Source organism: Bacillus rossius, chromosome 16, assembly GCF_032445375.1.
Source record: "Bacillus rossius redtenbacheri isolate Brsri chromosome 16, Brsri_v3, whole genome shotgun sequence".
Classification (NCBI taxonomy): Eukaryota; Metazoa; Arthropoda; class Insecta; order Phasmatodea; family Bacillidae; genus Bacillus; species Bacillus rossius.
In genome coordinates this window covers 29,308,449-29,452,627 of record NC_086343.1, presented here as the reverse complement: position 1 = coordinate 29,452,627, position 144,179 = coordinate 29,308,449, and the positions used below count along the sequence as shown (strand labels likewise).

Sequence of the window (144,179 nt, the reverse complement as noted above, 5' to 3'; positions counted from 1 at the left end):
AACTGTAGCATGTCCTACAACATTATATATATTTTGTTCTAATTTTAACCTTTAAGTAGAGTTTTTAAAATAATACTTGTTAGATAAAATTTATGCACACAAATTATAAAACACCGCCGAATGAACTCCAAGTAATAAAACTAAACATAATAGTTAAGTATAATACATGGTTTAATTAATTCAATTAGCAAATACTGTATTTAATATATCTGGTAAAAAAATTGCAAAGAAATAACAAAAATAATAATAATTCGCAATGCTTGAATAGTAAAACGATTGAATAAATTGCTTTAAAAATTACAATGCCAAGACATTTCAACAAGCCAATATTAGAAGAGTCATTACCCTAATCAATTGTGTTGTTTTTATTAATTATTTTACAAAAAATGCTTTTGTTTTGTTAGAAAAATATTTATTTCATCGAGATTTGCTTAACGGAGAATTAAGCTAGTAAAAGGTAGGAGTTCTAAAAATTAATTCACTCAAATAATAACGAAAAATTTTTTAAGATAATTTTGTAAGCACGATATTAAGTAAGTAATTATTCAATATTAATTAATGTTAATGATAGACAACCTTCACTTCTGTGAATTTAATGTCATCATTTATGACACAATGTGGTATACAGTTAAATAATTTCCATAATTATTAGTGATGTTTCCTGATGTGTGAATGAATATAATATTTGCGACATGTAGTTTCCCGCCTGAGGCAGGGTCGGCATGGATGGACACTCCCAGCAGCCGGCTGCCCTACCCGAGGGACAGACCTGTCGTTCCGGCCAGCCTGGAGAATGTGTGAGGTCAGTTTAGGTAGTGTGTGGAGCAGTGACGGAATGAATTGGTGAGGGAAACGGGAGCACTCCATGAAAACCCACAGACCACTGCAATGTCCGCCATGTTTACCACTTGTGAGACAATTGGGTTCAACTGTATGTCGCCTTGGTGGGAGGCGAGTGATCTGACCTCCACCAAGCGTGATGCGTCACAGTCCTCAGCGTAACGAATTTTTGGATACTTTAGAGATTCAGTGGTGTATTTACATGTTGGATGGTGATTCTAGATATGTAGCTTCAACGCCAAACTCTATCTCTCCATATCTTGTTATCGTTCGTTTATTGAATTGCCTCCCACTAAGGAAGCTATTTTAAAGGCGTATTCAGGTCCAAGGCCTTAGTGTCATTAACTGCAACTGCGGCCTTTCCTCGCACGACAAATCTTCCCCCATGCACATGTGAGCTGTTGTTGGAGTCGTCCTTGTGACGAATCACGGTGCGAGCTACCTCGGCTCCGCCTCTCCGGGACTGGAGACTCCAGCTCAGCAGAGCGCGGCCCACGCAGTACAGCGGAGTCGCCAGAGACCAAGTGAATGTGGTCCGCGGTAGAGGTTGGTCGAAAAGTATCAACCTGATACTTTGGCACTGATACGCGCCTGTATCAGGAACGGCAAACGAGTACACTTGAAAAGTATCAGGTACTTTAGTATTAGTTCAGAATTCGCCTGAAACAACACCACGGCCAATGTGCGCAGAACCCGATCGCAGATGACGGTCACTTGGGCGGAGCTTGTGAAAGGGGAGGGAGCAGGAACGACGAATAAGGGATAAAGAAGGGAAATAATGTAGGGGAGGAAGCGCAGGGGAAGGCGTTGAAGGAGAGGCGCAACGCATGGCCTCGTGGCTGAGCGGTCAGGGGTGCTATTTTCTGATCGTAAGGCTGTCGGTTCGAAAACGAGAGGCGCAGTGCGTGCACAGACTCGTTCAATAATAAAACTAATGAAATTTTAATATTAAAAAGTACATTAATACAAGATATAATATTTATATTTGTGCACCTAACAGCTATGAAAATGCAAATAAATTCTCAGTTGACACTAATAACAGATGTAATCAACATTAGGACTTTTTTTCCAAAAACAATTAGTAACTAGTGTTTTCATACATTAAAAGATTACGATTTTATAAAAAAAATAAAAATTAAAAAAAAAAACAGATACGTAGGCCTACATTAGTGAGCATACTATATCAATGTATACGTTTCAAATGTTTCTTCAGATTAGTCGATGATGATTTAAAACTCAGTTTTTGTTTACACAAATTACAATTAGCAAACTCATTATTTTCCGTAAAAAAATTCCACACAAATGAAGTCTTTTTCGTGCACTTATCCATTCCTTATTTCACTATAAAGATACTAACTACAAAGCATGACAGCCCGCAACAATGTACATGGTGATACACGGCCAGGACGAACTGCAGTGAATGTTGAACTGATTGATACTGGCTGTATCAGGCGGGCGTGGGAGTAACAGAGGTAGAGAATTACCGGGCGTGATAAATAATGTATCAGATTCTCCTTCCGGTCGCACGGTCTGCGTACGCGGAGCTTTGTTTCTTCCTGGGACCGTCTGATACAGAAGTATCAGAGACTTGTATCTAGGTACATTACTGTATCAGTATCAGGTTGGAACAGATACCGAAAATTGCTGTAACAACCCACCTCTAGTCCGCGACAACCTCGAATAAGGAAAATTCCGATAACTCGGATATGATAAGAAAATAATATAATTTCGGCTTTCAGTCGGCCCGGCGTGCCATTTCTTCCGGGTGGAGTTTTACCAGCTTTTCTACATTGTAGGTTATTTCACGTCGCTCCATTACTTACGCAACAGATAAATGAAGTATTTGAAGTTATCTAACTGTTAGATATTTTCCTAGGTCCTCAAAAAAGTACAGGTTGTCCATAAAATAATGTTCTAGTTTCAATGTTACATTATAACATTTTAATTTCGACTATTTAAAACAAATCGCAAATCAATTTGAAGGTAAACTATCCTCGTGTTTCCATACAACATGTTCAATATATGCAGATTTAGTTATACGGCACACATCCAACCTAAAGTCCAATTCTTCCCACACTTTGGTTATCACATCCGGAGTAACGGAAGAAAAAGTGTCTTTAATTCGATGCCTCAACTCTGGCAAATCATTAGGTAGCCCCAAAGGACACATTTGCATGGCGTTATATCAGGTGAACGTGGAGGCCAGCGAAAAAGAGCTCTGTCTACTCGAATTGCGTATACCAAATGGCAGATGTTTTTTTGGCCAACATGGCTGTATCACAATTGAACGTTAAACGAAACGCACTTTGGACTAAAATAACAGATTCCCTCTTAGCGAATTGCATGACAGAAAACCCTTTGATCTCAAAGTTAGCACCATTTAGCGTAGGTGGCGCTGCAAGCGAGAAAACAACAGAAGAAGTACTCGCGCATGCGCTTGTCTGAAACTGTTTTGAGTTACTCTTCAATTGTGACCTTGAACCAAAACACTATAACGCATACAGTTGATATTGTTAGAATGAATATTGGGACAGTCTCATATGGACACGGAGTGTTTGAAAAGTGTCTGCCGGTGACTTTTTTTATTATTTTTGCAAAAAAAATGATAATCATTTATACGAATAGCTCTTCGTGGTTAGAGACCCGGTATTTCGAGGTATTTAGTTTTGGTCGCAAGGGTAAACTGCAAACGTTGCATTCCTTTAACGACTGGATCACTATGCTATCGACACTCCTCTTTACAATGGTGAACCAGTTAACTACTCCATGTGCAGAGTGAGTGTCTGAATCAGAATGACTCATTTAAAAGAAGAGAAAAATAGAGTTACGCAGTTATAAAATAGTTAGTGAGCAAGCGGGTAGTGAATTTAAGAACTGACACCAAATTGAATTTTCGAAGATTTCGGGTCTTTATGCATGGTTCTGGATGACTGCAAATTCATAGAAGCTACGCCGTCTTTCGAATCCCGAGTAACCACGGACGTGTGATTGTTGTGGGTTTGACAAGATTTCCAACGTTCGTTAAATATTCCAGTTGAATTTGGTTGGTCAATTCTGACTCGCACATTTACAAACGTACGAACATACGTGGATAATTCGTGACCAGGGTGTGGAAAAGACACCTACATAGAATTTGTGATATGGACTTCAGATCTTATAAACACTCGTATAGCTTGGAAAGCATGACTTAATAATTTACGACACGTGATTTTTTTTTACCAAATGGGTTTGGAATCCTATTGCCGATAGCTAGGGGCATCCATATTACACGAAAATATTCCGAGACTAGGTAAACATTGAAACACTGTAGAATTGTCGGTGTTTCATTATTGGGTGAGTTTCTTTCAAGTTGCAGCACCAAACACAGTCATCCAGTGCAGAGGTGCAAAAGCATCCTGAGTGGCTCGGTAAACAAGGAAACAACTTCTCTCGCAGACGACCGCCAATCACAAGGGAGAAACTGCAGGTGCGGGTATACCTTGTGGCAGTCTAACGGGCGTTAGCAACTGTTTTAGCTTTCCTGTGGATTGCTTGTGGTGGTTGTCTCGTGTGACAGGCCTTCTGCACTCACCCCTGGGAACTCTTCGCTACACGGGGCCGCTTCCTGGGCAGCAACGGGACGTCGGACTTCCTGTTACAATCCCGTTTCCGCTTCCGGGAAGCGGCAGCGACTGGCTGGTGACCCCTGCAAGCAGCAGTGTCATGGCTGCACTCGGCGCCTCAGCTCCAAGCCTAAACCCAAGAGTCACACATCTCCGGTCCGTCCATGACTCTCCTACACTTTTTGAGTTCTATGATTTTTTTTTTGCTCATGATTGTAAAAAAAATCCATAAAATAACCATACTAATAGTTTGTAAAACTTTTTTTTAGTAATTGCTTTGCTGTTTTCAGGAACTTAAAGGCAAATTTTAATGACACACCGGCGTGTATTAATGTAACCGTTGGTTCAGAGCATTTGTCTTAAATCTCTTAGTTTTTAGTATATCATTCTTAAATCATTGAAAACTTTGGTTTAACACAAAACCCTGCAAAACTCTGGTATTATATTTGAAAAACCAATTTTTTATTTATTTACGAAGGAAACAATAACAAATGAAGAGTTTAAAGGCAAAGCCTTTATAACAACGATTAATTTGAAACTGTATACCACACGATTTCCTTCTTACAGGATTTACATAAATATTAGCTACAAGTTTCTAAAAGGATTTGTTTAGTTTATAAACCCTTTTATAAGCAATTATATATTTTGTATTAAGAATTAATTTAAAATCAATACCAAAAACCAGAAATCGTAGGAGAAAAATTATTAAGGATACTTCCACCCAATAACCACACAATTAAATTATTATGAATACTGCCCGAATTACGGCTCTTATTAAGAAAACTTCCGACCTCGTGGACTACCGGTGCTAGAGGTTCTGGGTTCTGGTCCCGGGTAAGACATGGCTGTGGAGTTGGATCATCTGAGTGGGTCACTGTGAAACTGCCAAAACAATGGACTGAATGAAAATTGATGGTGTGATCATTAAAACAAGGAATGTTGGCTTAGGGGTGCAGATTCTGGCAGCGACGTAAGGGGTTTTAAAAAGAATGTTGGGTTGGGGGGTGGGGGTGAGGGTTTGCAACGGGCTCCGGGTCAGAGGTTGAGCCGAGAGATTTATAGTAGTCTTCTGAAAGAGTTAATTATAAGGCCAATAGAAAAAAAAACAATTGTTCTTTATCTACTAGGTGAATAAAAAGGTTTCGGTATATATGTTCCATCTGCCTTTTATTATAAGTGTATATTCTGATCATAACTCATTTATTGGGTCTTGAAAATGTATTGAATTTTGGTAATGCAACAGTAAAAGTAAGTTTAGTTTCTGTACTTTGTTAAACAATTTTTTTATCTTTCGTGTATTTTAAAAATTAATTTATATTTCAACTGTGTTTTCTTTATATTTTGTTTGGACATTCAACATTGAACAGTGTTTTTTTCTCTCTCGATGTACAGTACGTGAAATAAAACTAGCCTTTAAATACCGATAAGTATAAGGGTATACACATTTATTAATATAATGTTTTATATAATGCCTGTTACGTTTATTACTGGTGTAAAAATGAGGTGTAGGGGTGGTTCAATTCTCGACGGGTATTTATATTTGGGAAAGTTTTCCTTCCTGTGTTCGGAACTAAGTGTTTTGTTTGTCCCTTCGCTCAATAGTGCGGAAGGCAATGTTGAGCCATCACAGTATCATGATTTAAAACAATTTCATGGACATAAGCCATTACTGTTTTTTTAACTGAAATTCAAGGATATACCTCAAGAATAGACAAGAAAGATGAATACACAAAGAAACAGAAAAACAACCAAGTCTCCAATTAGCCGATGTCAAATGTGTAAATGCATAGACACACTATGTGCCTGAAGACGGGAACAGATGTCACTTCCTGAAACGTCGCAACTGTCTTGTCTTAGGCAGCCTTCTGTGTTCTTCTGTGCCATCGTGGTCTAGTTTCATAGTTTTCCGCCTCTGTATAGTTTTAGGTTGATATTAGTCCATATTGAAGCTTTGTGTTATCTGTACATGTCTCAAAGTATTTAAAACGCAAGACATTATTTGTGCAGTCTATGAAAGCACACATTTTACATCGTGTGATTATTACCTTGTTTTCTGTTTTTATTATCTTTATTTTGGTTTCTTTATGACATACTGGGAAAACTAGCAACGGTGAATATGAATAATAATGTTTAAAGTCAATGTTTCCCGCTGCAAGAATCATTCAAAGAACACCGCAGTGTCACGTGTCTAGACCGCCCCAGACTCACTGTAGCCATCTTCCCGTGACAATGGCCGGGGCTCACCCCAATCCCCGTGCTGACACCACATTGTTATTATTATTAAAAAAAAATTGCATAGTCATATTTTAAGGTAATGTAATAATAACAGATGCGTACTATAAAACTATCATACCCACCAAAATCTGGAAATAATTTGAAAGCAAACGGCGCGGGCAAATAAAGTGATTCCCCCCCCCCCCCCCACCCCCATTCCCAACTGAATAAAGCGACACACTTTGCATATTCTATTCTTGAATGAAAATACAGATTAATTAACACCATAAAAAATATTATGATAATACTTACATAATCGCACTAGCAAAATACTTCAGTTGTGATTAAGTGTGCCCGATGAATAGATTTTTTTTTAGCCACGACAAATATGAAATATTTTAATATTCTAACTCAATTTCATTATATTTTTTAATTTTAAAGAAACAGCATATAGATACTGTCATCAGGAAGGTGTCAGGTAGTTATTGCAAGTCAAGATATTTTTTTTCTTCAATTTTTAAATCGTATATTAAAATATGGGAGCACTAAAACAGGGTTTTTAAAAGAAACACAGTGAATTGCAACGTTAATTCATTCCCTATAAAAAATTAAAATTATGTATACTTGTTTCACGATGAAATGCGTGAAAGGAAATATGTATCTAAAATAACAAGATTGTAAACCTATGTCTGATGCATGCTAACGAGACTACTGATGGCGTCTAAGGGGCGGTTAACTCACACGGTGCGGCGGCCGCCATCTTGGGATGGTTCCTCGCTCGAACCAGGCTGTGGCTCGCTCATGTTATTGCAAACGAACTCCCACAAACACCACTTGAACACAAAATCGCAATACTATCTTCTGAAAACTCTAATCGCTCATGCACATCAGAAAACTTTTTCACTCACGTTAGAAGTAGGTATCCTTAGAAACCAATAAACATTCTTGAAACGGCATTTATGCTTTTGTAAACATTGTTTTGAAAATAAACCAACTCCATTATTAAAGACGAATACAGCATTTATTCCTGCATTGATTATAATAATTATTAAAACTTTTATTGTAATTTGGTCGGTGGCAGATAAAAGTGGAAGGGTTCATAGTCCAAACACCTCGCCTATTTTTCTCCTCTACAGATCACTACTTTCACTGTTTGGAATAAAACACCAATTTCACAAGAAAAATAACGTCTCTCCCCCCTCTACACATCTACAGGACACACACCTGAATACAACATGTGCTTCGAATGAAACTCTCGCATAGTTGTCATGTGTTTTTTATTAGTCAAACAATTTGACTTTCTCTGAAAACTGATGACAGTAAAAATCAGTGACCACACTTCCACAACACCACCAGGAAACTAAATTTTAAGTTATTAAATGAAAAGTGACAAAGAGTTCAGTTCTGTTTTTAATTGTTTTATGTAAAAAAAAATTTTTAACTCTATCATACGAGTGCTGATTGTTAAATTTTTTAATGAATTAAGTATAAGAAAATTTGTTTTGTAATTTTTTAATAACTTAGTTAAACATGTTTCTGTATAATTCTTAGATAGTTATGTAAATAGTAATGATGTAGACATAATTAAATAATTACAATAATGATAAAAAGGTAAATTAATTTTTGCAATATCTTAAACTCTCGATTCCAAAACATTGAGCCATCGACTGTAAAGTGTGAGTAAATATTATATTTGCATTTAGTAGGTATTAGTTTAATTTATTTGAATTGTGTAGTCCCACCAACAAATGGAAAGAATTTTAAAGCATGCCGAGGAAAAGTCCGCCAACCCTGAAATTAAATGTTGCTTTCGCTTCTGCCCAGGACTTTAGGATATGAAGTTTCCCATTTGGAAGAAATTAATCATTCAGTTCCTTCTAGTTTGCCATGCACTTAATGGTTGTTAATGGTTAACACAGTGACAATGAAATTTCCACGTTGGCTCGTTTGGTTCTGACTTATGAGGTACAGATATACCTAACCCCGGCTTCTGTAAATAAGGGGGAGGATAGTTCGTTCATACTCAAAAATCTTTTTTTTACTTAAATTTGAATGGTATATTTAGGTTAACCTTACTACTTTAAATAACGTGTTAAACTTTTCTTTGACGAGAAGTTTGTTTGAAACTATTGACTAACAGTTTTTGAGACTACACATCTGTAAAAATCACAAGCCTATCCGTGGCTTATCTCGACACCCGCCGAACTGCGGGTGGGAGGCGATGCAGGGAAACAAGCAAGAATTGTCTCGAGCCACTCCACCTCATCCGCAATCACTGGTGTAGTAATGGATTTGTAGGAAGGTAAGAGAGTTGTTTGTGTTGATGATAAAGCGAACAAAATACCGTTAAATATTATTGGCAACTGGTTATTTGTTGGGCAATAACATAATCGAATACCAAACAAATTAATTATTTTTTTTTAACTTGATATCCTGGGTCCTGTATCACAGGCAATTAGAACAAAAATATTGCCAAAGTCTCGAACCGCACGGAGATACATTCCCTTCCGCCAGATTATCCTTTTACTGCCTCTTTTCCGTAAATCACACACGAAATATTTTCAGTGCCGGACCTCTAAGAGGTCTCGATCGCCGAAAGATTACACTTTGTCTCGGACTAGACACTGGGGACTCGCAGACTAAAATTATTCAAAAATTGCTAGAACCTCCGTGCGATGCCAGATTCACCGATGGTTGCCTATCTGACTTACACTCCACACGAAAATTATCTGAATCCCAGACACCTAAGAGTGGCCTCGATCGCCGGGATACTACCTTGTCCCGGGTTTGAAGACCTTGCAGGCATGTTCCATTTTTCAGTTTCCTCCCGCACTCCATAAGTTTGCCAGCAGCAGTCCAGAGTTTCTTACCCAATTGCCACCATCTCAACTACAACAACCTGTTGCTCATTTGTTCGATACTGAAGGGCATTCAAGTCTGAAGGTACTTGTTCTTCAATGGAATACAAGGTTAAACACTTTTTCTTACCATGTACACTCCATGAGTAGCAGCTGCACTAAGAGGGGCATTCTATCTGATGTGCCAAGAATATTTGATCTACTTGGATGGCCGTCGCCTCTGTTGTTACTGTAAATATCAATGATGCAAGAGTTGTAGCTAGAAGGTGTTGACTGGTATGGCAAAGTGAAAACCAAATTACAGGTGAGATGGACTCGTTTTAAGGAGGAATTGTCTTCAGTGTAGGAAGTTACTATATCCAGGGGACCTCTTGTAGGTGCGTGAGACTCATTACTCTTACTTCATGGCCTCTCTGGCAGTTCAGAGTTAGGATATGCTGCTGTAGTATATCTTCGTGAGGCCTACATCAAGTACATCTGCTGATGGGTCGGTCCAATGTAGCACCAACCAAAAGGGTTACCTTACCTCTTCTTAAACTTTGTCACCGTGTTGAGTTGGGCCTATTGCTTTTAATACTGACCATGTTGAAGTTTTGGCAAATAAAATTAGGGGGAAGAATGAATTTATTTACATACTGAGGCTTCCTGGTTTAGAAACGTAGAGAGAGGATATGCCTATAAAGATTTCCAGCAATTTTTATTCTGGGTCTCAGGTAATTTATACAAGAAAAATCTTAAACCAAAAATATTGAACAATACTTTGTATGATAAATATAAGTGTGGTTCATGAAAACATGTAGGCCACGTTTCAGTACTGCTATCGACTAAAGAGGTCGACGGCATATGATACATATGTTCTCATCACTTCTTGATTTCGAGTTCTTTCTCATCAGGTGAAAAAATAGGCATTGTTAATGTAAATTCTTTAGAATCTCTGAATTAACTATAGTTTTAGTAGTGTATTTCAATACTTTCTACTATACTAGTAGATTGAAATTAATGAGATATTTTGTAGTATTTTTTATTTCCACTCCTAAAATGTTAGAAATTATTTAAGTTACTGCTAACAAAGCCTACCCAAAAGTTGTTCTGATTTTTTTAATCTTTCAGTTGAATTTTATTTTAATTCTATTTTTTATTTTTATTTTCAATTAAAAGTTGGATCTTTTAGAGGAGAATAAGGAGAAATTAGATATACATATATATATGGACCCACCTAAGCTGGATACATTAGAAGTTGTTATATACCATCAAAAATGACAAAAAATAAAGTTAAATTTGTAAATTTGACCTCAACATGAGCAAATAAGTATAATTGATTACACACACAAAAAAACTAAATACTTGACAAATGAGCGTAACTTTTAGAGAAAACATAAAATTTACAACGAAATTAAATTGTTCAATTTTTGTTTATAAAGTTCCAACACTATAGAATTGAACAGGAACTATTTTTTTTTTAAATAATTTATAAGCTTACTTCAAATTTTTATTCAAAGTTTAAAAGGAAGTGGACAATCGCAATGTTACTATTCAAATATTATTTTGGATGATTTGCTACGTAAATACACTCTAAATGTTTGGAAAGAAAACAACATTTGTTCGATGATGCATTGATTTTAATGCATTTATCACAGATGTACTAAAGGCAGCACTGTGTGCGCCCTTCAGTTGCTGAGTACTCTTGGCGAGAAATTAACTCGAATCTTCAAACCAGATGTTGCGGCAGGCCAGATGTACCGGCAGGGCCAGATGAAGCGGCAGGGCCAGATGTAGCGGCAGGGCCAGATGTACCGGCAGGGCCAGATGTAGCGGCAGGGCCAGATGTAGCGGCAGGGCCAGATGTACCGGCAGGGCCAGATGTACCGGTAGGTCCAGATGTACCGGCAGGGCCAGATGTAGCGGCAGGGCCAGATGTACCGGCAGGGCCAGATGTACCAACAGGGCCAGATGTACCGGCAAGGCCAGATGTACCGGCAGGGCCAGATGTACCGGCAGGGCCAGATGTACCAACAGGGCCAGATGTACCGGCAGGGCCAGATGTACCGGCAGGTCCAGATGTACCGGTAGGTCCAGATGTACCGGCAGGGCCAGATGTACCGGCAGGGCCAGATGTACCGGCAGGGCCAGATGTACCAACAGGGCCAGATGTACCGGCAGGGCTAGATGTAGCGGCAGGGCCAGATGTACCGGCAGGGCCAGATGTAGCGGCAGGGCCAGATGTACTGGCAGGGCCAGATGTACCCGCAGGGCCAGATGTACCGGCAGGGCCAAATGTACCGGCAGGGCCAGATGTACCGGCAGGGCCAGATGTACCGGCAGGGCCAGATGTACCGGCAGGGCCAGATGTAGCGGCAGGGCCAGATGTACCAACAGGGCCAGATGTACCGGCAGGGCTAGATGTAGCGGCAGGGCCAGATGTACCGGCAGGGCCAGATGTACCGGCAGGGCCAGATGTAGCGGCAGGGCCAGATGTACTGGCAGGGCCAGATGTACCGGTAGGTCCAGATGTACCGGCAGGGCCAGATGTAGCGGCAGGGCCAGATGTACCGGCAGGGCCAGATGTACCAACAGGGCCAGATGTACCTGCAGGGCCAGATGTACCGGCAGGGCCAGATGTACCGGCAGGGCCAGATGTACCGGCAGGGCCAGATGTACCAACAGGGCCAGATGTACCGGCAGGGCCAGATGTACCGGCAGGTTCAGATGTACCAGCAAGGCCAGATGTACCGGCAGGGCCAGATGTACCAGCAGGGCTGGTGTAGCGGGTGCGAACTTGCTGGTCAAACCTGCATTGTCGTCGAGTCGTCGTCGTTGTCGTTTTACGTCAGGTTTTGAGAAGTCGGAGAAGTCCAGTTGGCAGTAAGTATAGTCCATTCGGTAGTCACCAAAGTTTAGTTTTCTGTCAGTCATTTTCATCAATTTGTAAGAATTCGTCGTGAATAGTGAATTTTCAAGTGGTGTCCATGTCGCAGTCAGTATCGTCATTTAGTGTGTCAGATGTATCCATCATAGAGTCAGATTGGTCTTGTTGGCTGTCAGAGTAGTCCATCTGTATGATAGTCGATTCCGGTCGGTAGTTAAGTGATTCTGGTCTGTCTTGTGGTATTCGTAGAGGTGCAGTTGTACTGTTGTAAGTCATGTCTTGTTGTACAAGTCCTTGGCTGGTCGGTCTTGGTCGGTCTGTCCCGGTTGCTCCAGCCTCTGATCCTGCGGAAAGTAATTAGTCAATTTTATTAGATACGCTAAATATTTAATTTCATTTTAATATTTTCTAGTTACGATGGATTGATTTTTAAAATCACAATAAAAGTGTTACTAACTGAAATAAAAAAATTAAACCTAAAATGGGCGTTAAATATCCTGATTAAAATTAAGTATGAAATTAAATTTTTATCAAATTTAAGCCCTAAAAGTATTCTTTCCTGCAAAATTATATATATATTTTTTTTTTTTCTAATTTTAACCTTGAAGTAGTATATCTAAATAATACTTGTTAGATATAATTTATGCACACAAATTATAGAACACCGCAGAATGAACTCCAATTAATAATACTAAAGGTATTAGTTATGTATAATACATGCCTTAGTTTTGTTCAATTAGTAGATATTGTATTTCATATGTCTGGCAAAAAAAATTGTAAAATAAATAACAATAATAATAATAATTCCCAAAGCTTGAATAGTGAAACGATAGAATGATGTGCTCTAAAAATTACAATGACAAGAATTTGCAATAAGCCAATATTAGGAGTTTCATGACCCTTATCAATGGTGTTGTATTTTCTTTTAAAAAAAATTTTTTTGTATTGCTAGGAAAAAAATTTTCATCGAGATGTGCTTATCGGAGAAATAAGCTTGTATGAAAATGTATAAGTGCTACAAAGTTATTCACTCAAATAATACCGAATAAGTTTTTAATATAATTTTGTGGGGCACGATATAAAGTAAGGAATTATTCAATATTGTAAAAACAAATGTTAATGATAAACCTTTACTTCTGTGAATTTAGTGTCTGCATTAGTCATTTTCAACCACAATGCGGAATACACTACAATAATTGCCATAATTATCAGTTTTGTTTCCTGTTGTGTGAATGAATATAATATTTGCCACATGTAGTTTCCCGCCTGAGGCAGGGTCTGCATGGATGGACTCTCACAGCAGCCGGCTGCCCTACACGAGGGACAGACCTGTCGTTCCGGCCAGCCTGGAGAATGTGTGAGGTGAGTTTAGGTGGAGTGTGGAGCAACAAAGAAATGAATTGGTGGAGGAAACGGGAGCACTCCGAAAAATCTCAAAAGGCCTCGTCAACGTCCGCCATGTTTCCCACTTGTGAAACATCCGGGCTCTGCTGTAGGTCGCCTTGGTGGGAGGCGAATGATCTGACCAGCTTTTTATCATAATGATTAAGTTTTTAAATGAATGGCACGCTGGCAAGTGGTTATAACTAACGAGGAAAGTACCCTCTAGGCCCTTTGTAATGACTAATTTCCGACTTTGTTAATATGTAGGCCTATTTGGACAATTTCTTTGAAGATCCAAACGCGGCTCCATAAAAGGGATCACGTGTATTCTTCAATTTTTTAGGGTTTATTTGTGTTTACTTATATACTTAAATCACGTGCTCTTTGAATGAAAAAAAGTTCAAATTTATACCAAACGTGTGTAAATATTCCAAACCTAGCCTAGTGTCTGACTTATTTAAGGGGAATAAGAACTTGCCATCCTGTGATTTGATGTATTTTGATAATGTTTTTGGATTGTCTCGGCATGGGACTTAGCCTTAGCTACTTGTTGAATTCAACACTTGTGAACAGGTGTGTTTATCATGATAGTTGTAGTCTCACACGTGAATTTATCAGTGACTCTTTTCAAAGTGCTTGCAAACTAGAACCTGCTAATAAATACGTGGTCGCACCAAGGTGTAGAACGTCTCTGAAAATGATTTATGCCTCGAAATGCCAGAAGTTGGGATAAATAGCTCGAAATCATAATTACAGCAAAAAAAAATGCGGAAATAATGGTGTGTGTCTGTAAAATGGATACGGCCGTGTGTTGTACATGAATACATGTAAGTAACAGGTAACATTTTTTATACAAAATATAATATACATTATTTAATGTTTCTTATAATCATGTTTGATCACTAAGAAGTTCGTGTATGCCGACATTATATATTTTTGATAATTTTTTTTTTTTTAATTTTAACACCATATATATACACTGTAACTATTTTACACTTAAGTTTTATATATGCAATCGATAGATTTTGACGAGAGCTGATGACTGAAACTGAACGAACGTCTTAGCTTCACCGAGTCAAAAGTTATACTAAATGGAAATTTTGAATCTCAGCAGAACGACCTCAAATTGGCAATGCTTCACCCTCCACCACGCGCGATGCGTCTAAGTCCTCACAGAGTGTAACGAAATCTTTGATCCTTGAGCTATCCAGTGGTGTAATTAAATTTTGGATGCAGATGATAGATATGTAGCCTGCAACACCAAAATGTATTCCCTGATATTGATAGCATTCGTTTGTTGAATTGCTTCCCATTGTGGAAGCAATTTTAAATACGTATTCAGGTCCAAGGCCTTAGTGTCATTAACTGCAACTGCGGCCTTTCCTCGCACGACAAATCTTCCCCCATGCACATGTGAGCTGTTGTTGGAGTCGTCCTTGTGACGAATCACGGTGCGAGCTACCTCGGCTCCGCCTCTCCGGGACTGGAGACTCCAGCTCAGCAGAGCGCGGCCCACGCAGTACAGCGGAGTCGCCAGAGACCAAGTGAATGTGGTCCGCGGCGACCCCGGATAAGGAATATCTCCGATAACTCGGATAGGATAAGAAAACAATATCATCTCAGCTTTCAGTCGGCCCAGCGTGCTATTTTTTCCGAGTGACATTTTACCAGCTTTTCTACAGAAATAGGTTATTTCACGTCGCTCCATGATTTGCTCAACTGATAAATGAAGTTTTTGAAGTTATCTAACTGTTAGATCGTTTCCTATGTCCTCAATGAAGTTCGGGTTGTCCATAAAAGAATGTTATAGTTTCAATTTTACATTATAACAGTTTCGTTTCGACTATTTACAACAAATCGCAAAACAAATTAAAGGTAAACTAACCTAGTTTTTCATACAAGATGTTCAATATGTGCACCCTTAGAAATACAGCACACATCCAACCTAAATTACAATTCTTACCACACTTTGGTTGTCTTATTTCGAATAATGGAAGAAATATCTTTTTCAATTCGATATCTCAATTCTGGCAAATCATTAGGTAGCCGTAAGGATAATTTGTCTGACTTTATGTCAGGTGAACGTGGATGCAAGCGAAAAATAGCTCTGTCTACTCGATTGTGTATACCAAATGGCGGATGATTTTTTGGCCAACATGGGTGTATCACAACTGAACTTTAACCGAAACAGACTTTGGACTAAAATTACAGATTTACTCTTAGCGAATTGCATGATAGAAAACCATTTACGCTCAGGGATCGTGCCATTTAGTGCAGGTGGCGCTGCAAGCAGTGGCGGATCCAGGATTTTGGTTTGGGAGGGGCTTGACCCAGCTGAGGCTAGGCTTTATCAAGGCAAACACTAAAACAATAGTGGACCCAGATGCTTTTGGAGGGGGCTTCAGCCCCTTAGCCCCCCCCCCTCTGGATCCGCTACTGGCTGCAAGCGAGAAAACAACGAATCATTACTCGCGTATGCTTGTCTGAAACTGTTTTGAGTTACTCTTCAATTGTGACCTCGAACCAAACTTCTATAACACATACAGTTGGTACTGTTAGAATGAATATTTGGGACAGTCTCTTATGGACACGGAGTGTTTGAAGAGTGTTTGCCGGTGATGGCGCTGCGGGCGAGCTCGGGGCTCGGACTGACCTCTGCGCGGGTCCGACTTGAGGATGCGGCGAGCCACCAGCAGCCAATCAGGCAGCAGCCGCACCTGCCAGACCGGGTACAGCCGAGCGGTACCCGAGCTGCAAACACGACAACTCTCTATGCGCTCGACCGCACGGCACAGACCAACCACTGCATCCCGTGGCCGTCAGCGACCGAACAAGCTGTTCCAATTTCACACGTTTACGGACTTTTTTTTATTATTTTTGCAAAAAAAATGAGCTTCATTTACACGAATGGCTCTTCGTGGTTAGAGCCCCGGTATTTTGAGGTATTTCGTTTTGGTCGCAAGGGTAAACTGCAAATGTTTCATTCCTTGGTGACTGGATCACAATGATTTCGACACTCCTCTTTACAATGGTGAACCAGTTAACTACTCCATGTGCAGAGTGAGGGACTGAATCAGAATGACCCATTTAAAAGAAGAGAAAATATAGAGGTTTCGCAGTTATTAATTAGTTAGTGAGCAAGCGGGTAGCAAATTTAAGAACTGACACGAAATGAATTTTCGAAATTTCCGGGTCTTTATGATTGGTTCTGGATGACTCCCAATTCGTAGAAGCTACGCCGTCTTTCGAATCCCGAGTAACCACGGACGTGTGTTTGTTGTGGGTTTGACAAGATTTCCAACGTTCGTTAAATATTCCAGTTGAATTTGGTTAGTCAATTCTGAACTCGCACATTTACAAACGTACGAGCATCCGTGGATAATTCGTGGCCAGGGTGTGTAAAACACACCTTCATCGAATTTGTGATATGGACTCCTGATCTTATCAACACTCGTATAGCTTGGAAAGCGTGACTTAATAGTTTACGACACGTGATTTTTTTTTTTACCAAAGAGGTTTGGAATCCTATTGCCGATAGCTAGCATCATGCATATTACACGAAAATATTCCGAGACTAGCTAAACGTTAAATCACTGTAGCATCGTCGATGTTTCATTATTGGGTGAGTTTCTTTCAAGTTGCAGCACCAAACACAGTCATCCAGTGCGGAGGCAAACGCATCCTGAGTGGCTCGGTCAAACAAGGCAACGACTTCTCTCGCAGACGGCCGCCAATCACAAGGGAGAAACTGCTGGTGCGGGTATACCTTTTTGCAGTCTAACAGGAGTTAGGAATTGTTTCAGCTTTCCTGTGGATTGCTTGTGGTGGTTGTCTCGTGTGACAGGCCTTCTGCACTCACCCCTGGGACCTCTTCGCTACACGGGGCCGCTTCCTGGGCAGCAACGGGACGTCAGTCTTCCTGTCACTACCCAGTTTCCGCTTCCGGGCAGTGGCAGCGACTGGCTGGTGACCCCTGCAAGTAGCAGTGTCACGGCTGCACTCGGCGCCTCAGCTCCAAGCCTCAACCCGAGTCACCATCTACGGTCCGTCCATGACTCTCCTACACTTTCTGGATTCTATGTTTTCGTTTTTTGTTTTTTGCTCATGAATTAAAAAAAAATATTCCTTAGTATAACCATAGTAAATAGTTTGTAAAAGCATTTTTTTTTTAGTTCTTGCTTTGCTGTTTTTAGGAACTTAACGGCATATTTTTAGTGACACACCGGCGTGTATTTAAAGTAACCGTTGGTTCAGAGCATTTGTCTTAAAACTCTTAATTTTTAGTATATCATTCTTAAATCATTGAAAACTTTGGTTTATCACAAAACCCTGCAAAACTCTGGTATTATATTTGAAAACCCAATTTTTTATTTATTTACGAAGGAAACAATAACAAATGAAGAGTTTAAAGGCAAATCCTTTATAACAACGGTTAATTTGAAACTGTATACCACACGATTTCCTTCTTTCAGTACAAAACAGGACTTACTTAAATATTTGCTACAAGTTTCTAAAAGGACTTGTTTAGTTTATAATGTAGAGATTTAACCTTTGTTTGTGTAGTCAGCACTGGAAGTTGTTGGTTTTGTTGTGGCAACGAGTAAAGGAAATGGCGGATATAAATGTGGTTATATTGTGTTACTAGGATGTTTTATTTAACCATTAATAGTAAGTTTAACAGGTTATGGGCCCAGAAACTCAGTGAAACAGATAAACAGTCAGCCTGTTAATGTTGAAGTCGTGGCCGGTATTGTAAGCCGTAGTTTTGAAACAGTTTCGAGTGTGTACGAGCCTGAAAGCATGGCAACTAATATCAGTACAACTTCATATCCACAGTTAACAGACACAAATTTTGAAAACTGGAAATACCGTGTTCTGTGCCTATTGGACGAAAAGGGAATAAAGTGGATTGTGAATCAAGAAGGGGATAGATGTACGGCTGATTCGACCAAGAAAGAAGAGGCTGAAGCTGTAAACAGGCGAGCTAAGAATATCATTATAAACTGTGTGAGTGATGGTCATATTGATTATGTTCGGGACTGTGAAACTGCCCGGGGTATGTTGACCGCCCTCAGTAACGTCTTCGAAAGAAAAAGCACTATTTCAAAGTTGCTTGTGCGGAAAAAGTTGTTAAGCCTAAAATGTACGACTTCTCTTCAGGATCATTTTAATATGTTTGACAACTTAGTCAGGGACCTGGAAGGGATGGGCTCAAAGCTCGAGCAAGATGATATTGTGTGCCATTTGTTATTAACATTACCTGAGAAATATGAGAAAGTAATTACGGTTCTGGAAACGATAGACACAGATTTGACTTTGGATTTTGTGAAATCGAGGTTGTTGGATGCTGAATTGAAATTGAACCATATGCAGACAAGTGAGGTAGGTGAGAGCTCATTTATTACACGATTTAACAATAGGTCTAAACCTAAGAGGTGTTTTGAGTGTGGTGAAACAGGACACTTTATAGCAGATTGTCCAAGACGCTATAAGGTTAATTATAAATCATCTGGGGGAAATCTTAACATCTCGCGGGACCGAGGTTATGGAAGACACCCGAGTCGTGGGCATGAAAATAGAGATGGCTACGCAAGTAGAAGTAACTATCTATCCTACGATGATGGAGAAGGTCAAACCAAAGAAGTTTCGTTTGTGGCAACTAGTGAAGAGACTGTGTTGTGTAGTGAAGAAACGCATGAAATTCGGTTTGTTCTAGACTCGGGATGTACAGATCATCTAGTTGGTATGCACGTGAAAAATCATATGTCTAAGGTTAAGGAACTCAAGCAGCCGGTAAATATCAGAGTTGCAAATGGCGAAGAGTTGATGGCGACACAGGTAGGAACCCTTGGGCTTCACAAGAATGGGTTAGTCATAAAAATAGAAGCACTTATTGTCCCTAATCTGACAATGAATCTACTATCTGTTGTGAAGATTGTAAAGTCTGGAAAAAGGGTGATCTTTCATGAAAATGTGGCAGAAATAATAGATGATAGTGATCTGAAAATTCCTTGTGAGTTGGCTGGGAAACTGTATGTCATAAGTTTCTCACTTAGGGAAGCTGAAAAGTGTACCCTAGCAGAAGTAGAGGACCTGTGGCACCGGAGGCTCGGACATTTGAACCGCAAGAGCTTGACGTCAATGGGCCTGCCAACTTCAAACAAAGTGTGTGACTCATGTCGCCAAGGAAAAGCGGAGAGACAACCATTTCCTCACGTCAAGGTACCAAGGTCTCAGAGAATTGGAGAACTTCTGCATACTGATGTGGGGGGTCCAGTAAATCCTCCAACAAACGACGGCGAGAGGTACTATCAAACTATTATTGACGATTATTCACATTTTGTTGTTGTGTACTTGCTTGCAAACAAATCGGAGGCAGGAGAAAATTTGATAAAGTATATCAACCAGTTGAATTCTCAGCTTGGGAGAGGTTCTGTCAGTCGTGTGCGATGTGACAATGGGGGTGAGTTCACATCCAATGAACTAAAATCCTTTTGTTCAGACAAAGGTGTGAGATTAGAGTACACAGCCTCGTATAGTCCACAGAGCAATGGAGTAAGTGAGAGGATGAACAAGACTCTACTTAACAAAGTTAGAAGCATGTTCGTCGAGACTAACTTGCCAAAATTTATGTGGGGCGAAGCAATCAGAACAGCTGCATACCAGATTAATCGGTCACCTACAACAGTGCTGAGTGGGGGGATTCCAGCTGGTGTGTATTATGGAAGGATTGATCTGTCTAAGTTAAGAATTTTTGGTGCAAAGGCCTGGGCTGTCAAGTTGCCACAGACAGGAAAATTGGAATCAAGAGCAACACCTGTGAGGATGGTCGGATATAGTCCAAATGGATTCCGGCTGTGGGACCCAGTAACAAATTGTGTAGGAGTGTCACGAGATGTTACATTTGATGAGACAGATGTGGTTTTTCAGGAAGTAACTGTCGATCCTAACCTAATAGTTAGTATGGAAGAAACTGATGGATGTGAGGAAAATGTGGACCTGGATGGAAGTGAAGATTTTAGAGGATTTGACAACAATTCACAGAGAACGACTATGTGCAACCTACCAGAAAGACAAAGGAGGACCACATCACTACCAAGAAGACTGGGTGAATATGAATTGTATAGTGCGTATTGCTTGATGACTGGTGACCCAACTACATTCTCTGAAGCAGTTGAAACAGGAAATGGCTGGGAAAACGCAGTAGAAGTCGAGCTTGATGCTCACAATAAATTCCATACCTGGGAACCTGCCAAGTTACCAGAGGGAGTTAAACCTATTGACACAAAATGGATATTCCAGACAAAACAAAATGGACTCAAAAAGGCAAGATTGGTGGCACGTGGTTTTCAAGAAAATTGTGACTACGATGTGTATTCTCCAGTAGCAAAGATGACAACGATCAGGGCATTGTTATCATTTGCACTGCAAAAGAACTTTGAACTGAGGCAATTGGATATTCCCACTGCCTTCCTCAATGGAGAACTAAATCAAGACATTTACATTAAGAAACCAGAAGGGGTTGTATGTGATGCTGAAGTATTAAAACTGAAGAGAGCACTGTATGGCCTTAAAGGATCTCCAAGATGTTGGAATCAGAGGTTTCACATATTTGCGACTAAGTCAGGATTGGAACGTTCTGCTAGTGATGCCTGTTTTTATCTCAAGAAAGACTTGCATTTAATTGTGTTTGTAGATGATATTTTACTTGTTGGTACCATTGAAGAAATAGAGAAATCTGTATGTCACCTGAAAGATGAATTTAATGCCAAAGATTTGGGAAAATTACATTCATTTTTGGGCATGGAAATTGTAAATGATGGGACAAAAATCACGATATCTCAAAGACATCTGATTGCAAATATACTTCAGAAATTCAACATGGAAAAATGCAAGGGGATGCAAACACCAATGTCACATGATGCAATCCCACACCCAACGGGAGAGAATGTGAATGTACCCTACAGGCAGCTTATTGGATGTTTAATGTATTTGTGTATAGTGAGTAGGCCGGATATTATGTTTGCAGCATCATTTCTAAGCAGATTTCTTGACAGACCAACCAACTGTATATGGAACGCAGCGAAGCGAATACTACAGTACCTGAGTATCACCAAAGACTATGGTTTAGTGTTTAAGAGAAATCAGCACGAGAATCTCGTGGCATACACGGATGCTGATTGGGCAGGAGATAAGCAAGACCGAAAGAGTACCAGTGGATCAGCAGTGTTCTTCGCAGGAAACCTCGTGTCTTGGCAGTCTACAAAACAGCAGACTGTAGCACTGTCGACCGCAGAGGCAGAGTATGTTGCAGCAGCTCAGACAACATGTGAAATTCTTCATCTTGATGGTCTACTGAAAAACATCTCATCTAGTGACTCTGTGCCTGTGTTATATTGTGATAATCAAAGTGCTATACATATGATAAACAATCATGAAAACTCAAAAAGGTCGAAACTCATTGACATTAGAGTAAATTTTATTAAAGATGTTGTGTCAAAGAATCAACTTGTTGTGGAGTATGTGAGATCGGAGGATAATGTCGCAGATATGCTCACAAATGCATTGTCTGTTCAAAAATTCATAATGTTTAGAAATATGCTATCTGTTGTGCCCATTGATTGAAAGTTGTACTGTACTTCCTTCCTGTTTACTTAGGGGCAATTTAAAGTTATCTAAAATGTAAAAACAAAATAACTTAAAATTGAAGTGGGATGTAGAGATTTAACCTTTGTTTGTGTAGTCAGCACTGGAAGTTGTTGGTTTTGTTGTGGCAACGAGTAAAGGAAATGGCGGATATAAATGTGGTTATATTGTGTTACTAGGATGTTTTATTTAACCATTAATAGTAAGTTTAACATATAAACCCTTTTATAAGCAATTATATATTTTGTATTACGAATTTATTTGAAATCAATACCAAAAACCAGAAATCGTAAGAGAAAAATAATAAGGATACTTCCACCCCAATAACCACACTGTTAAATTATTATGAATACTGCGCGAATTACGGCTCTTATTAAGAAAACTTCCGACCTCGAGGACTACCGGTGCTAGAGGTTCTGGGTTCTGGTCCCGGGTAAGACATGGCTGTGGAGTTGGATCATCTGAGTGGGTCACTGTGAAACTGCGAAAACAATAGACTGAATAAAAATTGATATCTGGTCATTAAAACATGGAATGTTGGCTTAGGGGTGGAAATTCTGGCAGCGATCTAAGGGGTTTTAAAAATAATTGGGTGGGTGGGGGTGAGGGTTTGCAACGGGCTCCGGGTCAGAGGTCAAGCCGAGGGATTTCAGTAGTCTTCTGAAAGAGTGAAATATAAGGCCAATAGAAAAAAAAACAATTATGCTTTATCTACTGGGTGAATGAAAACGTTTCGGTATATATGTTCCAACTGCCTTTTATTATGAGTGTATATATACTCTGATCATAACTCTTTTATTGGACTACGAATATGTATAGAATTTTGGTAATGCAACAGTAAAAGTCAGTTTAGTTTCTGTACTTTGGTGAATAGTTTTTTTTCAATATTGTATTTTTAAAATTAACTCTATTTCAATTGTGTTTTCTTTATATTTTGTTTGGCCATTCAACATTGAACAGTGTTTTTTTCTCTCTCGCTGTACAGTACTGTGAAATAAAACTAGCCTTCAATCACTGGTAAGTATATGGGTATACCTACATATTTATTAATATAATTTTTTTATATAATGCCTGTTACGCTCATTACTGTTGTAAAAATGAGGTGTAGGGGTGGTTCACTTCCCGACGGGTATTTACATTTGGGAAAGTTTTTCTTCCTGTGTTCGGGACGGGATTTTTTGTTTGTCCCTTCGCTCAATGATGCGGAAGGCAATGTTGAGCCATCGCGGTATCATGATTTAAAACAATTTCATGGACATACGCCATTTCTGTTTTTTTTACTGTTATTCAAGGATAGCCCCAGAGAATAGACAAGAAGATGAATACACAAAGAAACAGAAAAACAAGCAAGCCTCCAATTAGCTGATGTATAATGTGTGAATGCATGGACATGCTCTGTGCCTGAAGACGGGAACAGATGTCACTTCCTGAAACGTCGCAACTGTCTTGTCTTAGGCAGCCTTCTGTGTTCGTCTGTGCCGTCGTTGTCTAGTTTCATAGTTTTCCGCAGCTGTATAGTTTTAGGTTGAAATTAGTCCATATTGAGCCTTTGTGGAGTCTGTACATGTCTCAAAGTATTTAAAACGCAAGACATTTTTTGCGCAGTCTATGAAATCACACATTTGACATCGGCTGATTCTACCTTGTTTTCTGTGTGTGTGTATTATCTTTATTTTGGTTTATCTATGACATACTGGGAAAACTAGCAACGGCGCCAGTTCATTAGGATGTTCAAAGCAATCTTTGCCGTTGCAAGAATCATTCAAAGAACACCGCAGTGTCACGTGTCTAGACCGCCCCAGACTCACTGTAGCCATCTTCCCGTGACAATGTCCGAGGCTAACACCAATCCCAGTGCTGACACCACATTGTTATTATTAAAAAATATATTGCATGACCATATTTTAAGATAATGTAATAATAACAGATGCATACAGGAGGGATGGTGATATATCTACCACCCCCCCCTTTTTTTTCTACAAAAAAAAAACACCTAAAAATCTATCATTCCTACCAACATCTGGAAAGAATTTGAAATCAAACGGCGCGGGCAAAGGAAACGATTCTCTCTCTTCCCCCCCCCCCCCCCCCTCAACCAACAACACTTCACTCCTGAATAAGACGACGCACTTTGCATATTCTATTCTTGAATCAAAATGCAACTTCATTAACACCATAAAAATTATTATGATGAGACTCTACATAATCGCACTAGCAAAATACTTAGGTTGTGATTAAGCGTGCCCGATGTATAAATGATTTTATAGTAAAGATAAAATTGATAATTTTAAATATTCCAACTCAGTTTTATTAAATTTTATAATGTTGAAGACACAGCATTAAAAAAACAACTGTCTTCAGGGAGATGTCAGGTAGTTATTGCAAGTAAATATATTTTTTTCAATTGACTTAATATTTTTAATACTAGGAGCACTACAACATGGTTTTAAGAAAACGCAGTTCATTATGCGTTATTTATTCTCCCCCCCCCCCCCCCCCACAAATTAAAAACGTGTATTATTGTTTGACGATGAAATGCATTAAAGGCCGGGGCGCAACAACAGGGGGGGCAAGGATATTTTGCCCCCCCCCCCCCCCCTCTGAAACCATAAAAGTGGGGGCAAACGGGGGCAAATAAAGTGCTGTGTAATCAATTTTTAGATAGTAAAACTGCTTAAATAGCATTATTTTCCACCTTTAAATATAAATTTTCCCGGGGGAGGACCCTGGACCCCCCACATCAATAGGGGGGATCGATGATTCTTTATAAAAAGGTATATTGCCCCCCCTCTGGAAATTTAGTTGTTGCGCCCCTGATTAAAGGATACATGTATCTAAAATAAAAGGATTGTAAACCTATGTCTGATCCAAGCTAAAGAGACTGCTGATGACGTCTGAGGGGCGGTTAACTCACATGGTGCGGCGGCCGCCATCTTGGGATGGTTCCCCGCTCGAGCCAGGCTGTGGTCCGCTCATGTTATGGACAACGAAGTTCCAGGAATACCGATGGAACACAAAATCGCCAAAATATCTTCGAATAACTAAAATCACACACGCACCTCTGAAAACTCTCACATTAAAAGTATCCCTAGAAACCAATAAACATTCTTGGAACGGCAATAAAACTTTTGTGAGCATTGTTTTGAATATAAACAAACGCCATTGTTTAAGACGAAGAAAAATGTAACCATGCATATTGATTATAATAATTATTCTTAAAATTTTTATTGAGGATAAGTCGGTGGCAGATAAAAGTGGAGGGTTGATGGTTCAAAGACGCCGCCTTATTTTTTTTTTTTTTTTTCCTCCTTTACAGATCACTACTTTCACTGTTTAGAATATAAAACCAATTTCTGAAAAAAGTCTCTCAGTAGTATGTTTTGGTATGTCCGGGCACAGGCTTCAGGTTGTGGTGCATGTGGTGCCAACCGCCATCTTGGATTGTGACGTCACGGCGGCCAATTGGATGGCCGTGACCTTGACCTTTGACCTTGACCTTTGACCTTCAAAATTAGCCAAAAAATCCACCAAAAAAATCTAAAAAAAATTACGCAATTCAAAAGTTAGGATTTCGAAAAACCTCAAAAGTCATTTTGCCTTAGAAAGAACATATTATCCATATAGAGGCTTAAGCATCTACGTCTACAGCCTCCGATAAGCCTCTGACATCATCATGGATTATGTAATCATGGAATATGACATCACCGTTGCAATTTCCGTTACGACCGCCATTTTGAAAATCTTTATTTATCAACCGATTTAAAAAAAATTTAAAAATTTTATAAAAAATCAATTAATAAAATTTTAATAAAAATATTTAATAAACATACTTTTACGACATGGAGCTCGGAGTCCTCGGTTCGAACCAGGTGAGGGCAAAATCTAAAAGTGGCGACCGAACATTCCTCCAAGGAAGCCGCTGACATACTGACTCCCCCCACCACTTATGTCAAAGTATATATATCGTCACCTAGTATGATGTCATGTCCGCCATCTTAAAAATCCGTAATATTAATGCTAGAAAATCGGGAATTTTTTAAAAATTATTAAAAAAATATTAATTAAAATTTAATAAAAAATCTTTAAAACCTTTGTTGCACCTTTCGTTACGTCTGTCATCTTGGAAAATCGTAATTATTTAGCCAGAAATTCGGGAAAAATTCTAAAATTCATCAAAAAATTCACTTATTAAAGTAATGATTCATTATATTGATTTATGTTCTTGGTTCGATCCCTGGACGAATCAAAAAAATATAGTTTTATGTAAAATATAATAATTTCAACTAACCATGATCCAAGTCCTAAAAGAGACTTAAAATTATCTACTACCATAGCCTCTTAGACTCGTAGCATTCTAGTCCAATATCATTGGAGCTGTTAAAGCAAAGGGCAGTTGGAGCCAATGACTGTTGGAGACAATGACTTTTGGAGCCAAAAGACTGTTGGTGTCAATGACTGTTGGAGCCAATGACTTTTGGAGACAAAAGACTGTTGGTGTCAATGACTGTTGGAGCCAATTATTATTGGAGCCAATGACTTTTGGAACTAAAAACTGTTGGATTCATAGACTGTTGGAGACATTATATCCTAACTTATCATTGATGATCGCATCCAACCGTGTGGAATGAACGAGAGAATGCACCTCCTTTTCATTAAATGAGCTTTCGTTTTATAGAATTTTCGTCCAAACGTGCTTCGTTTTCATTAAATGCTTGTCCTGCGCGAACGATGCGTAGTCGTTGCGTGTACATTGCGTATATTACGTACATTGCGTACATTGCGTGTACTTTGCGCGTATTGTGCGTTAATTGCGTGAACATTACGTGTTCGTTCCGTTTACTGTGTGTAATGTGTCTTCATTTAGTTTTCAGTGTGTACTGTGTGTTCATTACATGTATTGCGCGTAAATTGATTGTATTGCGCGTACATTGCGTACATTGCGTGTTGGAGCTTTGGAGCTTTGGAGCTGTTGGAGCACTTGAAGCTGATGGTCAATTGGAGCATTGGAGCCAAATGTATATGGATATGATGGCATGAATTGAAGCTCTTGGAGCCTAGCGTATATTGGTGAGATCGAATTCATGAGACGAGAACGTATCACACCTCATCGAATTTTTTCGATCATATGATCCTCTTTTTTAAATGTCGTTTTGACTCGTGCATTATAGTAAATGGCTTTTGATTTTACTAGCGTATTATCCATCGGGTGCATGTATATAAGCGTGTCCTATACAGCAGACCGTACAGTTTGTTACTGACGTCGACGGTGTAAGGATCACCTAGTTTACTTCATCTGGTGCAAAAGTCGCGTAATTACTTGTTCTTGCGAACCTGATGGTATCTTTACCATCTTTAACGGCGAACTCGATTAAGGTTGTACGAACGACTACAGGAACCCCGACGGCAGCGGCGACGATTATGGAGCAGATCCCGTTGGCAACGACGACGCCAACACTGGAGGAGACTTCAACAGTCGTGGTACCACCAGCAGAAGAGATCTTAATGACTACAGAGCTGGCTGCGCAGGAAACCACGATTAACGACGTTTCGACCTCGATGGAGACTTCAATGGCTGGTGATTCGACAACAACTAACAAACATCGGTGCTGTTACTGCGACAAGATTTTCTCAAACAACAGCAATGCTCGACGACACGAGAGGAGAGAATGTGCCAAGAACCTTTATAGAAAAATGTTTGGCTGTGAGAAATGTCTCAAGCAATTTACAAGAAATGCTAATTTGCAGCAACACTTGGAGACATGCAAAGGACCTGTTGCGCGGCAGAAAGTAAAGGTTTCTATACAACAGCGAATGATTGATGTGCATAAGAGTATGCCTGGAAATGGTACAATTGCAGTAACATCGACATTTTGATCAGGTCTGAAAGACTCGTTTTCATCAGCACTGTATCCTTGCAGCTACTGCGATATGACGTTTGCATTTGCTCATGATGTACGGAGACATGAGAGGAGTAAATGTACAAAGAATCCTTCTCGCATGAAGTTTCGCTGTGATGAGTGCCATGAATGGTTTACTCGAATTGATAATTTACGTCGACATACGAAAAACTGTAAAGGTGAAGTCCGTGCGCCTACTGCTGAACTACCTGTAGAAATTTTGACTCCTCACTTTATATTGGAGACTCGAAAGCGTACAAGCAAAAAGAACAGATGCGCAGCAACCGATTGCTATGGCAACTGGACATGGAACTAAACCTAAGACTGTGATAGGTGCTCTACGGGTGAATGATAATGGCTTCTACTTGGCGCAGTCTGCATTTCATGGAACATTGAAAGACTACTATTATCTAAATACGCTTAGTGAGTCGAAATACATTTGTATTTTTCTTGACGATATCAGACAGAACATAATCAATCAGCTTACTGATGACGTAGCAACAAACGGACCTCTGAAATATAACTTGTGGTTGGACTGTATATATGGAAAGCCATACTCGTTCGATGACAAAGTGAAGAAGTGTGCATTCAAGACATCAGCTGCAGTAATTTACAATTCTGACGATGCGAAGCAAACTGTTAAAAACGGTATCCAGAAACTCTGTCAAGAAGAGGAGGACTATGTCTGTAAATGTTTTGGCTGGACTCTTTCTAGTATAAACAGATTGGAGCTGAGAATTAGTCATTTCACGCCTATGCGGACCTAAATGATTATTATAATGTTAACTTTAGCAAGTGGTCCTGTAGTAGAATATATATTATGTAATAAATATTATGTGTGTAAAATAACTTGTGGTGTTTTATTTCTCAAACTTACACTTTTCTGGCATTTAATTATTTTTTTTTGCTTCGTCCATACATAGAACCAAATATCGATTCAATACGTAAAGTAATGTGTGATTTTTTTCGGTGGCTTTGGAATTTTTCCCGAATTTGTAAGTCAATAAATACAAATATCTAATATGGCGATCGTAATTGTTTATAGGATGATGGTAGTAGATGATTTTAAGTCTCTTTTAGGACTTGGATCATAATTAATTGAAATTATTATTTTTTAAATAAAATTATATTTTTTTTATTCGTCCAGGGATCGAACCACGAACAGGAATCAATATAATCAATCATCACTTTAATGAGTGAATTTTTTGATGAATTTTAGATTTTTTCCCGAATTTCTAGCTAGGCCTAAATAATTACGATTTTTCAAGATGGCAGACATAACGAAAGGTGCAACGAAGGTTTTAAAGATTTTTTATTAAATTTTAATTAAAATTTTTTAAAATTAATTTTTAAAAATTTTCGCGATTTTCTAGCTTTATGATATTACGGATTTGCAAGATGACGGACATGATGTCATACTAGGTGACGATATATATACTTTTACATAAGTGGTGGGGGAGTCAGTCTGCCAGCGGCTTCCTTGGAGGAAGGTTCGGTCGCCATTTTTATTTTTTGCCCTCACCTGATTCGAACCGAGGACTCCGAGCTACATTTCGTAAATGTATGTTTTTTTTAATATTTTTTATTGAAATTTTATTAATTTAATTTTTTTATAAATTTTAAAATTATATTAAAATTGGATAATAAATAAAGATTTTCAAGATGGCGGTCGTAACGGAAATTGCAACGGTGACATATGCTATGATGACATAATCCATGATGACGTCAGAGGCTTATCGGAGGCTGTGGATGATTAAGCCTCTATATTGATAATATGTTCTTTCTAAGGCAAAATTACTTTTGAATTTTTTCGAAATCCTTATTTTTGATTTATGGAATTTTTTTAGATGTTTTGGCGGATTTTTTTCTAAAAAAATGGAAATTTTGGTGATTTTTGGCTAATTTTAAAGGTCAAAGGTCAAGGTCAAGGCCATCCAAGATGTCTGCCGTGACGTCACAATCCAAGATGGCGGTCGGCACCACAGTCTGAAGCCTGTGCCCGGACATATCAAAACATACTACTTCTCTCCTCCCTCTTCACTTCTACAGGACACACCTCTGGATACAACATATGCTTCGAATTAAACTCTCAAATAGTTATCATTTGTTTTTTAATAAGTCAAACAATCAGCCTTTCTCTGAAATCTGATGACCGTAAAAAAACAGTGACCAGACTTTCACAACACAACCAGTAATCAAAATTTTAATTTTTAAATGTAAAGTGAGAAAGAGGTGAGATCTGTTTGTAAGTTGTTTTACGTAAAAACCTTTTTTTAAACTCTATCATACGAGTTCTGAATGTTAAATTGTTTAATGAATTAAATATTACAATTAAAAAAATATTTTTTGTTAGCTTTTGAATTACTCCGTTAAACATATTTCTGTACAATTCTGAAGTCAGTTATGTATTTAGTTATGATGTAGACGTAATTAAATAATTACAATAATGATAATATAGGAAAGTAATTTTTGCAATAACTTGAGCTCTCGAGTCCAAAATATTGAGCAATTGACTGTAAAGTGTAAGTCAATAAAGTTTATATTTGCATTTTGTATGTATTCGTTTGATTCCGATGAATTGTGTAGTCCCACCAACAAATGGAAAGAATTATAAAGCAAGCCGAGGAAGACGTCACCCCCCCCCCCCTTTTTTTTTCATCAATCCTGAAATTAAATGCTGCTTATGCTTCTGCCCGAAACTTAATGATATAAAGTTCCCCATTTGGAGGAAATTAATCATTAAGTTCCTTCTAGTTGGCTATGTTGACGGAAAACACAGTGACCTTGAAATTGTAACGTGGACTCGTTTGGATATGACTTCTGAGGTACAGATCTACCTAAAAATGGATCCTGTGCTCGTTCTGAGCCAAAATTTAAAAAAAAAATTAATTTGTAAGGTATATTTAGGATAACCTAACTACTTTAAATCACGTTTTAAACTTTTCTTGGACAAGATGTTTGTTTGAATATACTGACTAACAACAGTGTTTGAGACTAGGAATCTGTAAATATCACAAGCCTATCCGTGGCTTATCTCGACACCCGCCGAACTGCGGGTGTGAGGCGATGCAGGGAAACGAGCAAGAATTGTCTCGAGCCACTCCGCCTCATCCGCAATCACTGGTGTAGTAATGGATTTGTTGGAAGGCAAATGAGTTGTTTGTGTTGTTGATAGGTACAGCGAAAGAAATGCCGTTAAAAACTTATTGGATTTATCTAATTATTATTTGTTGGGAAATAACATCAACGACTTCCAACCAACTTTTTTTTTTTTTTTTTTTTTTTTTCATCTCTGTGAGTACTCCCTCGCAGGCATGTCCCACACTGCACTTCTCCGCGCGGGAACCTGCTCCAGGGAACAGCTGAGTGGCGGGAAGTGGCGCGAAGTGGCGCCAGTGAGTGGGAGCAGCTCTGTCTGGTTCCCTGTCGCCGCCGCGTGGCGCGCTCCTGTCGCAGTCGCCCGGTGCTCGTGCAAGTCTACCTGCTTCCTGGCAACTGCTATCCAAACGAACCTTTTGTGAAAGTTCAGAAACTTTTCTTTATTTCCACCCTCCACTCTCTCTCTACATAATTCAACCTGCTCTTACTAACATGACTAAGCTTATTACTACCTTCTATCATATATACCCATAGATAGCTCATTGGCTATAGCTGGCGTGTTGTTTATTGAACACATCTCAAACAGCTTTGGAAGGTTACTCGCTGAACTCCCATAAGAATCAATGTAGTGGCCGGCTATATGCGTGATAATTTGTTTGCTGCGTCCACGGAAGATTGTAGGCTTCTTTTACAACAATAAATGGGTTAAGTAACGAACGTAGATGTAAAATAACAATTAAATGTGTCTGAATTGACTGGAATTTCCGTTATCAATGTCCGCGAAGGTTTTTTTTATGTTGTGCAGCCGACCTTTAACCTATACGCTTATAATGCATTAGTTCATACGTTTTGATATTGTAAGTTTTCAGCCCGTAAATTATTACTTAATTTTTTCACTCTGCAGTGAAAATCGGACGATTATTTCGAGGGGAATTTTAATCTGATGAGTAGTATATGAATGGGGCTCCTGGCACAGGCTTCCAGGCTGTGGTGCCTGTGGTGACACCCGCCATCTTGGATTGTGACGTCACGGCGGCCATCTTGGATGACCTTGACCTTGACCTTTGACCTTGACCTTTAATTTGATCCTCAAAAATCGCCAAAATCCGCCAAAATTTGCCAAAATTTGCCCAAAATTCCTCAAAATTCGCCAAAATTTCCATTTCTGTGGAAAAGAATTCCGCCAAAAAATCTCAAAAAATTCCACAAATTAAAAATTTCTCTTTTCGAGGGAAAAATTTCCCGTTTCGAGGGAAAAATTCCCGTTTTTAGTCCTTAAAAATCCCAGCGGCTGAAAATTCCTAAAACTGGCTTAAGCATCCTTAACTCAAACCTCAGTTAAGCCATTTATAGGATTATGACGTCACCGTTGCATTTTCCGTTACGCCCGCCATCTTTAACTTTTTTATTTATTATTCGATTTTAATAAAAAATTTTTAAAAATTATAAAAAAATTAAATTAATAAAATTTTAATATATATTTTTTAAAAATTGTACTTTTTAGACACGGAGTTCGGAGTCCTCGGTTCGAACCCGACGAGGGCAAAAAAAAATTAAAAATGGCGACCGATCCTTCCTCACAGTGGCTGCAGGCAGACTGACTCCCAACACTTTTTTTTTTTCAAAGCATATATATAACGTCACCTAGTATGACGTCATGTCCGCCATCTTGTGTTCATTGCTGGAGACCACCATCTTGTTTTCATCGGCGAGAGTGCGCTGATGCCATGTTAGTTTAGTTCTTATCCGCCAGAGTGCAGTAATCATTTATTATTGCTGTGACACCCGCCATCTTGTCATTTGGCCGCCATCTTGTAAATCCGTAATTATTTAGCTATAAATTTGGGAAAAATTCCAAAATTCATTAAATAAATCACTCATCATTTTACAGATTGATTCGTTCAGTTTCAGTCCTTGGTTCGATACCCGATCGATACAATAATGTTTAATTTTATGTAAAAAAATAATAATTTCAATAAACCATGTTCATCATTCTTAAAGAGACTTTAAAACCTCTACTACCATCATCCTATAAGCCATCAACACCACCATCTTGGAAAATTCGTAATTATATTGCTAGAGATTCGGTAAAACGTTCAGAAATCATTAAATAAATTTCCAATCAATGTACCGATTAATTAGATCGACTTAGGTCCTTGGTACGATTCTGAACGATGAAAAAAATATTAAATATAATAGTGGCAGGTCCGAGAAATAAAGCAACACAAGTTCTTTTACAAACATAATATTTATTACATAATTTCTATTCTACTACAGGATCACTTACGAAAGCCAGCAACTTTATAATCAATCATTTAGTTCCGCATCGGTGTGAAATGACTAATTCTTAGCTCCAATCGGTTTATACTAGACAGAGTCCAACCAGAACCTTTACTGACATAGTTCTCCTCTTCTTGACAGAGTTTCTGGATACCGTTTTTAACAGTTTGCTTCACATCGTTAGGACTGTAAATTACTGCAGCCGATGTCTTGAATGCACACTTCTTCACTTTGTCATCTAACGGATATGGCTTTCCATATAAACAGTCCAACCACAAGTTATATTTTAATGGTCCGTTTGTTGCTACGTCATCAGTAAGCTGATTGATTATGTCCTGTCTGATATCATCAAGAAAATTACAAATGTCCTTCGGCTCACCGAACGTATTTAGATAATAATAGTCTTTCAACGTTCCACGAAATGCAGACTGCGCCAAGTAGAACCCATTATCGTTTACTTGTAATGCACCGAACACAGTCTTAGGTTTATTTTCATGTTCAGACGTCATAGCAATCGTTTTCTGCACATCTGTTGTTTTGGTTGTACGCTTTCGTGTCTCCAATCTAAAGCGAGGAGTCGAAATGTCGGCAGGTAGTTCAGCAGTAGGAGCACAGACTCCACCTTTACATTTCTTCGCATGATGTCGCAAACTGTCAATTCGTGTAAACCATTTAAGGCACTCATCACAGCGAAACTTCATGCGAGAAGGATTCTTCATGCATTTGCTCCGCTCATGTCTTCGTGCGCCATGGGAAAATGCGAACGACGTATCACAGTAGCTGCAAGGATACCGTGGAGATATAGACGAGCCTTTCAGACCTAATCCAGATACAGGCGTTGCAACAGTAGTACCATTTCCAGGCATACTCTTATGCACATCGATGCATCGTTGTTGCGCCGAAACCTTTACTTTCTGCCGCACGGCAGGACCTTTGCATGCCTTCATGTGCGTTTTCATATTATCTTTTCTAGCAAACTGCTTATGACATTTCTCACAAACAAACATTTTGCGATATAGGTTCTTGGCACATTCGCTCCTCTCGTGGCGTCGAGCATTGCTGTTGTTTGAGAAAATCTTGTCGCAGTAACAACACCGATGTTCGTTAGTTGTCAAATTAGCATCCATTGAAGTCTCCATCGAGTTCGAATCGTTGTTCGTCGTGGTTTCCTGCACAGCCAGCTCTGTAGTCACTAAGCTCTCTTCTGCTGGTGGTACCACGACTGATGAAGTCTCCTCCAATGTTGTCGTCCTCGTTGCCAACGGGATCTGCACCTTCTTAGTCGTCGCTGACGTCAAGGTTCCCGTAGACGATGGTACAACGTCCATCATATTCGTCGTTAAAGTCGGTAAAGATGCCATCGAGTTCGCAAGATCAAGTAATTACGCGACTTATGCACCAGATGAATCAAATTAGGTGATCCTTACAACGTCGTCAGTAACAAACTGAGCGACCCGATGTCTAGGACTCGCTTATATACATGCACCGGATGGAATAATACGCTAGTCAAATCAAGAACAATTTACTATAATACTAGAGTCAAATCAACATTAAAAATAGAAGCACCATCAAAAAGGCAGCACATTTTGGACGCGCCGTCAATAAAAAGGAAGCACATTCTACAAAACGAAAGCTCATGTAACGAAAAGGAGGTACATTCACACTTACATTAAACTCGATAGGATGCGATCGTCAGTGTTAAGCTAGGATATAATGTCTACATAAGTCTATGAATCCACCAGTTAGTAGTTCCATAAGTAATTGACTTCAACAGTCTTTTGGCTCTAATAATCGTTGGCTACAATTTTCGTAGGCTCCAATATTCGTTGACTCCAATATTCGTTGGCTACAATTTTCGTAGGCTCCAATATTCGTTGGCTCCAATAATCATTGGCTCCAATATTCATTGGCTCCAATATTCATGGGCTCCATTATCAATTGGCTCCAATTGCTCCAAATACTCCAACAGGCTCCAAAAGGCTCCATCTGTCTTTTGACTCCAACAGTCTTTTGGCTCCAATATTCGTTGGCACCAATATTCATTGGCTCCAATATTAATTGGCTCCAATATTCATTGGCTCCAATTTTCATTGGCTCCAATTTTCATTGGCTCCAATTTCCATTGGCTCCAATATTCATTGGCTTCAATATTTATTGGCTCCAATTTTCATTGGCTCCAATATTCATTGTCTCCAATATTCATTGACTCCAATAGACATTGGCTCCAATAGTCATTGGCTCCAATAGTCATTGACTCCAATAGTCATTGGCTCCAACAGTCTTTTGGCTCCAAAAGTCTTTTGGCTCCAATATTCGTTGTCACCAATATTCATTGGCTCCAATATTCATCGGCTCCAATAGACATTGTCTCCAATAGACATTGACGCGAATAGTCATTGGCTCCAATATTCATTGTCTCCAACAGTCTTTTGGCTCCAAAAGTCATTGACTCCAACAGTATTTTGGCTCCAAAAGTCATTAGCTTCTAAAGTCATAGGATCCAACTGCTTTTTGTCTCGTCAGCGTCAAATATATTTGACTAGAATGCTACGAGTCTAAGAGACTATGAGCCGCAAGACTACAAGTCTAAAAGGATCTAGCTGGTTAGGAGTTATTCATGCCTGCGAGGCTACAGAGCTACGAAGCTTCTAGAACTCAAGTTTAAGTGACTGCGAGGATACAGGACTACAAGTCTGCATGAGTACTTGACTACGAAGCTTCTCATCTACAAGGCTCCAATTGACGCATCTGTCTTTGTCGGTATTTTCTCTTTTGATCCATCTGCTCCAACAGCATTATGTTATAAGAATTACAAGGCTACTTGATTACGTAGCATCAAGTCTACGAGGCTCCATTGCATCATTACTACGAGAATACAAGTCATGAGGTTCCGAGACTATGCGATTGCAAGTCTTAAAGGTTACGTGATCGCGAGGCTATAGGACTACGAAGCTTCCAGAACGCATGGTCACGCGACTGCATGACTAATTGGCCGCGTGGCTACGAAACGTCATGTCTCTAACTGACTACAATAGCAATATTCAGTGGTGAGAGTTAATTTATCTCATGCAAAGGTACTTGGTGCAAGTAGTTCCGCTTTTCAACATCAGATGACGTCACGTGTTGCTTGCAGGTAAATAATATTTCCTTTATGCGGAATGCGGGATGCTCACTATCGATCGCATAAGAAGGATGGCTTCAAGGAAAAGGAAGTTCATCCTTCCTGCTAGTGCTTCTCAGATTTCTCACGGTCCGCCATCTTGGAATGCAACGTCACGGCGGACATCTTGGATAGGTGTGACCTTGACCTTTGACCGAAACCGCAGGATTGATCGCAAGCACACGGAGAAAACCACCAATATATTGACAAGAATAATCATAAGCACACGGAGAAAAACGACACTCGTTTTCTTTGAAATCATAAAATTACAGGGAAAAAAATTTATTAAATAACAAATAAATTAATAAAAAATTTAAAATGGCAAAAAAATACAAAAAAAATACATAAAATTCTGGCTTGTACTAGAACTATATCTTTGCTGAACAATGAGAAGTTCACAAGCTAGCAGAATCTGTTTATGTATTTTTTTTGTATTTTTTTGCCATTTTAAATTTTTTATTAATTTATTTGTTATTTAATAAATTTTTTTCCCTGTAATTTTATGATTTCAAAGAAAACGAGTGTCGTTTTTCTCCGTGTGCTTATGATTATTCTTGTCAATATATTGGTGGTTTTCTCCGTGTGCTTGCGATCAATCCTGCGGTTTCGGTCAAAGGTCAAGGTCACACCTATCCAAGATGTCCGCCGTGACGTTGCATTCCAAGATGGCGGACCGTGAGAAATCTGAGAAGCACTAGCAGGAAGGATGAACTTCCTTTTCCTTGAAGCCATCCTTCTTATGCGATCGATAGTGAGCATCCCGCATTCCGCATAAAGGAAATATTATTTACCTGCAAGCAACACGTGACGTCATCTGATGTTGAAAAGCGGAACTACTTGCACCAAGTACCTTTGCATGAGATAAATTAACTCTCACCACTGAATATTGCTATTGTAGTCAGTTAGAGACATGACGTTTCGTAGCCACGCGGCCAATTAGTCATGCAGTCGCGTGACCATGCGTTCTGGAAGCTTCGTAGTCCTATAGCCTCGCGATCACGTAACCTTTAAGACTTGCAATCGCATAGTCTCGGAACCTCATGACTTGTATTCTCGTAGTAATGATGCAATGGAGCCTCGTAGACTTGATGCTACGTAATCAAGTAGCCTTGTAATTCTTATAACATAATGCTGTTGGAGCAGATGGATCAAAAGAGAAAATTCCGACAAAGACAGATGCGTCAATTGGAGCCTTGTAGATGAGAAGCTTCGTAGTCAAGTACTCATGCAGACTTGTAGTCCTGTATCCTCGCAGTCACTTAAACTTGAGTTCTAGAAGCTTCGTAGCTCTGTAGCCTCGCAGGCATGAATAACTCCTAACCAGCTAGATCCTTTTAGACTTGTAGTCTTGCGGCTCATAGTCTCTTAGACTCGTAGCATTCTAGTCAAATATATTTGACGCTGACGAGACAAAAAGCAGTTGGATCCTATGACTTTAGAAGCTAATGACTTTTGGAGCCAAAATACTGTTGGAGTCAATGACTTTTGGAGCCAAAAGACTGTTGGAGACAATGAATATTGGAGCCAATGACTATTCGCGTCAATGTCTATTGGAGACAATGTCTATTGGAGCCGATGAATATTGGAGCCAATGAATATTGGTGACAACGAATATTGGAGCCAAAAGACTTTTGGAGCCAAAAGACTGTTGGAGCCAATGACTATTGGAGTCAATGACTATTGGAGCCAATGACTATTGGAGCCTATGTCTATTGGAGTCAATGAATATTGGAGACAATGAATATTGGAGCCAATGAAAATTGGAGCCAATAAATATTGAAGCCAATGAATATTGGAGCCAATGAAAATTGGAGCCAATGAAAATTGGAGCCAATGAAAATTGGAGCCAATGAAAATTGGAGCCAATGAATATTGGAGCCAATTAATATTGGAGCCAATGAATATTGGTGCCAACGAATATTGGAGCCAAAAGACTGTTGGAGTCAAAAGACAGATGGAGCCTTTTGGAGCCTGTTGGAGTATTTGGAGCAATTGGAGCCAATTGATAATGGAGCCCATGAATATTGGAGCCAATGAATATTGGAGCCAATGATTATTGGAGCCAACGAATATTGGAGCCTACGAAAATTGTAGCCAACGAATATTGGAGTCGACGAATATTGGAGCCTACGAAAATTGTAGCCAACGATTATTAGAGCCAAAAGACTGTTGAAGTCAATTACTTATGGAACTACTAACTGGTGGATTCATAGACTTATGTAGACATTATATCCTAGCTTAACACTGACGATCGCATCCTATCGAGTTTAATGTAAGTGTGAATGTACCTCCTTTTCGTTACATGAGCTTTCGTTTTGTAGAATGTGCTTCCTTTTTATTGACGGCGCGTCCAAAATGTGCTGCCTTTTTGATGGTGCTTCTATTTTTAATGTTGATTTGACTCTAGTATTATAGTAAATTGTTCTTGATTTGACTAGCGTATTATTCCATCCGGTGCATGTATATAAGCGAGTCCTAGACATCGGGTCGCTCAGTTTGTTACTGACGACGTTGTAAGGATCACCTAATTTGATTCATCTGGTGCATAAGTCGCGTAATTACTTGATCTTGCGAACTCGATGGCATCTTTACCGACTTTAACGACGAATATGATGGACGTTGTACCATCGTCTACGGGAACCTTGACGTCAGCGACGACTAAGAAGGTGCAGATCCCGTTGGCAACGAGGACGACAACATTGGAGGAGACTTCATCAGTCGTGGTACCACCAGCAGAAGAGAGCTTAATGACTACAGAGCTGGCTGTGCAGGAAACCACGACGAACAACGATTCGAACTCGATGGAGACTTCAATGGATGCTGATTTGACAACTAACGAACATCGGTGTTGTTACTGCGACAAGATTTTCTCAAACAACAGCAATGCTCGACGCCACGAGAGGAGCGAATGTGCCAAGAACCTATATCGCAAAATGTTTGTTTGTGAGAAATGTCATAAGCAGTTTGCTAGAAAAGATAATATGAAAACGCACATGAAGGCATGCAAAGGTCCTGCCGTGCGGCAGAAAGTAAAGGTTTCGGCGCAACAACGATGCATCGATGTGCATAAGAGTATGCCTGGAAATGGTACTACTGTTGCAACGCCTGTATCTGGATTAGGTCTGAAAGGCTCGTCTATATCTCCACGGTATCCTTGCAGCTACTGTGATACGTCGTTCGCATTTTCCCATGGCGCACGAAGACATGAGCGGAGCAAATGCATGAAGAATCCTTCTCGCATGAAGTTTCGCTGTGATGAGTGCCTTAAATGGTTTACACGAATTGACAGTTTGCGACATCATGCGAAGAAATGTAAAGGTGGAGTCTGTGCTCCTACTGCTGAACTACCTGCCGACATTTCGACTCCTCGCTTTAGATTGGAGACACGAAAGCGTACAACCAAAACAACAGATGTGCAGAAACCGATTGCTATGACGTCTGAACATGAAAATAAACCTAAGACTGTGTTCGGTGCATTACAAGTAAACGATAATGGGTTCTACTTGGCGCAGTCTGCATTTCGTGGAACGTTGAAAGACTATTATTATCTAAATACGTTCGGTGAGCCGAAGGACATTTGTAATTTTCTTGATGATATCAGACAGGACATAATCAATCAGCTTACTGATGACGTAGCAACAAACGGACCATTAAAATATAACTTGTGGTTGGACTGTTTATATGGAAAGCCATATCCGTTAGATGACAAAGTGAAGAAGTGTGCATTCAAGACATCGGCTGCAGTAATTTACAGTCCTAACGATGTGAAGCAAACTGTTAAAAACGGTATCCAGAAACTCTGTCAAGAAGAGGAGAACTATGTCAGTAAAGGTTCTGGTTGGACTCTGTCTAGTATAAACCGATTGGAGCTAAGAATTAGTCATTTCACACCGATGCGGAACTAAATGATTGATTATAAAGTTGCTGGCTTTCGTAAGTGATCCTGTAGTAGAATAGAAATTATGTAATAAATATTATGTTTGTAAAAGAACTTGTGTTGCTTTATTTCTCGGACCTGCCACTATTATATTTAATATTTTTTTCATCGTTCAGAATCGTACCAAGGACCTAAGTCGATCTAATTAATCGGTACATTGATTGGAAATTTATTTAATGATTTCTGAACGTTTTACCGAATCTCTAGCAATATAATTACGAATTTTCCAAGATGGTGGTGTTGATGGCTTATAGGATGATGGTAGTAGAGGTTTTAAAGTCTCTTTAAGAATGATGAACATGGTTTATTGAAATTATTATTTTTTTACATAAAATTAAACATTATTGTATCGATCGGGTATCGAACCAAGGACTGAAACTGAACGAATCAATCTGTAAAATGATGAGTGATTTATTTAATGAATTTTGGAATTTTTCCCAAATTTATAGCTAAATAATTACGGATTTACAAGATGGCGGCCAAATGACAAGATGGCGGGTGTCACAGCAATAATAAATGATTACTGCACTCTGGCGGATAAGAACTAAACTAACATGGCATCAGCGCACTCTCACCGATGAAAACAAGATGGTGGTCTCCAGCAATGAACACAAGATGGCGGACATGACGTCATACTAGGTGACGTTATATATATGCTTTGAAAAAAAAAAAAGTGTTGGGAGTCAGTCTGCCTGCAGCCACTGTGAGGAAGGATCGGTCGCCATTTTTAATTTTTTTTTGCCCTCGTCGGGTTCGAACCGAGGACTCCGAACTCCGTGTCTAAAAAGTACAATTTTTAAAAAATATATATTAAAATTTTATTAATTTAATTTTTTTATAATTTTTAAAAATTTTTTATTAAAATCGAATAATAAATAAAAAAGTTAAAGATGGCGGGCGTAACGGAAAATGCAACGGTGACGTCATAATCCTATAAATGGCTTAACTGAGGTTTGAGTTAAGGATGCTTAAGCCAGTTTTAGGAATTTTCAGCCGCTGGGATTTTTAAGGACTAAAAACGGGAATTTTTCCCTCGAAACGGGAAATTTTTCCCTCGAAAAGAGAAATTTTTAATTTGTGGAATTTTTTGAGATTTTTTGGCGGAATTTTTTTCCACAGAAATGGAAATTTTGGCGAATTTTGAGGAATTTTGGGCAAATTTTGGCCAATTTTGGCGGATTTTTGAGGATCAAATTAAAGGTCAAGGTCAAAGGTCAAGGTCATCCAAGATGGCCGCCGTGACGTCACAATCCAAGATGGCGGGTGTCACCACAGGCACCACAGCCTGGAAGCCTGTGCCAGGAGCCCCATTCATATACTACTCTGATGGCTAGAAAAAAAATAATTTATGTATTTTTTTTTTTTCAATAACCATGAAATTTAGATATATAATTTATTGAGAAAAACTTTTTAAATAATATATAACTGTTGAAAAGTTTTTTTTTTTTTTCTTCGTTGTCATCCGAGGAATTATATCGTACTGCAAATCTACTGATTCAGTTCGGTCGATATTAGGCCTAACTATGGTTTTCACGTCTGTATCAAGAAATCGTTATAACTCAACAATGTTTTATTTATTCCATGAAAAGCGTGTTATTAAAGTATTGAAAAGAAATATACCTAAATCAGAAGTATCTCCTAGAATAACTGGTTTTATGAGTTTATGACATCTTCATACGCTTCTGGTAGTTGATTACCATCGAAGCAGGTGCGACAAGTCAGAGACAGGGAAAAAGTGAAAGGAAGAGAGAGGTGTGGAATGGGGAATACATGCTTTACCCCAGCTGCATGCACTATATTTTTTTAAAATTTTTGTTACTTCGGCTTGTGGAAATCAGCAAATTTTTTTTTACGTTATTCTTGCATTATTTCCTTAAAAATAAAAAAAATTAACTGCGCTTGAGAATGTCAAGACGACTTTTTTTTTTTGCCAGTTTGTGACCCTCCCACTTCCTTACGTTAAGCTCAAATTGTCAGATTATTGAAATGCATACTTTTCAGCTCGTAATTAACACACCTTACCTTAATCCGACGTGATCGAGTATTTCAGACGATCAATTTTTTTACTATTCTGATGGGCTTCCCTGGATGCACGTTCCTATGTAAAGGGCTTATATATGGTGGAGGCACTCAGCAGGATGCAAGGTATCCTCCCTTACGTTCATCTGCCGCACTCGAGTAAATCCCAAAATCCTCTGTTGGGCTCCCCTACCACAAGGAGCTTCGTGTACCTGTAATCAGCAACTCTACACCATCATCGATCCACGTCCATCTGTCCACTTAATTCATATAAATATCTTTCTTTTAACTTCAGGGCTTATCTACCTCGGGCATTAGGCTGTTTCACTGGAGTTTTATTTAATTCGCTAGACGGATTCTGGTCTTGTGATACGAACTCCGACGCAGTTCAGTACACGTGTCTGAACCACCATTGTACCGATTCGTGCCACCAGCTCTTATTAAGAGTGATAAAGTGTCAAATGCACACGGGCTACGTCGCGGCCCTGAGGAGAGAGAAGCCGAGCCCACATGCCTATAATACGTGTGGTGGCGGCCTAGGCATAACACTAAGTCTCTACGAACATGTACCTAATCAACCCCCAGTGCGACAGAAACATATTGTAATTTTTACTACATTTTGACATATTGCATTAAATGTACAAAATCAAACAGATAGACAGTAAACTTATGAGTTTTTATTGTTCAATTTTTTAATTTTCTATGTGTTACTCCACCCAATGTATTATTTATTTGAATCATTTTTCTTGAATCACAAATTTTCCTAATAGTAAAGATTGAAAAGTTCTCAAGAGTGACAGGCCCAGTCCTAAAAAATAGTATTTACGTCAGATTACAAGCGATTAATAGGTAATAAGTTTAATGCACTTTTTGTAAGATATTAGTCTCAAAAGAGTATCATGAATACATACTTAGGTCAAGACACTGATAATGTGATAATAAACTAGGTAATACACGAGCTAAGGAAATTTGTTTTAAAGATATGTTCAACCAATTAAATTTATTTTTAAAATTAAAAAAAAGGCACATTTACAGGTTTAGGGTGAAAATACATACATGTTCTGGCCATCACAAACATACCATCCACCCAGTTTCACCTAGCGTTGTGGTACATGAAGTGCGACAGAAGCTGCCTATATCAAGGGGCGTACGATGAGCAAGGGCAAGGAAGGGTAAGTGAGAGATATAAATCCTTCCCCAAAATCCTCAAAAATCTATCATTGCCGCTAACAAAAGGAAAGAATTTGAAAGTAAATAGCAGGCAAAAAAGGTTCTGTCCCCCCCCCCCCCCTTCCCAAGAAATGAAATTCTGCGTACGCTCCTGCCTATATCGTATTCAAACACGCATGTCATTTAGCGGCAGCCTGCTAGATTTCAAGGAATTGTTTCACTAGGATACATGTCAGCCAGCTCTTCTGCTGTGTGTGTAGGTGGGGTCTCCATCATTCGTAATGGTCTTCGGGTAGAAAGGAGGAGGAAGTAGGGTTGGGAGGTGATCTGTTAATTTTACTGCACTTGACTGCAAAAACATGGTTTAACAACCTATTGACAATTTCCTCCATGTATTTCCCTCTACTTCCCACCCAATGAACATGGCAGTAGGTACTGATAAAATGAATGGAGAATGATGCACAAAAATCTTAATGCAATCCACTTAAGATCCCTATAAATAATTATGTACCTAATGGAAAGACCCTAATTTGAAAAACACTTTATTATCAAATTCACGCAACAAAATACACTTTTTGATACACTTTACATTAGAGTTACAGAATCTGTACAACAGCAATTGCCACAAGTAAAATTTGAAAAACACTTTTAATTAGTTAATTACAAATCATATAAACATTTCCTGGCCTTTCTCCTGACCTGACCATACAGCATCAGCATGCGCTTATTTACAACATTCACGGAAACATTACGGAACAAGCAGATTTACAGTAGGTTGGATGACATTTATTATGAAGTACACCAACATCTAGTGAGTGTGTGTATGTGTGTATTACTTAGCTATGTATGTCATTGCTGCAAGGCCCACTACATCAATATTACTGCAGTATCTAGTGGTAAAGTCTTTGAGCAGCTATAAACACACTTCACTGAATAATTTCTTGGCACATAGAGAGCCCTATTGCTTGTGCTAAAAAAAAACACTTATCACAAGGCTGACATAAGAGGGCTTACAGTTTGCTTTCAACACACCTATAGTCATAACTCTCAAATGTATACTTCAAATAATAAATTATTACCTACACAAACACACTTCTTTCTGAAAACAAAAATTTAAATAATAATAACAAAATCACAGTAAAAATTTGTCAAACAAACAAAACGGAAAGATGTTATAGAATAGGCTCTGGCACTGTTGAATAAAATAAAAGTACTGACCTTCACACTTTTTCCAGTAATAAAACACTCACTTTTGTTTTTACACTGAGCAAGAGGAAAAAGTCAAATTACTAGGTAGTACATATTATTTATTTTGCTTCTTTATGACTGTAGTAGCACCACAAATATCTTGCATCACTGCACATCTAAACTTCTGTCTATGATTAACCACGACAGTACCAGTTGCTCAACAAACTTTCTAACTCCTAACTACTATTAGCATCATACCAACATTTCAACAGCGGTCTTTCAAAAATATATAAAGCAAGTTTTTAAACTGTTCAAAAAATTTATCTCTTGCAAGAAAGGCATCTATGTATTAAAACATGGACCCTACACCTCTCATAAGTGATTTTGAAAGTACGTATGTATTCTGCAGCGGTAAAAAATTTAATGAGCTACAATTTTGGAGTAAGATGCAGTTCAGACGGGTGATGTCCACATCACTGAAAACAGCAAATCTTGCATGAGAAATGGAAATTTCAGCAGCTTTATTATGTTCTAAGAGCTGAGTGGAAGACAATTCTGAAGACATTCACAATTGGAGGTCACCGAGCATCAGATAATTGGAATGTGCTTTACTGAACATCCGATAGTGTAATGTTAGACGCAAACAATTCAGAAACAAAGAAAAATTAAAAATATGGAAAAATTAAAGTTTCATTGGAGTAAGCCACTTTTTCTAACACTACACAAATTCAATTCAGTTTAAGCCCCTGAAGTAAATTTGGGAGATAAAAACCGCACATGTGTTAAAATAAAATAATACCATTAAAGATGTGTCACCTTGATACAAATTTAACATAAATATTTAAACTGAATTAAATTTACACATGATCGAAAAACTCGTCCATATGGACGTGTGTTCTCTCGTATATGCAAAAACCTATTTTTGAATAGTCTAAATGATAAAATGCCATAAAAATGTTGGTTGAACACGAAGTGATCCCATCACACCTGAAGCCTCTGTGTCAGACAAAGAAATGAAAGAAACCCTACTTTATGATACAGCAAATCTGCAAGGTTACGGGTTAGTTCCTGCTTCTATTGTCTTGTAATTCTAAAAAACGAAAAGTACAAAATGTTTTAGTAAGCAGACTAGTTTTTGAGATGATGAAGCAATGTGCTTATGTCTGTGTTAACACTAGTGGGAGTATGAGTTACGCAGATAATGAACTGTAATTTATTTTCTCTGAGAACCCAAGAGAACGACAGGTATTACTTTGTGCTCCCCTGCATGTACACATTCACACACCTTTCCGCCAAACAGCATCTACACTATTCATTAGCATTTATTCACAGCGGTATGTACACAATTGCTTTCTTCTGATACACCATTACCCATTATAAGAGTGAGACGTTTAAGGAAACAGTTTTATTTTAAATTTGAACAGTTTATTATATGATTCATTATAAATTTTAACTAGAGCCATAGGCGCCGACTATGGGGGGGCAGGAGGGGCGGTTGCCCCCCCACTGAACAGATAAGAGGGGCGTCGCCCCTCCTCGTTGGTCACAAAAATTATTAGTTACATTCTTGAAGTGTAACATAACTAGAACTTTCAGAATAATTTTAAGGTAAGGTGATTGTCAATCAATGTTTACGTTTTACGACTCATGGTGGTCACGCTATAGACATGGTGCATATCACATGGGCTCCGATTACGACCACAGGATCACTGCGTTGGCAGGATGTGCTGCTATCGGGTGTCACTTATCGGCATAATTTGTGCTCGGACGTTTTACCGCCTTTCACATGCTATCAGGTGTCACTTTCGCTTTCGGTATCTTTTGCTTTCAAATGTTACAACCCTTTACGTTCACGACTGCTATCAGTTGGAACATCAATTTATTTTGTTTTTAAATGTTGCCTTCCCTGCGGTTTGTATTTACCGATGCCGAGTATTTCAATGTTTTTATTGTGAGTGAAAACATGCCAATGTGCACGTTAGAATTTATAAAGTTTTAAGGTGTGTAATATAATTGACTTATTCACTTTAACTGTGGTGCATTATGTGGAAGTACATAAAAAAACTGCCCAGTGATAAAACTGTACAACACACAGATCTGACTGTTACCGACAGCAATCAGCAGACAACTTCTGCCTCATCAACAAAGGAGAAGGAAGAAGCACAAGTTCCTGTTACTGGTGAAGGTGGTGAAGAACGAAAAAAGACTTTCGGAACAAAAAAAGAAGGTAATCGACATTTTATTAGAGACTGGGAAAATAAATTTGCTTGGCTTGAATATGACAATAATAAGGATAAGGTATTTTGTAAAATATGTAAAACTATTTACTCTCAGAATAAGTGTGTGAATAAAACTTTTAGTGCAGCTTTTGTGGAACTAGGATTCTGCAATTGGAAAAAAGCGATTGAGAAATTCAATGAACATGAGAAGTCTCGGTTTCACAGGGAATGCACGGAGGCAGATTTTCATTCTCAAGCTGGTACTAATGTGCTCAAACAATTGTCCACAAAAAAAGCTAAAGAAATGGATGAGGCCCGAATTGCTTTGGGTAAAATTATAGGCAGTGTGCGGTTTCTAGCAACTCAAGGATTGGCAATTCGGGGTCACAATGACGAGTCATCAAATATCCTGAAACTACTGAAATTAAGAGCTGAGGACAGCATGGAACTAGATGCTTGGTTACAAAGAGATGGTTATAAATGGATTTCTCACGACATCGTTAACGAAATATTGTCTATTTTGTCACATGCAGTGGTGAATAAGCTTGTTTTCGAGATTAAAGAGAACCAACATTTTTCATTGATAGTCGATGAAACAACTGACTGTACAACTAAGGAACAAGTGTCATTTTGTGTACGAACAGTAGATACAAATCTTGAAATTCAAGAACTTTTTTTAGGATTCTACGAAACCCCCGACACTACAGCTCAAACCTTATTCAACATAACAAACGATGTTCTAGTTCGTCTTCAGTTACCAGTGTCGGACCTCAGAGGTCAGTGTTTTGATGGAGCCAGTAATGTAGCAGGTGTTCATTCAGGTCTGCAGAAGAAAATTAGAGAATTAGAAAATCGAGCCTTATTTGTCCATTGTCAAGCTCACTCTCTTAATCTAGTTACTCAAGATAGCATCAAGAATGTTCCAACTGCTAGAGATGCAATGAACTTACTGCGTGAGATTATTGGGTTTATTAAGCATTCCCCAAAACGCCTTGAGTGGTTTAAAAGGTTTCAAGAAGAACACAGCAAGAATTTAAGGCCACTATGTCCTACAAGATGGGTTATGCGTTACTGTTCTCTTCAGACTCTTTTGTCTAACTACAGTAATGTTATAGCCTTTCTAGACGAATTTTCTAGTCAAGATTCCAGCGAGGCTGCCACCAAAGCTTCCGGATTTCTCAGATATCTGGAAAAATCAGATACACTGGTAATGCTTGAACTGTTGTGTTTAATTTTCCAGCATCTTTCTGCCGCAAACAAATCATTACAAGGCAAAATGCTGCATATGAAAGATTCGTGCCACATTCTGTGTGTTTTGGAGGACACAGTAAAACAGCTGCGAGAGCAGTTTGATGCATTTTGGTCAAAAGTTGATCACAACTCAAAGGCTTTGAATTTAGAGCCTCCACGAGAAAATAGAAAAAGAAAATTGCCAGCAAGATATGATGGTCCTACTCCACCTCATGAATTCACTCCTAAAGAAAATTATAGGCAGATATACATTGAAGTCATGGATAATATACTATCAGGTCTCAAAACCAGATTTGATGTTGAAGCAAGGAAATTGCTGACCTCTGTGGAACATTTTCTTTTGACCCCTTCTTTTCCAGCTGACGAAGTTGTAGCATTTTATGGAAACGACTTCAACAGCAAACGGCTAGAAATGCATCGCGATATGTTCCATGATGTCCTGAAGGGGCAAAATTTAAAATCCCCTGCAAACTTCAAAGATGTGGTTGACATCTTAAAATCTGATGGTATGCAGCATATGAAAGACTATTTTGATGAACTTCACAAGCTTGTACGAATCATCATGGTTATTCCAATTACTACATGTGAAAGTGAACGATCATTTTCGATGCTACGTAGATTAAAAAACTACTTAAGATCTACTATGACAGAGGCGAGATTGAACCATATAGCCCTTCTGAATGCCCATTCAAGTACTGCCAATTGTTTGGATTTGAATGAAATCGCGACATCTTTCATTTTGAAGAATCCGATTCGGCAAAACACATTTTCGTGTAAGTGATGACTGTTCTTACTGTATTTACAAATCAAACTTTTTATGTTATTTACATGTGTTTTTGGTGTAATGGAATAATTTCAAATTAACAAGCCAACACTTGTTGAGATCCGAACTTTAATGAATGAATGTTGGTAATTGTGTGTTACCTGCTATGTTGTAAATAAATTGTAGCTTGTTCTTAATGCATTTTCCATTCTACACCCACTGACTCAAAATTATGGTAAATTATTATCAAGTCTAAATGAGAATGTTCAAATTTTATTATGGATATGGTTTTTATACTTCAAAAACGTGTCATTATATCGAATTTGTAACTTAAAATTACAACTTATGACGAAAATGGTTGGAAAGTAAGCCTATTTAATTTATGCATGCAACAATCACACACGACAGTGAAAGATAGATACAGCAATAGCATATCACTAAAAGTGCCCCACAATATGAGACTTGCCCCTTGCCCCCCCTCTGAAAACTAGAAGTCGGCGCCTATGACTAGAGCTGAGTCAATCAGAGAATTTGCCGATCATGCAGATAACCGATACTGATCATCCTATCAAAAAAACAGTATAACACCATGAAGCATGTCTGTTTCTTGCCTTCATATATTTTTTTTTTTGGAAATAACATGAGCCATGCAACCCAATGTTTGAACAGATTAAGTTGGTAATCGACATGACAGTGATTGGACACACAAAATTAACACAAAATAAAATTGGAACAAAATAAAAAGTTTTAAATTAACTACATATTCACTTTACTATGTGGTTCGTTGCTATTATGACACAAACAAAGAATATTTTAATGAGAATCCAAATTTAGCAAAATAACATTTTCACTTAAATTTACTGAAACAAGAATAAAACTGCAGCATTAAAAAAAGGCAACAAAATGTAATTGAAAAATGTTTTATAAACAACCTGATTATCTGAATTACCAGCAGCTTATAGCAATTTTGTACTATGCTAAGACCCAGAACATAAAGACTTAACTTTTATCCACGGAACTCAACTGAAGACAGATATATGGTGCAACCCATATTCGAGGAGGGCCCTTATGGTGAAAATATTAGGTTTTTATGGCAGGAACAACAGACGCGACCCATACGGAAGGGCGGCCCTACCGCGAGTGAATGCGATAGCTGATCGGTGAGCATGATTCGATCGCAACGCTTGGCAAGATGAAAATATTGCCCGTTAAATCGATCGGAAATCAGTACAGGCCCAGCGCTAATTTTAACATCTCACCGCTATCGGGGTGTCAAGAGACTGGTGAGTTAAATGGTGCAATGACGAATTTCATTAGTGAGGGAAATGGGACCGCAAAACTGGCAACGAACCCTCAGTAATCTAACTGAATGCTTCAGAGGGACGCAAGTCATTCAACTGCACAACCTACATGGCACCTTTTTCCAAACGCTGTGTTATTTTTTGATCTCGTATTTAATTTTACCGAATGTCTTCAGAATTTTCGCTAACATACGTACACATAAAAAAAAGTTAATAATGTACTTGGATATTTTAACATTCTCTAGAATTTTACTCTGTTTGAAAATAGAAACAAATAAAAAATTCTACATTAGAATTCAAACTTCCTCTCAAAGAAAACATTTTTACATTCAAACCATAGGCGTGCGCACGGTAGGTGCCACAGGTGCCTTGGCACCACCATTAGGGTTAACGTTATTTTGTTTTTTACAAGCAGAAATAATACATACTTAATAAACCGTATTATTTTCAAAAAAATATATATTTTACAATCGTGTTAAGTTACAGATATGTGCTCATAACACTATCAGTATATCAATTATCAATAGAACCAACTATACACACGGAAACAATCCGGGTGCAATTACTTGTGTTGTACACGCGGGCCGCGGCTACGAAACTTCTGAAATGTAAATACTTTTCCTAGTTCTCCTCGGATTACATAGAATGCGCGCTCGGTGTCCACTGTTCACTCCACTCGGCAGGCGCACGGAATAATAGCCGCCGTCTGCCAGGTAGCATTACTGTGTAGTGTTTACTCTTACTGTTTACTCATCACCATCAGTTTACTGTTCTAACGAGTACACGAGTACAGCCTGTGTTTGTTACGTGGATCACTCATTAATTATCATTTTATTTTCACTAGTTGACAGTTGTTATGGTTCGTTAATTGCTGTATATATCTGTCTGTATGATGTATAAATGGGTGATTAAAATTAAAAAGCCCGATCCCGAAAAGGATTCCAGTACCAGATCAGAGGGTACGGATGTTCAGCCTGAAAACAATAAGTTATTTTTCCTATATTTAATCGGTAGTACTTTATATTTATTATTTAATTGCATTAGTGTAAAATGGGGTGGAAAGTCCAATACAAGGTTAGTATATTTTGAGAGATAGCGGCCTGCTGAATAAGCCAGTTTTAGCTGTTTTGAAGGCTTTTAAAAATTGCTGTGATTTAATGTGCGGGGTTAAATTTGGGTCCTTACAAGTGTGAATGTAGTGACTTTGAAGTTCTCTCAAAACAGTTCAGAGTGAATGCTACGGAACTAGAAGCAGAAGAGCTTTTGAAGACAAAGAGAGGTATGGACACCGACTTTCCACCTATAACTGTTTCTGACTGGATTGACTGGCTGTCAAAGTTTCAGCGAAGTTCAACGTACAAAAGCTTCAGTGCAGTAATGAATACATTTGCAACAATGCCTGTAACTAGCTGTACAAGCGAAATAACTTTTTCAAAGCTTAGGTCTACAATGCGCCAGGAACGCTTGAAAAACCTGATGATTCCATTTGTGGAGCAAAAACTGGCTGCTTGTGCAAACACAAATGATATCATTGACGAATTTAAAAACATAGTTCCGTTTCATCGATGAATGGCCCTTTAGTAATACAGAGTATTATGTTCAGCAGATTTCCCTAAGGTTTTTTATTTTTAGTTCTGGACTTGAAAACTTTTTTTTAAAAGAAATTTTGAACAATATTGTACCTAAACATATACTACTACTTAAAATACATTATACTAATCGGATAGGCTTACTCGATGATTTATATGTAGGGGCAGGCATTTTCCGCGAATAGATCTGCACATCTATTAGACTGTAACAATGTATACCCGCACCTGTGGTTTATTCCTTGTGATTGGCGGCCGTCTGCGAGAGAAGTCGTTGCCTTATTTGGCCGAGCCATTCAAGACGCGTTTGCTTCCGCACTGAATTACTGTGATTGGTGTAACAATCGATATGTATCTGGGAGAAACCCACCCAATCACGAAACACAGACGATGATACAGTGTTTAAACTTTCAGCTAGTCTCAAAATCTTTTCGCGAAATCTGCATGGCCCTACTTTATGCAGTCGCCGACAAAACATTTTTGTTGTATTCCAAAAGTTAAAACTTTTGCCCATTCTTATTATTTGTGTATTTTTATTATTTTAATATTTTACATATTTGAGGTATCCCTTGATTTGTTGATTTTAAAACTTAACACTTGAGAATGTTTTTTCTAGTATATTTATTTGGCGTCTTCAGAAAACATGTAAGTACGGTTTTTCAAAGCCACCAGCATGAATTCCGTGCAAACAATTTGTGCAATTTACTTTATGGCTCAACAAAGCTTAAAACTGTAAATAGTTTAGTAGTTTTCATGGTGATTATAACGTTCAAAGCCATAATTTGTCATAAAAAATGTTACAATTTTTACATCTGTGTATTTAATCTTTGTTTTGTTCGGAAACACCTTAAATAGCACCATTTTGCGCTTTCAAATCCATATTTTTCCGGGGGAGGACCCCCGGACCCCCGACCCCCCGCTTTAGGCTCGGGGTCCGTGAATGATAGGACTATTGTGTAATCTGGCACCACCACTACTGAAGTTCTGCGCACGCTTATGATTCAAACATTACATACGACATAACAAATGTTATTTACAGATACATTACCATATAAACATGATCTTGGTGATTCACAGCCAGCTATTTATGTCAATGTGTACAGTACATATCAAGCTAGATGCTAAAGAAAAATAGTTTTTTTCTTGCCTGGATGTATGTAATTCTTAGTAGAAAAGAAAACTAAAAACAAGGTATTTGTATAAATTAAAATCTGTGAATAACACCACACAAAAACTAAAGAGTAAATATTAGCGTCATTTTGTTACAAAAAAACTTTTATGGGATGAGTCTTATATTTTTTTAATCGTGTTGATGGATCATACACTAATGTCTAAATCAATATTCACAAGACAAGATAAAAAGAAAGTTACAAATATTGGCATAATTAGTCAGAAAATAAGATAACTATTAGACAATACTGTAATACTAGAAAAAGAAATCGAGAAAATTTACTTTACAATCATTTTAAATTTCTCAAGTCTGGAGATTAAATCAAAGATTAATACCAAATGTTCACAACATGGGCCCAACACCAAAAATTGCATACAAAAGATGGAAATGTTTTACGTTGCATTCAGTACTGTCTTTTTCAAACATTGAGTTCAGTCATTGTGAGATACACATATTATGAGCTAAAATAGTAGCTTAGTAACTATTCTATAGATATGAAAATATAATTACATATTTGAAACTCAGACACGTAATATGCACTTGTGTGAACATTACGTATGATAACATTTTATGGTTACTATAACAGCCCAAGGTCGAAATTTTTACATAGGCATATTTCATGATGAGAAGTTAATAGTGCCTATTCACTTCTATTAGAAGCACAGGTCCTATTTAATCTACTGTAAATTAAAGTTACAGTGTGTTTGTAATTTTCTTGCATGTATTTATACAAAATTTTATCATATATTTGAGTGTCTAAAAGAAAGAAATTTTGTCTAAAAAAGTGCAACAATTCAATGTATGATAAAATAAAAAAGGGAAAAATGATCATAAATAATGTTCTGTTATGGGGAAGTGATCTGCATTTACAAAAATATATATGACAGCTTAAAGTTAGGGTGATAAAGTTATGGTGAGATTTGCATGCTATTGATGACACTAGTAAAACGTAGCATGATGTATGTCATAAAAAATGCCTCATTTTAGTGAATTACAGTACACATTGTCTGTTTTATCTGTCTTTAGAAATGGGAAGAAACTTGTTATCTAAAGACCACAATTGTCACTTCAGAAACAAATATTGTTTATGTGAGATTCATGTGGAATTTATACAAATGTTTCTTGATTTGAGAACAAGCAGACCAGGTATAGTGCGCGACAAAAGTCTCGTGAATGAGCTCTATAGTTTTATGGAAAAGAGTTGCACCTTATGCACCAGCAGTGCCAAATGGTTCTCACATGTTAACTGTTCTAAAAACATCAATCATCGTAATGATGCTTTTGCGTGTACCTACATGGTCAAAAAATATTCTGCCGAATACAGCACTCAAAGACTAAATCACGCCCAACTTTTACACCTTTTTGGCCTTGACTCACAAATTTATTTCCTCCATCTACTTCCCCTCACGCTACCCCCGGCACTGACAGCTCGCCAGACTTTTGGCCCGTACTTTGCACACACACTGTGCCACTTCCTCAAACATTAAACATGCACCTTCTTGGAACGGTCAACGTGAGAAACACAGTGCACGGGATGACCAGCCACTCGTGGTATGTAACGCGACAATGCATATGTGTGAGTACATGTGTGGGGAACGGTGGATTAGTTGATGTTTACAATGAGAAACGGGGCGTATGCTCATTACTTTTAAACCTCTTCCGTCATTGCTCAGCATGAAGTATAAAATTAACTTTTGGGCAGAATCTTTGAAAAGCTCGCCGAATGTAAGCGAAAAGTGCAGTGTGAGTCTGCCCAGTTCCAGTATCACCAGGGGTGGGAGCTAACAAGACAAACAACTCACGTCACTAGGATGAGAAGGCCAAGGCAACAACGAGAGAGAAGGCTTCAGAAAGCTAAGCTGTCACAGCTCCCGGCCGGCCCACTGCTGCTAGTTCAGCGAGAAGGGGCTCGATCAACCGAGATGTGGTGGACTCCGGTAGAAGCAGTTAGTCTACTACAGTAGATAGTCTGGCAATGTACCGTCGCCTGTGGAGGACGGAAGGGCTCACGGGGCGCAGCGAGTGGGGAGTTCCGCACAGACACAGAGGAACCCGACACTTGCTCTCCGAGTAGCAGCAGTGCCTCGGGACAACAGTCGCAGAGGAGCCGCCTTGGTCCAGCCCCCAACTCATCCACCGAGCTGCAATCCAGAAAGACTAGGAGTAACGTACTTTACCGAAAGAGCCAAGGAGGGCACCGTGTTTTGTTAACTACAAATAAACTTTAGTGCTGTGAAGCAAAGAATTTTCAAGTCCTGTGAACTGTAATAATATTGAAATAAACTTTTGAGACGGGGCGAAGAGCACCCAAAGAGAGTGGAATGTAACTTTTAGTAAAGAAAATGTGTAATTTTATGCCTAGAAAATAGATTTCGAGCAGAAGTCGCAGGCAGTAATGTTAAAGATATGGTGTGATTTTACATGGCAGTTGTACGTAACCAGATTTGCATTTGTTTTGATTTAGTGACCACCAACTCTGTGGGGATGAACGGTTACGTTTAGGAATTATTTCCACGAGAAATCTGGAATATATATTATAATATTCTCATGGAACAACTTGTTAATACTATAAGTTGTATAGTTATTGTGTACCCTTAATACTGAAGTTGTTTTAAACCCTAAAAAAACTTCCATCAGCCACTGCAGATAAAATGTTACAAAACTACAAGGCATAGAATGCCAAAGATAAATAAAAAGCAAAGGACAATGGTTTAGAGAGAGACACAAAGTGGTGTGGAAAAAATCCTTAATTTTAAAGAAAAGATCAAACTGCCCATGAAATGGAAAATATCGCTACATCAATGCCAGTGCTTAATCTCCGACAGGATGAAAATGATTTGTGCGGAAAGATAAGAGTTTAGCTAGCAGGAGGCCTGGTCAGCACCATCTCTCATATAAGTGCTGCAAATAATGCTGTGTACTCATGGAAATAATTAAGTAAATAATTTAAGTTTGACTGTTAAATTTTTTTATCATTGATGTACACTTAATTTAAAAAAAAATTTATTTTTCTTACTTACAGGTAGAAAACATGGCACATATGATTTCATTCTTCTAAAAATTATGTGACCAATATAATCCTATATGAACAAAAGTGATTTAATTAATCATCATACTACTGGTAGTATTTATTTATGCTAAGAATTGAATTTTCTAAGATTAAGTGTCTTATTAATTAAAGAAATGTGTTAATGAAGTTAAAATTTAATGCCACTATTTTAAATCTAAAAACTGAACTAGTGAAGGGAATTATCTTTTTCACATAAAATAAATATTTTTACAGTATAAATTTTAAAATTGAATTTGTAAAAGTTATGTGATAAAAGACAATACAGTAGAACTCCGTTGTTACAAAACCCCATTCATTAGGACCACCTCTCTATTGCAACCCCTTTTTGAGGAACTGTAAATAAATATAAATTTTAAAAAAAAACCTCTTTTAAAGCACGGTGCACTGCATTTAACTTGGCGAGCACTGTACTGCATGTGGCGCAGTAGACACCCCCTCCCTGTGTCTCTGGTTGATTCTTTTGTGCCCTTCTACCACAGATCGACCGGTCCATGGCTTGCTCTTGGACACGCTACTCTCTACATTTGCTTGTTATAATGACTTGGACTTATGCCATTTTGGATCCCTCTTGGCTTTGGTTGGTTACTTGACAACCTATTACTTTTTTTTTTTTTTTTTACTCAGATTCAGTAAAGTTTTTGGTTTAATTTTTAGAACGATTGTGGCCGACCCATGCATTTTTTTTGACTACATTTTCGTTGCACTTTAGAATTGATTTTGTGAACATTGTAGACAACCTGCACAGTTTCAATTTATTTAATTTTATTTTTTTAAATAATATACAAACTTCTGATTTGTGTAAAATGAGTACAAACTACGACTGTGCAGGATATATGTATATATATTAGACCTGTCGACAAACTATACGCCCCTGTGAAACAGAGCACAAAACTAACTGGTGGTTAGTTTATTCAAAACATGTTTAAGAAACTTGTATGGATGAGGTAAAAAAAAAAAAAAAGCTATAAACATAAGACTTAAGGTCTTAATTATACTGAAAGTTATGACATGTTTTTCGAGTAGACATAAACAGTGACCTTCTGTATGCACACTTGCTCCTTTGCCCTTAATTTTAACTGTTGCAGGTGATAATTATCTTTACAGCACAAGCAATTAATTATCTAATTATCTTTTCCCTTGGGTTGACAAAAAAAAAAGGTTGCTTCACAGAGAAAAATATAAAAAAAAACTTTGCCCCTTTCACTTAAGCTCAAGCTTGGAACTCGCTTCACAAGTTGCCAACCAACCTACCCTGCATTCACTTTCGCCATTTTTCACAACAAAGTGATTTCACAGCACTTAACCTTCTTGAGCTCTCTGGCGTGGTATGTACTCAGTTACGTCCCACATCTAATAAATTAACATTTTCCTTGTGAAATCAGAGTCAAATGGACTTGGCACTCGTTAAAAGATCCTGTTGCACCTTGCATTATGCTCGTAATGGTGACAGTAAATGATCAAATATGCTTTTCTTGGGTATATTTCCTTTTCGGAAGATGTCCGCTATTAAAATAAATTCATATTAGGGTTTGGGTTGACAATTTATTGCCAGAGACAACTGAACATGGGAATAGTGTGAAAAAATAGCATATTTTAACATACAGGGGTCAGGGGTGGATCAGTCGGCCCAAAATCCACCCCCTCCTTTATTTAAACCTAAATCCCAGGAACCATGAGAGGTCCTAACAATGGGGTTTCACTGTATGTGTGTGGGACTTTTGTTGTGTTAGGAATTTTAGTTCTAACATTGTGTATGAACAGTTCCTGCAAGATGGCCGATAGGTAGTAGCTGTACCACACACACTCCTCCGAGAATGTTTGTAACAATTCATGATTTTTCATTTTACAGAATTAATTTACAAATACAATATTAAATAGTAATGTGATAAAAAGACAACATACCAGAAACAGTTTGTAAAATTACATTTAGAACAGAATTTATTAAAATAAAAATTAGGTGAAAAAAAGCTGAAAGGAAAAAAAATGAAAAATATAAATAATATAGTAACGTTAATAAAATTTTAAATATTATCATCTTCCATCATTTACTCTAAAATTTTTCACAAATGTTATTTTTTTATTTCTCAATATCATCACAATACCTTCATCATTCAATTGTAGGCCTTTGCGTATACTTGTCAGTGTGATATGTTTATATGTACATAATCTTTTACACTAAATCTATATACAATTCCAAGATACGCGCTTATTTTCATTAGATTACCTATCCAATAACACAAAATAAATAAATTTAATTATTATCAGATGTGAGGTCTTTCAATTACAATTTGGTTAAAGGATTTTTGATTAATTAAGGAATTTTTCTGTCATTCTTATTAAACTGTAATGAATCATTAAAATGACTATACACTGGCTGGGCAGTAGAGAAACACTGCTATGAAGAGCAACACCGCAGCAACACCTCACATGTCGGGCATATGCGCATGTCGACGTTCCCACACAAAACCAAGTACATACCCTTGAAAACATAAGTAGCTTCGAGCCCACAGCATGCACTTGCCCGCACGGACATACTGTAATTCTACTGTAGCAAGCTTTAATGTCCATCCTGGTCAATGGCAAATTATTCATGAAATTCTCTAATACAAAATTCTAGTTTTTGAAATACTTGTTCTGTGTTTTGGAACAGCGTACCCTCAGAGCTGTCTGCTTGAAACAGAGATGATTAAAGCACAATCAAAACTAATTTTTCAAAAAAATTTCAAAGCAGAATCAAAGTATGGTATTTTACTAGTATTCCAGACTGATACGAATACGATATAAACAATATTATCCACAGTAAGATTAAAACTTATTTTGATAGTGGTGCAAAAAAACATTTTTCACAACCTTCATCATAACTTCAGTACAAAGGCAGTTCTTAAACACAACACAAACATAATTTTCACTTTAATTTCAAAATAAATTGTCATCTTCTGAGCATACGTACGTTCACAGAACCCCAAAAAAATCAAGTTTGGTTTATGAAGCCCGATGCCGAAATTGGGAAAACTATTCCTTAATGCATATCCAGTTTTATTTTAACAAAAAAAAATTCAAAGAAAGGAACTGGATGTGTTTCTAACGCAAAGCTGCATAATTTTCACAAAAATACATTTTGATTTTGAAACTAATGCGTACAAAAACTTTGAGGGACGTTGTTTTCTGGAAGAAAATTGTTTTGCGTAACAAAGCAGGCAGTTGAATGTGTGAAATAACCAAAATTATTTTTTATTTTAAAGTTATCCATTTGTAAGGCTCTGACATGAACTGGGTACGCAATAAGGAACAATCACCCGAATGTTTGGTTTCGAAACCTAGGTTGAACATTAAGAAATACTCCACGTTGGACTCTGGGTGTTCCTGAAGCTGCCGGAGAGAGAGAGAGACGAGACCCGCGGGGGCGATGGGGGAGAACGGGGGCCCGCCCTAGCTCAGCTCGAAGCCCGAGCCCGACTGGATGGCGTACAGCAGCTTGTCGTGGAGCGTGGCCTCGTCACCGAACTCGGGCAGCTTCAGCAGGTTCATGCAGGTGCTGGCCGTGGGCAGGCGGTCTGCGTTGCCGCTGTGCTGGATGCAGAACGGCGGGTCCAGCTCCTGCGGCAAGACCCCCGCCCGGTTCCCACCCTCGGTGTGCCGTCCAAAAATTACAGTGTTTTATCGCATCGCACTGTCAAAGTAATACGGCCACATGTCAAAAATTGTAACTTTTCAGGAGAGCATTTTAAAAGTTTAAACAATGTTATTTAATATTTACCCTTATATAAGATTAAAGTTGACCCAAATATATTATATTATATTCTATTATATTTGGGTCAACTTTTATCTTATATACGGGTAAATATTAAATAACATTGTTGAAACTTTTAAAATCCTCTCCTGAAAAGTTACTACTTTTGACATGTGGCCGTATTACTTTGACAAGTGCGATTCATGATCGTCGCACTGTTATTTTAGCACATCAAAATTTGTAAAACGCATAAACGTGGCCTAATGTTTTTAGATTCCGTGCACTTTTTGTAGGTAGTTTTTCCCGTGTAAAACAATGTATTTTAAAGTTTAAATCTAATATTCACTCGGACATTACCGCTTAATTATTTAATTAACAGAAATACTGTAAGAAGTTGTCCGTTGTGTAAATTTTCTTTTAAAGACGTTTTCAAACGTTATAATTATAACCATTATCTTATCGTCTATGTCGCCGCTGTGTACCGCTTGTAAAAAATGTAGCCAGCGATAGTTGGTTATGTTGATTCCCACATAGAGTGCGCGCACGTAGTTGAATATCGGTACAGATAGCTCACCGATTGCGTGCAATGCACACACTCCATCTGGTGCCGAGTTAACCACATTTGATTGCCCGCGCCTTCTCGTGGTGTGTACTACGATGATAATTATGCGTTCCAACTCACGTTCGCGTCACAGTTTTGGTTTTTCTATTTAAAGTTGAAAATAAATGTTTTTGTCGCATGACTTATTAATTTAAATTGTTTGCCGTGCATTTGTATACTCTACTTTTTAAATAAAAGTACTTTACATGCATAGGTTTGGTTTTTACGAATAACTTTACCTTAAAAAAAATGCCTTTTTCACATAAAAATCGCACCCTTACTTTTCAAACTTTATTTTAGTATAAAATGTGCAACGATTATGTGATAAAACACGGTAACAGTTTTTATCTCTTCACTCCATCACCTCCACCACTATCAAGAGATATAAAACTATTTGTAATACCACAAAATCCCTCCAAAAATAACAATGATAAATAGGTAATCCATAAAAAATTATTTTCTTTTGTTAGTTCAATTCTTAAAGATAAACCCCTATTGTCCAGAGTTATCTAACCCAAATACAGTGGCCAACTGAAATTTGTAACCCTAACATTTAATTTGATTACTGATTACATTTACTTTATAAGTTCAAAAGTAAAATGGTAAAACACACGTTTTGAGTTTAAATGTGAGATACAAAATAACTAAAACCAATAAAAAAAATTTATTTTATACATAAAATCCAAAAATGTAGCCTGAAATTCGTCAATTGTACTGAGCATGCGCAAAGCATTGTTTGCGGTCACATTGAATTCATCCATTTACTTGCAAGATATCAGTGTTTATTAAGACGTTTTAAGAATTCTTAGTGAAGTTTATGGACTTTTAAGGGTCCTTATTCAACTAAAGACAAATTGAGGTATTTTAAAAGATATTTTGGAGGTGTACAAATATCCTGTATTGGGGAAGGGGGATTTATGGGCGGTAGGGGCTATTGCCCCCTCCCCCCCCCTTTTTTTTCTCAAAATATTTTCAATGATTTAAAAAAAATTGTAGCCATACCAAAATTAATTACTTCAAACTGCACCTAAGTTTTTAAGTAATTTTGATTTTTTTTTTATAAAACATTTTGTAGTTCTACAATTTATCTTTGTTTTTAATTTTTCTAGGTGTTAGAAATGTGTTAAAATAGCCTTTAAAGCAACTTTTTGATTTAAACTTTTTACTTTCTGTGTCAGTGAAAGGTATGCAATACCATCCTAACCAGCCCTCCCAAAATTGGAGGCTGGGTCCACCACTCCATCTTTCTCACCTTTTCGTCACTAAATGGCAAGCGCCTTGGCATTTTGTCTTCTCTCCTCTCGTGAAGGCAACACAGTGACTTCTTTTTGTTATGGGTCCTGTGAGTTTTTTTTTTTGTGTTCTACCACTTTCAATGTCTACATTTGTGTTACCATGCATATAATTATCGTTACAAGTGGGAATACAGGTCCCGAAGCATGGAGAGCATATCCTTGACGCAGATGCAAGTGGAAATGGACTGGGTGCTGTACCTTCCCAGGTTCAGGATGGAGTGAAAAAGTTATGGGATACTACAGCAAAGTCTTAATCTAAGCCCGAACGTAACAACTGCATCACAAAAAAAAGAACTTCTAGCTGTAGTTAAGTCCTTACAGAATTAAAACAAGCATGTATGGGGGAGAAAATTCCTTGTACGCACTGAAGTGGCATGAAAACAGAGCAGCAACTCGCTAGATGGACTGAACCGATACAGCAGCATGATTGCCGAATCAGACATGAATACACTTAGTTGCTACTATTTGCCCTGAAACAGAATCTAGAAAGTTACCAAAAAAAAAAAACATATGTTGAGAATCATCGCACAGTACCTACAGCTGTAGAAACTCAAAAAAATCTCACCACGTGTTTCAAATCATGAGACACGTACACACACGAAACTGACGATCAGCGCGAGGTCATCCAACACACACTCTTACCGTTATCTTAGTGGCAGCAAGTTTCAATGCTGCAAAGCAGCCATTCCTCAAGTGTTTTTTAGTACATTAATGTTGCATACATGAGATCTCTCCGCAGTCGCTGACCCGCGACCCCCGGGGAATGGAGAGGACGGGAGAGGAGTGGTGGGAGGGGTGGGAAGGGGAGGGCTGGGAAGGGGCAGGAGGGGATAGGTGGGAGGGGGAGGGGTTGGAAGGGAAAGGAGGGGATAGTTGAGAAGGGGAGAGGTGGGGAGGGGTGGGGAGGGGTGGGGTGGGTGGGGAGGGGTGGGAGGGAAGGGAGATGAGGGGTGGGGAGGGGATATGTGGTGTGGGTGGGGAAGGGAGGGGATATGTGGGGAGGGGTGGGGTAGGGAGGGTATGGGTGAAAAGGGAAGGGGAGGGGAGATGAGAAAAGGGGAGGGGTGGGAGAGGTGAGGAGGGGTGGTAATGGGGCAAGGAGGGATGAGGAAGGGTGACGAGTGGAGGGAAGGGGTGGGGTGGGAGGGGAAGACGTGGGGTGGGAAGGGGAGGGGAAGAGAGGGTGGGGTGGGAAGGGGGGAAGAGAGGGAAGGGGAGGGGTGGGAGGGGTGGGTGGGATGAGGAGGGGAGACGAGGGGTGACGAGTGGAGGGGAGGGTGACGAGGGAAGGGGAGGGTGACGAGGGAAGGGGAGGGTGACGAGGGGAAGGGGATGGGAGACAAGGGGAGGGGAAGATAGGGAAGTGAGGAGGGAAGAGGAGGGGTGGGGGGACGAGGGGATAGGGAGAGAAGGGAAGACAACCGTGCGCTCACCTTGAAGCCGAGCAGCGGGGGCCGCGAGCAGCTGGTCACGAACTTGAGCAGCTGGCTGCGCTGCTGGTCCGTGAAGTTGCCGACCACCTTCCAGAAGAGCTGGATGGTGGGGTGGTCGGCCCCGTAGCCGCCGGCGTAGTTGGTGTGCTGGCGCAGGTCGTCCACGTCGACGGGGATCTGCGCGCCCGACACCAGCACCTGCAGCTCCTTGTTGTTGAACATGCGCAGCCACTCCATGGGGATCACGTTCGCCACGCCCTGCGCACACACACACGCTCCCCGTTCCGTCACCCTGCAACAACCAGGTTCGTACTGACCAAACTATAACCAAATTCGATCACATCTTACATCATTTCTACGTAAAATCCAAATAAACTTATAACCTTATAACTGGAGACCGGAAAAATTTGCGGGTTCAGTGAGCTCTAGGATAAACTCCACGATCCTCTATGTACTAGGACAAATTGCGCCTGCTCATTGGATAATGACTCGTGACACGTGTTACGTGAGATGCTTGGGATTTGATACTTCTTTTGTTGGAAGGTTTTTCACTGGCTTAAGAGTTCTCCATGTAAACTGTGGTCCAATCGCTGACTCAGAATGAAGGTGAACGAGTTTGGAGTGTAGCCTACCGCGAAATGAATCCGCGAATTTTTCGGGTCTCTACTTATGTTTTTCTCATTTAGATTGCTCTCCAAGGAAACTTGCACACAATTTTATGCAGCATCAAATGTACTTACTTTTTTAGGGATTGGAAAATTAAACTTTTGAGTCGCTACACCTGTGGCTCAAAAAAAAATTTCTTACTGTGCTAGTTTAAGTCAGAAGAATAAAGAGAAGGTTTAGAAACTACCTAAAAAGACTTACTATTAATTTGGAAGAATATGAAATTCCTAGGCTTTTTATCTCCAACATACACTGAACCGAAGCGATGTCATCGGTATTATTTTAGTTAAAATTTCAAACAGTTTCTTTTAATTATTCTGGAATTTTTGTAGTGTAGCATCCTTTATTACATGTAATTTAGAAAACGTGCAATACTGCTACACGACAATGCTTGCCCTCACTTCGCCAAGCTGACCAGAGAAACATGGGTTTGGAGATACTACCTCATCCTCCCCACAGTCCAGATTTAGCTCTAGAGTTGTTCCGATACTTAACTTTTTTTTAATGTACTTGTATCGGGCATGGTATCGGGCCGATACATTAGTATCGGGTTACAAAATATACAAACGGCCTTTTAAGCACTATCAATACATTGTCAGCAATATTTTTCAAAGAAATAAAACGGCAGCTATGTTTGCTTACTAATAGACCATTGCCGGCAGTGAATACCTCATGTTATCGTTATCTTATCTTTATAGCCTGCCCGTCTGGCGCTCGCGCTGCACAACACAGCAGCAATAACAAACAAAAACGACTACTACGACACACCAACGATAATATCACCAGGTACGGCAATGCTGACTCATACAAGTTTCCACATGTCACATCTGCACGGAGACCACTGTGGTAAAAAGTAAAACGTGTCTCGGGGTGGTAAGGATAAAAGTAGTTTCACGACATCAAATCTAACCAAGCATTTGAAACAGGATGGGAAGGAAGCGCGGAGACAGTCAGTTACAAATAAATTGAAAAGGCTGTTCAAGATTGCTACATAATAGCTTACAATATATCCAATTTTAAATTAATAAAAAAAAATGTGCTCATGCGCATTAAGGTATTTCACATTTTCTCAACAATAAAATAAATAAAATAATGTAGCGTAGGCAGACACTCAAGCTGTAAGAATTCCAGTCCTTGCATTTCTATGTGTTTCCCCCCCATCAGTTGTATAAGTTAATCTCAGTTGCTATGCGTCAGGTGCCGGAAATGTGAGGAAGGAAGGGTGAGTATAGTTCATTTGCTGTAAAATAAATAATTTTACGGCCCTGCTAATTTTTTCCATTCAAGACATTTCAAATATTCTGTAATTTCCCAGCATAAATACTACTGTGTGGCTAAAAAACAAAGTGTATCATAGTGACTTATACAGAATTTACTGACGGTAAATGGCTGTCGCGTGAGCCTTAAAAATATTAATTTTTACCGGTAATGGACTATACAGTCTGGCTTTTGTCACACGCAGTGTGGAAGCTTGGGAGGAGGGCAAGTGACTGTTGACGTGTTGATGTCTCCTGAAGGGGGGAAATGTAGGAATGTGAGTTGGGGTGGGAGGGAGGGAGAGAGACAGGATGGTCTGTTTTTCTGGGAGGGTTGAGCCTTGAAGAATGTCAGCAGGGGAGGGAAAGGTAAGCCATATGACGTCATGCCGCCGCCGCCAGCCTGACCGGACGAGCTTAGCGCGCACCACTACATCGAAGAAGCAACCGCCGCAGCATTTTTACTTTTAGCACAAATACCGAGGCTGTAATAAGTAGCCTAGTACTTGTTTTGGGAATTCTTTACGATTTGGTACTGTTTGAAAGGAAAATAAATCATTATAAAGTTTTTTACATTATTTTTGACAGACTCGATTTTAAGGCCCCCCCAATGTTTTGAGATAAAAATTTTGGGAAAAAATATATTCGAGTAAATACTGTATTTCAATTATTACTTTTTTACTTTTAATAGTGTAGTAATAATATAAGTATTTTTTAAATTTCATTGATTTTTTTATTTTTTTACATTACTGCACAACAGTATTGGCATGTAAAAATATAAAATAATAAAAAAAAAACACTGGTATCGGGGTATCGAAATGGTATCGGCAATGGTATCGGGGTATCGGTATCGGTATCGGAAAATATGGTATCGGAACAACTCTATTTAGCTCCCTCAGATTTTTCATTTGTCTGGTCCACCCGAGGAGGCATTAAGTAGAAAAAAAGTTCAGTAGCAACGTGGAGGTCAAGGAATTTGTGAGAAAGTGGCACAAACAACAAAAAAAAAGACTTCTTTGCATCAGGTATAAAAAAAACTAGTTCATCATTGGGACAAGTGTATTAATATTGGTGGGGATTATGTTGAGAAGTAGTAAATGTTTCATTTTGTAAAAGTACACAGTTTTTTTTTTCTACGTCAATTTGTCTCTTTAATTATCTAATGGCCCTCTAACCAAGTGTTCGGGGACCTTGGTTTCTCTCAATGGCCATGAACCCGACAGCTGTATATATCCCTGAAGAATAACTGGAAACATTATAGATTTCAAATGTTGACTCGAATATGCAACTATTCAGGTCGAATTAGAAATTTTCGGATACCAGCAGACCCCTACAACGCGACAGACTGTGCGGTCCCCCTCACCTGCCGGAAGGCATTGCACTGCGCCCGTATCTGCCTGTTGAGCTTGTAGTCAGCCATCAGGTGGATGTACTCTATCCTGTTGGCGCTCGTCACTTGGATGTTGGCACCTCCCGGCTTCAACTCTTCAACCTGCGCACCACACACCGTTACCAACATGTTCCAACTACAAGACCGGTCTTTCGTAGCTTCGAAGATACTCAGGTTTGGCTCAAAATGGCTGGCAGTAAAATTTTCATATAATATTTAGGTGTTTCAAAACATATCAAAATTATTATTGAATAAATTTAAAAATTAATTGTTTGCGTAAAATTTGTCAAAATTATGCAAATAATCATTTTCACCTACTACCATACAGCCAACATTCAAGTACAGCCGATATCAAAAGTCAAAAACATAAAAAGGAAGGAATTAGTCAGAAAAATATTTAAGCACAGACAGACACAGAGGGCTGACAGAGAAAGTTGTAATAATAAGTAAATAAAGACAAAAATAAACAACCTAGGACAACACAGAGACAAACAGGTGAAACCAGCAATGTGAAGAAAAAACAGATATTCTGGACACCACACGTCTGTGCTGTCATTGTAATGGTGTCCAGAATATCTGTTCCGTCACCCCCCAGAGTTCTCCCGAGTCTCTGTGTTATCCACATTACTTGTTTAGTACTATGATTAAGTTCATCGTTTTTGTCGGTTAACGAGGTTTCTTATGACATATTCATATTCATCGTTTTTGTCTGTTAACGAGGTTTCTTATGACATACAGTGCAACCAACAATGGCATATATCCCCCCAAAAAAAAAATTTAAAATCAATCTTCCCCAATGCAAAAACCATTATAAAAATGTACATATAGTTTCAATTTTGCACCTTCCCGACTGGAAAAAAAAAAAAAAAAAAAAACACTTTACAAAAGTTCAGAAGTGCTGGAATAATAAAAGGAGAACAATAAAAGGAGTTAAGTGAAATAACAATAAATGCTATTAATAAAATTCTACTAAATACATATTTAATTCCCATAGGTCGCACAATAAGTGACCTTTGGACTGCAGCCTTTAGTTCGACAAATAAACTAAATCATATAGTTAAAATCAAAAAGACACTATGTACGTTCTAACAAAATTTTTTGGTTAGTAAATTTAAATAAATCTAGAAATGGTATTCACTAATTTCAAGACTGAAATAGGATATAAGTAGTTGTATCTATTAGATAAATAATAAAAATATATGTAAAAAAACATAATTTTTTTTAAATATATTTGTTAAATGAACCATTTTTAATTTGTTTGAAAACAAACCAATAGCTACGTTGTATATCTTGTGTATGTCACACCAAAATTTCACTCTCAATACGCCTACAGAAGCGTTAACTTCTTTAGTGTAGCTCATCCTTCATTTTCTGTGTGCATTTCAATGGAGATTTACACTCTCTTACCACTGAACTATTTCTGCCATTAGGACTGTCCTGTTTCAGTGTACTCTGTTGCCAGACATCTATGTATATAAAATAGGATGATGGTATGTATGACGAAAAACTCGGACACTGTTTGACCGATCGCCATGAAAGTTGGCACATCAAAGTGTTTTTTTCATAGAGAAGGTTTTCATGCTATCCATTTTTTTTTTTGCAACGTGCCACTGGATGGCGCTGCAGCTCATAAACTTCTAAACCGTTCACCCGGTCGCCATGGGTAAACATAAATAACATAGATCATAAACTTACAAACAGTAATTGTATGTATGTCATTTCTCTATGTCTACCACACTGTCATTTAGCGCTATCCATTTTGCTTTAACTCGTGGACAATATATCACCCTTTGTTCAGCCCGGGCAATGCCAGGTACTGCAGCTATAACTATATTTGAACACAGAGAATATTTTCGCGATATCCATTTTGCTATACTCGCCACTAGGTGGAGCTGCTGCACATGGCAACTTGTACCAACCGATCGCCATGAAAAATGGTATATTGTGATTTTCACTGTCAAGCCTCAATAACAACAAATAGTGATTGTGACTGTGATAAGTACTGTATTCGGTAAATGAGTTTAAAATGGAATACCATTTCAAACACTTTATAGATTTTAGATTGCATACAAACCATCCATTTTAGATATTTATAGGTAAATAATTAACACTGGTACGACAATGTCTGCCGGGTTCTGCTAGTAAACTACAAAACACAAAAGTTTCTGCTGAACACAACTTTTCAGTATAATGAAAAAAAAAAAAAAAAAAAAAAAAAACCTTTTAAATGTATACAAAAATTTTATTTTGAAAATACAGAATGAGAAATTTTGAAATACATTTTACTGTTGTATTTCATCAAGAGTATTATCTGATTATATTAAATTTTTATTTCTAATAAGTCATCATTGAAAGACCTCACCTTGGTTTCAATTGTTTTTATGGACAATTTTTAAAATATATTTTTTATTAAATTTTTTTCTCTTCCGAGCATAACACATAATTATATGGAATGCCTTATTATTATTAGTATCTAGGGATGGACCAATCATATCCTTAAATTCTCAAATGTCATCAAATCCCTAGTATTCGATCAATTCAATATTCGAGGAAAACGATTCAAAGAAAAATATTTAAAAAAATTAATAAAGTAAATAAAAAAATTCAACACTGATAACCTCTGAAGTTTAACAAGGTCAGTATTTTCTTCATACTTATCGGGTTACCATTCTCCCAAGATATTGTACTTTTAACATGTAATTTCAACAAAATTACAGTATGTATTGATTCTAGAAACATACATTTGTAAAACAACTACTTGAAGAGTTAAATTTTTCTAAACCATAGTTAATATTTTTTAATTTATTATACATTACTTTATTTTGGATGCAGATTATGATTCAAGGGGTATATATATTCAAAGTACTCTTTGGGATTGAAATTCGAGATTCTGATTTTTGAGAAAAATGGGATTTGACCCGTCACTAATAGTAACCAACTTGCTACAAATAGTAAATAGTATATCGTTGCAGTAGATTATTTTCTTTTTGTCAGATTGAGAACTGTAATAATACTGTCAAAGTACACTTATTTATGGTGTTAGAAAAAGTCCACCAATTTAAAACTTGTTATGACTAGGGATGTGCGAATCCTTGATTTTCAGTTCGGTTCGAATCCGATTCGAATCCCTGGCAATATTTGAGATATGAATCTGATTCCGAATATTAAGCCCAGAATAACTAAAAATAACTGATTGATTTAAAAATAATGTGTGTTCTCTTTTTTCTAACTCTAACTACTGGCAGTTATTTATTACACCGAGATTGAAATGTTTATAATCATGTAAACTTAATTAATAATAAACATTTTAAAATATAAAAACCAAAACATATTCGATTCTCCAACTCAATCGTAATAAGTTGCACGCCACAGGGAAATCTAAGAGTTTTACAAACGTTTCAGCAAACGAAACCATTTTTCTCCAATAAATAGCCAAGACTTTTTTTCTTGTCGGTATGTAATTGTTTTTATTTTATAGTTTGTTATACGACAAAATTCGTAATTATAGTTTAAGCTCTCCAAATCTCGAAATTCTTTTTAATGTCACTGTGTTAATAATTTAATTTACATATCTTTCTTTGATACATCATATTATAAATACTTACGTAACAGTAGCTTAATTTTATTTTTCACTGCTAGTATTTTTGAGCCGTATTAAAATAATTTTTAACTTTTGTGAATATTCGTAATACTGTTAGAATCCATGTACGTACAACGATTACGGGTACGGGAAATTGTGGATTTGAACCGTACCCGAAAATATCGGGTACTTGCACATCCCTAGTTGTGACTGAAGATGGCCCGATGTGAACAAGCGAGACAGGACGCACGAGCAGGCACCGGAGGGGAGGAGGAGGGAGGATGGAGGGGGGAGGATGGAGAGGGGGAGGATGAAGGGGGAGGGGGAGGGGGAGGGGAGGGGTAGAGAGGGGGGAGGAGTGAGGGAGGGAGGATGGAGGGGGGATGGATGGAGAAAGGGAGGATGGAGGGGGAGGATGGAGGGGGGAGGATGGAGGGGGAGGATGGAGGGGGGAGGGGGGTAAGATGGTGGGGGAGTATGGTGGGGGGAGGATGGTGGGGGGAGGAGGGGGGAGGGAGGGGGAGGGAGGGAGGATGGAGAGGGAGGTTGGGATGGATGGACGCAGGGCCTCACCCTGGTCTCGCCCAGCTCGTCGTTGAGCACGGAGAAGTCGAGCCCCAGGTCGGCCACGTCGCCCTCGTAGGTCTTGAGGAACAGCAGGTTGCGGTAGATGTCGGGGTCCAGCGAGGCCAGGTGGTGCACGTCCACGTCCTGCTGCTGGCCTGCCAGCTTCGACAGGAAGAAGTCCGCGAACGGCAGCTCCACCAGCAGGTTCTCGTACAGCGCCTGCACGCACATTTCCATCTACAGTGACTATTACTGGGACCTCTGTGATCAATCGAATTGAATACCATAGTCACCACCACTTTAACCACAACCCTCACCCGACACATCCTTTTACAGTGATTATTACTGGACCTCCGCGATTCTGTTTTTCTCCAATCAAATTAAACATATCCATTTACAGTGATTATTACTGGGCCTCCGCGATTTTGTTTTTCTCCACTCGAATTGAATACCATAGTCACCACCACTTTAAACCACAACCCTCACCCCACACATCCATTTACAGTGATTATTACTGGGACCTCCACAAATTTTGTTTTTCTTCAATCGAATTGAATACCACAGTCACCACCACTTTAAACCACAACCCTCACCACCACACATCCATTTACAGTGATTATTACTGGACCTCCGCGATTTTGTTTCCTTCAATCTAATTTAATACCATAGTCACCACCACTTTAAACCACAACCCTCACCCCACACATCCATTTACAGTGATTATTACTGGGCCTCTGCAAATTTTGTTTTTCTTCAATCGAATTGAAGACCATAGTCACCACCACTTTAAACCACAACCCTCACCCCACACATCCATTTACAGTGATTATTACTGGGCCTCTGCAAATTTTGTTTTTCTTCAATCAAATTAAACACCATAATATTCACAAAGATCGAATACTTTTCTCACCAAATTTTAACATACAGTGAATTTTGTTTCTCCTTCCACACTTCACAAAGAGTACAAGAAAAAATTATCCTTAAAACAAATTAAATAAACAAGGGAGGATTATACATGGAGTCAAAATAAATGAAATTAAAAAAAAACTTAAATCAGTAAATTATTAAGTTTGAAAGTTGTTTTGTTGATCTGAATATATGCATAATATTATCAATAATTGTTGCATCGTAACCACTGGTATTTTGTTCAATTATAAAACAACATCTACTTAAGTTCTTAATAAACAGTTAAAAGTTTGATGTGAGAATTTTTCTAAACAAATCTGTGTAGTAATAGAATCCTCACAAATGGCCCAATTTTAAAAGAGAAAGCTGAACAAACTGTAAAACACCTAAGTATGTAATTTGAGTGATTATTTTTTATGTAGTGACTGATCCGTGATCAGTCCTTTTTAAGAAGTTTTCCCGGTTAATTAGTTTTTATAATCCAGCCCCTAGTAAAACATCTTAACAGGGTTTTACAACAGATGCAAACCATTATAGGGAACAAGGGTTAAATCTGTGTGAATACTAGTTTTTTTGATGTGAAACAAATATTAAATTAAATGTTTAAAATATTTGCGAAGTTGAATAAAATTGTGAATATTGTTCTCACAACTCTGTATTACCTTGTTTTATAAAAAAAACTGGATTAACGTAAAGAAACAATATTTTAACATTTTTGACAATTGAACTGATTAGGTAAGTGATTAACCTATTGCCCCTATTGGGCCCCTGTATATATCACCAGTAAATAAAAAATTAATAAAATAACCATGCATAATATTAATATTGAGCATTCATAAAAGCAAAGCTTAGTGCCGCATTCAATATTTTATGTAACCAAATGTATTCATGCAAAATTTATAAAAAAAAAAATTTAAAATAAAGTATTTTCTTGAACAAGTCTTAGGCTGCCACGTCTTAAAGCTATACAACTAACGCCTAGCTTCACAACAGACGGAAACCTTCGCATCACTACTGAAGCTTCAAATAAAATGAATAGCATATTTCCTGGTGAAAAAGAGCTTTGATTGATTCGCCTAGTGCAGGGGTCGGCAACCTGCGGCTCGCGAGCCACATGCGGCTCTTTGGATGTGAAGCTGCGGCTCTTTAGTTCCGTTCCAGAAATACTGCATCACCAGGTCATTTATACAGAAAATACTTTTTTATTACAAACCAGTAGTAAGCCTGGTTTTTTTTTTCCAGGCTTGTTATATTTTACTAAACAATATGTCATCAAGCAGTTAAATTATCAATTCAAAGCTATCCATCCGCCCGAGGTTTTCGTTTTACTAGTACTTACGGGCTGTGCTGTAAGTAAGTGTTTTATTGTTTTAATTTTTTACTAATATAATAAGTGATTATCTAATAAGACCATTCATATTATCAATTTTGTTGTGAAAAAACACTACTTATATATATGAATAAATTTTTCTTATGAATAAAAAAATAGATTAGTTTTTTTTATCAAAAATCTTTATTATGCAAGTACTATTTATTTTTGGCAAGAAAAATTTTTGTGGCTCTTTAAAAACTTTGAAATTTTGTAAATTGTAATTTTTGGCTCTTTCGACTCAAAAGGTTGCCGACCCCTGGCCTAGCGGAAGCTTCGCGCGGGTCCAACCTTGCCCAGCATGCGGCCGACGAAGTAGTAGTGGCGCGGGAAGTTGTCCACGATGACCTGCACGCTGGGGTTGGGGTACAGGAGGTTGTCCTTGGTGAGGCGGAAGAACCCGCGGTTGGGGTCGAACGCCGTCTTGAGCAGCTCGGACAGGAACTCGCGGAACAGGCCGCCGCCGTCGACGCCCGCCTCGTCCAGCCCCACCACGTTCACCAGCTGCACCCGCATCTTCAGCCGCAGGTCCGGCTCTGCCAACCGACGGCCCACTCACTACCGAGCCGGCGTTCCATCCCGTCCGCGAGGTCACTGGAGACCTTTGAATATATATACTGTATAGAAGCCGCCAGCCCAGGTTAAAATTTCTAATACGGTTTTGAGGTACAGTGAAATTCCGTTACAACGTACTTCAGAATAACGTATCTTTCAGTTCAACGTATGATTTTAAATTCTCGCTCAAAACACCAATGTAAACAATGTAAAAATATTTCACTTTAACGTTAAAAACGTATCCTACCTTTCAATACAACGACCATTTTTTTCCAGTTATCAGGAAAATTTTACATAATAGTTACTGATTTTGCGCAGGGGTTCTTTAATATAAATGTACATTACGATTAATTTTTATCACTTTCAAGAATCGTTAACAAGTATAAAACGTAAACAAACATTGTATCAACGATTCATAGAATCATAGTACAGTATAACGCGCCATTCGTCGTCCTCCATGGAACACACACTTTAGTGCACGAGACGATCTAAACAATCGATTGCAGTCTCGCCCCTCTTCAAGACAATTGTTTTTAGTTGCGCCATCCTTTGGTTATTTATAGAGCACGTTTTAAAAGTTTCAATTACCGCAGACACAAACATTAAATAAAAATTATAGTTTAAATTATATACAAAGTAGAAAATCCAATAATGTTAATATAAGCAGGTTAATTTTTGAACTGTTTGGTGTCACAACATGGCCGACACGCTTTGTTCTGCCACGAAGGTCGGAATGTTGCCTGCAACAGCCATGTTCTCGACGCGCGCTACTAGTGCGGAGCTATGGTTATCTATGGATGAGAGGTTTGTTTACGTTTGACGTGGCACAAGGAAAACAATATTGTTGATTGAATATTTTAATCAGGATGGATGGCCAAAAAGATAAAAAGAAACGCAAGCAGTTTACTTTGAAGGAAATTTTAATATAAGTTGACTACGGCAGGAAAAATGCAGATGTGGCACGGTTGTTTGGTTTAGTTCCCACTACACTGTCAACAATAATAAAAAATCGCGAAAAAATTATTAAACTGTATGAACAGTCATCTTTATCTGCTGGTCGCAAGAGACTTCGCCTAGGAGATGACGAGGGAATTCTATCCCAATAAATGTACATATCTGCAAAATAGTTTAACCCATTTGTCATTTTGTGTTCGACAGATATAAATTTTGTATATTTAGGCCTAGAATTTAGGATACTGTATTATGTTCAGTATTTTTTTTAAATTCTTGTTGTTTTACAAATATTTGCTTCCAAGTTAATGTAACATTAACTACTTTATTTTTAAAAATTCAAAAATACTACATTTTAAAGGTAACTTTTATAATAAAGTACTTTAATTACTAAGTATAAAAGTTGAGGCTTTATTGATGTACTTTGTAACGAGATTCTACTGTAGTTAGTTAATTCACCGCCGCAATCGCCACCATCTCTTTGGCACCGACTTGTGCTGGTCCCTAGCGGACAAGTGTCGAACTCTACAACACCCCTTCCCCACCATCCCTCAAACACGCTTTGTACTCCACCCACCCTCTACCCCACCTCTCATCACTGCAGTTTTGTGACGCACAAACTCCCGTTGAACGACCTTGAGCTGCAGTGAATGTTGGGTGGGGGGTGCGGGGAAAGACAGCGGGCGACAGTGCTGCGCTCTAACGGGCAAATAACAACCTAAGACGATACACGGCGTTATGGCAGCGCACTGCAGCGGTGAAGTTCCCAAGCTGCTCATCATATGCTCCTGAAAAACGTAGAGTAAATCCTATCCACTCGAAACTTCTATACAGTATATATATTCAAAGCTAGAGACAGTCATGGCCTATAGTAAACAACTGGGCAGGGGGTGGACACTCAATATCAAGCTTTTTCAGTTTCACATGCTAAACAGAGCCATGGAAAATTAATAAAAACCTTAGAATCCACTGTTTGTTACTTATATTTCGGCATGAAGTATTTTATTTTAATTATTTTTAACTTTATGAGCCCTAAGAATAAATTACAGGGCTACTACTCCACATGCTAACAAAAAATACCTAGTTTTCCCTTTTACAAATGTATGCATATTTTTATAAATTTAAATCATTTAGTAATATTTTTGATATATATATAAAATGTCACGTGGCTCAAAATTATCCTTAATTTATTTAATTATTTTATTTGTTGGAAATACAATTTTAAATTCTTTTCTCTAGTTCGGGACTTGGTTTCCCTCACGCTCAGATGGTGTAACACATTTGTTGAAATTTGGGTCTCTGCGGGGCTGAAAGAGTGCGAGTCTTGCACTTCTTTGTCTGGGGACACAGGTGTGACCGCGTTTCAGCCAGGCCAGCTGACACGTTGTTTGCTGCAGTTCCAGAGAAACGCGGTGCAGACTTGTTTACCGTTTTCTTTTGAGGCCAGCTGGGAACGAGGTTGTGCGTACTTGCAGTGCGCAGGCAGTGTCGCAATCTGGTGGCCATTTTTCTGACTACGTGGACATCCCGGCGCGGCAGAGCACGCGGCCGGCTTGTTGTAATAACTTTACGTGTTTGGAAAACACAGGAAAACTTCCCGTCAGGATGTTTTCCCCGTAAGGGTTTTGCGGCCAAGCAAATGGTTTAAAAGAGATGTAAAATGTTTTTGCGGGGCTGTAATTCTGTGGAAGGCTTTTCTGCTGCCCGGCCGTGCGGCGACGTGGTAATGGTTAGGTGAGTGAAATTGAAATGGTGTCTGGGTGATGCCGGAGTATTAGCCTTCCGCAACTTCATGTTTCTTCGTAGTTAACTTTAAAATTCTCGTTTGGTGTAGTAGTTGCTCTCTTAAATAATTTGTTTTAAAAACTTTGTGTTATTAATGTGTAAGGAGTTGAGAACTAAAGTTTCCTGTTTATTTTCAAGTATAAACTCTGTAATTTGTTGGTATAACGATCCTTGTCTTTTCATGTTTATGATGACGTTATAGACTTAAACTAAATAATTTTTAAAATCCTTTTCGAGGTAGTGAATGTTCTTGATAATTTTTATAATGAAGTTGTGGAAGAACTACTGACGTTTGGTATCACTAGGTGGCCTGGGGGAAATGATAAGAATAAATAATGTTACTGTGTTAGTTCCAATAATGGAATCATAATCTGAATGTTTGTTAGTAAGTTACAGTAGAACCCGTTTATAGTGAACCCGCCTATAATGAATTCCCGTTTATTGTGAATTTCCGTCTGTCCCGGCAAAATGATTTGAGGTTATGTATTAATTTATTGGATATAGCGCACAACTTTTGTCAATGTTGATACGTTTTCCCGTGTACCACGAACAAATTTTGCCGACATAATGCACATTTATCTCAAATATTTTCATATAATTAAAAGTTTTTTCACAAAACGTCTCTTCTAGATCACATTGAAGTTTTTCTCAGCAATACGCTACTCGATTGTCCACTGTTCATATTATAAACAAGTCGTATTCGAGTGGCCTCGGTAGGCTACGTGTAGCCAAAAATGGTGACCAGTTTGGTGAAAATAAAAATAGTTTTCCCTGCATAGTTAAAGAATGGGCGAACACGTGTACATTTATTATGTTATCAAAATTATAAATAAATTACCGCCACACAAATACGTATGTACATTATAGCAGCAAATTCAATATTTTTACGTCTCATTTTTATCGTTCACGTTTCGGACATTCTGATCGGGTAAGGTTCGTAAGACTACCACTAGATAGAACTCTGTGGACAAAATTTTTCCATAGAAAGTGAGAAAATTTCGTTCCAGCTTTAGCAACTGCGATACTAAATGTTACGTTGTAATCTTTGATGCACCAGACTCGTTATTTTTCGTTTATTTACTTTTGACGGTAAAAATAATTACGTGTTATTAAGCTGCAAATGTGCTTCAATAAGAAATACGTACATAAAAAAGGTGAAAAATGCGTTAAAAAACGTGAGGCATTATCTGTGCGAGATAAACTGGACATTATTGAAAAGGGAGACTCCAACCCCACTGTCCCGCACGTGTTAATAGCAAAGGAACTGGGAATTGCAACATCCACATTAAGTACAATATTAAACAAGCTGAACAATCTTCTTTCTCAAGCTGCGATAACGTCACAGAGTATTAAATGCCCGAAAAAAGGATAATACGCCGATTTCCAAGAACCATTAGGTAATAGAAAGTGTAGTTCATTAAAAATATTATCTGCATTTGCTCATAAAACTGTTGCTTTGAGTATTTTCATTCGTTCTTTTCATGGCTTAGGCCTATGTGTAGTTAAGATTTTGCTTTTGAGTATGTATTGCCAATATAAAAGTTTTCCCAGATATAAAGTTTCCCCTCTATAGTGAACATATAAACTACTCCCTTCAGATTCGTTATAACAGGGTTCTACTGTATTTCTTTATGGGTATTTAAGGATTGTAGAGGACGTGGAAGGTGCCACGTCATTTGTCATCACTAATTATTTATTTTCTTAATAAATGTTATGTGTTCTATTGTTTTTAGAGTTATCTAATTTTTCTCAGTATCCTGATTTTCTATTCTTGTATAAGAATACACCTACTAAGATCAATCCTCAGTGAAACGCTCTATGGCTAGTTAATGTTTTGAGTTTATAATTTATCTGAGCTACATTTTGAAGAAGAGAAACCCCCCCCCCTGAAAGTGTGATGTGACAATATATTCAATACCAACATGGATGTTGATTAATTAAAATACGTAAAAAACCTAATAGTACAATCATTCTATGCTGTGGTAGGTATGTGTGTGCAATGTATAGTATTATTCCTCTATTACAAACTTTTTTATACCACTTGACAAGTTTTACGTCACTATTATACAGGTAAATAATTGAAGTTAAGAAGTAGGTATGCCCATATGTATAGACCTTGCTGTCCTTTCTTTACTACCTCATGGCTAACTTCTTTTGTTACTTGAGTATATTTGTACAAAACAGTTGATAAAATTTATTAGTGCATTCTTTGGGAAAGTATTAATTGATAAAAAAAATTGCAGGTTTCGTAGAAAAATTTTGCCGGGAATGCTTTTCGGTGAGAGAGAGAGTGAGAGAGTGAGTGAGAGAGAGAGAATGAGTGAGTGAGTGAGTGAGTGAGTGAGCGAGTGAGTGAGTGAGTGAGCGAGTGAGAGGGCGAGTGAGTGAACAAGTGAGTGAGAGGGCGAGTGAGTGAGCGAGTGAGTGAGAGGGCGAGCGAGTGAGTGAGAGGGCGAGTGAGTTAGCGAGTGAGTGAGCGAGCGAGTGAGTGTGTGAGAGAGAGAGGTAGAGAGTAAGAGAGAGAGAGGTAGAGAGTAAGAGAGAGTGAGTGAGAGAGTGAGTGAGTGAGCGAGTGAGTGAGTGAGCGAGTGAGTGAGTGAGTGAGTGAGTGAGTGAGCGAGTGAGTGAGTGAGTGAGTGAGCGAGTGAGTGAGCGAGTATGTGTGTGAGAGAGAGAGAGAGAGAGGTAGAGAGTAAGAGAGAGTGAGTGAAAGAGTGAGTGAGAGAGTGAGTGAGTGATAGAGTGAGTGAGTGATAGAGTGAGTGAGTGATAGAGTGAGTGAGTGAGTGAGTGAGTGAGTGAGTGAGCATGGGTGGGTGAGTGAGTGAGAGAGAGAGACACGGACCGTTCTCCGGGGAGAGCTTGTCGAAGGCGTCCTCGTACAGGTAGTTGCGCCGCACGGACACGTGGATGCTGGGGCCCTGCAGGAAGTGCACGCTGTCCCCCTGCCGCTCCAGCTTGTCGTTGGCCAGCAGGTTCTGGAAGAGCAGCACCCGCTCCTGGAAGGCCACCACGAAGGGCAGCTCCCGCACGATGGTCATCACCCGCACCTCCGTCGTCGACAGCGGGGGGCCCTCCTCTGTCCCCGCAACACACACGCCCACACGCTGCAGTCCATGCCTCAACTACACTTACAATACATTTCAAAAACAATCCCCAGTGCTTTAACAAGAACAAAATAATCACAGCAATAATTACTAAAATTACTAAAACGTAATGAGTTTAAATCTAATTTTCACAAATTTGAAAATCAAATTCAAGTGCTTTTAAATCTAAATGTAGATCTCAAGAGAGACTAATAAAATATTATTAAATTTTTAAAATTAAAAATACTTATTATTATGCTTCAGATGAAAATTTATTTTTGAGGGAAAAAATTTTTTTTCCTGAAGTATCAAACAAACATTTCCAGAGCAATGTTGCTGGTGGCAGATACAAGCATTTTTTTTTTGACAGCTTCTGCAGAGATAAATAAGTCCTTGTCATTTAGTTTTTTAATTTCTGAATTTCGCTTTCTTAAAATATTTTTCCTTAAATATGAAATCTTTCAAATGTTAAAAATTTTATGCTATGAAGATTACAGGATTTCACTGCCCCACCCTAAAATAAATTAATCAAAATGTAAGCCTAGGTCCCAAAATATGTATTACAAACTACAAAGCAAACTCACTAAAGGATGGCATTTGGTACTAAGCTCTGTATTATCTCAGCTATTAAATCTAGGTACCTTCGATTGACTTTCTAAATGCTTTTACATATTTTTATTGAAATTCAACAGCAGGTATTTCCTTTATTACGAACTAATATAAATAAATAAATATTGAATGTGCCTCACATTGGAGAATCATCACCCTTGGAGGTCTTGAGAAATACTATATGTATAACAGTGACAGAAAAAGAATTCTCGCTTTGGATGCCAGCCCCTATTGCCAACTACAAAATTCATAAAAATACAGAATTCATAAAAAATAAAAACAATAACACTAAAAGCAAAATTGGCCTTAAAATAAAAACATTAAATATTTTTCCTACCAATAATTAACTCAAACTCTGTAGTAACAAATATTAACTGATATAAGCTACAAGTAAAATTATATTTTTCCTATGCGGGACTTCTTAAAGTGATGAACTACAAACACTTATTAGAAACCAACAGTTACTAAAATAAGATGAGTTTTGTTTATACCAAACTGTTTATGATAGGCTTAGTAAGCAGAGGGTTACATCAGACCTGGGAAAGTATTAATTGATATAAAAATTTCAGGTTTCGCAGAAATTTTTGCCAGAACTACAACAGTGTGACATATTTAACAACTAATTAGTAGTTTGATTGAAGCAACATTGGCTGGTGTTTTCCCCATACCAACTTCAATTGGGGCCGAGCACTCGGATCCCCCCCCCCTGCTGTGATCCGGGTAGTTCCCGGCGGGATCAAGCTCGGATTTCTCGCAAGTAGGGAAACTCGGCAGACACTGCAGTAAGACTGTGGGTTTCCTCTGGGCACTATGGTTTCGAAAATGGTTCATTCACGTCACTTTGTTACATTCCATGTTGGCCCGACCAGGCAACCAAGAATAGCAACAATTTCTTGATACACTTGAAAATTTAATCATGTTGATATGCAATAACTTTTGAAAAATTTTTGAGACTAGTCTTGTCACCAAAAGTTATGATTAAGTATTCATTAAATAGAAAAGTTATTTTTGTCAAAGTGAAAGAATTTTCAAACAGTAATTTGTTTTATTCTTCTACATACCAATTACAGTTACAGACGACTTCGTTCCACACTAAATCCATTGCTCAATCACCAAAAAATTATTGAAACCCTCAGTTTAAGTTTTTAACTGAAGTACATTATTCGAGACTACATGTTATATTTTGGTAAATGAGCAACAAATTTAGTGGAATGAAGTCATTTGGAAACGCAATTTGTATGCAAGTTGTGATCGCCTATGTTTTGGCAGTGAAGAATGAAACAAAATACTGTTTAAAAACTCTTTTCTTTTGATAACTAAAAAAAAAACTTTTCTATTTAATGAATAGTTAATTTTAAATTTTGGTGAAAAGACTAACCTCAAAAAATTCTTCAAAGTCATTGTATATCAACAGGATCAAATTTTCAAATCTACCAGGAAAATGTTACCATTCTTGGTTGTCTGGCCGGGCCGACCTGGAATGAAACTTCACCCTTCATCAGCAACAATGATCGAGGCATTAAGCCCTAATTCATTCATTCCATCATTCATTCCATCATTCATTCATTCATTCAACCGACCTCCAGTCTGTCGCACAGCAAGTTCAGAACGGCATCAGTGTTCCCAAATAAATGCTATGTTAGGACATGAAAAATTAGTCAGTTTTGTGCTTACATATCGACAACTTCCCCGTTTTATCCAGGTTTTGAAGACAACGTTTTCAATTCCCTGAGTTTCTACTGTTATCCGTATATATTTTTGCAGTGCGTGCGGGAAGGAGCGTGTGCACTCACCCAGTTCCTCGCGGGTGAAAGCGCGCAGTCCTTGGAAGGGCCGGTACATCCTCTGGCGCGGCCGGCGCAGGATGAAGTGCGGGGGGCGGCTCACCGGGATCATGACGTGCTTGGAGATCCAGTGGCCGTCGGGGCAGAACCTCCGCCGGCTGTCCCTGGTGTGCATCTGCCTCACCAGCCCCACCGTCACCTGCGAGCGCGGCGGCCACAACCAACACACCCGTGAGAATACCGTATTTAATCGCATAATGTCCACCATCGCATAATGTCCGCACATTTCTTTTTAAATACTTGAAATGGAATTTTTTTTAAATCCGCATAAAGTCCGCACCAGACAAAGCAACCTTGGCCACCCCTGAAAGGGAAAGTAACGGGATGGAAAATTACAGACGCTGTCAACAATGCTTTGACCTAGTGATGGCCCGATATCCAAAAACCCGATACCGATACCGATTCCGATATTTCCAAATTTACCGATCCGATAACCGATACCCGATATTCCGATATTCTGATAATAGGCCTATCTCATTTCTAACACTGATTCTATAAAATTGTGGTTCTGGAGTATTGTTAGAGACAATAATGAAAAATGTTAAATTTAAATATTAATAAAACATACTTATATGTGAATGTATATTTTTTTATTAATTGTAAAATATAGTAAATTCATGTTAAATGAAAGCTAATAATGAATTTATCATAATGGCCTACAAATAATCTCTCTAAATTCAAGGTCTTAAAAAATTAAATTGTTTTTCAAGGCCAGATAAAGCAATATTCTGGTGTAGGTATTACCTACTGTATGCAAAAAACATATTATAACTACAAGGAAACAAATTTCAGATTTTTGTGGAGAAATGTTGAGAAATCTTGTAGCTGTCCGGTATCAGTCTCTAGTGTATTTGCTTATAATGTATGAATTACAAGCCACTGCATGTACTGAGTCCAGTGTCTCAACTGTAATCTACGAAAAATACCGTCCGAAAAACGGGAAGCCCACAACTCACGTAGTTTCGGTTCCCTGCAAGAATTTCAGAAGATTTCCGAAGTTTATTAACGCCACTTCAGCCGCTAAATCAGAAGTTCAAGCATGTTGTGACTGACCTAACCTAACCTAACACTTCGATTTTTTTAATTTCAATTTTTGAGAGAAATCCGAAGTTGCACGAACGTGGTAGGGAACCTAAACTACATGAGTTGTAGGCTACCGCCGAAAAACATCAAACTTTTGTACCCTTTGTAAAATTTCATCACGGTAAACGACACGCTAGAAAGGAAGGTCTTCAGTTAGCAAATTTTGTGACCATTGTACAAGTGTATCACTCCATTTATTGGTGCGAAAACACGTTAAAAATACGTGAAAAGTAATTTCAATACAACTTTGAAACGTACTTCAGAGTTTATAAAACCACACATCTTTATTTATGTTGTTGGCAATGCACTCAAAATAGCCAACATAATACCTTTTCTGCAACTTGCCCTACTTAAACACGTTTCATATTTTAGCTTTTGTAAAAACTTACGTAACGTTTTTGTATAGAACAGCAGTTGGCGACCATGAAACGACATGGAAAGAAAATGTCTGTTATATCAAGCAGCAACTTTATTCTTCTTCATGTTTACTTACCGCTATACCACTTATTAAATTAAATATCGTAATTATTTTCGTTTATGTTTTCAATTTATGTACACATAGTGAACTTCGAAAATTCATAAAGCGAAAACATTTTGTGAATATCTGAAACGAATAAATATGCACTAATGACTGGGATTTGTGTACACATGGAAGAATTGTACCGTCGGGATGCATTGCAGTATCAGAAAGAAGAAATAGGCTTGAAATCTTGAAATTGTTTCAGTGGAAAATATGCTTGGAATTACTAGGTAATATGGTGACATGAAGAAAGACAAATTGCCCGCGGAAAATAAGCTTGGAATTACGGTTAAGGTTATGTGAGAAGTATTATTGGCGAGAGCAAACATCGGTTATCAAAATATCGCAAGTATTTACCGATGTCCGATATTGAAAAATGTGCCGATATTACCGATCTCCGATATCTAATATTGAATATCGGGCCATCACTACTTTGACCTTGAGCGTTCATTTCTCCGGAGCAACAGACCCGTGAGAATACAACTTTTTCGATGGCGTGCTCTCAGGAAGTGCAGTTGAAAAAATTTCTTCCTCTTCTTTAGATAAATTAGTGATTACGGATACTATACTTCACAAACTTGAAAAAAAAAACCTGGTAAAATAGAAGTTGTTTCGGTCGTAGATATTTTAACTCACTTCATCCAAGGAGGTAAAGATGCCAGCTAAGTCAACAGAAGACGTTTATTGCTTCACTAATGGAATTTGCAAATAAGAGAAAAATAACAATTAACAAGGAAGAAATGCTTAAAGTTGCACAGTTTGTAAGGATTAAGTTATCAAATGACGAGACTGATCACTACTCCAAAGAACTGGCAATGCTGGATTGTATACATGATACTTTATTGCAAGTTGAATTGAAATGTCGAATCGAATGTTTAAAATTATTTGCGAAGTCGAATCAAACTGCGAATAATGTTCTCAGTGAAGCTGTATTACAATTATTTTATAAAACACCAGTTTGAAGTAAAAAAAAATTATCCTTATAAGTTTTTATGTTTTTAATGTTTGAACTGATTAAGTCATTAACCAATTGTACCCTATACATATAACACCACTGAAATAAATTATGAAATAACCATGTATAATATTATTATTGACCAGTAACCAAGTTTATTCAAGCAAAACATATACGATGCAAAAAAAAAATCCTAAATATTTTATGGAGAAAATCTTAAGCTTCCAATTTTTTAAAGCTGCGCAACAAATGCAAAGCTTCAAATCAGACGTGAAGCACTGAATCATAACCAAAGCTATAAATGGAGAGAATAGCCGATTTCCTGGTGAAGTCAAATCAAATATCGAAGAGGACTTTAATTGATTCGCTTAGTCGGAGCTTCACACAGGCCTGAAAACCTACCTACGTGTTGCCACAAGTGCTAACGAGCGTTTTGATGGAGTGAAAGATGAAATCTGACATGCTGGGGGTTTCCAAACCTGAATTTAGGTAATAGAACAGTATGGGAGACAAGAATGTGTACACCACGTTCTTGTACATTATTTTATTTTGAATCTGGTGACCTAGGTTTAATTGGAGGTTTGGATTCAGGGTACTTTGTGAGATTCGCATTTGAGATTAGGTTTAGAGAAAATTATAACTCGACCCAACAGTACTTTTTAATATAAGACCTATGATATAAAAAATTTCAATTGAAACCAAATTTTAAAATGAAATAAAAGTGTTTCTTGAAGCAGAGAAGCTTTCAACACGGCTTCGCTGTTTTAAACAAGATGGTGTTTGATGTTGTCGCCACGGCGACGGGCGGCAGCTGACCTTGAAGAGGTGGGACCAGAGCTGGGTGTCCTGGGAGCCGCGCTGGTCGCGGCCGTGCAGGGCCGTGCGGTAGTCGTCGCGCACGCTGGGCCGGGAGTCGGGGTAGGCCAGCTCCACCAGCCCCAGGCACACCTCCTTCAAGGTCAGCGACAAGGGCACCAGCTCCCTCACGTGGAACGGCATGGCGTGCTGCGACACCCCTGGAAGAGAGCAGCAGCGTGTCGTCTGGCAGCTGCCGTGCTCTTTGCATTCATTACGCGTTCCTTAAGCTCCTTCCGCGTCGCTCAGGTAGGTGGCTTACAGGTACGGCACTGGACTCCCATTCCGTAGGACTGCGGTTACGATTCCTGACCGGCCATTCAGATATCGGTTTCAACATAAGCTTTTCACAAGCACAACACAGTATTATTAGGGACAAGAATACATGGTGAATTATAACACTGCAAAGAATCAACAAGCACTCAGGTGTTTAAAATGTTTTTGTGATTTAAGTTTTGTTAAAATTCTCTGCAATGGGCGATTGGTGTATCTGCAGCCGCAAGACCTTGTGACACCTAATCGCTCAGCATTGCCTTGTAAGTTCAAGTGGAACACACATGGCACCAAATAAGAATACAGTTAAACCACACTCTACCTGATCACCACACTTTTTGTAAAGCTCTAAGCATTATTACACTTTTTTTTCCTACGCTCATCACAGACTATAAAGAAGTTTAATTTCTAACAATATGTTGCTTTCTTCTCAAGTAGAAATGAAGCTGGGATGTTTTGCATTTTTATAGTAAAACATTAAAATGACATTATATTTAATTAAATTATTTATTAAGCTAAAATAAACTTTTTTGCATCAACCAAGAATCAAACCAATTTACACCTAACTCGATGAAGATTTCTTTTTTATTAAAAATTATATAAATATAATTCTTATTTAACTGCCCTTGCTGGAATCCAACCAATATCTAAAAAGTTCATGGGGCACGAAAAACATTTTTATTTAATTTGATAAAAAATTTTAACAATCTTTTTAAAATATAATTTAATTTTTTTGAGTTTTCAGCAAAAAAAATTTAATTGAGCTGTCTAATTTCACTAACAGTAAGTCTCAGGTGTAATATTTCAAGATCAATGTCACCAAATATGGCAGCCAGTCTTGAATTTGCTCCCTGCTCCCCACCCACCACCCTGCACCAGAACACACCTATCCCTACTACAGTGCATCTCATCCTTAAGGGCGGCATCTAGTCAGGCACATATACAGTGCTCCGAGCTTCAGGAACAACAACACTATTTCAAAACTATTCAAGATATCAGAGTGGGGTCTGTTTATGAAAAGCATTTAAGAATTCCCTGAGGGCCAAAAAGTAATTTTGATTTCGGATTAAGTTTTTAAGCTGTGTTTTTAGAAGAGTGAAAATAGCTAAAAGGCATTTTTTCAGAGTAATTTTTAGGCTTAAAGCAACCGGTACAGATTCTTGTAAGCACATAAGGGACTTCCATTACACCTTTAAATTCATTTCTCCTCTTGTAATGTTACGGTTACCGCTCAAATTCCACAGTTATCCTGTGTCGACGAGAAGACTGCGCGCCAGTCCAGAGGAGACACCGCGCTAGAAGCACCAGCGAGCGTCGCGCTTATCTTCCAGCCTCACCAACACAGATACAACGCGACCAGACGAAGCCCTTAAGATTGCAGTGTGCAATCTATTTGCATTTACTCTTTTTTTCAAATGCACAATATCTGCTATTAGCGTTGTCCTTGATTCAGTGTGCCCTATTGCCAGATATATCCAGAGCATAAACGTTTTAGACACAACTTTATAATGAGCATTGATTACATGTTTATATTTGATTCTTGCTTCAAAGAAAATGTAACTGAAAAATGCCATCTTGGCTGCAAACCTTTTTTTCCATCAAATTTTTTTCTTCCGTATAATATTATAATATTAAAAATTTTGGCTGTGTTTAACCATATAAGATAAGAAATGTAATGCCAAGTTATTAATTGTGACCGAATAGGTATTTTGAATTTATATTTTGTTTTTCTTTCAGAATGTAAACAACTGTAATAATAATATCAAAAGACACTATTTTATGGTCTTAGAAAAAACAAATAAAAAATGTACTAAAAATTAGTACGATTATTAATAGTATACAAAATATTAGTTTTAATGTTAACAAGCCGGGAGGTACTAATATTGCATCAGTGTGTACCATTTTCTCTGTAATGCATGCAGTGTATTTACACAGATGTGTAATAAAATTTCACTGTCTTCTGAATGACTTTCAATAACTAAAATTACGAGTTTTCATAATTGATATTTTTCAATAATTTACAGATTTTGAATTTTCAGAAAAACAAATACATTACCAAAATTACAAATTTCAACTAATTTTTTTTTCAATAATTTACAGATTTAGCAAAATTTCTGAAATGAATAAAGAAAAATCTAGCTTTCACCTTCCCCCATTGCTGACCTAGTCCCGAAAGAACCTTGAATACACCATTTTAAATGTAATGCTTTCAGTCTGAGCGATGGCAGACTGTAGCATGACATTTCCCCCCCAATTACTACATCTGGGGGATCACGGTAACTCTGCCAGGACGGAAGCGGGACTGACGCACCTGGCAGGTTGCCGTCCCCGTAGAACTCGGCGTCGTGCAGCGTGGCTATGAGCAGGCTGAAGAGCGAGCAGAAGACGGCCAGCAGTGGCACGATGCGGTCGCTGTCCTCGGGCGACAGGGCCACCCCCCGGGAGATCACCTGCAGCAGCGGAGTGCCGCCGCCGAACAGCGACGTCTGCTGTGCGGAGAGGACGGCCGCCCACAGGTGCCGCAGGAACGAGGCCTTGAAGGCCAGCATGTACAGGAGCCTGCCGAACCACACACGCACGGTAGAACCTCACTAACAAGTCTGTCCGGGTATTTCGAAATTTATACTTACTAACAGGGAAAACTTATTAAAATGATAACTTGAATGTATTTAATGATCAAGTACTAAATTTTTTAAAACACGTTATGCAGAAAATTTAATTAAGGTAGGGTTTAACATCCTTTAGTATTTTTTTTTTCACGTCATTACTACTCTCAGTAAAGAGCTATGTACAGTGAAAGTCCGTTGTAGCGAATACGGTCTATAACGTAAAGTCCGCTATAACAATAATTGCCATCGGCACCGTCAGTTTTGCATATGCTGCGTAGGATAAAAATTTCGGAAATAACGAATGCAGTGTGGGCTCATTTTCACTATAGCGATAGATTACACACCTGTAATTTTGCTCTAAAACAATGAGAAAACGTCTACAATTTCCTTAATAAATGAAAAACAGCTTCGCACAATTCCACGCGTCCGGCAAATAAACAACGCGCATGACGTGGCCGTCTTGGCAACACCGCACAAGGTGGGGCCCCGCAGCGAGCATTGCTTGCCTCGCGGCGACGAAAGCAAGACGACCCCGCTGCGAGCATTACTTATTTAGTATCGCGCCGACTGTAGCCCGTAAATGAGCATAACTCGTCTCACACTTGCATTGTAAGCGTGCGGGGAGTTGAACACGGAAATTGTTGAGCTCGTCTCTTCTAATCAAAATGAAGCGGCGTCTGTAGATGACGACGAACCAAGTGTCGTATCTGTTCCGTCGAAAACGTCAATGATGGAGGCACTTGACACAATCAGTCGTTTTTATCAGCATACAAATGCTTCGACGAAAGATTTGATAAACTTCCAAGAGGTCCAGTCGTTTATTTTGTCCGAAAGTCTAGTGAAATCAAGGTAAACGAAAATTGATTCGTTTTTTAAAAAGTGATTTTTAATTTTGTGTTATTTTCCAAGGGTCTGTACAGCGATTATTTTTGTGTTACTAACCAATTGTCGGAAAAATTATTTTATATAATTTGTAAGGTTGTCCAACGTAATTTAGAGATTTTTTAATTTTTTTTTGTATTCAAAACTTCGCAAATATGCACCCGATATCATCAGCTTAGCGCACGTCTCCAGCAAACCAGCTGCGGTCAAAGCGACAGGAAGCGGCCGGCATGACCTTGCGTGACCCCGCCCGCCCGTCTCCATGTAAACAAACAGCTGTGTGCTTAGCCACGATGTGCGTGACGGCCTTATCACGGCCACGCGGTCTCATATTTTGTAGTCGGCAAGTGCTGATATACCTTAAAAATGTTATTTTAGTAAGTTTTATGTATATTTCCTTTACTTTGGTTGTGAATTTCCATAGTAAAAGCAAACGAGAAAATAATATACTTTAAAAATGCTGCAAAAATATGATTTTATTTTAATTTTGGCTATAACAAAAATTCGCTATAACATAAACTTTTGGCGCCGTTATAAATTTACGTTATAACAGACTTTTACTGTATTTCTAAAAATTTAATATTATACCTCTCTTGCCTCTGTTTGTCTGTCACAAATTTCTTACGAGATTTATTTACTAAGCGTGAAGTGTCACTAAAGTGATAACAATTTAAAAAAATTGTGCAACTTTTTACACTCATTATGTAATACTTAGGCCGGTATTCCAAGAAAAAATAGGGTTTAATATGCCACACCTGTACCCTAACCATATTCCTAGTGCACAATAGGACCCAGCCATTCCCTTATTTTTAGGAAACGGATTTTGGTGTCTTATCCTTAACAATTCTGTTGCTCAAATTTCACACATGCACAGAGCTTGCTTTTTCATTGATTTTGTCCAGAAGTAAACTCGTGTCTGGCACCATTAACTTGTATATATATAGTAATTTTTTTAATCGGAGGACATACCAAACATTTCGGTGTGCTGAATAAAACTTTATGATAGCAAAACCAACCTGGAATATGTTTTGTACACTTTAATGGTCATAACAAGAAATATTCACAAAAATATTCACAACTCTTAAAGTACCTACTTCAGAATATTAGAAAGGCAGTTCTATTTTTGTATGATGGTGCTGCTATCTGTAGTATTTTTGCCGTAAAAATTGTATTGAAGGTTACGAAATGACTGCTAGAATACATTGAAACCAGTTTCTAGCCTCACGCAGGGCACTGTTTACTAAAACAGTTGCAGATTTGTTTCCTTAGTGGGATGCGGTTTGGACATGTTCTGGAATACAGCTAGTGAGAAAGTGCTCATTTACTTCCACACGCTGCAATCTAAGAGTGGGATGCTCTGTACACCTTTGGATCCCTGTATGCCAAAGTCCCTCCTCCATTGAAGGGGCTTTTTAATTTTGTGGTTGGGGAAGGGACAGGGAGTGGCATGAGATTTAACGTTCCAGTTCCACAGCTACGACTTTGCCAGGCAAGTGTGGGTGCCCTGAGTGAGGTGGGGCTGCAGATAAACCTGCGCTCTCCGGGTGGCGCCCACACCTGTACTTGTGGACGGCCGACTTGTTGGAGACGAGCAGGTGGTGGCACAGCTTGCACAGCACCTGCAGCACCACCGGGTTCTCCGACTGGTCGACCGAGGCCAGCAGGTTGGCGACCCTGCGGTTGTCGTTCAGCATGGTCACGCACTGCTCCAGGACCTGCGGCACACGGGTCAGCCAGACGGCACGGTTGAAGGGCTGGTCGGTTTTCTTCGACAGCGAGGTAATACATGATGACTAGGGGAAGGAAATTTTCGCGAAAAAATCTGAACGCCTGCTAGACTGCAACAAGGTATACCCACACCAGCGGTTTCTTCCTTGTGATTGGCGGCCGTCTGCGAGAGAAGTCGTTGCATTGTTTGCACGAGCCACTAAGGACGAGTTTGCTTCCAAACTGAATTAGTGTGGTTGGTTGTTGTAACAATCGACATGCACCTCAAATTAGCTCACCCAATCACGAAACACAGACGATGCTACAGTGTTTTAACTTCCAGCTACTCTCTCGATCTTTTCGCGAAATTTTCAAGGCCCTAATGATGACACAGACAGGAATGTCAGAAAAGAAATCGGCCACTGTCTACGCGATAGACATCTCAGCATTCACTCGGAGCGATTTTTGAGAAACCTTGGAAAAAAAAAACGAGATCAGCTTGATCTCTAATCGCTAAATAATAAGTTCTAAAGAGAAAGGATCTAGATTTTGGTCATTCAGTAGATAAGTTTAAATTCACCGTTTCGGTAACAGTATCTGCAGGTATTCCCAATTTTCTGGATCTTTGATGTACTGGTTTCAAACTGATACTTAACAAATCGACACACATGGAAAGGGTACAAGTCATCCACTTGAGGATCAGCAAAATTTTCTATGTAACTGTTTTTTTCCTCTATAAATTAGAATTTTTGAAATCATAGAGACAGTAATGCTTTGGTAACCCCAACTCCAAATTTAGTTATGTTGTTGTACAGTACTAAACTTATGTATTATATATATTGTAAGAATCATGGGAGTATAATATGCATGTTTATGAAATACCTCGAAACAAAAGTGTTCACAAGTGCATTTTTTTTATTTTTGAGGAACTACGGCTGACGCTAAAAGTTATGTTATCTTTAAAAGATTTGTGCAATGGGAGTGCTTGACTTGATGTAAGTTTTTGGACGTACGCCATTGCTAACAACTTTTTCTGTTGAAGAAAAACTAAAAAATAAAAATAAATAAAGAAATAAATAAATAAAAATACCCAAAAAAAAAAAAAAAAAAAAAAACAGTTATTCAGAACGTGCAATGAGACCGACACACTGGGCCGCGGCGGAAGCAGAAGCCGACCTGCATCTCGGCGGACTGGTCGACCCGGGCCTCGACCACGTCCTCGTCCGACTCGCTGTCCGACGTGTGGTCGGAGCCCCGCGGGGCGGAGCCCAGCTTGCCCACGTTGCAGGTGAGGGCAGCCAGCAGCCGCAGGTAGCCGACCAGCTGGCCCTCCCCGCTCCTCTCGCCCGCCGCTGCTGCCGACACCACACACACCGCCGTCAGCCCTCGGCTCTTCACAGTGCGTCACACCCCTGGCTTGCCCATGTGCAAACGACTATGCCTGCTACCCCGTGCCGGGGCGAGCAGCCCACGTCCGTCCCTACCGGGACGGCCAGTTACAATCATCCTGTTTGAACCCAGCTGACTTTGACTTCTCCACACGGCTAGTCGCGTAGACACGGTAAGAGACGCAAAACTGAAATCAAACGCTTGATTTGTGTGTTGAGTAGATTATTGCTTGCAGGGTTCGTAAATTTATTGTGACACATAAAAAAAAAAGGATAAATTAAAAAAATCGTCTGTGAATAATGTTTACCTTATTCGAATCATACTGAATATAATATCAAATTATTCACGAATAGGTATTGAATATTTCTCTATTCAAATTTCAACAAAACAGTGAAAATTTATTTTCCCACTTCACAAGAGTTCAAGAAATATTGATCTACAATACAGTAAAACAAAAAAAGATAATTAATACGTATGGAACTATAATAGAAAGGTGTAAAATGAAAAAAAAAAAAAAAATCTGGCAATGCAGTTTCTTAAACCAAACCATTTTAAATTTGATAATTGTTTTGTAGATCTAACTAATTATATAAACAAAAATATGAATATTATTATTTTTAAATTATCACCACAGTTTATATGTTTAATACAAAATGAATGTATGCATAATGTTGCAGGAAAAAATTTCTTAATTGCTCAATGAATTACCTTATTAAATTTTTTTGAGAATGAGTTTCCCTTGGTGTATCTATTGATAATGAATAAATAAAACATTATTTGATTTGAAATGTTGAATTGAATTTCAAATTATTCCTGAATATTGAATATCAAATTTTTCGCATACTCATAGACCCATAGTCAGAAGTGTACAAACAATACTGAACCTGTGAAACTCTGGCAATTCTGCTTGTGGCGAAGGGCATTCATTTATTGCTTGCCTAGTTGGCAGTTTGTGTAATCATCACATTTTGTGTAATCATGTCTTGGTAACACAATCTTGTTTCAACCAGTTTACAAATTAATTGGTTATCATCAAACAAACACTCAAGACAGCCATAAAAAATAAAAATGCAGATGCAGACTGCAAATAAGGTACTGGCTGACACAGAAACTAAATCATGTGTCTGAGAATTAACCAGATAGTAAATAAAAAGTAAATAAAAAAATAAAAAAATAATTACTTTGTTAGTCGAAAGATAAATATGTAACAACATTCAGTCCAATTCATCAAATGCAAACACAATCATTAATTCCTGCTCCACTAGTACTTTTCCACTTATTCTTGTAGCTTCTGACAAAAAAATCATGTCTTACTACACAAAACACAATAATCATTGACAGTCATTATCAACCTGTACGATCACTACTTCTCCATGCATCAGCCTGTACGATCACTACTTCTCCATTACATCCCTGGTTCTTCCAGTCCGTGACTCTGTCCTGTGATGAATGCCCATCTACTTTCAAGAAGATTTTTCTTTTTACAACTTAAAAGTCTCTGAAAAGTCTACACACTCGTGCTTCTTTCATAAACTCCATTAAGACTGAGAAATATACAAAAAAAACTTACTCTGGCTGTCAGATAGTGCTGTGCCCATATGACAGTATAAATTTTCTGAAGAAACTAGCAGATTATTAGTTATGTTTAGTAGAGAAATAAATGCATGCAGTTCCTAAATACAACCGATCGACAGGGGAAAAAAATGTTAAATGCACAAGTGCACCAATCACTTGCAAGGTTCTGGTCTATCTATGTCTGAGCTGGGCGGACGAAAGCCGAGCGGATTTGACCTGTGTAGGTTCCACAGGTGTTGATCTTATGTGTGCTCATAAACAAATTAGGTGCATATATGTGGATGAGGATTCAAACAGCGTACAAGTACTTAAATTCGTAACTGAACAAATCAATACCAGCATTACATTAAACTGGCATGGTGTTCACAAGTATTTCGCCAAAATCGCACACAGCTTGAAACAAATCCCTTAATATGTTTGCAAATTGAACAGTTTCAACATCCCTGATCTTTTCTGTCTTACTCTTAACATTTATTAACTTTAATTTACATTTTTTTGACGTTCCCTTGAACATATTTAACTTTTACTTCCATATTCAAGTTTCCTGATTATATATGATTCATCACGGGCAATTAATTCCTCCTGACTTTCACGACCTTTATTACAAGAAAATAATGCTTAAATGCTTTATTTGCCTTAAAATTACCATTCCTGGGAAAAATTTCTAAACTTTTCTTTAATTTTTTTTAAGGACTTTCCCTGATTTTCATAGGTGCTTTCCAGACCTTCTCTGACAAACCTAACCCTTCCTAGCTTATATTCACTTTTTTTTTTAGATACTCACTGACTTTCACTGACATTTTCCAGACATGCTCTAACTTTCTAAATACAGAAGGTCCACAAAAATCTATATAAAAATTTTCCTGGTTTTTCCATCTCTTTCCATGACCAAAATTAAAAATTTCCCTGAACATTTTTTTTTTAAATAATTCACCTATTTAACAATTTTCTGAAAGAAATAAAGACAATCCAGCCTCCATCATCCCTATCGCTGCACTAGCTCAAACAGAACCTTGCATACAGCACGTGCATGACTGTGCACTTAAACACCATCTGGAGAGAAAAAATAAAGTGTGATGGCTAGAGACATGCAAAAGGTGTGTTTATTTTGTGATGAAAAGTGGTGTTATTTTCCCTTAAAATCGGTGTTATTTTTACCTAAAAGTGGGGTTATTATTTTTTTTTATTTTTACAATTTCAAGTGTAAGAAATATTAAGAGAACATTGTAATATAATTGCACTATCAATTGAAACATTATAAATTAAAATTACACAAATAAAGGTTAAAAAGACACAAGTTTAAGAACTCAGATTCTAAATTAAATCAACCCAATAATTTCAGAACCAAAGTACTTTGACACAAAATTTAACTTTCAAATGAAAAAATAGCCATTGTAGCTCAATTTTCTTGTTTCAAATTAGTTCTCTTGTCAGTGAGAACATTATTGTATTGTAACGAGAAGCGTTCCGAATCAACGTATGCACACAACATCCACACTGCTTCCAGGCACTTGTCAGAAAATTCAGGTTGTGAAAGTTTTAAAACTTGAAGTGCCTTCACTACATCCACACTGCTTTCCTTCATTTGTTTCTCAACTATCTGTTTTAACTCTCCAAAACTGGTGATCAGCTCCTGGCGGTCCATTTCTTTCAGAGTAGAAACTTTACACAACTTAGCAAGCAAAATAGGGCTCACGTCCGTAATCAAAATATTTTTTGGATTAAAGACAGTCAGTGTTTCAAAGTCAAGTCTGCTTGGATCTGTAGCCATCAAGCTGGTAAGCTTCACCAGAGATTTTGTAGACACTTGCACTACACTTATTTTCACAGCAGCTGCTTTCGTGGTGTTCATGTGGTCCAAAACTTGTTTTGTTTCGTCAAAAAAATGCACTCCTTCATGTTTCCAAAGTTGCGCTGCACCTTGGTAAGCTCACTATGCAAAATATGAGCGTTTGGCTAGCTCCTGTCTTCTAGCCTCGTTATTAAAGTATTTTCGGATTTAAAAAAATTTTTTTTAACACATATTGCCCAACTACGTATTTACCCTCGCATATAATCCACTATCACGAAATTCGCGCTCACGAAGTTTGGTGATTGCTTGAGGTTTCGGCATATTTTACACTTTCAAACCTATGCTGAGAAATATGAAGACGTTTTCTATCACAAACTACAGTTTTTATAAAATAGTTGCACTGTATACAACATTTTTAAACAAAAATTATCATTCTTAAACATAAAACGTAATTGTTAAGTTTGTTTACTTTAAGAGAACAAAATGAAAAAAGTTTGCACAGTCCATAGTACATGCAAGATGAACAGTTGTGCGTAATTTATAATTTGCTTCGTGACACAAGCGCTGTAACGCACAAAATATCCAACAAAATGGCCGTACATTACTCTTTGACTCTGTAAACGTGCCTTCGAGACATGAGCGTTTAGTGCACGAGTGCAGTTCGCCAAGAACGCGTCGTATCAAATAAATAATGAAACGTAAACATTGGCAAGTGTAGTCTTTACGTTGATGGTGTTATCAGTGGTGACAACGGCTATTTATTTACTTTTTTTAAGTTACCAAATGGCCGTAAAGTGTGGTTATTCTTGGTAAACAAACGTATTTCGCAAAAAAAATTCGCGGTATCAGAAATTATGTAAAAGTGAGGTTATTTGTGTTAAACTTACGAATTTCGCGTAAAAATTTGTTTTATCGTAAATGCGAAATTTGCATGTCCCTAGTGATGGCATACTGTAGCATCACATTTCCCCCTCAATTACAATCACTGAAGAATTTCAATTAAATTTTCCAATTTTTGAGTAATAGGGCGATGGCATACTGGAGCATCATATTTCCCCCCTCAAATTACAATCACTAACGAATTTCAATTAATTTTTCCAATTTTTTAGTAATAGGGGATCGTCCATTAATCATGTGAGGATTGAAAAGGGGGGGGGGGGGGAGGGAAAAATCACAAAATATCACAAGGGGGGAGGGGGGTGTAGAGAGATATCACGTGTATTAATTTTTTCGCCCGATTTCTACTGAACTGAAAAGCAACAAGTGACCTTGACTCGCCGTAGCCAGGCAACAATATTCCCGCCCGCCGCAACATGAACCACCCGGCTCGGCGTGCCAGTCACCAGTAAGACTGTGATTTTGGCACCGAATACATGCGTAAATCACACATAAGCCTTTCCTTTATTATTTTTATGCCAGTGAGAATAAACCTGCAACCTTAATGTGTGTCTGGACATTTTTATCACTGTGCTTAATTTTCCATGATTGAATTAGATTATACCTATATTTAAAGATAATATTCTGAAATTTTTAAAAATATTTTGTACCAAAAAAATACACGTGATTTATTGGAGGGGGGGGGGGGGGGCGTAGTAGTCTAAAACTCACCACAAATCACTAGGGGGGAGGGGGGGCTAAAAAAACATCACGTGATTAATGGACGACCCCTAGGGCGATGGCATACTGGAGCATCATATTTCCCCCCTCAAATTACAATCACTGAAGAATTTCAATGAATTTCCGAATGTCTGAGTGGTCTCCCCGAGCCAGGGCCTCACCGAAGTGCTTCCTCTCGAGCGCCAGCACGGAGAAGAGCAGCCAGCTGGAGCACGGCACGTCGTCGCCCGCGCCCACGTCGCGCAGCGCCGACACCAGCCGGTGGAATGGGAAGCCCGCCATCTCCGCCAGCGCCGGCACCACGAACAACTGCACGGCCTCGCTGTGCCGCGGCGCCAGCACGTGGCGGCTCAGCCCGCGCAGCACCAGGTCGCTGCGACACGGCAACACCGACTTGCTGAGAACTGCACCGACTTGCTCGCCACACCTTGGCGGTCACGACAGATACTACTAGTGAGGTGGCTATGTATATTTCCCCAGCATACAGGCAAAGATCTTCATCCCAACACTTCTGGAGCCACCGCCATGCCTCACAATAGGCCTGTGCGAAGCTTCAACTATGCGAATCAACCGAAGCACATTTCAATACTCGTTTAGACCTCGCCAGGAAATTTGCTATATATTCATTTTATTTGAAGCTTCGTTCGTGATGCAAAGCTTTGCGTCTGATTTGAAGCTTCGCACTTGTTGCAAAGCTTTAAAACAATCACTCACCTAAAGATTCAATCGTGAAATTTTTTTTGTTGGTTACTAAAAAATAAATAATAGTTAAAAAAACTAAAAAAACACACTTTTATAGAAAATCCAACTAAAAAATAGAAAATAAATTTTAATAAATTTGAATTAAGAATAGGGTAAATAAGAAAAAAATGTATTTTATTGTAAAAAAAAAGTGTGGGGTGCTTTTTAAGATATTATCAAAATGATAATCCTTCTACTATCTGTCAATGAAATATTTATAACTATTGACACCATGCACCCCACGCTTAAATCACAGTATCTTGGTGAATGGTTAATGGATAGACATGGAAAAAAAAATTGACGTAGTAAAGTTCAGATGTCGTCAGTATCGAAATTTGCAATTTACTTTATTTCCTCTAATATTTTACTTCAAATCTTTTTCCTTGAACACTGAATCCTTCAAATATGAAGTATTAATTGGTATTTGATGATTTGATCGGCCAATTGGATAATTTCAAACCCACGTGTAATTTATGCCATATCTATCTTTATTGCACACTAACTATGTGTTATATGTTCTGTTTCACTTTTAATTATACTTTCAGTAGTTTCATATGCTGTAATTAATAACTTGTAAGTAAATATGTAATTGTATATTTTGTGTTTTTGTTTTTTTTTGTGAAATTGTATATATTGTGTTTTTGTTTTTTGTGACTATATATATATGTGTACTTGACGTGTATCGTACCCCAGATATGAAAGCAACGGGAGTGCACCTGTAGTCGGGGTCGGGCGCGCCGGCCGCCAGGCGGAGTGGGCGCGCCAGCAGCTCCAGCAGGCAGCCGGCCAGCGGCGTGGGCGGCGCGGGGCAGGCGCCCAGCAGGGGCGGCACCCTGGCGTCCAGCAGGCGGCGCAGCTGGGCGAAGTAGCCCCGGCGCACCAGGCCGGCGAAGCAGCCCGCCAGGTGGGCCGTCGCCCGGTCCCCCGAGCCCAGCGCGTCCCGGCACGCCTCGGGCGACGTGAACACCTCCAGGGCACGCAGCGGCACCGCCAGGGGGTCCCGTCCCCCGGCCGCCAGCGCCGCACACAGGCTCAGCAGGCGGGGCAGGCGCCAGGCCCAGGCGTCGCCCGGGCGGCCGGCCGCGCGCAGCACGTCCGCGTGCGCCCTCAGCAGGAGCTGGCACAGCGCCACCTGCCACGCGCACACGACCCCGACATTCCATCGCAGAACTACAACTAACGGCGATACCTTATCTAATTGTTACTTCTTATACAAGTTCTACCAGATATGGAAGCAAACAATTCCAAAGATATGTGTAATTTTTTTTTAATAAAATAGAGGAATAGGTAACTTTAAGTTCTGTCTACGCAGTGTAGAAAAGTAATAAGCTACATTATTGAACTAATTTTCTCTTCGGTACATGCTCTTTATTGCAGCTCTAATGTACAATATTTTAATATAAATACTCTTAGAAGTTCAAAAGGTTCTTTGGACTCATTCACAAAAACTTTTAAGAAAAGAGCACACGATTTATTGAGAAATCCTGTTTTCTGCAACATTCCACATACTCACATGCTTTTTACATGTAACTTTATTGGAAATACCCAAATAAAATATATTTTATAAAAATTACAATGACATTTAAAATATGTTGTGATAAAGTACTCCACGGAAAAAAAAAAATTACATATGTCCCATTGATCTTTGTTAAAAAAAATCATTACTACGGAAATGTGCCCGTGGAACGCGAAATGCAACCTGCTGGGAAACAGTACTGTAATGACAACCAACGATAAAGTTAACAATCAAGGAACTGGTATTCTTAGCAAAGAAAAGTTAACGTGGCCCAGGTCGACAGCCGGGATAACATTTAAAAAATCTCGAATACGAGCCGCCGTGATCGGCTTGACTGGTGCCCGATTACAGGATGTGCCAAGCCAAAGAATGCTGGATCAGAGGCCTGTCACGGTAGGTAGTGGGTTCCGAGCCACTTGCGTACTGGCTCGGCGTCGTGCGGTGGTGTCAGGACCCCAACCCAGGAGCCTCAACTCACCAGCCGACCACAGTCCTCCTCAGCATAGAAGAAGAGCAGCCGGGAGGCGAGGGCGGCGAGGGGGGCGTCCGCGGGCGCCCGCTGGGCCGCATGGCACGCCAGCAGCTCGTCGAACGCCTGCCGCTGGAGCCTCTTCTGCCGCTGCCTCGCCAGGAAGCTGCGCACCGCCGCCTGGATCTGGATGCTGCTGGTGAACTGCTTCCGCACCTCCTGCGCGGTGCCCAAGCAAGCACGGGCAGACTGCAGTTTACACGTCCGCTCCGCGAGCCATCCGGCCAGGAATGTGCTCATATGTCTGTATGCCAGGTGGCTTATATTACAGTTCTGCAGAGACACTTTTGGATCTGTCTCGTGCGCCACGTTTATTTCATTTTTCTTGTCATTACAATCATTTAACGGCTTTTTTTCCTTGATAGCTCTCTTACCTTTCATGTTTTATTTCAAATTCTGTCACCTGAAATGTATTTACTGCTTACAAATAAGTGTTTAGTAAAAATCTTATACCAAAATTTGTGACCAAACAAAAAATGCCAAAGAGCTACGTTGGTAAATTTACAGTAATAGTCTTTAAATAGTAGTATGGACAAAAAAAAAACTGAATAGTCAATATGGCACCAAAGACCGAAACATGATTGCCAAGATTATTGCTAGCTCCAAATCACTTGCACATCGACTCAAGTCTCTCAATTTTGAGTCATGCCGGACTGACGGGATCAAGCCCACAACTCTCTCGTCACTTGAGCGTGATGCGTCAGCGATCTCTGTCACCGAGGAGCCGAGAGGTTCATTTGTCAGTGAGGCAGAATGATACATGCAACACTTCATAGTGCACCTTCTGCAGTATCGCGGTGCAAGACCATTAACTAGCACGCTGTCTTACGCATAAAACTTTGACAATTTGTCATAACATTTCGTGGCATTGAAATGAAGACAAAGATGCAATGTAATTTCCTATAGTGGTTTCAAGAATCCAATAAGGGAATTTCGTACCTTGGAATTATTCTGAAAACAATTGTTTTAGCAACTGTCTGCTGGTGTTCCAAGGCAAAATATAAGGGTTTAGGTGTCCAACATGCTACACCTGTACTCTAACCGTATCCCTAATGCACGGTAGGACACGGCCAGTCCCTTATTTTTAAGGAATTTATTTTGATGTCCTATCTGTTGGCAATTTGTTGACAATTGGCTGCCCAAATTCCGCGCATGCGCATAGCTTGCTTTTCGTCCAGATGACAAACCCGAATGTGGAGCCATTAACTCGTAAATAGAGACTATCATGTAATCTGTGGACGTACCAATCATGTTGGTGTGCCAAATGCTTTATGATAGCAAAACTATCCTGGAATGCATAAAAGTTCAATGGTCATAACAAGAAATAATCACAACTTAAAAAATACTAGAGAAAATTTGAAAAGTTGTTCTATTTTTGTATGATGGTGCTGCTATCTCTAGTATTTTTGCAGAAAAATTGTACCCGCTATAATGTGTTGAAAGCATTTTCTAGCCTCGCACAGGGCACTGTTTATTAAAACGGTTGCTTATTTGTTTCCTTACCAGGATTCGGTTTCGACACATTCTGGAATAGGACCCAAGAGTTAGGTTACTGTTGTATCCCAACAAGACAGTGCTTGTTCGCAACCTTACCCAAACCTTTTTGGAATATCGCCCTCACTCTCCAAAAGAAACACGTTTTGAAATGAAATCCAAAAACAGAGCTACCATATTGACCTAAACTTCTCTTTTTATACTGTTTACAAACAGATGCCATTTAGATATCTTGGCAATTTTTTTATTTGGTGGGTTCTTTCCTTTCGACGGTCCACGTAGGTGCGGCCCTCAATCCTCATATTAATATAAACCTCCTCCTTATAAAACATTCCAGCAGCTTTCTCTTTGAAATGTGTTCTTCTCGTCCCTTGCTAAACGTAAAACAAAAAGATTACCCAGTGGTAGAGTATAGGGTTGGTGCTAGAATTTTACTGATCAAGAGATCAAGCTCTTATTAAATTAGCTTTCTTTACTTAATTCTTAATTACATTTAAATTTTCAAAAGAGTAACTCAACATTACTTAAATAAACAACATTTATTCAATAAACAAAATAGAGTAATTTCATTCAGTGGGATCCCATGGAAAAGATATGCATGTAAAAACTCAAACTCAATGATGACCAAGATTACTTAAGCCATTTTGATACCAACTATATGCTCATACATTAGAATACATTCATTTGCTAGGCTGCGATCAAACCAACCACCAATATTATCTCGCCAAGTGAGCATAATGCTTTAGCAACTGCCACAAGGACTTCTTTTCTTTAATTTACTTTAACAAAGCAACACAATTCAATAAGGTGAGATAAAATTGCTTTACAATAATTAACAGTTATTAAAATTATCTGATTTTTGACGTTGCCTTCTCATTTGATACGCGTGGTACAAAAAAAACTAACGTATATGTTTATGTGCTCGCGCCATGGCAACACCTGGAGCTTGGCCATTACCTGATATTATCTGTGTTATATGCGTAATAGTCATTCGTTCACGCGTGATTCAGGATGGTTTACTACACCAGCTGAACGTGGATGTACAGTCAACAGAAGTTATGCTATAAAATTTTCAAACACCAAAAGAAGCATGATGGCAGGTCTGGAGCGTGTATAATTTCCTAGTATAACTTCTGTTCGCTGTACACCCGTGTCGAGGTGGCGGGGGGAGGGGGGGGGGGGGTCAGAGAGCAGACTTCCCTGTCACCCGCACGACGCAGAACACATCAAGCAGATATGATCCGAGTGTAACCCGCCTTCCTTCCAACATGGAAGGGGGGTTGCGTCCCCGACACAATCAGGGTAAATACAATTAAAAATATGAAATACCAAAAAAAACTTTTAGAGCTAAAAAAAAATAAACCCCTCTATTTACCCAAGCTGTCAAGCCAAAAATAGAACTGTTAGCAAACAAATTATAGGCTAGTCTTTTGCTAATAGTAATAAAAATGCAGAGTACAAATATGCAGAGTTTTACTACATCATACTTCATCACGATACTCCAGATGGTAATACAGTTATAGATATATGGCAGTTACTTGATTTCAGTATGAGCATAACCATAAATTACAAAGATAATACCTAGTATGCCAAATCTAAACAAAATTTACCTTTTTAAATGGCCGTAGCAGTAACGTGATCGGTGTTGCCTGCCATTATGTTGGCTTGTTTATCTCCCCAGCCACGCACTACCTATTTTTAGATCCAAATATCTGGAAAAATGTTGCATAAACAAACTGAGCGTAAAAATCTAACAGGTACGATGAAAAATTTTCGCAGGTAATTTGCAATTCTTTGTATAAGAACAGGTAGTATCTACAGGATAACACAAACCTACACTTTGAACAAATATTGTGTTCCCACGAACAGCATTTTGAAAAGAAGCCAGGCCAGGCCTCTACAAAAACTCTCAAAGTTTAGGAGCCAGTCAAAAAATCTAGGAGACAGCGACCAAAAAAAAAAAACTTTTGTGAGCAGTTATGCTTTTAGATTTTATTTTAATATTAAAGTATTAAACAGTACCTATGTAGCAAATTGGAACAATATCAGTATGTACCTAATTGGAGTTAACTTATTACAATTTAAATACTGTCCTGGTTTCTTGGATCCAGGTATTTCTGTACATGGGTTGTAACCAAAAAAAAAAAAAAAAAAAATTGGCTGATGTTCACAAAACCACCGTCTAGTTATATCTTGGTATCCTGGCGGAAGACAGTCGCCAGAAAGTACAAGTTGAGAGCTGAGAGGCTAACAAAGAGGCTAACAAGCAGGAACTTGCTGGTGTTGGTCCAACTGGAGGGGTGCAACAACGGAGCGCCCAGAGAATTCCCCCCACCCCCCCCCCCCCTTTTTTGCAACGTCCCGTCACACTCCAACACGAGCGACACACACACACACAACACAAGTTCGGGTGGCCTGAAGTTCCTCGTGAGAGGCAAAACTGGCTGGACCAAAACCACAGCTGCGATAACGGGTTGGAGTCCAGTAGTGATTTACTGTGACTTTCATTACGACTACCACGTGTTTGGCATCATGGGGGCTTACGGAACTTAAATGCCCTATTGAACTAATATGTCAGTCTGAGCCATTTCAGGAAGGCTGATGAAACAATACTCTGTAAAAGAACTCTGAGACTGAAATTATGTTGAATTAAAAAAAAAAACTGGTGAAGCCAATCATTCATTTAGATCACCACCTTATCATCCTAATGCTGAGAATTTAAAATGCTTGGGTTATGATAAGTTTGCAAAAGTAACATTGATTGTAACATTGATAGAGCGTGTGTATTAAATGCACTTTGATAGCCATAAATTTAGAAATTTTTTGAGGAGAAAATATACTTAAAATTAAATTTCAAAATCAAGCAATCCCAACATATTTCTGAAAACAAATCCTGTCTAGCAAAAGTGCAAATTTTTACCAACAAAAATAGATCATTTAAAGTCTTGACTTTTTCTCATCAAAATAAGGATAGTTCTTCTTTAGTCATTTAAATCACTCTAGGGCAGCACAACATGTTAGAACAAATTTGCAAGGCACTGAATGTTCATAATTTTCAAAAAATGTGTCTCTTATAATCACTGAATTCCTCATTACACAGAGTTGGAGAGTAAAAATAAAGACTATGGGAAATAAGGGCTTCTTTAACTTTTCTCCAACATACAATTTTAATTTTTAACAAAACTTTTTTGGGGCAGAATTTCCCTGATTAAAGCTACAATGATTTAAAGTGAAATTCCAGAATTAAGACTCAGTCTCACAAACCATGTTGCTTTTTTCATTTTTTCATCATTACCTTATTTTTAAGGGCTTTTCTAAAATTTTGACTTGTTACCTCCCTTGAATATTTTGTTCTGCAAATAAATATTTTTTTAGAAAGATTTTCACTTATCATGGGTGTAAAAAAAGCACAAGTGATGATATGTAATAACAAAGACTTGTTGCACGTTTTTACACACACAATATTACCCTTAGTGAATATATCTGTTGAAAATATTTGTGACATGACAACAAATACATAAAATGTTTCGAGTTTAAAATTTTAGAAAAAGCCCTTTAAAAGTAATGATGAAAAAAATATCAACCTGGTGTGTGGGATCGAGTCATATGTTGTATAATACGTACACCAAATTACTAACTTATGCCGAACAATTTTCTAATTCCTGATTTTCCCAGACTCTTCCTGACCCAGGGAACTCTGAGAACTGATTCGCTTGAAGATGTGACATGGGTCATCTGCCATCCACCCCCCCCCCCCCCCCCCCCCAACAAGCAGGCCAACTGGGCGTTTGCCCAGAGCGCCAGTTGTTGAGAGGCGGCAGAATTTGAGGTGCGAAACCAATAGGACAAAATATTTTTAGGAACGGGAAAAATAATTTTTTTTTAACGTCCTCTAATTATTTTATTTTTCAAAAATACATATTAGTTTATACTAACTATTGCAGTGGACATAAAAATATTAGGCCTTCAACCAAATACTTTATAAATAGATTTAAAACTTGTTTAACAAAATACAGTACACTACAATTCATGTTTTACCATGGTAGTTAACAGCCGTATAAAATTTCAACAAACCATTTATTAAAATTTAATTACGAAAAAAAAAAAAGACAGACAGCCTATGTCTTTGAAAAACCTTAGTGTTTGGTTGCATAAAGTGAAGTTTTGAGAACTAGTAATAAATAAGATAAAACTCGTACAGATTTATGATGTTTTAGGGGAAACTGGAAAGGAAGGGGAAGGAGGGTGCCCAGAGCGCTCGCTGCCTACCCACAAGTCAGAGACTTTTTTTTTTCTAACCTAAATTAAAACTAAGTTTATTTGGGAGGGGTCTAGCTAGGGATAGACTCTAAGTGCGTCTCAGGCCGAAGCCTATACGCTCTAAACATGCAGGGTTTAAGCCATGCGGGAGAGGGAGCATGCATCATGTGCTAGGAGGGGGATTGGACATGCCATGCCAGCAATTGGCGCCATGACTAACTCCCCTCACTGACTATTCTAGACTATAAACTAGATAAGTTGGGACCTGGTAAAACCTGCACAGACACAGGGAAAACCCTGGGCACTTACATGCGGGATGCAAAATTTCATGCATTATTTACATGCGGGTTGGCTACGGGAATAGAAGGATGGCTCAGGAAGAAGAGTTGGAAGAGTAGAAAATATCTATTAAGCACTTGGACATTTTTGTTTGCATTGGGGGTTTTGGGCATAACTGGATGTTAGGGGGCGACTATCGTCGTTTCCCGCAAGGCTGCCTGCCGACAAGTCAGAGAGACAACATCCCTGGAGCGAGCAGCTGCCCCTGTGACACGTCTCTTGACTTCCATGCGAGCACCCCGGTGTTGTGGGTTGCATACACACCCTGGTTGCAAGGGGCTTCCCCTCTACAGCTCAGGTATCATCAGGGCTGCACTAGCGCTCAAGGCCTTGCGCCTACAGGCACCTCGCACCAGTCCTTTCCATTTTTTATTTTACTCGTTTACCCTGTTGTTCCGTGAAAAAAAAAATTGACTTAAATGGGAAAATTAAGAATTAAATTATTGTTATAAGAATGTGATTTAAAGTGCCAATCAATACCTTCCGATTTCCATGAGTTTTCGATGATTACTTATTAGTAGAGACCTGAAAAATTCACTAATTCATTTCGCGATAGGCTAAAACACAAATAGTTATACCTCAGTGCTGCCTCTGCTATTGACTCACAACTCACCTGGATTACTCTGGGCCAATGAGGAACACCCAACCAAAGCTTTATCGAATCACAGGCTGCTATGCTGGAACGTCTCACACGACAGCAGCCAATGAGTGGGTGGCATTTGACCGAGTGTACGTAGAACTATGCAGTTCATCCTACAGGTCATTGAACCCGCAAATTTTTCCGGTCCCTACTTATTAGAACAACTGTGAAGATTTTATTGCTTCATAGAATGACGTATATACCCCGGTGTTGTATAAAACTAACCTCAGTATAATTTATGAGGAAAGAATATCAACAATTTTTCAAGATACATAAGTAAAACCATTATCAAATTTTAAGTTCCAGGTTTGCTACTCCACTACAACGGTGTCATAAACGTGGGATGTGTCTGGGTTAAAGGGCGGCCCCTGAACTGTGCACTAAATTGCCACAAGTTTATTTTAAGGCAGTGCCGGTGTATTATTGGAGCACGCTTGGATCATGATGGAATTCCAATAGACCTGAGGTGTAGCTAGGACACATTTTTAATGCTGAAATAAGTTGCGTACTTTTACGACATGCCTCGTTAATGGATTGGTCAGCGCAGGGCTGCGGAATGGTTCAGACCAAACTATGGAATTGTCTATTCTCAATAATAAGTTTGTAGACATTTCCAATGTGAACTCTCTAAAGATGGAATTGATCTAAGCAAAAAAAAATTTGCACTTGTGGAGGAATTGGCAGTGCCGACAATCAATTTCTATTGCAGGCCCAAGATGCTGACACAATGAAGTTAGGAAGCAAGACTGAGCCAGGGATCTTAATGTATTTCAGAGCAGGGCAGAGCCCACCCAATGTTTTAATGCATCGGACCATGCAATTGTTCGGAGGCTCAAACTGCATTGTTGAGCTTCTGTCCAAGCTTAATCTCTGTTATATGATCATGCCCACATCCTCTATGGCTGCAATCACAACGCCTTCTTCGGTCCCTGCGCTTATTTCCGTCTCGTGACCTGTCTTCTAGTTCAAGCAAAAATTGGCAAGTGGCAACCCAAGTCTAAACACTGTATGAGTTTTAGTTCATACAGCAAATATGCCCAATGCAGGTACTCACCTTTTTTTTACATTTACATAACTGCGTCTTTGGAAACCATTTATTCATTGCTTCTAAAGCTCAGCACATGTTGAAAAGCAGAAAAATTGGACACTGCATCAGTGCTTCTATAACTTTAGTACTTTTATACACTGCAGAGCAGAGAATTTTATCAAATTTCCTTAATACAACACTATTTTTGCTGGTGAAACAAGGAGATAGAGTACCGAAAGTGGTTCGAATGTCTGACATGTGACGTCACGCAACGAAGGATGGTCAAGTAGTCGGCAAGAAACAGGGAAGAGGGCGCACGTGTATTGATCTTGCTAATCTGAACAGTCCTGTCAAAAACTGCAATTGTATTTTTTTATTGGTTTTTATTTATATATTTAGATTATAAATCTTCGTTATTGCTATCACTTTCACAACTTTTTATACCCATTATACTGCAGCTGCTTATGTAGGCCTACTTACAATCTATTTTAATAACACTAGATATGAAAGAATCATTTGATCTCTTAGGACTGATTCCATGGACCAAGTTCAGTGATTTAAGCTTACTGACAAAAAATACAAGGTTCTTGTTAATTTAACTTAGAAGCATGGGCAACAAAAATATTTTCCATCAAAATAATACTAACCTCTCGTTTCTGTCTCTCAAATTGTGCTTTATGTAGTAACTCATCTCTCTCGTGCTTCTTACTGGCTCCAGCAAGGTTCTGCTGGGGCTTACGACGAAACTCTCCTTCAAAACTGTACATTTTCGAGTTCTTTACTCATAAGTTTACATCAACACTGACATGTTATCACGAGAAGCAACGCGACATAACCTCTTTTAACCAAAAACACTATTCCTCCAGCAACACTGAGGGAACTATTACTCATATTATTGTAATTATGGTCCCAAAATACACCTTATTCTTACTTGCAGTCACATCTTACTATTTAGCATTTATTATACCTCCAAATACTCGAATGACCCAAGGAAGAACAAATATTTCGTAATTTCACACCAATAACACACGCATGACCACTACAGCTGATTTGTACAGTCATTTCTAAAAATTTGATTGTCATTCTACTATTTATTAAATAACTTTATTGGATTCATATTTTTTATATTGTCAGAAAGAATTTTATTAGCCTTCGATTGTATTAAAAATGCTCTCAGATGATCGTAAAATATTTATAAATTAAATTAAATAAACATAAAACAAACGCTGCCATACAACTATGCAGATGACATTTGACTGTCGTATACCGAAATGAAGTGAATTGCGAGATGTTATGGAGTTATTTTAACTGGAAAGAAGTGTAACTATATACTTTATTCAGTAGATTATTGTTGTATTTTGTGTGTTTTTTCATTATTTATAATAGCATGTAATCAGATACTCCCTGAAGGTTTTTTTACGTGCCATAAAAATTTACAAACTTATATTTTACTTAACCTATATATATATTTTTGTATACAGGTCTCCCCCCCCCCTCCTTTTTTCCGAAATTAACTATTATTTTTGCCTATTTTTTAACAGTAATTTTTTTTTCCTTTTCCAAATTGGTGCTTGTAGTCATAGTGCTTCCGTATGGCCATAGCCGGCAGGTTTATTGATTGTTCATTTAAAGATTAGGCTTTACTGTTGATAAAAAAAATGACAACGGTTTTCAAAGCATGTAAATTTTTTGATTACATTGATGGCTATCCCTTATCCGATATTTGGTCTTCTAATATTTACCCTTTGGTAACTACAATTTTTATCCTAATTTTTTCTGTGCTCAGGCTTCTAACCAAAAAATAGTTCCTACATCTTATTGTCACTATTTATATTTTGTATAGCATGTTTTATCCAATATCTTTTTGCAAACTTGTACCTACACAAATGAGGGCACATGTGTTAACCAGCACCAGAACTGTGTGCAACCAATTCAAGTCGATTGTCCCAGTTCGGCAAGAGAGTGAAAACTCACTCTCACCCATCCATTGTCGACAGAGTGCTCTCACTTGTATTCCCAATTGAAGGAGCGAAGGCAAAAAGGAAGATTAAGCGACAATGTAAACCTGTTGCATTCACCAACTTTTAGAGCAATCATTTTGGTTAAAGAGCATAGCTGAATAGTTTGTAGAAAAAAATTTTATTTTTATTTTAGTGTAGTTTATTGTTTCCATTATCTACTTTTTTTTTGTGTTCAGGATTGCACCAAATTATTGGCCAAGTCATATTGTACATTAATATAATGACAACAAATTAAACACACACATTTAAAACAAATATTTCTTCTAATCTTAAACCATCACTGTTTCCACAATAGACCATGTTTACACGTATAGTTTGCCGAGGGTAAACGAGGGGTGAACGTCTCAATTCAGTCTTGAGTGACTCATAGTGTTTGGGACAAATTGATTTCTCAACAATCTCCAATTGAAGCAAAACATAAAAAAAACCTGAAGACTTCCACGAGGCAGATTGCCAGCATCCTGTGGAAGAGTGATTGCAGACACTTTTTCTTTTTTATCCCCTCTGAATCTCTTGACGAAAATACTTTTTTTCCCTATGATTATAGTCATTTGACGCAGATTCTTTCCGAAAAGGTAAAGATTACCAGTTCTTGCAGGTGCAATGAAAAAATTAAATTCTTTTTTGAACAATTTGTTTTTATCCATTTTCATTTTAGCAAATGCCCTTCAGTGCAGCCTAATTCCACAACTCGCTACTGAGTCCTTAAAATTAAGCATGCCCAAATGAATGATAATATTTTCAGCAACCTTTAGATCACAGTTAGTTTACGAGGGTTGAAAACTGTACCTATATTATGTAATGGTTTGTAAACAAATATGTAAAACCAACAAAACCATTGTTTGTATTGAGTAAACATAATCTTTCCATCTTTTTTTTTCTTGTCCGATATCAAACTCGACCCTATGTGTTGCAGGTAGGATATGCTTAGTCTGGCGAGGAAACTGAAGAAGGACGATGGCCAGTCTCAGAACAAGCAGAACAAGCGTGTCTCGGTGCGTGACAAGCTGCTAATCAAGGAGGTGGGTATCTCCGGCACGGACCTTTAACTTAGGCCCGTGTTCGGCGACAGCGCACTCTCGAGGCATCGCTTTCATTTGACGCGGGCCTGGACGAGTTGAGCACGACTCATTTAGGCAGCACCTTGACTAGCGCTCCTCGAGTCACTGCGATGCCCGACTTTTCTAGTATCTTCTGCCAAGATACCAACATAAAACTATAAAGTCATTTTAAAAACATCAGTAAATTTTGTCGTTAAAAAAATCTTGCTGTACAGAAATGCCTCCCAGGGATGTGAGAGGTATGGTTCCGTGACGGTTCTACTCAGATCCCACAGAGGGGGCTGGCTCTGTAGGTGGTCCGGGGGTTCACGGCGGAGCTGGGGGTGGGTCGGTGGGGGCGAAGTTGGGACGGGTCTCCTCAACCTCTCGACCTAGCCGTGCGCTTGCCAGTAACATGCCGCGAATGGAAATGGCGAATCTATTTCCCGGTTCTCGGAACCAATGTTAGGCACTGGTAACAGTGTCAGGCATGTAAAAGACCCATCTTTTCTCCTAACCAGGATAACACCCTAATTGGGATCATTTGCCTGGGAGGAGTAGGCTACAGATGTGTTATGAGGTGTTAACCTAATGACATGTACAGAAATGCCTGGGTCCAAAAAACTGGTACAGTATTTAAACTGGGAAGTGTGCATTGGCTATACTTTATCTGTGGTGCCCAGCATATCAGATTGTTCGTCAGTAAAGTACTTTGTGTAGCTCGGTCAACAGTATCCCCACAGCGAATGCACCCGTATGTCCCTAACGCTTGTTAAAATCACATATTTACTACTACACAACAATGCAAACTGGAAACAGACAAGCGTGGCAGGCACGGCATTGAAATGGTGCTGTACTGCTGCCTACTTGTCCACTGTGTGAGGTTTGATAATCTAAATGACTGGAATACTGGCTCCTAGATTTGTGTCGGCTCCTAAACCTTTAAGAGATTTTGTATAACCCTGACCTAGACATAACATAGTGGTTCAAAGCTTACTCTTCTCTTGAAGGCCTTTCAATTTGAAACATGAACTTTATTGGAAATAGTTTGTCTGTAGAAGTCCTTGAGAAAGGTGTGGTGATAGCCATTATCACCGTAAAGAATAAATAAAATTTGAAATTGTACTTTTCCACATTATGGTAAATGATATGTAGAGTGTTTAAGAAAAGTGAATTTTATAGATTTTATAACTATGTATACTTAGGTTGTGTCATGAAAGGATTATTACAGAGATTTTACTACCTTAGTTTTTGAGAAATTATAAACTTAAGTTAGATGTAAACACCACCATTTTCTGCATAGGAAAATTAGTTCAAGTACAGTAAAGGCTCTTTGATTCAGCATTTTTCGGACCACAGCCTAGCGGGATTAACGATTTTGCCTGATTATCAGATGCAAATATAATTTTAACCATAATACCAAAAAACAAATAGTATACCAGTGGTATTCAAAACAAGTTGCAATAAGCTGATTTATAGAATTTAAAAATACACATGAGTGTTCCTGTTTAAAAAAATATTAGATATCACATTGCATAACGCCCAAATTCAACTGAGAACAGTCAACGCGAGTGACTCGATCGATGCCAGGTAACAGAATTCGCTAAATCAAAGAATCCCAGATTAAGGAGCGCAGACAGAATTGTTTACGAGAATTGTCTTGTTCATATTACATAATTATGTAAATAATTTTTATCTTCCATTTTAGGAAAACCTGTGCTTCCCTGCTGTTTTGAGCAGGGTTGGCACACCCATATACCAGCCTTGTTTTCTCCGCTGTTGTTTACTCCCCAGCTGATCTAGCCGATGTTATCCCTGGGTTTTTGTGATTCGCCCATCCCAGATGAGGTAGGAGGCAATGGCTCAAAGCTGGTGTGCTTCCCGTGACTTCACAGGGTTCCCACAGACAGAGAAAACGCAGAGAATTGAAAGTATGTCTTCAAATCATGGAAAAACACTGGTAAATTGTCAATATATAAATAGAAATCATTGTCAATTATTCTCCATACCAGTTAGTAACTAAATACCGTATTTACTCGCATATAGGTCGCGGCAATTTTACCATATTTGATGGGGGAAAAATGAAGTGCGACCTATATGTGAGGAAAAAAATTTTAAATTTTTGAGGAATTTTTTTTGCAATATTTTGCTTTGAAATGCGAAAAAGAAGTTTACGTATATAGGTACAGGCAAATTTATTTTCAATGTACACATAGTCAATTAACCAAGTGAATTTTCATAACAAGAAATCAAACACACAAAAAAAATGGTAAACGAAGGGTGATGTTGCACCTGGATGGCAAACATGTAGAAAAAGGGAAGGGGAGAAGCAATGGTTTCCCCAGCCACTATCTTATCTGTGTCGGGAACTTCCTCACGCGTCAGACCAATTGCACGTTTAAAACGAAAACCGCTGTGGATTAAAAAATCATAACAGGCCTTTTTTATTCGTAATTAAATTTACAACTTTTATTCTGTGCATTTTTTTCAATATAAAGCACTGTTTTCAAGTTATAGTCTACAATTAAGACATTTTAAGAAGTCAGGAATCTAACTTGACTTCAATTTTCTATATTCGGTTATTACGAGTACTTGTTGTTACAACAATTTATCACGCCATTATCAGCTCTCGTAGTAGCGGAGTTTTACAGTACCCGTTAACTCTTTTGTGCACGGCGCGCCGGCCGTTCCCGTCATTAAATAACCGGTGCAACCTAAATGGGGGGAATCTTAAATACCAAATTCAAGACCTCAAATTATGGGTGCGACCTATATGCGATGGCGACCTATATGCAAGTAAATACGGTATGTTAAAACTAGTGATGGGTCAAAATCCCAATTTTCTCTAATCCCAATCTCAAATTCGAATCTTAAAGAGTGTCTCCAAATAAACCCTGTGAACCCAAATCTATACGTATCTAAAGAGTTCAAAATAAAATGTACAAAAAATAAAAAATATTAACAATTGTGTTTGACAAATTCTAGCCTTTAAATTTTTGTTTCACAGACTACATTTCCAGAATTATTAGATATAATAATTTTATTTATATAATTACATTATCTTGTAGAATGGTAACAGGATAGGTATTGTTAAGATTTATGTGGGGAGAACTACTGGGTTCGTAAGGGATAGCCCAATTAATTTGTACAGTTATATTTATTAATAATGCCTACACTTTAATTATTTCACTCAAGATTTCTGTCCACAACAATTAGTTTACACTGATCATTGAAACATTAACACTTTCCGCTGGAGCTCGGCTCGACAGTGGCTCGCTCTTCTGTCCGCTTCCTTCGCACACTCGCCCACACCGCGCCGCAGCACAGTCCCCAACTATCGCTCGCCAGGCCTTCACTCGCAGGTATCGCCTCCTGATAGGCCCGGTTCGCTCAGCAAGGACCACTTGCCCTCTTCACCTCTCGCTGATCGCACGGGTGTCGCCAGTATCACTCCCCGAGGGGGAGACTCTCTCCTACTCTCAGAACTCTCTGGACCCTCGGAACTCCCGCGGAGGCCGGCGTCGTCACTTATATACCCGTGGCGTCCTTCTTGAAGGTACGATAGCGGCTGTGACGTGTCGCGTCATCCCGGACCGACCCGTAGCCCGAAACTCCCAGGACAGGGACGCTTATTCATGCCACACTCCTCGTGGGAAGCAGGGGGGGGGGGGGGGGGGTTTAGCGAGAACCCTTGTAATCCGGCCAGGCACGCATGGCATACCTTATGTCAATTGACGGTGCGTGACATCACTTGCAGTGCGTGGACACCAGCCAGCTCCGAACCACGGTCTTGTCTCTCGCGTCGTTCGTAACAGTATGAAGAAAAAATAAACCTAGTAAACTTCAGAGGTTATCAGTGTTTAATTTTTTAATTTACTTTATTTCCTGTAATATTTTTCTTTGAATCATTTTTCTCGAATATTGAATCCTTCGAATACCAAGAATTTAATGGTATATGAGGATTTGATTGACACATCCCAGTTAAAATTGTTATGTATTTTTGTCAGCATTCTTGGGCTGTTTATAATCCTTATCTGTGTTTTACTTACCTTGATTAAACCTAAGGGATACAAACATCTGTGTTTTAATTTAATAATGATAGTTTTCAAATTTTATCAAGCATATATATATATATATATATATATATATATATATAGATATATATATATATATATATATATATATATATATATATATATAGATATATATATATAGATATATATATATATATATATATATATATATATATATATATATATATATATATATATATATATATATATATATATATATATATATATATATATATATATATATATATATATAGAAGTGGCTTGGCTTCTGGGTTGTAGCCGCGTCCAAGGCAAATATATCACAGAAGTTTCGGTCGATATTGCAGTCGCCATCATCAGGGTAGAGTTACCTGCTGAGGTTATTACGAGTTCTCCCGCCTTTTAATACTCTCACCTGAGAGAGAAGTGTTTCCTGATTGGCTGCAGCTGTGGGCCAATCACAGCCTTCCTTTCGTCTGGTTGGCCTGTTGGTTTGAGCTGGGCTTCTGTATTTGGCTGAGGGTTCTGGCAAAGCCTGCCATCTTGATTAAATATATTTTTTTTCTTATCTTTTTTTAATTTGGCAGTGTCGATTACATAATGGTGATGGAAATGGTAATATAGCTAATATGTATTTTGCTAGATATAGTGATGAGATAGTGGGAATAAATGTTGGTTGGTGCAGGGAGCCAGGGAAAACAGGGTAGACTCAGAGAAATTGGCTGAAGAAAGGGTGTGAGGACTCTGTATCACCTCTTGTGACATTAGAAACTGCAGATTCACAGCAGGGGAAATTTACTGATATGCATCTGGGTTGAAAGCCAAATAATTTACTAATTTTGTGATACCCACTACATACCTGTATGTTCATTATATTTTTCCCATCCAGAAAGAGGTAGTCTGATTATCCTTACTATTTAATTGTTGGTAACTGATTAAAAACTCTAATACAAGTCTTAGGCAACACCAAAGCCACGAAAAAGAATGAAACTGAGAAATGGTCTTGAAAGTCACAGAAATCAAGATCTGAAATTAACGGTAACAGTGCTGGAAGTCACAAAACTTTAATTTTCAGCAGTTTTTGTGTCACTTCAATTTAGAGTCACACGTTTAAATAATATAAATAATTTGTAAAATGGACACTTAAACCATGTGGAAATTGTCTCTGGAAAGTAAACTTTCTACCATAAGAATTGTCACGTTTGTGCGATCAGTATGTCTAGTTCATATTATTATTAATTATGTTTATTATGTTTAGAACTAACGATGAGTTATAAAAAAGCATTAAAAAAACTTTAATGTCCAAAAAAAGTCCTGAAATTTGTTCACCGGGTGTTTTCAGATAGCCTGTTTAAAATTTGTATAACTTCTCAATATCCTTAAAAAGTTCTTAATTTGTCTTAATTGTATAATGTGCCTTAAAAGTTCTTAAATTTCACTAATAATCTTTAAAAACTCCTTAATAAATACTAATAGTGTACAAGTAATGGATAAACATGGGTATTTTAAAGTTCTTTTGTTTCATACTTGGCAGTAAACAACACATGTGCAGTACAGTTTGCAAATTTTGTGCCACGTGAATATATTTTATATGTAAAAAGTTTTTAATGAGTTTTTCATAATTAGCATCTCACATTTAAAGTACATTACTTAAATCTTGCTTTAAATGAAATTTTTAAAAAAACTTTGAGATAACAACTTAACAATTGCAGTCAAAATCATTAATTTCATCACATTAATTTCACCTCAGCTCATATTCTCTTCACTGCTAGTTGCACTTTCTTTATTTATATATATATATATACACATATACATATATGCACACATACACACACACACACATACATATACATACACATACTAATAACAGTTGCAAGATAAAAAAACAGTAAAAACATTTTTCAAAATATTTAGTACACACATTTTGGAAAAAACATCATGATAGCTATGTTTTAATTTTTTTTTTAATGTATTAAAAAAATTTGTTTTTGTCTTTTGAGTTATACTTTAATTTAAAAAGCTTATAATTTCTGGACTTAAGTTACTTTTTGCTTTTAAGTGTTATATGGTGTATTGACATACGTGTGTTCTGGTGTTATTTCTGTTTTATCGCAATTCACCTTATAATCTTGTTCCTACACCGGCTGTAAAGAACACTCACTTCTAAATAGAAATCGGGATTGATTCGTCCGTGATGACCCCAGTGTCTGTTTGTCTGGCTGCCCGAGATAGTGAGCGTGGCTCCGTGCAAGTGGGAAAATTTTGTTAAAAAAAAATTTTTTGGAAAACTATTCCAACTTATTTTTCTGGAAAAATTTTTTTTCTATCCTTCTTCATTTCCAACATAGGTTTACATGATATTAGATAGGTTTATACATGTTGTAGAATGATTTTTTTGTCTGCAGATTGGTAGGTGTGTAGTATTTAACCAATAGCATGGGTCCTACCCAACTCTCAAATTTTACGTGAGTCATTAGGTTGTAAAGAAAGATAAATTTTAGGATTTTATTTGGTTCTGTTTGTATAAAAAAAAGTTTATAAAATATCAATTGTGTGTTTCTGCAAAATGTACGACTCGAAAAATTTTCCGTTCTCGCAGAAAAAAAATTTTTTGCCGGGAATTGTTTTGCGTGAAACTAAGGTGTGCAGGCGCGCAGGTGCAGGAGATGGAGCAGACTCTGCCGCCCACGTGCCGTGTGCACTTCGACGACCCCCACCAGCTGCACGCCTTCCGGCTGACGGTGACGCCCGACGAGGGGCTGTGGCACGCCGGCCACTTCCACTTCCTGGTCACCGTCCCCGAGGAGTACAACATGATGGTGAGTGTCCTGCTGGGTCCCCCCCGCGGCCAGTGGCGGGCAGATTTCTCTTTAACAGCGACCATAACTAGAATCCCGGAAATTTCGCGGATTCCTCTGGCCTTAGGATGGAATTCAAAGTTATAGGTGTGCTCGACCCATGTTTGCTTTCCCATCGGTTTATTTCTTAGCGAGAACTTTTTTATCCTTGTTATTGGGCGCTACCCGATTCGCTTAATTCTCTCCTGGCTGGACGTCGCTGGCTCGCGGTCGTAGAGGGGCGTGTCCAGACGACTGCCGGTCCAGTCACGAACACGGTGCGACAGTGTGGACGTTTTCATTCTAGCTTGCGACTAAAAGAATCCGCAGAAATTTCCGTGGCTCTAACGATAACCAATGCAAAACCGATCCAGTACTTTTTGTAACTAACCGCAGTGCAAGTCTCCAATTGTATATTTTTTTAAGTAATAAGTAAGTACCTTAAATAGAATTATTTATAACAACAATTTTTTGTGTGTTTTGCAGAAATTAAATTTGTGCGTGGTGCAGTACACATTATGCCTTTGACTAATTAAAAAAACAAACACATAGCCTTAAATTATAGAAAATGGGAGTAAACGTCGCAGGGCCGTGTTCAGCGTGAGGGGTTGTCGCGGGGCCGTGCTCAGCGTGAGGGGTTGTTGCAGCCGCCGGCGGTGCGCTGCACCACGAGGATCTGGCACCCGAACATCAGCGAGGACGGGGAGGTGTGCCTCAGCCTGCTGCGGCAGAACTCCATCGACGGCATGGGCTGGGCGCCCACCAGGAAGCTCAAGGACGTGGTGCTGGGCCTCAACATGCTCTTCACGGTGCGTCTCCCACCGTTGGCCCGTACGCTTGTCAGACACTGCATGCACTGCTTGTCCTGTACACTCAGTTCACACTCAGTACACGGGCACACTTGGTTCGCTGCAAGTTGAACACTAGCTGAAGTACCTGGCGTTACTCAGCTTTATGCAGAGTGAAGAAGCATTTAAGGGGATGGGCATAGGTTTTCAAAATTAGATGTCAGTAATTTTCCTCTAATTTTAAACTTGCAAAATTTTTAAGCGTTTGCAAAATTCGTCAAGAAGCTCCAAATTTGTGCTTTAAGGGATGGGAAAGGGGTATGGGTGTTGTAGACCATTATTTTTTCTCTTATTTTGTGCGTTAAATGTGCAAACATTCATAACAAATACCAAAATCCTTCTTTAAAAGGTAGGGGATAAGGGTATTTTTCAAATTTCAGATGTACACAGATTTTACTCTGGCATTTAAGGTATGCAAAAATTAATCAAATATGTAGTATAAAATTTGATTTAAGATTTTGTAAAGGGCAATAAGTTGGTTTTTCAAAATCAAATGTAGACAGAATTTTTTTCTTAATTTTTGATGTAATGTATGCAAATTTTCATTGAGACATACCAAAATACTACTTTAAGGGATGTGAAAGTAGTATAGAGGGAGTTTATTGAAATCTTATTCAGATAGGTGGATGAGGGTTGGGTTTTTGAAATCAGATATAGACAGTAATTTTCCTCTAGTTTTTAACGTCAAGTGTGCAATTATTATCAAAAACTCACCAGCTCGGCTTTTGAGGGTGAGAAAGCAGAGGGGGGTTATTCTTAGAAATCTCATGCAGAAAGTGACCTGAACATTTAACTAATTATATAGTTGAACGGGAAAATATTTTTTAATGCTTCCTTGCAGCCATATGCAGCATTGGGCAACGACGGTTTTGTGTCTCACAATTCCTCCCTTCTTCACATGTATCACGTGACACCATGATGTCAGAGTGTAAGTACCTCAAGTCGTCCATTGGTGCCGATTTACAGGTTGTGTCGAGCTGAAGAATGCCAGAGTAAAAAGCACCAGAGTGTAAGTACCTCAAGTTGTCCATTGGTGCCAATTTACAGGTTGTGTCGAGCTGAATAATGCCAGAGTAAAAAGCACCAACTGTATTATGCTTGCGTCGAGCTCATGAAATTGTAATGAAATTTTTCCCTAATGTTCATGAACCAAAAAAAACATACTTCAGTGCTGAATTGGAAATGTACGTACTTTTTTTATATGCTACTAACTTACGGGTTATGTGGTGTGAACCTGACTGTGTGTGCTTTGAATGATTAACAGTCACATGGGATGACTGTTTTTTTTTTTTTTTCATTTCAAAGGTGTTTTGATAAGCAATCTTTCAGGGTTTTTTTGTTTAGAGAACTATCTACATTCTTTATCTCACTATAATTTCCCAATATAGGAACAAAGAGAGGAAAAAATGTTATTTTGAAATAACCCTTTGTACATGCAGTATTATTTAAACTTATTATGCAGGAAATTTTCTTGGGTGGAATTTTTCCTAAAAGAGTATTTTACTGTAACATTCCAATCAGTTCAATGGGTTAAGAGTGGTGTGTGGTAACAAGTTAAACTGCAAAAGCATAAGAAAAAATATTTTTTTATAACTTACATCATTAAACAATGTCACAAATAGTAAAAATTATCTTTAAAAAAAATACCATGATTGGTTGCCAGAAAGAATATTGAAAAACTTAACTAAAGGAATACAATTTGAAATAAAATATGTGATGTTTGACAGTTTTGTTCGTAATACTAGTCCTTTTTTTTTTTGCATAGAAAAAATGTTGTGTGTTAAGTTTATAAGATTTTTGATCTAGCTCTTCTTTTTTAAAGTTACCAGTGTTCATGAATGTACACTGCTTTGTGCTCTTAGCAGAAGTATGTAATATATTTTTTTATGACTAAATGGAGGATGTAATTTAAAGAGAAAAATTGGTAGGAACACAATTATTCACAGAATGGTGTATGTAAATGGACTCATGCATAAGGAAAACACAATTCCCAGCTGACAAGAGACCCATGGTGCCGTCCGAGTAAGATGGTTCAACCAATGAAACATCACATCAGCTTGTCTGTGCAAAAATATGTTCTCTGTGATTGTTTGTCTCTCTGCAAGTACCAGACTGTAGGTACATTAGAGTCATGTTAATCCTGACCAGATGGAACCGTACCCGGTCTGATTCACCGAAAGTTAGGATTAAACGGAAATTGCCATAAAATGCTCGTAAAACAAGTTTTAGATGTGTAAAACTGGAAAAATCAATGAGTTTTTCATAAATAGAACTTTAACCTACAGCTTAAATTTAGTTTTAATACTACTGTATATGTAGACCTAAGTTTTTATCCTAAGAAGTGATGTAGTAAATCTGGTTTTTTTAAAAAAAAAATCCTGTCCAGATTAACTGGATTTTTGGACTAGCGGGGTTCAGATTCTACTCTAGGCCTGTACGAAGCTTCGACTAGGCAAATCAGTCAAACCTCTTTTTAAATATTCAATTTGTCTTCACCAGGAGATTTTCTATTTGTTTTATTTAAAGCTTTGGTTGTGATGCAAAGCTTTGTGTCTGATGTGAACCTTCGCATTTCTTGCAAAACTTAAAAATATTGGAAGCGTAGTTAGATTGGCTCATGAAACAACTCTTTATGTTGTCGTATATGGTTTGTTTGAATAAAGTTAGTTGCTAAAAATAAGCATTTGTTTTTAAATGCCCAATATTTATATCATGCGTGGAATTTTTGTCATTTTTAATTGAATAATTTTATTATTACAAACTTCAAACTACATATTTTTTTTATGCTGTATGTTGTAAAATAAGTTAATACAGCTTTTTATAAGCATGTATACAACATCTGAAATTATTTTTTCCAATGTGGTCGTGTGGTTAGCGTCGCGGAATACCAATCCAGAGATGACGGTTTGAAAGCCCGCCGCCCGCCATCCCATTTTTGTACTTGTAAAAATAATTTTGGGGCGCGCGAAACCAACGCTCCCTAGCTTCCTAATTTAGAACCATCCACACAGCCTCCACGTGACGTCAACAACCACCTGCGGATTCCCTCCACGTGGCTCCCGGCAACGCCCGCCCGGCCACATGGTGCCACGCCCACCTCCCGCCACACCTACCCAGGACACGCGCTCAGACAACCACCTGTTTGTTTGTTGACAGTGTCCCAAAACCGCCCCGCTCTCACTACTTTGACTTTGCAAATATTTTAAACATTCATTTTGATATTTTATTTGGCATCGAAAAAACCATAGTTTGCACAGGCCTACTCCGCTGTCCTCCTCTCCCTCCTGGTGCACTCTTTGAACTGGGTGTGTCACGCGACGGGTGTGTTCCTCGCCTGCAGGACCTGCTGAACTTCGACGACCCGCTCAACATCGAGGCTGCGGAGCTGTACGAGAGGGACAAGGCCGCCTTCCGCTCGCGCGTCCAGGACTACGTGGCGCAGTACGCCCGGAGGTGAGGGCCGCCGCCTGCACGGCCCCGTTCGACCACGCTTCCGGCCGTCCCGTTCCCTGCCGGCCGCCTGCGCGAGACGAGACCGCACCGGCCAGGGCACAGGCGGCACTGCTCGCCCTCGGGACATTCGTTTTTCCCCTCGCGCCGCAAGTTATCCTCGTCCGGTGTGAATGATGTCTGTGCCGTGCGTTGCCTCTAGGTCCACTCGTGTTATGTTTTCAGAATTGTTTTGCTCATTGTGTGTTCCATGCGGTCCCCGCGTGGCTTTGACAGTTAGGGAACGTTGTGAGTCTCCTCTCAGCTGTTGAGAGGCTTCCGAGTCGTACGTACGCAGCAGAACTTGCTGTTTACATTGATGTAATGTCAGAAATGTTGTCATAGTTAAATCATTTTGTATTGTTACTCTATCTAACTAGATGAAAAACTCTGTTAAGAAGTTTCTGCTAAAAGCTATTTTAACAAATAGAAAAGTCTGAGGCTTTTATAAAAAAAAATAATCCTGACAACCCTTGAGTTCCGTAGCCTAACAATCGTAGCTTTATAACGTTATTATACAGTTGTATATTTGTATACATGAGCAACAACTTAACACTAGAATACAAATTGTTGCCAGCAAAGATTATCTTATCTTGCATTCTGTTTGTGTACACGGGTGTCAACATTAAGGTAAATTTAAATTTGATTATTACAGATTATATAAATACAATTTTGATCATAACAATTTTAATAAATATGTGGTGGTATTACTTACTGCATGTAGATGATACGCAAGCTTTTTATGTCGAATTTGGAAGAGTCAAATCATTATAATCAAATTTCAAATAATTTCGTAAAAATGTGGCCTATTCACATTCCACCTTCGCCCTGATCGGGAACACTTATTCAAAACAGGTTGAATTATGTCTATTTTGGTCAGGTACAGGAAAACTGCTAAGGTGGGAAATTCTTAAGAGGGTTTCACTAGTTCCTTAGCAATAAATTAACAAATTTTCTGGGAAGTTGCATGAAACGTCCAACTGCTTTCCTGAAAACTAAATGTTGTACATTTATGTTTATTACCAACATGTGCATATTGTTCACTTGGGTTTTACTTCGGTTTGGATTTATGAGTTATAAACATTTGCAAAAGGAAACACGTATAAGTATACTTATTTGTTAATGCATTACACTATTGGGAAAAGAAAGCCAAATCGTTAAATTAAAAGTTGGCTTGAACTTTCTGGTGAACACTGGTGATGAAAAAAAATAGGTATAAAATTAACTCTCTTTTAGTGACTTTTTCAGCGAGGTTTGTTATGTATGTTAAACTGTGTGATATCAACCATTAAATGAAATAGTTTTATTGTGTGTGCATGATAACAGTAGTAGACAAAACACCCTCAAAAAATGTTTTCAGGCTTTTCATAATTTTTATGTGGATTATTTCTTAGCCTGCCTCTTTTAATGTTCTAAGTTTATCATATACATATATTTGGTAACATTAAGATATTCCCTCATTTTGTAAACATTAGTGATGTGTCAGTTCTATTTTTTTTTTTTCCCCTGGTTCTCGGTTCTATGTTAAACTTCACACGATTTCCAGTCACACCGAAAGGGACATTACGTGTATGACTGTCAGCATCCTCACTTTACCACAAACAAGTCACCTAGCACCTAGGTAGCACAGGTGTCTCGTGTTTACTAGATGCTGGAACAGCACTACCAACATCCTGTGGCCCAGCAGTATCTAGTAACACATATAAACTATTATTTTTTAGCTACACCCAATAAATTATTGCTTGAGAAAAATATATTGTTCAAAAGAAATTAAGTTGACTATAAAAAAAATAGTGATAGTAAAAACTAACATGGTAGTTGCAACATGCCAAAGCGATTTTACAGGGTGGCCACCTGACCAGGAAAATTGTAAAACCTTGAATTAGCCGGGAATATTTTTCGGTACTGGGAAAACCCTTGAGAAACCCCATGAGTTTTTGAAAGCCATCGGGAATTATTTTTTTGACAGCAAGTTAAAAAGAACCTTGTTGAAAAACTGCTGGTTGTGCCTTCAAAGTGCATCACTTTTGCAATTTTCGAGCGCGGTCTACCGGCGAACCTCCGAAGTAAGTGTGAGGAACGTGACATCTGATAACACTATGGGTTGCCGGCGAAGAGCCAGAGAGAGAGGAAGTGGCCACTCAATTTATATCCGTTCTTCTCTCGTGTTTCTTGATTACTTTCACATCTGTAGATTTTCACCGCCGGTAATAATAAACAGAAGTCATGACTGACAACTTTTACATTTGGCACGTGAAAGATTGGAGGCTGTATTGCAAAATAAAACTAAAAAAATAATTGTTGAATGTGGAATATTTAAGCATCTTGGGAAATAATTTTTTTAATGGTTAACCCAAGAGAAGAACATATATTTGTTTATTAAGATTTTACAGTTCCAATTAGATTAGATATATTTGTTCTACAGCCGGTATGAAAGTGATTTTTATAGTAAATAGTTTTAAAAAAAAAACTTGAATGTACACGTAGTAAGGTACTTTTACAACTCAACATAATTATGTGCATATTATTGTGATTGAAGGGTTATCTATTAAGAATTTTAAGTTAGGAATATGTTTTTGTATGCTCAAATAACTTAAATACTGGTGAGAAATTTAATTGTTTATGTTAATAATTATTACCTGTAATGTGTAAACTGTTTTCATCCCTGGCAGCTGCTGAAGTATTTGGCTGTGTTATTTATAAATGCTTTGTTTTCCTAAAATTGTGCTTTTGTTTGCTTCCGTCATAGTTTAAACAACATACAAGAGCTACTAAATATGTAATGTTCAGGAAGTACACTTTATCACTGAAGTAATATAGTCATACAGGAATACTTTCTGTTTTACATAATATTAAATGGTTGGTATTCAATATTAAATTGTTAATGAGGTTTCAGCTCTGATGTAATCAACATTGTTAGCTAAATTAAATACATTTTTACTAAGGTAGTAACCTTTTTATGAAATTTCATAGAAAAACCTTAAAAATCTTGGGGGGAAAAACTGGAATTTGGTTTTGCCACTCTATTTTGGTGGCCACTCTGTTGCAAGTTATGTAAAAGTGATGTAATGCTGCAAAAGTGTTAGCAAATAACTTCTGTTCACGATTATTAGACAATCGTGGTATTTTAATTTTGAGATAATTTTTAAAAGTTTCTCGAGTCCTATTTTTACTCAGGTCTACTTTTAGTTGAAATGATCATCCCTGTTACCTAGTGAAAACATGGACAAAAATAGGCCTGCCAGCCGGGCTTGTGATGCCGTAAAGGAGGAGGGGGGGGGGGTGATTGAGGGAATTTTCAAAGATTTATGAACCTTTACTTTCATATCAGGGTGCTGATGTTATCTATTTATTGGCTTACAGGGAAGTAGGGAAAACGTATGTGTGGGGGGGGGGGGGGTTTGTCATCCACAATGTGTGTCCCCTTACATTGGCATTTTACTGAAAGTCTGCTGTATTTTCACCAGGAACGTTTTGGCTGTTAAGACTATATTTATAGTTTTATGGTTATTTTTGCTGGCTATTTTTCTGGGAATATATAATCAGGACCGAAACGTCAGTACTAAGCATACTTATTTTATTTTTAGCAAATTCAAAGGGGTAGGCAGCTTGCAGTGCCTAGATAAGGATATAGGTGTCCTGAAAACTGACAAACTGCATTATTACTGAAATCCTCAACACTAAAGTCTGTGAAACAAAACTTGCTTGTTTGCAATCAGATCCGGTGTATTAAGCAGCTGAGCACAACCCCATAGGACAGATTGAAACAAAGACCAAGAAACTAATTACTGATTCTTCACTTCCAAAATTAGTCAAGAAACTGCTAATTCTCAGAGATAGCAGAACGCCCAAATTCTTTGTACTACTGAAAGTTATAACGGTTCGTTATATACAAAATAAACAGTTCAACGTCGATTGTAATTTTGTTGTTTTTATTTTTTCATACTAGGATGCACAGACGAATCCAAACACTTCCATAAGAGGTTGCTCACTCATTCCACATACATATACCCGTCGAAAAATGCTCGTAGTTCGCGTGATGCGAATTAACGAAAAAATAGCGTCTTTCAGTAATGTTTTTACTAGTACACGAAATTAGTGCGGCCTTAAACGTGGCCGCACCCAGCGAAACCGAATTTCGCCCCGAGCCAAATGCCGACGAAGGTGGCAGCAATTTCTAATTATTGTCCAAAAGAAAATAAAACAAATTAGGTTGACTTAATATTCGGCCTGGCTCTGACCACCAACGTGAAATTATCCATTAGTAAATTACATTATAATTTAGCGAGAAGCCACTGAACGCGACCTACTGGTGCAGCAGTCGGCAGACAAATGGTGAACTCATGAACTCGTCTCCTCCACGCAGGGAGTAGACGTCACATGACCTCACCGACCAATCACACGCATGCTTCATTCACTCTTACAGATACAAGCCAATCACAGAACAAGTTACAATACATGTAAAAACCTTTTACACACAGAACTCTGGGCTTCCCCTGATCAGTCTCTTTTCAATTTCACATCGAAATCGGGGACTTCCATTCTCGTTCTCTCTCCCACACCGTGAGACAGCAGTTATCACTCGGTTCCCATGCAGGGGGGGAATTCCCGTCTTTATCTCGGTTGGCGGGGAAGCACTGTTCCTTTCTCACTCCCACTTACAGGCCTCACATGCCTCTCTTTCTAACCATCACACAAGCCCAGACACAGTCCCGTGATTTATAATTATATTACAACACGTTAATAAAATTTAAGAACAATAATTATAATACGAATTACTTTACAAAATTAAACTTATTGAGAAAAACCTGAATAAGTAGGCCTAAACAGGTAAAAATCTAGAACAGCGACTTCTTTGTGAATAATTACATAAAAAATAGTACTGATTGAAAATGTCTAATAAAGTACAAAATACCTTCTTAAAACACAAAGCAAGTGCAAACATCAACCCTAAAATATATAACAAACGGTAAAATATCATTAGAAAGACTTTTTAGGAAATATTTACATTCATGAAAATAGTTTAAAAGAAAAATTATTTAATTAGGAGGGCAGGGTTCTGCAACATTACAAAGTCCACTAGCCAGACATTCCACTTACCTTGTTGTCAGCACAGTAAGCTCTCCAACACATGCCGTAGTCTGATGTCGCAGCGAACTCAAAACCCTGATACTACCAAACATCAGTCACTCTGCACATTTCGAAGAAACCTTACAAACTGACAATGACTGTGTAAGCCTGCAGTCTACTTTCTTTGTTTATTAATAGTAATTCTACCAAGGCCCCCACCTACTGTGGCACACACACAATGTGCAGAGCTCCAGAAGAAACCACACAATTTGAAAACTGAACAAAATATCCGATTGGTGTCTGCTTGCAAAAAATCATTCAATAATATGCTGAGGGTGGATAATTAGTTCTGTTTTCATATTTTGTTTTCAAAATGGTATTTTTAGAAGGGTAAAATGTTGTTTCTGAATAAAATTTAAGGCACGAAACAGCCTATATAGATTCTTGAAAGCTTTTAAGGGTTTTGTGTTATGCCTTTATTTTTATTACTCCGCCATATAAATTAACGGTTATAACTCAAATCTTACAGTTGACCTATTCATAGGGGCATGCAAATTTCGCGAAAAGATTTCGAGACTAGCTGAAAGTTAAAACACTGTAGCATTGTCTGTGTTCCGTTATTGGGTGATTTTCTTTCAGTTACATGTCGATTGTTACAACACCAATCACAGCAATTCAGTGCGGAAGCAAAAGCGTCCTGAATGGCTCGGGTCAAATAAGTAACGACTTCTCTCGCAGACGGCCGCCAACCACAAGGAAGAAACCACAGTCGCTGGTATACCTTGTTGCAGTCTAATAGGCGTTCAGATCTTTTCGCGAAAAATACCTGCCCCTACCTGTTCACGATGAGGAGATTGTGCACCAGTCCAGAGGCGATACCGCGTTAGATGCACCAGCGGAGCGTCAACTTATCATCCCTCCACACCACCACAAATGCGCCCCTGACTAGACGGGCCCCTGAGCAGTTCTTTGTACCTAGCAGAATAAGTCCATTGTAACTGTGACACGTTGTTAAAAATGCTGTGTATGTGCTGGCATGTACAAGGTGTCTACAGGTCACGGAAGTCACTAACGTCACGAAAAAGTAACAAAAAGGACTTGCCAAAAATTCACAAAAAAAAGTCTTCAAATAAACAAGAACACTGCTGGAAGTCACAAAAATTCATTTTCTAGCAGCCTTTTGCTGATTTGCTTTTGGTTTTTCTGACACCTCAGTATAGTAGCATAATAAAAAATTAATAGTCGGAGACAGTCCACTCTTAAATCACATGTAAATTATCTGTGAGAAGATTTTAGCTTTCCAACATAAAAATCTGCATGTTCCTGCAGTGGTAGATCTGTATTGTGTTAGGTTTAATTTGGTATTTGTATAAAAATGACCCAAGTTGGTTGAAAATTGTTGTAAGAAAATTTCATTTAAATGTCCTGAAAAAAGTCCTTAAATTGATTCCTTGGGGTATTTGTAGGCATCCTGAACAGCTAGAGTAGTAGCTCATTCAGTGGGGGGATAAAAGATTAAAAACCAATCGAGATGAGGTTTTTTTCATTGCGAGTCTAAACATCAATAACCTAAAAGCAGTCTACGAAGATGGGTGCTAAAGGTCCTAGATATCCAAAGTTTCTTTGAGTCATGCAATTTATTGCATCACTGGAATCAGAAATAATTATGAAACAGGCTTGCTTAGATTTTGTGCAGTGTGGTAGGGAACATTTAAGTGAGCAATCTCATTTAGCTGCCTAAAGTTCTGCTATCTCCCAAAGGTCACACACAAATTTCCTTCCCAGTAGATAATTTTCATGCTGTTAAAGCCTGATGAATCAATTTAGGAGCTATACTATTAAATTCTCAATTTGTATTTTCTTAAAGCACATGAAATATTTCAAGTATTTGCTTGGATCAGTTCTTGAGTATCAAAAAAAAAAAAATTCTTTTCTAGTTTATTTAATAAACATGTTTTGTTGGTAAAAGGATTGTTTTAACTGTAAAAGTGTCTGCTATGTGTCAACTTTGAAATATTAATTAATTTTTATTTAAATTCGGACAGTAATAAAACTGTTTGGCCACTATGAAAGTTTCTAGTCCATACTTATCATTAACTATCCTGCATAGTTACTTATTGTTTAAACTCTTTCATATGACAAGGTTATTTTGGCTGTGTTTTGGAAAACTAGCTGTTAAAAAATGCAAAGATGTCTCAGGTTGAAAAGACTTTTTTTGCAATGGCAAGGTATGTACCAGAAATTTTTTGCATACAACTGTACTGTAGATTCTAAGTCATTGTAAATTGAAATATTTCCTTGTAAATAAAATACTCATTATTTGAAATGATGTATTTATTTGCTTTCACGTTGCACACTACCAGTGTAATCATTTTAGTTTATGAGAATAAGAAATAATAATTAAATGCACGCACTTTGAAGGTAAAGTATGTGTGCAAACACATCACTGGTCAGTTGTGATCAACATAAATCATCCCTCACGTCCGCATGTAGAATTGTTTTTTTGGAGAAGGTCCATATTTGAAAGAATGTTTTATCTAGTGTAAAATCTTATTGTACTCAAAATAGTGCATGTACATAATTTTGAACACATATGTACTTCTTAGAATCTACCATTGAAAAACATTACTGTCCAGTGTTATAGAGTTATACTTGAAAAATGTTTTATGATAATAAATTGTGGTCTCCGCTGAGAATATTTTTGAAAAGCATATGATATAAATATTGGAGATTAAGCATACTCTTTAGATTATTTCTTTGCTTACTGATTATTCAGTTTATTGCAAATGGCAACCATTGCATCCTGGGCAAGCGAAGTAAATCTCATAATATTCAGAAACTGGAATGATTATCTAGGATGAGACTCTGTTTTGTTGGTTTAATACTAATATATTTAAGATATTTACTAAACTATTCACTGTCTCTGTAAAGTATGTAAAAATACTAGAGTAAACATCTTAAACTATTAGTTAACTGTGGAAATTAATCTTTGTAAGTTCTGATTATGTGAGTAATATAGGTTGGTTCCTCCAGCGACTGGAGTCTAGTGTGGAGTTGGTGTCTGCCATATTGGATTGTGATGACATGGCGGCAATCTGGGATGACCTTGATCCCTGTGGCCATTTTCGATACTGCCATTTCGAATAATGGCATCACATCCACCATTTTTATTTCTATTACCTTCCGCCATTTTTAATTACGACCTCATCTGCCATTTTGTTTTTTAGAACTATCCAAATTATAAATTATCACTTCAAGTGCGTCATTTTATTTTCTGCTGTTTGTTTTTGGAGTGTACCAGCATCTCTCTTTCTCTCATGCACATAAGGTTGATGGTTCATTTCTTACCAGTGTTGTTATGACCCTTATAGATATCAATAGTAATTTTTTTTTATACAAAAGAGATTTTATACTAAACAGATTGCAGGTATGATGGAGGGTGGTGTAATGGCAGGGGCGTAGCCAGGGGGGGGTTAGGGGTTCAAACCCTCCCCCCCCCCTTAGCACCAAATATTTAATTAATTTCTTATTCATCACTCAAACAAATTTCATATTAAAATTAATAAAATTTTTACCATTACAATATTTAAATTTAAGTACCGGAAACTGCTAAAATAGCACTATTTTACACCTTAAAATCCCCGGACCAGCCGCTTTAATACGGGGGGGGGGGGGGGGGGGGGGCATGCTTCTTAACACCCCCCATACACAAATCCTGGCTACGCCACTGTGTAATGGCACCATCAGTGAGCCGTTAGGATTCCCCAATCATTTTAGCAGCAGAGAAGGATGACCAACTGAGGTTCTGTGTGGACTAAGGAAAACTGAATGGCATCGCCAAAACGGATAGCTACCCCCTCCCACGAATCGATGACACTTGATGACTCTCTGGCACCAGATGGTTCATTGATGGAACTTGTGCTGCATGGCTTGACTTGGAAAACATGCCAAGTATACCTGGATAACATTGGTGGTGAGAAATACAGTTAAAGAAATTTGCGAAATATTCGGGATGTGTTAGACAGGCCATACACAACTTAAATTAAGCCATAAGAAGTGCTTCTTGTTCCAGCATGAGGTAACCTTCCTAGGACACATTGTATCACAGCATGGAATGCAAACAGTTCCTGAGATCATTAAGGAGTGGCCTTAACCTAAGAATAAGCATGAAGTATGAAGTTGCTTGGCACTCTATGGTTACGATAGGTGGTTTGTACCTGGGTCTCAGCAGTCTAAAACCAAAGCATCAGCTGACAGAGGACAATAAAAACTTATAGGGAATTCAGCATGTGAAACTGCCTTTCAAGACCTCAAGGAATCCCTGTGTACTAGCTCCATTTTTGCCTACCTCAATCAAAACCTAACTTGACCTAACCTAACCTGACCTAAACTGACCTGATCTAACCTAGCCTACCCTAACCTAACGTAACCAGTTTAACTTTCGATGTACGGATGGATGGAATAACATCCAAAATGTTTGGAAGATAACTTTTCCCGGCATCCTACACTATATTAAAAGGTTTTGATTTTATTTTTATTATTTTTTTATTTAGCTGCTGCTGCTAATAAATGTTTTTATCCTACGTTTGAGTACATTTCCAACTTTGATGTTTAATACAAAAATTGTTCATAAGGCATAGAAGTGCAAGAAATTACGTATTTAAATCTGGAAAAATAGTAATGAATACCTATCAGAGAGACAAAATTGAGTTTAATGATTTATAAGTTCTTAACTTTAATGTTTGCCAACCTATGCCACATAAATGTCCACCACTATTTAAGCCGTCTAGTCAGTTGGTAGCATAAAAATGAACAAGTATTTGACTGACGGGAGGATCATTGTGAATTGTTCGGCTTGTTGACGGACATTATGAATCCACCTTAATATGAAAATGTTTAAATAAATACCAGATTAAAATTAATCGAGTTCGATGAGAAAATATTGCATAGCTTTCATGGTCGTATAATTAATTTAATTAAATAGGATGTCGTCGTCCCTCCGAAGGCCATAAAGCCCGGCCTCCTCCCGCCAGTATTAAACCCCGCTAACGGAACGCACCCCTATCACATTTCACGTGAGTCAAGCGAGCCGCTGACGCCGGTGAGTGCCTTCCCAGATTACGTCCATATGTCAACACCACCAAACAGTGCTCACGCATCATTAATTGCTGCGAGTAATTAAGTAATTTTTAATTAGCAGAACAACCCTTAGTAGTGAAAGTGCGTCGTAGGGGTGCAGCTGTTTTCCCCGTGGGAAACCGCAATTAATAAACGTCCGGAACGTCCCTTGCGGCCTTCCGCCAATAATTAACCACAGTGTTAACCAACCTAATTTACCTCCCTGTTTTTACTTGCAAATAGCCGCTTGAGTAGTCAACAAGTGACAGACAGTCTCCAGCTTGACTTTTTATTTTCAAAAATAATTAATCTAAATTGTGTTATGTATTATTATTATAGGCCTTCCGCCAACTAATTCAGATCGATGACATTAAGATACGAGGATTCCAGAAATAATAATTACTAATTAGAATTATAAAATAGAAATAACGGCACATTAGAAAGTTTGGCGCGTCATGACGCTTCCTCCCCTCCTTTACTCACGGGCCGGGGCGGACGTGTGATCCCGCGGGGAGACTTCAACACTTGTGCTTCTGATTCGTCATTCTGGTAACTATTATAATTCACTAAAACCTCTTTCCTCTCCCCGCGTGCCCCCGTGTCCTTTTCCGGTGCAGGGCTTATCCCGGCCGCTTTAATTTTTGCTCGTCGCGGAACAAAGGTTCGCGACGCAGTCACCTTACGGTCCGGGCCGACTCCCGCGAACAGAACTTCGCATAATTCGTCGAGCAGACGCCTGCCGATTGCAACCCTAAAGACTTTGCCAATTAATATTATCTTCGTGGTCCCGCGACTCACACAGGTGAGCCCGGGCACGAATCTCTGTACAGCTTGTCACGGGAGTGGCCGTTAATCCACTCAAACTCTTCGTCGACCCACAAATCAATGTAGGGATCTTGTTTGCAAGTGCCGCAACGTAGCATCCATGTAATACGTAATTAATTATCAGTGCGAGTGTATGTAGTGCCAACGTAGTTTTTGTCAAGTGTAATTGTGTAACTTGTGCCTCCATCCGCACCAGGTGAGATGCGAGATTAAAAAAACCAGCACCTAAATTCCGTTTCTTTATTTCGCAAACGCCTCCTGAACAATTAGGAAACAGTACCCTACACTGTTTAGGGCCAGCACTTGTTAGAAGTAGGGACCCCCTCCCACCATCAACAGCCGTCGATCCTAGTGGAACACGCAGGGAAACCCACGACCACCTCGGTTAATTCTCGAATTAACCTGGCGCCCGCCGGAGATGTCCTTTAGAGCCACTGAAAACCACTAGGACCGCCCCGGGTCACGATCACGAGACCGCGGATGACGGCAAGGATAAATGTTATCCTAACTCATAGCGTACCCAATTCATCAGTTGGCAGCGTTGAAATGGAAGGGGGGGAAAAAACATATATTACGATGGTCCAGCGGTGTGTTGTATGTAAATCACTCGGTGAGCTGGCGGAAGAACGGATGATAGACGTACGCGACGGGCTTTTGTAATACCGGCTTATTACCATGACGACAACTGTTTTACTTCCAATAACGCAACAGTTTCAACCTGCTCGCCTGAAAGTCACAAGACCCGCGTAAAATAAAAGCGGCTGAAGATACCCGTAAGTTGATCCCAAGAAGGGCTCCTAAAAATGCTGTACACTTTAAAAACAAAATTTGTACTTTTTACAAGGAAAGTCCTTATAAACTCGGTTACCAACGATATCGCTTGTAAAACTACAGAGCAGAGCTTTGTTGAATTGCAAAAAATGGTTCAAAGCTCAACCTTGCGGTTTTACATATGATATCGTTGGTAACTGAGTATTTAATGTATGTCCTTGTAAAAGTACACAAAAAAATATATTTTTACTGCGGATGGTTGTAACAATGGTCGACGTATATTTTTTTTTTCCGCTGTTCTGTTGGCAATGTTTGTAAACGTCTCCATGTGGTCGTCATGTTCGTAAGTTCGTAAGAGCCAGTGCCGATGCTTTTGAGAACTGTTGATAAGACCTAACGCAGACTTTGAGGCCGTAGTATCCTTAATTATTTTGCTTGGAATATTAAGTGTTTTGTCACATTATTTGCTTCAAGTAAATTCATAATACAACCATATTTCATTGTTTATAAAATGCTTTTTGTTGAAGTTATACTTCTCTAAGCGCGTTATGAAAAAAAAAAAAAAAAAGAGAGAGAGTGAATTTTTTACTATGCGCGCGCGCCCCATGCAACAACAGTATGAAGAAAAAAACTACATAAAAATAAAAAATATATAATATGTGCTTTTAAATATTATACTTTAGGGATTAATGGTGAATACTGCACAATATACTTAGAATCACTTAATCATTGTGAATATTAGTGTTGAATATTGTGTTTATAAACTGTTTAAAGCGTATTTTCAATTTTATTTATATAAGTGAGGTTATTTAATAAGTAATAATAATAAATAGAATAAGTGTTCAGCATAAATATTGATTTTCATTATTAATTAAAATTAGGTAATCTTGATTATTTTACTAAATTAAATAATAATGTTTACACATGTTTATATTAATATTGAATATTGAGTATTTATTTACATTTTTAAATTATGATTGAATTCATACTTTACTAACTGGGTTTATATTATCACTACAGTTGTTTTATTATTTTGTTTCTGTTAATTATTTGCATGCAAAATTAGTTTTATATTACGCCGAGTATAACTCCTAACGCGCGTTCATAAGTACAAGCACCCATTTTTCTTTACCCAAAAAGTCCTTATTTAACGGTATATATGAACTTAAAGGCGACTTTTTTAATGTCAGTCCATCACTCACAAAGAAATAAAAATTAAGTTTTCCCAAAACTAAATAAATCTAGAATTCCCAGTGTTTTGAGAAAACCGAATTTTTATTGAATTAATAAATAGTTTTTGTTGATTTAATAAATGGTTTCAAGACAAATGCTACGTGCGAACGGATGATTCGAAACTGTTAATGCCACATGATTTCGTGTTTTCGGTACATGCATAAAAATTGTGGCTTCCAAGTCTGTGAAAAACCAGTAATTAAGGAATTGTTTAGTATATAAAAAGAAACTTTAAGGGCTCCGCCTACCCAGGCACACACACGGTGCGCAGAGCTTCAGAAAAAACGAGATTTCAAAACTACTCAAGATATCAGAAAGGGGTCTGCTCACTAAAAGCATTTAAGAGTTCGCTAAGGGCCGAAAAGTACTTTTGATTTTGGATGAAATTTTTAAATTGTATTTTTATAGGAGTTAAAATGGTTAAAACCCCTGTTTTCGCAGTAATTTTTGGCGTAAAACAACCGGTACAGATTCTTGAAAGCACTTAAGGCGATTGGTGCATGGAAAATATTACGACAAAACTAATTTAACTGTTATGTCATTTTAAATGCATTTATTTTTATTCCAAGCCAGAATTATTTAGAAAACACATAATTATGTTAAACTTAAGTATAGTTCAAGAAACGAGTGTACGAATAGGTTTATGCACATATAAAAGTAAGAAGAAAAAATTTTCATCGTCAAAATTACAGTTTAATATTGACAATTTCCATTGATCACTGCTGGACTACTTCAGGAGCGATTTAAAGAATAAATTTAAATGAAAATGAAAACATAATTGGCAGAACACTATTGAGTTATGTATATATTTTCATATCCTTTTGTTTTTGATACGATCCGACTCAAAACATGCCCTCTGGAGTGACAGTTCTAGTGCTGCGTGTAAAACTCTCGCCGCCGGGAAGAATGTCCCCGCGACGTGGCGCTGAGGGCGGCGCTTGTCGCAACCAGGTAGTCCGGCGGAGCTCCGGCCGGCGGGCGCAGCCTGCGGGTGGGGAGGGGGAAGAATGGGGTGTAGAGAGATGACGAGAGAGAAGACCGAAGAAACGAAGGGTCTGTCAAGGTCGCGCTCATGGAGGTAATATACAGTAATACATCTGGAGAGGACAATGGAAGACCAGCAGAGGATGCGAGGTGAAGCCGGGTATCGGCTTCCTACGCTGGAAGAAAATGAAAAAGAGCCAAACTCGCCTCGCGCGGCCGAAGAATCCTCCAAACTAAACTCGCAACAGCTCCGAAACTATCAAAACAATCAAACTTAAAATTTTACTGGAGTATCTATAAACTTTTTTCCCCACATCGCATTAATATTTTTTTCGAAACATGAATGCTTTCATTTTTAAAAATTAAATACTTATTTACTGCCAAATTTTTTTGTGATTACGCAGAGTAAATTACAACATCGAGGAAAAATTTTTGTTTGCAATTGTAATTGGGGGACACTAGCGTATGAAATAAGGAAGAAGCCTCAAATTTTATTTATATACCCCTTTTGACGCATTCAACCCCATACTTTTATTTTTACAGAGAGTTGAAGTGGGAATAATGTTTCAGTGGGTAACACTACCGACATATGTCTTCGGAACGCACTTCTTTTTGTTATTATACATCTCAAAATTAATAATTTCATACACAACGTTTATAAAAACGAATTCTTACTTACCTCATTTAATCTATTACAAACCTCTTGTAATATACGTGTATTAGTAGAAGAACCAACGTAACATGCAAACCTTAGGTAAACACTGGTAGAGAATTGTTTGGAATAACTGTAATGCTATGCATATACTGACAATGTAAGAAACTTCCAATTTTATTAATTGTTTGCATAAGAATTATTAATTAAAAAAAAATCATAGAATAGGCCTTTATAGACTGAAAACCTTTCACGTAGTTTCAAGTCGCGTACATAAAAGTTTTTTAATATATATAATTACCAAATATTGTTGAATATATTTAACATTTTTATACATGTTACAACACACATATAATAACAAATCTATATAGTATATAAAAAGACAAACGTCAAATTTTAGCATGTTGTATTTCTTTTCTCTGTGTGAATAAAATAACAGTTCTTAACGTAGTTGCTAATACTGTACTATATTTCTAAAAAAAAATTACGAAAACCCCTGACATCGTCACCATAACAATGATAAATTTGCAAAATAATTAAGGCACATTTTTTAATGCTACGAAGCACACTCTTAAGAGAAATGTTTTAAACTTATGTTGGGATGTAACTAATATCTTAAAAGCATTCTGAAACCGTTACTTTGAGGGAAACCTTAATATACCGAACACCATACCATCCTTTAATCGAGTACGATTTTCGCTTCTTAAGACCCATTTGTCTTCAAAATGCACTGTACTGTGTAAGTAATAAATCAGTCTTAAAATCAGTTAATTATTTTATCTTCCTTTTTCGTATTTTAATTGAGATAAATATCAGATAAGCATGTGTTACTTGTATCACGACATCAAGGTATTATTTATCAGTAATTAATATTTCATTTTAATTTTTTGTTAACTAATGTGCATAGGGCAGTGCACTAGACATCACTACCTGTGTGTAGTGTTGCGTTACACTTTTTAACGCATTAGAGTTTACATAAAATGATAAATTCAAAATTTCGTTTAAAAGTATAAATATCAGCGATCAATTTAATTAATGTCCGGTATAACTCAGTCAGTAAAACATTCGGAAATATGTATAGGACCTGTTAACCTAAATATTTGTTAACAGTTAAACTGAACTAAGATGTGTTAGAGTGGTTTTTTCTCTGTCCGTATATTAGAGGTATGGAACATCAATAAATATAGTTTAAAAAACTAAAGAAACATGCTTTTAAAGATTATCAAACTAAAAAGTTAAAAATAATTTTAAAATTTAATTTATGACAATAGTATATAAGCAATACTAGTATAAATGAGAAAAAAAGCTTGAGGCGCTTTGTGCCATATTTTTTGTATATTAAGCGCCCCATGCTTTTTTCTCATTTATACTAGTATTGCTTATATACTATTGTCATAAATTAAATTTTAAAATTATTTTTAACTTTTTAGTTTGATAATCTTTAAAAGCATGTTTCTTTAGTTTTTAAACTATATTTATTTTTAACTTTTTAGTTTGATATTTTTAAAAGCATGTTTTTTTAGTTTTTTAAACTATATTTATGTATAATTATCATAGGGCAATGAGTTACCGACACTACCTAAGTCGCGCGCCTTAGACCGCTCGGCTAACGAACGTGATGAAATTGGTGGGACATTTTACAGTGATGAAGCACGCACTCTTAGTCGAAAGAGTTACAGACGGACAGACAAACAAACATACAGGTGAAGCTAATATAAAGCATGTAATAAAATACGCATCTGTCGCCCATTTACTTTAAATACAGAATTATAAACTACATATTGTGAAAACATTCTGCAGCAGTTTTTGCTGAACGGAAAAACACGGATGAGAAGACAGACGAAATGTGTTTGGTAAGTGAGTAGTATAGGAATGTTCCTCCTGCGTCCGGCTTCTGGCTGTGGAGCGCGTGGAGCTGCACGCACGAAAAATTGTGACGTCACGGCGGCCATCTTGGACGAGTGTAACGGGACACAGTGTAACGGGACACAGTGTAACGGGACATAACGTAACGGGACACGTAGATCACGGCGGCCATCTTGGATCCGCCATTTTGGATGGTGTCATTTTGTTTTCTCGAACTTTCCGCCATTTCGTTTTCCGCCATTTTGAATTATGACGTCACCGTTGCAATTTCCGTTACCTCCACCATCTTTAACTTTTTTATTTATTATCCGATTTTAATGGAAAAAAATTTTAAAATTTATAAAAAAATTCTATTAATAAAATTTTAATATCTTTTTTTTAAAAAACGTACTTTTTAGACACGGAGCTCAGAGTCCTCGGTTCGAACCCAACGAGGTCAAAAAAAATTAAAAATGGCGACAGGCTCCTTCCTCAATGGTGGCTGCTGGCAGACTGACTTACCCCCCACCACTTTTTTTCAAAGCATATATATCGTCATCTAGTATGACGTCATGTCCGCCATCTTGTCTTTGATGCTGGAAGCCATCATCAATGTATCGTCGGCGAGAGTGCGCTGACGCCATGTTAGTTTAGTTCTTATCCGCTAGAGTGCAGTAATCATTTATTACTGTGACACCCGCCATCTTGAAATTTGGCCGCCATCTTGAAAATCCGTAATTATTTAGCTAGAAATTCGGGAAAAGTTCCAAAATTCATTAAATAAATCACTCATTAATTTACATATTGATTCGATCGATTCCCGTCCTCGGTTCGATACCCGATCGATGCAATAATGTTTAATTTTATGAAAAAATAATAATTTCAATAAACCATGTTAAACTTTCGTAAAGAGACTTTAAATCCTCTACTACCATCATCCTATCAGACGTCAAGACTACCATATTGGAAATTCGTAATTTTAATGCCAGATATTCGGGAAAAAGTTCAAAATTCATTAAATAAATTTGTAATCTATATACTGATTGATTGGATCGACTAAGGTCCTTGGTTCGATCCCTTTTCGATACAAAACAAAATTAATATTTTAAAAAAGTACCACTAAAGTGTAAGGTTTGAGAAAATAAAAAACACTGCAAGTTCTTTTAAAAAAACTTTTATTACATACATACTACACTACTACAAGTACAAAAAAAATACACAGACAAATTACTAAAGTTTTGTGGATTCCTCGATTGAAACAGTCTTCTTATTGTACGGACTAAGCCTTTTACATGACTTTAAATATCTATCCGATCCAGTCATCACGGCAGCCAGAGACGGACTAAAGTTCATATCACCAGGGTCTCACTTATATATTCTCATCAGCTGGTACAACACATGAGTCAAAACAATAACCATGTTCATTATACTTGCACTTAACTTTCTCGGAGCATTTTATATAATGACGATGTAAGCTGTCGAGGCGTGAAATTAGATTTTTACACTTATTGCACTGAAATTGTATTCGTTTCAGTAAATTATTCGGACAACTGCTTCTTTCATGTCTGCGAGCGCTTGAAGTTATAGTAAATGATGCGTCACAATATTTACATTGATGCGATGCACGATCTTCATGAATTGAAGTCTGGAATGCAGATGGTGAAACTTCAGCTGATGATGGAACAGCACGTATCGTTGTCTCCTCTGCAGTCGGTATCGGGATCTCCACCGCTGTCGTGGTCTCCTCTGCATCCGGTATCGGAATCTCCGACTCCATCATCGTTGCTGCCATCGAGGTCCCTGCTGCTGACGGTAAACAGTCTATCCCGGTCGACATAACTAAATCTCACGAAACTACCTGAAGAGAGCAAGTCCGTACTGCACCGCGGCCAGAGGTGAACTGCGGGTCCAGTCGTCTGAACCTTGCTTATATACCCGTGGTCTTCTGGTATACTACATGAGTCAAAATATTGTCTGTATTTAAATTTTTTCTATTAGGTACCTAAAAATTGTAGAAATAAAAACACACGAGTTCAAGTTTTACACATTTATTTATAAAGAGTACACAAATACATATTAGGTTAAGGAATCAAGCATTTTCACAAGCAAAGTCTTTAATGCCGCACGAACTGACTCGTCGACTCCGGTTCCAACTGGTTCATTGACTCCGGTTCCAACTGGTTCGCCGGTCACGCGATCAGGAACACAGGTTTCCAGCTGGTCATCTTCTGCGACGTCGACAACTCCGACAAGACATGGTCGGTGACGTCTGTGACCACGTCTACGCCTGGGCTTAGGCTCAGTGCTAGTTGGGACAGATTCACTGCCTGAATTGCGACGACGAGATGCACGCCGTTTGGAAATCTGCGTAGAAGCATCACAGGTCGCAACAGGTTGCAACACGTCCATGTTTGGTGTTACACATGCAGACGAGGCGACTACCTCAGCGATGCTAGCAGGAAGGATTGTGTGTGGTCTCATGTGATAGACGGCACAGTTTCCAGGTTCGCAACAATCTACCAGCTGCTGAGTCGGTTCGTAGGACACAGGAAAGTGCGCAAACCGCCAATGCTGAGCGCCTCCATCACAGGTTTCTGTATATGTACGTAGATACCCGGAATCCCAGTAGCTGTACTCGACACTGCTGAAGCTAGGTCTTGCGCTCACGTACACGTTAGCAGGATGAAACGTAAACATCTTCTTGCAGGTCGATCGTCAACTGAAGGCACATACGTATGTACGACATTTATATATGCAGGCTCCTACTAACACTGTGTGTGCCATTTCTGCATTAACTGCGAGTTTGTACAGGCACAGACACGTTCAAACTTGTCACTTGGCTGCACATCGTATATTGCACTAAGCTTGCGCAGGGAAGGACAGCCGTAGTCGGTCTGTAGGTCTACAATTACAACTGTTCCGTCGTCACATAGATCTCGTAGCCATTTCTTCTGTTCGGGTCCGGCAACGTAGATTATTTCGTTTTGAACTAGTAAATCTTCAATAGTGTTTTTCACTTGGTGGTATGGGATTTTTCCTTCGTCCCACTCTAGTCCGTGATAATATTTACATAGCCATTCGTTCGACCGTTTACTTTTTTCGTCTAGTAGTTTCCACGGATACGGAGGTCGGAAGCTGCGGGTTCGAGTCTTGTCTCCGGAGGTAACAGCAATTTCTTTGAGTACAAAGCCGTTTTGACTCTGGAAACCTTGAAGGTTGCAGTACATCGTGTCGCTAGCAATGCTCGATCGTAACTGAATTATTATCGCAAACGAAACGGTATTTAAGTCAGAATTTTCACAAGTTTGTCTCTACAATTGTACGATGCAAGCCGATCGTGAAGTATCAGACAAAAAGCATAGGTGTTTGGTGGAATATTTCCGCTAGTCGTTATCTCGATCCTACAGTCGATGATGTTTGAATTTAATCGATCATCCTGTTTGGAAACGTCAAACACCATTAACGGAGCCTTGTTCTTGAAACTGTCGGGACTCAGTATCGGTGACTGTCTCCGCCCATAGTAAGCTTGCTGAAACTTGGCATACATTTGATATGCGAGAAGAAATCTTCCACTTTCAAAGTCCATGTTCATATCAACGTACGGATAACTTTCGCTGTTTAAAAATATTTTTACATTACGTAATTGACAGTTATCGAATAAGGAGCGACTTACTCCTGCATTGAGCTGTCTTCCGGTCTGAAGCCCAACGATGATGTATCTTGGTTTTTCCGTAGCGAAGCTGGACTTTACTATCCAATTGATACGCTGACTATGAGGCAAGCCAGGATAAGTTTCCAGGCTCCAGGATCGGAATGGCACATCGAAGTTCTTGCCATTTTCTATGTTCTTCAACATCTTGACTCGTTCAACGGTGCTCACTTGGATGTGGGGCAGCATCCACTCGATAGACTGTAGTGTTAGCGAGACATCTTGAGGGTTTTCTGCAGCGGCGACAATTGCATTAATGTGCGTGTTGGCTAGAAGCAGTACGAGCTCTTGTTTCGAATTAATGATTATATGCTTGTAGTCCTCAGCGAATCCGAGAAGCATGGACAGAGGAACACAAACTTCGAACTTCCCTTCGGCATAAACCGGAAGCTTATATTCATCCTCGAGAGCCCAACCGGCCATCTTTGCAGCAGACAGTTCATTTGGCGTGAGCGAAAGGTAATTTTTCATAGCAGATGTTATGCCTACATCTCTCGTCTGGTCTACCTCGACGCCATTGAGTACATATGTAATGCGCTCGATTAGGTGAAGAATACCATTGCAGGATATTGTTGTCGTTGTCGGGTGCGTACCATCCGCTTTAGTAAGCGTGCCTCTTATACGTAGAAATGACTGCGAAGGTAAAGTACAAATATCTTGGTGTTGTACTGCAATGCGTACTTCCGATGGTAGTGCGTACGGTCCGAGCAGGAAAGGCTGGTACTCGTGCAATTCCATTTTCGTAATGCTGTCTTCAAAAATTACCGGATCTTCCACGTTGAGGATTTCGTCTTCCATATTTATTCGGCACTTGTCCAATACTAAGAAGATACTTTATGTTGTCAGGTGTTAATGCACCGATGTCTGGTAGAGAACTGTTCTTATTCACGACAATACGATTTCTTTTATAACTGTTCGGTGTTACGAACTTTATGCCCATCGCTTCAAGTGCAGCCGTAATGTAATTTCTTCGTCTTGAAAATTCACCTATCGTCCTCGCTGGTCAACGATTCTGACGACGACTTCGTGTGCGCACTTCACGACGACTGGAACGTAAATGATACTTTGCGGTACTTCGACCAGTTTATATCCTGGCGGGACCATCGGCGAAAACTCGTGCAGCATGTTGCTTAGTCTTCCGTTGAGATACGTTCCACTTGCCAAATTACAGTTTATTCTTATGACATTCACAGGCAAAATGTTTACTGCGCGCGTAGATTCGTACGTTCTTCCTGTATCATACACCTTTGATTCGAATCCGAGCATGGTACCTATGGTGCCAGGTTTCGTAAATTCGACATTTTCACTACATGTTAGAATACTTTTTTGAGTGTTTGGATTTCCACGCAGTTGAAAGTCTACATCCTGTGGTAACATATCCCTGATGTAATTTGCAATGTCGTCAATTTCGTAAGAGCCAACAGGTAACCGTATTTCATGAGCGGACCCACCGCTTGTCAGGAAGCAAATCTTGCAGTTTTCCTCGTCGATATTAGGTATGGCATTATACGTTTGAAAGTCTACGAGTCCGATACACCATTCTCCGTCTAAATCCAGAGGCGGGAAATGAACCGCCCGCAGTTCAGATGCGTGACCTGTCAAGGTAAGTGTTATCGACATGACTAATAAATTAACATCACTGCACAACCTTTAAGTAGCAATTTATATTTGTCAGCTAATTTTTGTTTGTTAAAAAGCGAAGACACAAGTGTCCGCAGTTTGTTTGATTAGGCCTCTGT

At 38.4% G+C, this 144,179-nt stretch overlaps 2 protein-coding genes across 4 annotated transcripts; one reads left to right on the top strand and one right to left on the bottom strand.

Moving 5' to 3' along the window:
* Nucleotides 1-44,500: 44,500 nt before the first annotated feature.
* Nucleotides 44,501-109,055, bottom strand: LOC134540084 (ubiquitin-protein ligase E3C). 3 transcript variants are annotated; one of them, XM_063382554.1, is made up of 15 exons: nt 108,594-109,049; nt 100,136-100,345; nt 98,858-99,273; nt 97,562-97,773; nt 92,204-92,382; nt 90,878-91,035; nt 88,141-88,388; nt 85,518-85,717; nt 82,093-82,282; nt 79,450-79,683; nt 73,605-73,849; nt 71,045-71,257; nt 66,865-66,993; nt 63,580-63,837; nt 44,501-60,117 (listed from the first exon to the last, which is right to left on the bottom strand). In XM_063382554.1, the coding sequence occupies exons 1-15, from the start codon at nt 108,711-108,713 to the stop codon at nt 59,950-59,952; spliced, it is 3,180 nt and encodes a 1,059-aa protein (XP_063238624.1). In that variant the 5' UTR covers nt 108,714-109,049; the 3' UTR covers nt 44,501-59,949. The 3 variants fall into 3 exon arrangements, with proteins under 3 accessions (XP_063238624.1, XP_063238621.1, XP_063238622.1); XM_063382551.1 differs by lacking the exon at nt 44,501-60,117 and having other exon boundaries at nt 61,975-63,837; nt 108,594-109,055; XM_063382552.1 differs by lacking the exon at nt 44,501-60,117 and having other exon boundaries at nt 61,975-63,837; nt 92,204-92,379; nt 108,594-109,055.
* Nucleotides 109,056-109,177: 122 nt separating this feature from the next.
* On the top strand, nt 109,178-129,932 carry LOC134540085 (NEDD8-conjugating enzyme UBE2F-like). Its single transcript, XM_063382555.1, has 5 exons — nt 109,178-109,266; nt 110,884-110,989; nt 117,717-117,878; nt 118,544-118,705; nt 122,085-129,932. Exons 2-5 carry the CDS (start codon nt 110,891-110,893, stop codon nt 122,199-122,201), a joined length of 540 nt encoding a protein of 179 aa, XP_063238625.1. The 5' UTR covers nt 109,178-109,266; nt 110,884-110,890; the 3' UTR covers nt 122,202-129,932.
* Nucleotides 129,933-144,179: the final 14,247 nt, after the last annotated feature.

Coding starts and splice junctions, on each gene's coding strand:
- LOC134540084 (XM_063382551.1), bottom strand. CDS start 108,713: ATGTACAGTTTTGAAGGAGAGTTTCGTCGTAAGCCCCAGCAGAACCTT. Junction 88,389..90,877: donor TCGGCCGTCCACAAGTACAG/GTGTGGGCGCCA, acceptor GTGGTTCGGCAG/GCTCCTGTACATGCTGGCCT. Junction 73,850..79,449: donor CAAGCTCTCCCCGGAGAACG/GTCCGTGTCTCT, acceptor GTCGGTTGGCAG/AGCCGGACCTGCGGCTGAAG.
- LOC134540085 (XM_063382555.1), top strand. CDS start 110,891: ATGCTTAGTCTGGCGAGGAAACTGAAGAAGGACGATGGCCAGTCTCAG. Junction 110,990..117,716: donor ACAAGCTGCTAATCAAGGAG/GTGGGTATCTCC, acceptor GCAGGCGCGCAG/GTGCAGGAGATGGAGCAGAC. Junction 118,706..122,084: donor GCCTCAACATGCTCTTCACG/GTGCGTCTCCCA, acceptor CCTCGCCTGCAG/GACCTGCTGAACTTCGACGA.